The sequence below is a fragment of the Bidens hawaiensis genome, unplaced genomic scaffold (genome assembly GCF_021521415.1).
Source record: "Bidens hawaiensis isolate Kalapana, Puna unplaced genomic scaffold, B.hawaiensis_p1.1 tig00004618_1, whole genome shotgun sequence".
NCBI lineage: Eukaryota > Viridiplantae > Streptophyta > Magnoliopsida > Asterales > Asteraceae > Bidens > Bidens hawaiensis.
In genome coordinates this window covers 860,460-973,436 of record NW_027491282.1, presented here as the reverse complement: position 1 = coordinate 973,436, position 112,977 = coordinate 860,460, and the positions used below count along the sequence as shown (strand labels likewise).

At 36.3% G+C, this 112,977-nt stretch overlaps 7 protein-coding genes, 1 long non-coding RNA gene and 4 pseudogenes across 11 annotated transcripts; 7 read left to right on the top strand and 5 right to left on the bottom strand.

The window, feature by feature from the left end:
- Positions 1–5,441: 5,441 nt before the first annotated feature.
- Positions 5,442–8,575, top strand: LOC143627310 (short-chain dehydrogenase TIC 32, chloroplastic-like; annotated as a pseudogene). The gene is made up of 8 exons (XR_013152574.1): positions 5,442–5,728; positions 6,794–7,029; positions 7,119–7,198; positions 7,323–7,475; positions 7,608–7,686; positions 7,825–7,909; positions 8,007–8,053; positions 8,400–8,575. The product of XR_013152574.1 is annotated as a short-chain dehydrogenase TIC 32, chloroplastic-like (transcript).
- Positions 8,576–27,260: 18,685 nt separating this feature from the next.
- Positions 27,261–28,478, bottom strand: LOC143627223 (uncharacterized). The gene is made up of 2 exons (XR_013152558.1): positions 28,011–28,478; positions 27,261–27,977 (listed from the first exon to the last, which is right to left on the bottom strand). It is a non-coding gene; the product is annotated as an uncharacterized LOC143627223 (long non-coding RNA).
- Positions 28,479–28,923: 445 nt separating this feature from the next.
- LOC143627309 (short-chain dehydrogenase TIC 32, chloroplastic-like) lies at positions 28,924–32,555 on the top strand. Its single transcript, XM_077097159.1, has 8 exons — positions 28,924–29,165; positions 30,770–31,001; positions 31,088–31,167; positions 31,285–31,441; positions 31,572–31,650; positions 31,716–31,800; positions 31,898–31,944; positions 32,070–32,555. The coding sequence occupies exons 1-8, from the start codon at positions 29,057–29,059 to the stop codon at positions 32,232–32,234; spliced, it is 954 nt and encodes a 317-aa protein (XP_076953274.1). The 5' UTR covers positions 28,924–29,056; the 3' UTR covers positions 32,235–32,555.
- Positions 32,556–33,099: 544 nt separating this feature from the next.
- LOC143627255 (short-chain dehydrogenase TIC 32, chloroplastic-like) lies at positions 33,100–34,270 on the top strand. The gene is made up of 5 exons (XM_077097122.1): positions 33,100–33,135; positions 33,480–33,587; positions 33,679–33,763; positions 33,856–33,902; positions 33,988–34,270. The coding sequence occupies exons 1-5, from the start codon at positions 33,100–33,102 to the stop codon at positions 34,165–34,167; spliced, it is 456 nt and encodes a 151-aa protein (XP_076953237.1). The 3' UTR covers positions 34,168–34,270.
- A 1,015-nt stretch (positions 34,271–35,285) lies between these two features.
- LOC143627294 (pentatricopeptide repeat-containing protein At1g71490 pseudogene) lies at positions 35,286–38,296 on the top strand (annotated as a pseudogene). Its single transcript, XR_013152572.1, has 2 exons — positions 35,286–37,357; positions 38,174–38,296. The product of XR_013152572.1 is annotated as a pentatricopeptide repeat-containing protein At1g71490 pseudogene (transcript).
- LOC143627307 (TMV resistance protein N-like) lies at positions 37,782–42,752 on the top strand. Its single transcript, XM_077097157.1, has 5 exons — positions 37,782–38,564; positions 38,775–39,891; positions 40,003–40,296; positions 40,664–41,620; positions 41,705–42,752. The coding sequence occupies exons 1-5, from the start codon at positions 38,062–38,064 to the stop codon at positions 42,317–42,319; spliced, it is 3,486 nt and encodes a 1,161-aa protein (XP_076953272.1). The 5' UTR covers positions 37,782–38,061; the 3' UTR covers positions 42,320–42,752.
- A 6,826-nt stretch (positions 42,753–49,578) lies between these two features.
- LOC143627303 (short-chain dehydrogenase TIC 32, chloroplastic-like) lies at positions 49,579–52,166 on the top strand. The gene is made up of 7 exons (XM_077097152.1): positions 49,579–49,786; positions 50,652–50,883; positions 50,946–51,176; positions 51,265–51,343; positions 51,423–51,507; positions 51,591–51,637; positions 51,735–52,166. The coding sequence occupies exons 1-7, from the start codon at positions 49,681–49,683 to the stop codon at positions 51,894–51,896; spliced, it is 942 nt and encodes a 313-aa protein (XP_076953267.1). The 5' UTR covers positions 49,579–49,680; the 3' UTR covers positions 51,897–52,166.
- A 1,348-nt stretch (positions 52,167–53,514) lies between these two features.
- Positions 53,515–57,722, top strand: LOC143627296 (cytochrome P450 86A22-like). Its single transcript, XM_077097148.1, has 3 exons — positions 53,515–53,535; positions 54,107–55,028; positions 56,917–57,722. The coding sequence occupies exons 2-3, from the start codon at positions 54,184–54,186 to the stop codon at positions 57,635–57,637; spliced, it is 1,566 nt and encodes a 521-aa protein (XP_076953263.1). The 5' UTR covers positions 53,515–53,535; positions 54,107–54,183; the 3' UTR covers positions 57,638–57,722.
- A 9,346-nt stretch (positions 57,723–67,068) lies between these two features.
- LOC143627298 (BTB/POZ domain-containing protein At5g41330 pseudogene) lies at positions 67,069–68,638 on the bottom strand (annotated as a pseudogene).
- Positions 68,639–69,792: 1,154 nt separating this feature from the next.
- On the bottom strand, positions 69,793–72,206 carry LOC143627299 (uncharacterized protein At1g76660-like). Its single transcript, XM_077097149.1, has 2 exons — positions 72,008–72,206; positions 69,793–71,335 (listed from the first exon to the last, which is right to left on the bottom strand). Exons 1-2 carry the CDS (start codon positions 72,104–72,106, stop codon positions 70,388–70,390), a joined length of 1,047 nt encoding a protein of 348 aa, XP_076953264.1. The 5' UTR covers positions 72,107–72,206; the 3' UTR covers positions 69,793–70,387.
- A 2,118-nt stretch (positions 72,207–74,324) lies between these two features.
- LOC143627291 (puromycin-sensitive aminopeptidase-like) lies at positions 74,325–80,195 on the bottom strand. The gene is made up of 26 exons (XM_077097145.1): positions 80,126–80,195; positions 79,173–79,273; positions 79,016–79,091; positions 78,736–78,926; positions 78,577–78,651; positions 78,381–78,488; positions 78,022–78,296; positions 77,906–77,933; positions 77,744–77,830; positions 77,639–77,664; positions 77,487–77,550; positions 77,323–77,403; positions 77,199–77,246; positions 77,095–77,118; positions 76,926–76,994; positions 76,730–76,839; positions 76,576–76,656; positions 76,299–76,482; positions 76,077–76,225; positions 75,857–75,995; positions 75,544–75,772; positions 75,287–75,462; positions 75,079–75,189; positions 74,855–74,971; positions 74,683–74,754; positions 74,325–74,547 (listed from the first exon to the last, which is right to left on the bottom strand). The coding sequence occupies exons 2-26, from the start codon at positions 79,233–79,235 to the stop codon at positions 74,467–74,469; spliced, it is 2,664 nt and encodes an 887-aa protein (XP_076953260.1). The 5' UTR covers positions 79,236–79,273; positions 80,126–80,195; the 3' UTR covers positions 74,325–74,466.
- Positions 80,196–81,028: 833 nt separating this feature from the next.
- On the bottom strand, positions 81,029–86,441 carry LOC143627293 (puromycin-sensitive aminopeptidase-like; annotated as a pseudogene). The gene is made up of 25 exons (XR_013152571.1): positions 86,376–86,441; positions 86,210–86,285; positions 85,933–86,123; positions 85,775–85,849; positions 85,565–85,672; positions 85,266–85,493; positions 85,141–85,168; positions 84,981–85,067; positions 84,867–84,892; positions 84,720–84,783; positions 84,558–84,638; positions 84,397–84,444; positions 84,289–84,312; positions 84,121–84,189; positions 83,578–83,687; positions 83,428–83,508; positions 83,170–83,353; positions 82,953–83,101; positions 82,742–82,880; positions 82,414–82,642; positions 82,170–82,345; positions 81,969–82,079; positions 81,638–81,754; positions 81,482–81,553; positions 81,029–81,344 (listed from the first exon to the last, which is right to left on the bottom strand). The product of XR_013152571.1 is annotated as a puromycin-sensitive aminopeptidase-like (transcript).
- Between the last annotated feature and the right edge of the window lie 26,536 nt (positions 86,442–112,977).

Genomic DNA, 112,977 nt, shown 5'->3' with positions numbered 1-112,977 from the left:
TAAACAATCAAACAGTCAAGAAATCCTATCTCTATTACCAACATATCCTTTCCCTAGCAATTAACATATATTTTACCTTTACTGAGCTTGCTTAAGTGGCACATGGCATTCTTGGACTGGCATCTTCTTACTTAAATATCATTCTCTGTTCGAGTCTAAGCATGTAGGATGCTTAAATCTCTCGAACTTTGATCTGATACCAACTTGTAAGGCCCCGTTACCGGTAGCCTTACTTTGGCGTCGGATTTACTCATAAACACAGTTCTGCAAATAAGAGTTTATTAAAACTTTCGCGGAATATAAAACTGTAACCGTTTATTACAAAACATTTAATCTTTTCTTTAAAACCATAACATAAAATATCATATTTAAAACATCGTTTCTTCTATCTTCATATGTCAGCCGTTCAATCCATGCCACGTGCCATCCTCATGCTAACTCTTTACACATATTCACCTGCGTGCATACTAAAAGTCAGCTACGCTGAGTGAGTTCTAGTTAATCAGGCGATATACAATACATACACATATCATACAATCATACATATCCGAAGATACGTATTCATACTTAACCAGGTACCCTATTTCCATACATACATACATACATATCTACAATCACTAACCTCAGACTACCTAGAGTACGTTCATAGTCCGCCGTCTATACCTGTACTCAAGGTCGTGAACACGTAAAAGGTCTGCAGTCCTTACCTATGTTCACCGATCATGGTATGTGCAAGGCCCGCAGTCCTTCCTTATACCATCCTACATTAACAACACGTACAAGGTCCACCGTCCTTCCCTATGCTACCACAGCACAATTACAGCACGTATAAGGTCCCTATGCTGGCTCCTAACTGAAGTACGTATAAGGTCCGCAATCCTTAACCACATTCTCATCTATCATCTATAACACGTATAAGGCCCACAGTCCTTAACTACGCCATCACATGCCAAGTCTATGTCCAACGAAAGTTAGAGGGATTTGCCATCCTAACTTACTACGTCAGACGTAGAACTCACATACCATTCCTGTACCTGCATACACTTACTTCACATATACAATAAATACATCATAGCATAAGAACACTCTAGGCGTTCTTCACATCATTCATTTAGCAATCATACTCCTTGTCGGTACGTGCAATATCCGAAGATCGTTCACGCCCCGACAAGAATTCATTCATAACGACCATACATCATCCATATATAACATTCATATCTTTATTTACAATCCTGACAGTACGCGCAATATCCGAAGATCGTTCGCGTACCGACAATCAATCATTCATATCTATCACATATATCATATATGGCATACACTTACCACTTAAGGTAAGTGTATTAACTAATCACATCGAGTATGCACACATCCCCGAAAAACATAACAAGGAGTGGGGCTAGAAACTCACCTGGATCCTGTTTTTTTCTCCGTTTATCGTAATTATCTTCTTTAATTGTGCCCTGCTAACTGTACATAGGGTACATGTATTAATATTCGTGCCAAGTCTAGAGTAATCTATGGGCGTTATATTAGATCACTTTATACTTAGATTATTTATTTAAATCCTAAGGTATACGGCTTGTAAATTATTTAATGCTCTTTTTTTTTTTTTAATATTTTAGCTTACACCTTAGATTATCCTTTTGACGTATAATGACGTGGGTACTCGTATGCGTATATTTATACACACATATCTAACTCACGGGTACTTATATGTAATTATATATAAATATAATGTATTCGGGTCTTAACGTGATTGGATCTTTATTATTGTTAATTATACTATAAATAACCCAAGGCATTGCAACGAGTTTGTCCATCTATTCTGTAATCGAGTTTATATGTTTTAAGTGTTTGAGTGACGGAGTGATCGAGTGGTCGGAGTGTAATAGGGTTCGGGTTTGTAATTTGGGCTTGGGCTCGATGATTCACCTTGCACTCCCCTTCTCAGCCCAACTGATCCAACCCACCTTGTACTCCTTCTGGCCCAAGGCTGTCAAGCCCAATACTCTCAAGTGACTCATGTGTGTAGGTATACGAGCCAGATGAGCAGGTCCAAGACATAATCAGTTCTATTGTAATCGAGGCTCAATATAATCGATTTGAAGCATTTGCACGCGAGTTCTATTGTAATCGATTTAAGGTTTGTTGTAATCGAGTCTCAATGTAATCGGCTTCAGGGTCAGTCTGTTTCAATAATTGTAATCGAATTCCTTTAGGAATCGATTAAAATTGTAATCGAGTATGTATATTGAAAGCGAGTGCAGCTGTAATCGAGTTTATTCGATTTGTTCGTATCGGGATCCAATTGTAATCGAGTTTATTTGTAATCGAATTCCAATGTAATCGATCTGTGGTTATTGTAATCGAGTTCGTGGGACTCGATTACAATGTAATCGATGACCCATTATGCTTTTAAGTATTGTAATCACTTTTTGATTGTATGCGAGTTCAAGATTAAGCACAGTGTATGCGACCTGTGTGTGTATATATATTGTATGCGATATGACTGCTGCAAGTATTTGGGTCACATTGGGTCTTAGACCCACTGTTCGTTCATTATTATTATTATTAACAAACGGATCTTTAATATAATATTAACCCATCCTGAAAGCGCTCTCGTGGTCGTTTTCAGATAAGGCTCAGCTCGGCTTGGGAGATCACAAAGCTTGGATCTTTAAACCTTAAACGTTCAAAACTAGATCTTAGGGTTTCTTTTAAATGAGTCGTTTCCATTTTTGAGATCATTTCTTTCATTTTTAGCATCAAGTTCGTTACTTTAAGGTTTGTTTATAGCCGATCTATTATAGTTCCAAGTTTCAAGGCCAAACGTTTAACAAAACACAAACTTTAAGATCAAGAACATACCTTTATGAGTTCGTTTGGTCTCGGTTAGCTTGATTATAAATCTTGAATCTTGTATCTATCTATATATCAAGGATCTATCAATGTTTGGCTTGATTTTGGTCTCGTATCTCGTTTCTCTTGCTCACGGCCATCTATATATAGTAAGGAAGGTGTGTGTGTGTGTTCTTGAGTGTGTGTAGAGATTATGGAAAGGATGGAATGAGAGTTAGGGTTTTAGGATGGTTTAAGGGAGTATTTATACTCCTTAAAGCCCATGGACCTAAAGCCCATTACTCTTTAACCCTTTTAATTATCCAAGTCCATAATTCTTTCTATATTTAATATTAATTAACTATTAACACTCGTTTTTAAATCATAGATTTCTTTTATTTATTATTACAAAATTTGGGATGTTACAAACAATAAGCCATAAACTAGTTTTAAACACATAGTAAACAACCTGACATGTATCCATACATGAAAGACTTCTGCATAGACGCATAAGGAACTGTAAATTAATTATATATTAATTCCAAATACATGTATGCATCTTAACCAAGAACAATAAGAATTTTACCAAAGCATGAAACAATTAATAAAGAATCCAAAATCGAAAACAAACAAGTCCATAAAGTATTCATTCAAACCCAGACAGTTAAAGAAAACTAGCTACTCATAGTCAAGGTCAAAACACAAATAAATAAACAGCTCGTTTCATCGAATAATATAATAAAGTTGACCTGCATGTTTTATTTAATACCACTTCTTGACCTCCATGCTAGTCTGCTTCTTTTTTGTTCTTCGATGATGAATAGTAGCTTTTAAGAGCCCCCCCCCCCCACTCGTCCAGCTCTTATATTGTACCCTCCAAGATGAAGACTTCCCAGCCTCCAAATATATATATATATATATATATATATATATATATGGGAGGGATAATTTGAGAACTTGATAAGTTGCAAGAACTTTAAAAACTCAATATAAACCACACATTTAATTAAATGAGTATAGAACATGTGGCTGTGAATAAATCTGATTAAAAAATTAATCACGAGAGAGAATAAAGATTTTTGATGATTACACAAGTTTAAATGTTAGCTACACATGTGTAATAGGTCGATTCGGTATGTAAAAAAGTACTGTAATTTTTTATACGTTACTTACATTTACGTATTACATATGTGTAAAAAAAATTGTTACGTTGAGTTCTTTCGAGTTCTTAAAACTCAAACTGGTTCTCAAAAGAAATTAATCATATACACACACACACTATGAAGTGTCAAAACCAATTGAACGACCAAGGGTGTCTCCAATATTTGACGACACTTCTTTTTAAAAGCCCTTTTGTTCAACGTGGCTTTAAAGCCTACCCAAGAAAGAAAAATAATGGGAAAAATTAACGTATAAATAAAATTAACGTGCTAACTGTGAGAATATAAACTAAGAACCTGGGATTCTTAATTAATTAATAGTAGCTCAAAAATAAAGTCTTAGTTTTATAATTGGAATTTCAAAGCTCAAAGCTTCATTCCTACATGATATAAAGAAATTCATTTAATGTCATTTTAATCTCATTTAAGAATAATCAATCGTATTTATTAAATTTGAACACAATTTTCATACCTAAAACAACTCGTTTACTATAACTGAATTCAAGATATTTTTCCTTTAAATCAATGTATATAATAATAATAATATCTAGTAACATATAACATATGTTTGACACTTCACTCATCGGTCTCAAGTTTAGTATAAATACCCCATTTTAGCTTGTTGCTTCTTAAAAATTTATAAAACCAAATACGAACCACCTTAGACCAATATTTAATAAAAAGTAACTCCAAAACTAACTCAAAAGTGTAAATATATGTAATATATATATATTACGTAGGATTAGGTTCATTTCAGAAGTGATTGTTATCACTTCTCGCATGAATCATCCCTTATATATAACTTATGAAAACTCACCAACATACGTGTTGACAAATTATCTATTTTAACCATACTATAGGTGTTAATGTGTGAAGATTGAACAAGAAGAAGGTTTAGATGACCTTAGGTTATTAGAGGAGAATAAATATTATTTACTTTGTATTGTTTCTTTTCTTATGAATTCGTATGTGTACTTGATAACAAATTACATTGTCACATTTATTAGTGTCATTATGCGATGAGCAATTAACGTTACGTCCAGACGTTTTTTCAACCATTAGTTGGGGTGTGAAAAATTTCTTCCAGCTTAGACACACAATGGCATATGTATATGGGGACTAGGGGTGCCCGAGATACCCTCAGCTTTCTAAACTTTTTTGTCGAAATGCAATTTTATGCATCTTATGCCCTTAAAACTTTAAGATCTATCATTTTTCATGTAACAAACCTCTTTCTTAATATGAAAAAAGAATTTTTCTTCTATATCCGTCACAGACACATCCCTTATTTTGGTTCAAAAATTAGAGCCACATTTTACTCTGTTTCCTGTTTTTTAAACCATGCATTAGTTGTCACTCTCTATTTTCTTCACATTCTCTATATTTTTTTAATTTTACATTAAAAAATTTCCATAAGTGAAGCATTTGTCAACCTCCCCCCCCCCCCCTCCCACGCCTCTACAAGATCAACGGTCATTAATCCAGCCTGTGTGTGTATAACTTATCCATGTTGGCATATATAACTTGGAGCACAATCTTGAGCAAACTACAAAAACCCTAATAGAATCCAATTTTGGTGTCACTTTTTCCTACAGTTCTTGTAACAAAACACTATAAAAACATGCCTTGGCTATTTGGATTCAAAGGAGAATCAGGGTTCTCAGCAAGAAATACAGCTGAAGATGTTACAAAAGGAGTTGATGGCCATGGCTTAACCGCCATTGTTACAGGTATCTCTCTCTCTCTCTCTCTCTCTCTCTCTCTCTCTCTCTATATATATATATATATATATATATATATATATATATATGGTTTGGATCAAATACAAATGAAATTAACGTGCTAAACGTGAGAATCAAGTAGAGTAATTTTATATATAAGTAGAGTAATTATCATAGAGTAATTATGTAATTACTCTACTTGTATATATAATTACTCTACTTGATTCTCATATTTAGCACGTTAATTTCATTTGTACGTTAACTTTCATCTATATATATTTATTCTGCAACTTTTAGATAATTTTACTTCAAGATTTCATCTAAGACTTACTTTATTCACTAGAAAACAAGTACACATGAAGCTTGAAAAGAATATTGATTTGTTCTTTGTTGGTGATGAATAAATTTTGTTTGTGATTTGATCTTGTTAATGCTTAAAGCATGTAAATTATTGAAACTTAATTCATGAAATTGAACACCGAATTAGAAAATGTAGACAGGCCACTCTGCTAATGGGGCTCGGGGACCAACAAATACTCATATTAAGTCTGAAAACAACATTAAGAGCATCCACAATAGATGTTTTGATGATGTTTTTAAAGAGAGGGAGGGTGATATGGATGAAAGAGGGTGCAATGTGGAGGAGAGAGGGTGATGATTAGTTCTTCAACAAAAACTATCAAAAACATGGATGTGAGAGTGACTAAGAGAGAGTAGAGCAGTGAGATAATTGGTGTTTTTAAGAGGATTAGACTAATTGCAATTCACAATCATTTGATTCCTTTGCCTTCTCCAGCTTCATCCAAGGGCTAAGATTAACCCAAAGTCATTTTGTTTCACTGGGAACAATATAATATATAATGCCAATTACATTACATTGGCGTAATTATTAATACTCTACTTATATTTTGTTGTAGCGTAAATACACTCTATTCATAGTAATTACGAAAATGTCACCAGTCACCTTGTAGACTTTTTTTAACCACGTATACTTCAAATGCTTAGAGTTATATGTATTGATCTAAGTCCTACATATAATAATTTTTCATCATCTAATAATATTGTTGTTTCCAGGACCTACGAGTGGTATAGGCCTTGAAACTGTGCGTGTGTTAGCTTTGCGCGGTGTACATGTAGTTATGGCGGCTAGGAATGTGGAAGCCGCTGCAAAATGTTTTTAAGGAAACCATAATAAAGGGTTGTCCTGGTGCTACCATTGATGTTATGGAGCTTGATTTAAGTTCAATGGAATCTGTCACAAACTTTGCAAATGAGTACATTTCCATGAATCTACCCCTCAACATCCTTATGTAAGATACATTACACTTTTCATTGATTGTATCCAAAATTTGATTAAAATTAATGTATAAGTCTAAACAATCAATTTTTGTCATTTTAGTTGTAATGCAGGGGTGTGCGCTCCTCCATTTTCCCTTACCAAAGACGGAATTGAGAGTCAGTTTGCAACTAACTATCTAGGTATGTCTCTGACCAATGTTTTCATGTATTGTGTATGATTCGTTTCACATGTAATATGTTTGTATATCTCTTAGGAAAAGATTTTCACAATGGAAAACGTACATGTTTTCATCTTGTAATTTAGGACACTTTCATTTGACGAATCTGTTGTTGGATACGATGAAAACTACTGTTAAGAATTGTGGACAAGAAGGGAGGATTGTTTAGTTTCATCGATAGTTCATAGAGTGACTTACAAAGGAGGAATCATGTTTGACAAGCTAAATGATGAAAAATGGTATTATAACTATTATATATGTATATCTTCCTTATTACAGACTAAAACATAACCCACAATTAAAATTCAAACCATAATGAAGATTTTCTAGATTTGGTACATCACATAATATCTTTTTTTTCAACTTTTCAGCTTCAATAGTTTGTATGCTTATGGGCAATCAAAGCTTGCTAATATTTTACAAGCTAAGGAACTAGCAAGGCGCCTCAAGGTAATTATTATTATTGATAATCTCAAACATAAACTAGCTGGGCTCCCTTTTTATCTGTAACTTTGGTCTTAGTTTTGTCAATTTACGGGTCGATGCTTAGTTGTTTTGTGACAAAATACATGTTTATTATGAGTATAGGAAGAAGGGGCTGGCATAACTGTGAATGCATTGCATCCTGGAGTCATTGCAACCAAAATATTACGTCACACGAGCTTTTGGTCAGGTAATTACAAATTATTCCACTTTGGTTTTTCATAACAGTTATCATTTTTCTTGTTCATGATGTTAAGTTTAATTTTCAACTTTCTTGACATATATAGTTTTCATACATGGAGTCTTCAAACATGTTCAAAAGAATGTCCAACAGGTTTGTTCCTGTTTCTCTTTTTGCATCTTTTCATATTTTCATTTTGGTGAATATATGGATTATATGAGAGTACAACCAGTGGCGAAGGATAGTTGGGGTAGGGGGCGCTCCCTCCGGTTTTTTTGCGCAGTAATGTAAATTTACCCGTTTTCATCCGACATTTTTTGTACGTAATGTAAATTTACCCGTTTTCAACCAAAAATTTGATCCCGACCCCCTCCATTTACGGTTTTTTTAATATATAATTTCGCATGGCCCCCTCGACATCTTCGTCCAAGGTTCGCCACTGAGTACAACCATAAAATATAATTGATAACTAACCATTGTTACTTAAATATGGTTTTAGGGATCTTCAACCACATGTTATTTGGCTTTAAAGCCAAAGGTGAAAGGAGTCAGCGGCGAGTATTTTGTTGACTATAATGTGGCAAAACCAAGCGGTGAGGCCAGTGATGCCGAGTTGGCAAAGAAACTTTGGGAATGCGGTAAGGAGTTGACCAAGTCAAAGTGAATCAAACAAGTTTAATAGTTTAATATGGTGTAATGTTTGCATATATCTATACTATATATAATACACCAAACAATGGCAAATTAAAACACTCATTTTTAAGTAATTTACAACACTTAAAGCATAAAATACATGTGTAATTAAGGGTAAACTTGTTTTTTAAACACAATTCACTCAACTTACAAGTTTGCCCTCTCATTTTTAACCATATCATGTTTTTAGTTTCAACTTTAAACCAACTTCTCACCCACGATTTTTAAACGACAATAAGTTTTTTATACGTTAATATTTTTGTAAAATTATTGCACCATAAAAACACGTATTTTATTCTCTTTAATTTGTATATAATATTATTATAATTTTTTCAATTGAAAAAATTAATATGTTACGTATGGGTGTTCAATGCCGGTTTTGATTGTTTTTAAACGAAAACTAAACCATTAAAAATTGAAACAAAACTGTTATTAACGGTCTGGTTCTGGTTTGGTTTAAGAGTTTAAGCTTTGATAATAAAATTTGCTTAAAATGATTATTAATATAACCGTATCATCAATTCCAACTAAGTCAAAATATGATACTTGAAAGGATAAAGGAGGTAAAAAAACGACTGAAAGTTAACAACCCAGCCGGAAACCAAACCGCTGACCAGTTTAAACGGTTTCAAGGTTTTAAACCGAACCATGACCACTTATAATTGTTACGTGATTAATAAATTCCGCGTTCAAAGACCCGCTGCATCGCGTGGGCACTCGTCTAGTATCGAGTTATATGTAATGTTGTATTTGAATATGTTTGTTGAAATATATGCCTATTTTAGTTTTAATGTCAAACATATGTTTGTATAAATATTCTTTAAAAGGTATTGTTTTTTTTTTCAATCAGCAACGTGCATGCAGTCGTGTTGATTAGCCATCGTTATTCAGATCAATCCTTATCTTTTGCTTGCTCTTCTTCTTCATTCTTTATTGAAGTTTTATCCGTTTGGCCGTTATGTGTCAACCGTCATTAGTCACATTTCATTAAATATTATTATCGGCTAATAAATTATAGTTTAGGTTAATTCCCTAAATTCCCAAGTATCGTGTTCCACACGTTTATTCTTCTTAAGTTCGAGCATGTTTTAAATTTAGGACAAACCGTTAGGAGTCCTCGTGTGACCAACCAACTAGCTTAAACCATTTATCCGTTACCGCCTTTATATTTCATGTGAGTTTCATAACCCCATTTTTAACTTTTACATTTTGGGGTGTAACATGTGAAGAATTAATTTTGAATATTAATAAAGTTAAGGGTTTATTATGTTATATTTATTTTACTTAATTGAATTGTAGTAGGTTTAGAAAAGATATGTTTTGGAGAGCAAGTTTAGTACTTCTATAAATAGAGTCTAGATTACTAGTTTTATTTGATAGAGTCAAGAGAGAGTCAATGAGTCCTCATCTCCATGTACGTTTGGTAAGTTCGTGAAGTTCGTTTGATTATATGAAAAGAGTCGAGAGTTGTCACTCCAATATCTCGTGTTCATTTGTTTAATAAGTTCGTTTGATATGATTGTTTGATCAGTCTGGGCCAACAATTGGTATCAGAGCTTAGGCTCGTTGAATACAAGTTTCGGTTTAAAGTCGGTTGGGTTTAGTTCTTTTGGTCCGTGTTCGATTAAAGAAACCTTTGTGTTCGAGAAGTGGGTTTGTTAGCGCCGTCAAAATAAAGGAAAGTTGTGATTTAATATTATACAACACAAATTGTGTTTGTGTTTGGGAATAACACAACCGACGTCATAAAACTATAATTTGGGTTTGATATTTTTATTCCTTGTGTGGAAAGCTAGTGTGTCACACCCCGACCAAAGACGGAACATGCCGGGCGTAAAGTATTGATTGGACAGTAGCTCAAAAGACACTAATTAAAGTGACAATAATTATTTAATTCATTAATATTAAAACAAATACACAATTATAATAATCAAAACAGTTACATCATATTTAATGTTTGGATAAAAATCATAAGGTAAAAACTAATATCTTCAATCTTGGTCAAAGTAAATTACTTGTACCTGAAGCATGTATAAAAATAGAGTTTGTCAACACGAATGTTGGTGAGAATACATAAGTTTTAGTTTTATATATATATATAGAGAGAGACAAATCACAATTCATGTGTAAATGATGAGTATTTCAATTCTTATGAAAATGTAAACAACTAAATAGATGTGGACCCGTTCTTATTGATACGAAATCAACGTACTTTGGTAAATGTATGATCATACTAGATGAGGATGAGATACCAACCACCAAACATAAAATAAACAATTAAGCACATAAAGCATTATCATAGAACATGCAATAATCACACATAAACATATACTGAATTGTGTTATGAATAGATGAATAAATAAAAATGAGTAATTTAAATAGGGTATACATGCCACCCCCAAAATTTAAAAGATGAAAAAGGGGGATTTCTAAACTCACATTAGAGATAAGGTAGATGATAACGGGGAGACGGGTAAAGTGAACAAGTTAGTTAGTTTCCGCGATGAGTCCCGACGAAACGCCCTAGTTTCAAGGTACAACAAAAATAAATATTCGGATGCTATAAAAGAACAAGATTCAATAATAAGGGTTTACAACGGATTTGGGATTTATAAAGAATTTAATATATTTTATATACATTTTATATAAGTTGAAAAAAAACGTAACCATTAATTATTCTCACAAGTGATTTTCTAACTATAAAATTGCTAATATTTATTATAGGATTATGTATTTAAACGGAAAAAAAAACTTATCTTGATGATCAGCTCGTTTAGACGAATAAAACTATTCTTAGTTTAATTCTCTTTTAAAAATTTAGGTTTTAAATCTAGAAAATAATAATTTTATAAATATATGTAAAACTTATATGTTTATATTTACACGTACGGAAACATTAATCGAGATTTATTTTGAAGGTTTAATGAAGTTTGGTTTGTTAACCGAGTGAGAAACGGTATTGATTTACAAAATATTATTAAAGGAATAAATTTTTAAAACAAAAATAATTAAAACAAAAATAATTAAAACAAAATAAAAATAGCAAAATCGGGCCTGGGGAATCGAACCTGCGCCCCAGGCCGGTTCATTGTGTTAACGCAAACGCACTGGCCATCTGGGTCAATGTCTAATCTGATTAGAAGCTGGCAAACAATAATATGTATACCTAATTTCAAATCATCCCCAAAATCCTTAAACCCTGGAAAGAACAATCGATCAACAATGATCTTATACCCTCTGTCAATCAAAATTGACAGAGGGGTTTTCAAGGGAGCATGTAAACGCACCATAATCACTCAACAATTACCTCGAACACGGCTGGATTTAATGATAACGAAGGGTGGGTTCGGCTCAAGAACACGAGGTTCGAAATTGATATTACACGGCTTTTGGGTCACAATTGAGTTAGGGCTTAGCTTAGTATTGATGTGAGGATAGTGCAGCTCTGTTTAATTGAGCAAGCGACGAGTATTTATAGGGTTACCAAGGTCATGAGCCGCGGCTCGTGATAATGACGATTTGGTGGTTATTTGCTGTCAATTTCCATGTTTAAACAAAAATGTAAACGCGTTTGTGGTATATTATTGACTTGGCGATGTAAATTCCTTGATTTTCGGCGTGTATTATGGATTAAAGATGGTAATGGATGTGGGTGTAGGGTGGTGACGGGTTGGAGGGGAAAGGGTTTGAATTGGGTTTGCAATTTGGTCCTTGGTCTTTATGGTTGGGTGCACAAGAGGGTATAATTTAGCTAGGGGGTATTATTGCATATAGTTCATAGTTATTATCAATAATTAAATAAACGAAATATATATACTTAAACGAATGCGGGAATTTATTTAGTAACGTACGTTAGAATAATAAATGAGGCAAAAGAAAATTAAATGGGTTGGGTTTCGGATTTGAAAAATAACGAATGTTACAAGATTCACAACATTTAGAAATTTCGTCCCGAAATTAAAGAAAACATAACATAAAGAAAGAAAGTAAGAGTCTAAGAAAGTAATGTTTATATACACATATATATATATATCAAAAATAACAAAGATCTTTAGGTGACCCAAATAACACTTATATATAGGATGTACCAGGGGTGTATCCAGTATGCCCTTATCACATCGATATTTGTACCGTTAACCAAAATCACCCTGGGTTCCGAGTTATGACACACAATCGTATTCACCATGAGTTCCATGCGAGGATTTCGATAATTATGCGTGCACTCATAATTATTTAGATCGTCGCATGATGCACATGGTTCGTCCCGTTGTGCGGGTTTGAAAACATGGGTAAAATAAAACTCCATTTTTTTTTATTTAAATAGAATCATTTGATTGAGAGCAATGAACTTATATAAATATGGGAAATTTAATGATCATAAATAACTAGTAAATAATCTTAAGAATAATAATAATAAATAAATAAAATAAAATTAAAATATAAAGAAATTGTTTGAAGTTAACCATCGAAAGTGATAACAACAAAATGAAATAAATAGATAGAGGAAAATCATAGAAGTAACTTACACACACGATGTAAAGAAAATACTTGTGACGACGACAAATTCACGCAATAATCGGTTCACACAACAAACAAGTCACATGACTTATGAATATAATAATAGTTGAGAGTTGAAATCAAGATTATAAAATCGATGGGATGAGATAAGAGTACCATGAGAATGTGGTGAGTTTGGAGAGTTTGGGTAGCCATGTATTAAAATATCGAAATAAAATTTGTACATGTGACTCCTATTAGATAACTATGTACAAGACATGTTCATAGTCCCAATTTCCAAAACGTTTGTAGGAAATCGGTCATAGGTAGTTTATGATACAATTACGGTACTATTAGATAACTATGCACATCACCATGCACATAATCCCGGTAAATAACCGGTCATAGACCATATAAATCAAGATAATAAATTGTGTGACATTAAACAGTGCACTAAACGACATAATAGGAATAATTGAGAGATTGAATACCATTATAAATAACCAAAATTCTCATTCATAACAAAACTGGAGATTTAATGAAGTTAATACATTAGATTTAAATGAAAAGAACTAAATAAAAGAAACGTCTTTTCGTAGCATGTCTTCATAAAGGGTTAGGCTTAAACTTGGGAACCGTTGATGTAACACACTTGTCCTTGAGTAGCTTGGTCACTTGAGGTTGATTGGTTGATTGGGATTTGGTTGACTTGAATTGGTTGAATGGGTTGGGTTTGAATTGCTTGGATGGGTTGAGCTTGGATTGGTTGAAGTTGATTTAATTGGGCTTGGTAAGCTTGATATTGAGCGGTTTGGGTTGGGTAGGATTGAATTTGGTTCATGTGTGCGAGTTTTGGGCATGCATTGCGAAAATGGCTAGGGTCTCCACAATTGTAACAAGCTCTAATAGTTGATGGTGCTTAAGTAAAAGGTTGAGCATAAAGTAAAGTTTGGGGTTGGGTAAGAGGTGAGGTAAATGGTTGCATCATGAGTTGGTAGCGTTCACGACATGTGGTAAAGAGGTGGCCAAATCGATTGCAGTGGGTGCATTGTCGACACTTGAGGTTAGGCGAATGGTGAAAGTTACACGTATCACATAATGGGTGGGGTCCTGTGTAGGGTTTCTTGGTGGGTTGGGCTTGTGATTGGGCCAATACATAGTTTTGGGAATTAGACTTTCTTTTATTGCTGCGGTAATGAGGAGAGTTGTTGTGCTTGAAGGATTCGGGCTTAGAAGACTCGGGTTTGGGAGATTCGGGCTTGGGTTCTTTGGTGGGCTCGGATGCAGACTTATCATTGGGCTTCTTGAAATTTTTCCGCGTCAAGGTCCCGGCCTTAACGTGGTTTTTGGTGAGGGTACCGGCTAAGGTGATGGCATCATGGACGGTTTGAAGGTCACCACTTAGGACAGAATCTTGGATTTGCATAGGCAAACCCGAGATGTACTTGTCTATTGAGCGTTCAAGGGGAGTGACCTTGTGGGGAATGAGAAGGCTCAGTTCATGGAAACGATCGTTGTAGATGGTGTCATTTCCACTTTCTTGTTTCAAATTCCAAAACTCCTCTTCCAACTTCCGAAGCTCATGTTTCGAGCAAAACTTCATGAGCATGAGTTTCTTGAGGTCATCCCATGGCAAGGCCATGGCAACCTCAGCGCCAAGCATGCGCTTCTCACTGTTCCACCAATTGAGGGCATTCTTCTTGAGCATGCTCGAGGCGTAAGTGGTTTTCTTGTCCTCAGGACATTCACAATGGAGGATTATACTCTCCATTTCTTCAAACCATTGGAGGAGAATGGTAGCACCGTCGATACCGAAGTATTTGGGCGGTTGGCACTCTTGAATTGTTTGAGGGGGTAAGAAATTGGGTTCAGAGTTGTGGATGATGAAGAAGCATTCACAGTTTGCAATTGGGAGATGATTGTTGGGAGGGCTTCCACGATTCCCTTAACGATGGGGGATGACATGCTACGGCCCAAGTTGCTGGTGCGACGGTTACGGTTGATAAGACGGGAAGAAGACATGCTACAATGACGACACGTGAAAAGTTTATTATGTTTTGGAAAAAAAAGAAAGAAAGAAAAGCTGTATAACTATGTGAAATTTCGAGTTTTGTGAAAATTCATGAGAATACAAGATAAAATTTTAATAAACTTAACTTAGAGTATTGATGAAATTGATAATTTGAAAAAAAAAATTCATTCTTAACAAAATAAAAAGAAAATTTAAACAAAAATCTCATCGTTGATTTAAGAGTGTTATCGTCACATGACCACGTTTGATACAATGGGGGTAGAAGATTCGGGTATGTTTGGTGTGATATGCTTTGGCCTAATAAGTTCCACACCCTTACTAAACACTCCAGGAAGGCAACCGGGTCTCGCGGTTGATTGAGATTTATGCGCATTGCACTTCCTTAGGCTCGCAACCCTTGGTGTCAAGTGTTCGGTAAACAAGCGTGTCACTCTTACAGTTACTACATATCCGTCACACAAATCTTCCTCAAGGAGAGGGAGTGGAAAGGCGGGATTTCTTAAGAAGTTTCCCATTTTTTAAAGTTTGAAAACAATTTTGAGAGTAAGGCATAGCCTCAGATTAAGTGTGTGCTTTTGTGTACAAGAATAATATTAAAGCATTAAATAGTATTTAAGCTACTACAATCAATAATATAATTCAGGGTGTAAACACGTAAAGGCATATCACGTATAGGGACCTTAAGCATGATACTAGGCCGTTAAATCTAACCACCTATCTTATAGCCTTCGGCTCTGATACCAATCTGTCACACCCCGACCAAAGGTGGAACATGCCGGGGCGTAAGGTATTGATTGGACAGTAGCTCAAAAGACACTAATTAAAGTGACAATAATTATTTAATTCATTAATATCAAAACAAGTACACAATTATAATAATCAAAAAAATTACATCATATTTAATGTTTGGATAAAAATCCTAAGGTAAAAACTAATATCTTCAATCTTGGTCAATGTAAATTACTTGTACCTGAAGCATGTATAAAAATAGAGTTTGTCAACACGAATGTTGGTGAGAATACATAAGTTTTAGTTATATATATATATATAGGGGATGGTTCATGCGAGAAGTGTAGTTGTAGTGAGAAGTGCGAGAAGTGAATCTCAACCGTTTATTATAAAAATCAATGGTCAATAGTACACAATGGCAGTTTTGTAAATTCTTTGAACATTTAACACTAGTTTTCTGGAAGAAAAGGGCAGGATGGTCTTTTATATGTAGCTTAAAATAAGTTGTGTATTAACTATCCCTGGTTTCAATCGTAAACGGCCCCTGGATACACGTGCCATGAAATCCTCTTAGAGTTGGTGATGTGATACACACAATCGATAAATTTTAAGGCGATTGATTCAGTTTGTAACTATAAGAAGCAATCAAAAGTCCCTGTTATGTACAAATTGGGGTTTTAGGGTTTAACTGGTGTTGTGCTAGGTGCGACAGAAACTGAAACCGCGGACAAGAAATTGAAGGTATGCTGGCTAATTTATGTTGTGTCTTGTGTAATATAGTTCTTTAGAAGTTGCAATCTGCGTGCTACATGAAGTAATTGATGGTTTTTTGATTGATTTTTCTTACAGAGCAGATGTGGTTGGGTTGGTCTGTGTAGGTTGTAGGAACAGTTATGTTTCATTGATATTTGGTTAACACACTCATGAAATTTTGTTTCCTTGTTATAAAAAGATTGAAAAAGGTCGATTTTTGTTACGTTGTGAATGGTTTCTGACGAATTTGTGTAGGTACAGTTAGGTTTCAGTAAGATGTGGAGTCTTTGTTAATGAAGAACATACATGTTGTCTAAATTAAATTTTTGCAAATACCGTAGGTTTTTATAGGTTGAGTTTTGTTTTAATGTTAATGAATGTACTGAGTGGTGTTTGGTGGTGTTAGAAGTTGTTTACAATTCATGTTTTGGTTGTCTAGTTCCTAATAAATGAGAGTTAGTCATAGATGTTAGTGGTTGTGGATGTACTTTCACTTGAATGTATGACATGTGTATGAGTCTTGGATGAGTTGTGGGTTATTGTGTACTGTGGGTGTAATGTTTAATTTCTGGTTGCGTAGTTTACTTTGTATGTTTGTTGTACTAGTTGTTTTAGTTAGTAGTGACGTAAGATATGGCATTCCTTTGGTGTGTTATGGATGTAAACATGGTAAACCATCTGTGTAAGATGCAACATGCTGTTATTGTATTTGCCATTAGTCTATTTAGCTACTGAGTTTTACAAAAAAGAATAAAAATTTAACTTGATATGTAATTGCAGGTGAGAAATCTCAAAATTTAACTTGTTACTGTGTAGCTGTATAGGGGGGGGGGGACTGTGGATGACGTGTATAATGGTTGTTTATTGTGTAGTTTACTGAGTTTATTGTGTGTGTGATTTGTTTATTGTGTATGCTTATTTAGGCAATGTGTAGATTGTATTATGTGTAGGCTTGTTGCATGTGTAGGTGTATGCAGTGTGTTTTCTGTGTAGGGTTAATGGGTTTGTTGTGTAAATAGTTTATCACTGTGTAGGGGTAACTACAATTATGCATGCATGTTGTTTACTGTGTAGCTTATTGTTTTCTGTGTAGGCTTGTTGCCTATGTAGGTGTATTTAATTTGTTTTCTGTGTAAGATTAATGGGTTTGTTGCGTAAGTAGTTTGTTACTGTGTAGGGGGCGACTACGGTTGTGTATGCATGTTGTTTACTATGTAACTTATTGTTTTCTGTGTAGGCTTGTTGCCTGTGTAGGTGTATGCAGTTTGTTTCTGTGTTGGGTTAATGGGTTTGTTGTATGAGTAGTTTGTTAATGGTAAAGGCGACTACGGTTGTGTATGCTTATTGTTTTCTTTGTAAGCTTCTTGTGTATGCAGTTTGTTTATTGTGTATGCTTATTTAGGTAATATGTAGATTGTTTTTTGTGTAGATTTGTTTTATGATGTTAGGTTGTAGAGATTTTTTGTATGGTATGTGTAGACTTATTTGAAGGTTTTTGGTTGGTTTTGGTGTATGATGTTAGGTTGCTATATAGTTATGAAATGGTGAATTGTTGTGTATGTGCTTTGTTCACTATAGAGGATTTTACTTAATATGTAGGTTGTTGCTTGCACACATCAGTTTCAAAACTGGTAGTACCCCTAAATTTATGTGTTTGTAAGCGGTTTATTTCGTTTTTTATATAACTTATTTATAAATTTTTTATTTTTATGTACAGGGACTATACTTTGTGAGTTACCAAGGATTGTTGGTTATCTGAAAGGTTGATGCATTTGGTTTGTTAATACCAAAATGGTTAAAATTTAAGTGTGAAACAGAAGATAATTGTGCATAGTCCGGAAAGATAAATTAGGATTGTGTAAGAATATATGCTCTACGTAGATTTATGATTATCTATTTAATCTTTATTTATTTCGTTGGAGTATATGTTATTAAGAAGGTTGTTTGATGTTTAGTATTGAAAAAATAGAAAGCTAGTTTTAGATTATTATTATTATTAATATTTTTTATTTGGTTTTTTAAACAGGCTGAGAGGCATTTAGCTTTTAAAGACTTCACAACCTCACGAGAGTTCGGTTTGATGAAAAAAAATACTAAGCACACACTCGGTGGTGATATAACTAGAATGACATTAAAAGACATATGTCGTTTATAAACATCTGTGGCGAGGATTCTATTAGTTATTTAACTTAAAAACGAAAAGGATCACATATTAGGGAGGTTCTAAGTTTGGATCGAATGTTTAGTTGATCAAGGAATAGTAGGATAATGTCATACTTTGTTTTGTGGTTTTTACCCGTTTTTTAACCCTTCTGTCTATTTTAGAAATCTAGTGTATGTAGGATCAATAGTTTGTTGTGTAAGGAGTAAGAATGAAATGTTTATGAATTACAATGTATGCATGTAACTATTTGTTATGTAGGTACAAAAGTAGGTATAATAAATAGTTTGTTATATATGGATTAATTATGAAAGTGTTTATGAATAACTTATTTATCCATTAATTTGGGGATAAAGAAGAAAAGGAAACAGATTTTCGTCGTATATGATGCATGTAGATTTTCATCAATTGAATCACAAAAAAAGGAATAGGATAAAATCGATTTTTTATTATCGAATATATTATTGGTTGAATTGGACGTAAAGTTACATAATGGGATTAAATTATTTGGGTTCAATAGAATTTGAAAAAATCGGTTGGCTAGAATCTCGTGTGAGTTATTCACAAATTTGGAAAAGGTGATAGTAAGGGTTATTCACAATTTGGAAAAGGTGATAAATAATAAAAAATAATTTTAATAAAAATTGATATGTAACTTTCCCGGTAGTAAAGTTACTTACCAAGAATATAAGAATTGGTTTTTTACTTATTTGCCATTAAAATAAAATAAATAGAAAAGAAAAAGGTTAAATTGTGATTGGTTGGATTTATTTCTCGCACTTCTCACTCTAAAAATATTTCTGAAATGAACCTAATCATATATATATATATATATATATATATAGATAAATCACAATTCATGTGTAAATGATGACTATTGCAATTCTTATGAAAATGTAAACAACTAAATAGATGTGGACCCGTTCTTATTGATACGAAATCAACGTACTTGGGTAAATGTATGATCATACTAGATGAGGATGAGATACCAACCACCAAACATAAAATAAACGATTAAGCACATAGAGCATGCAATAATCACACATAAACATATATTGAATTGTGTTTTGAATAGATGAATAAATAAAAATGAGTAATTTAAATAAGGTATACATGCCACCCCCAAAATTTAAAAGATGAAAAAGGGGGATATCTAAACTCACATTAGGGATAAGGTAGATGATAACGGGGAGACGGGTAAAGTGAACAAGTTAGTTAGTTTCCGCGACGAAACCCGACGAAATGCCCTAGTTTCAAGGTACAACTAAAATAAATATTCGGATGCTATAAAAGAACAAGATTCAATAATAAGGGTTTACAACGGATTTGGGATTTATAAAGAATTGAATATATGTTATATACATTTTATATAAGTTGAAAAAAAACGTAACCATTAATTATTCTCACAAGTGATTTTCTAGCTATAAAATTGCTAATATTTATTATATGATTATGTATTTAAACGAAAAAAAACTTATCTTGATGATCGGCTCGTTTAGACGAATAAAACTATTCTTAGTTTAATTCTCTTTTAAAAATTTAGGTTTTAAATCTAGAAAATAATAATTTATAAATATATGTAAAACTTATATGTTTATATTTACACGTACGGAAACATTAATCGAGATTTATTTTGAAGGTTTAATGAGGTTTGGTTTGTTAATCGAGTGAGAAACGATACTGATTTACAAAATATTATTAAAGGAATAAATTTTTAAAACAAAAATAATTAAAACAAAATAAAAATAGCAAAACCGGGCCTGGGTTAATCGAACATGTGCCCCAGGCCGGTTCACAGTGTTAACGCAAACGCACTGGCCATCTGGGCCAATGTCTAATCTGATTAGAAGCTGGCAAAAAATAATATGTATATATAATTTCAAATCATCCCCAAAATCCTTATAAACCCTAGAAAGAACAATCGATCAACAATGATCTTATACCCTCTGTCAATCAAAATTGACAGAGGGGTTTTCAAGGGAGCATGCAAACGCACCATAATCACTCAACAATTACCTCGAACACGGCTGGATTTAATGATAACGAAGGGGGGGGGGGTTCGGCTCAAGAACACGAGGTTCGAAATTGATATTACACTGCTTTTGGGTCACAATTGAGTTAGGGCTTAGCTTAGTACAACCGGTTGAACCGGGTTATACCGGGAGGTTCAACCGGTTGTTTAGCTTACCTTATAATTTTCTACAAATGTAAGTTCAATTCAAAAATAACCCAAAACTAAATGATTCTTATAACAAAAAATAATTCAAAAGTTAATTCATATTAAGAAAATAATGCAAAAACAATCAATTTTAAAAAAATAGTTCTAAAGTTTACACGTTTGAATGTTAATTGTTGGGTTAAAAGTATTTTTAAAAATATATGGGACGCAAATAACAAAAATTTCTCGGGCTTAAAACCGGTTTGCCGGTAAAAACCGGTATTTTAGACAAAAACCGCCGGTACGATGTTCAAGCAAACCGGCCTTAATATCATACTCAAAATACCGGCCTAGTGTGCGAAATCCGGTTTAACCGGTTCAACCGGCCGGTTTGAACCGGTTTTTATATTAAAGTTAAAATTAAAATAAAGATTACGTCATTGTGTCTTTTTGTTTCTTATTGTGTCTTTGTGCTCAACATTTGTCTTTCTAACTTATCATTGTGTTTTAGTCATTGTGCTCAATATTCACTTAATTTGAGAAAAATAGTATTGTGTTCATTGTGTATTACGTTCAAGTCATTGTGTAATATGTAGAGTTTCATTGTGTTTTACATTTTGGTCATTGTGTTATATGTATTTACCATTGTGTCTTACTTTTCAGGCCTTTATGTTATTATGTATTCATTATTGTGTTTTATGTTTCAGGTTATTGTGTAACATGTGCCTTTATGTATTAGATAATTTATTGGTATTTTTCATTATATTTACAAATTATTACACAATGGTATATTAGTAAAAAACACAATGATCAGTTGAAAGACACAATGGCGAAAAAAACACAATAACGAAAAAAGACACAATGGTAAGCAAAAAGACACAATGGTTAGCAAAAAGACACAATGACGTAATTTTTTTTTATTTTTATATAACAAAATTATACTCATAATAAAGATAAAAAACGCTTGTTATTATGGTGAAATTATTATTTTTTAAATATAATATGAAAAGGTTGCAGACGTTTAAAAATGTTGAAGGAATTAACATGTGACTTGCATGTGGAATATGTACTATTACTTTTATACCCTTTGTCCTTTGGTCCATACTTGACACATGTCAATTAACTATAACTTCTCACACTTCTCATCTTTGTTGGCCTTTGTAAAATAACTCAAACGAATATTGTAATATATCACTCACGTTGCCATCTATTGTGATCAAAGTGGTTTGTAAAAAAGTAGGTCAATAAGAAAAGTGAGGACGTGGAAATAATTTGAAATTCACATCCAATTTCGTGAATGAGCAAAGTAGCGATTCTAGAGCAGACTATTTGTTTGCATTGGTTCTAACGTATAGGAGTAAGGGGTTCAACACCGTTAAGTGTTTACTGACTGGAAGAAAAAATCAACTTCAATGATCAGTGATAAAGAATCGAATCCAAGAAGTTCAGGAACAATGAAAGAATCAATAGGTGGTTTTGTTTTGCAAGCACCGAAGTTAACTTCGACCAACTACGCTTCATGGTCGGTTATGGTGAAAAATATTTTGGGTGCTAATGGTTTGCATGATGCGATTGATAAGGAAAAGGGGGCTGGAATTGAAGAAAGAAAAAAGTTTATGGCATTGGTGTTATATATTCAAAACCCTACCTGAAGATGTGATGCTTCAGATGGCCAAGTATTCAGAACCGAAAGATGTTTGGGAAGCGTTAAGAGTTCGTTATCTTGGTGCAGAAAGAACTCAGAAGGCTCGTGTTCAAATTTTAAGAACCGATTTAGATGGATTGAAGATGGGGGAGACAGAAAGTAGATTATGCAGCGAAGTTGGGTGGAGTACAGTTAAAGTACAAGAGTTTGGGAGCGGTACTTGAAGAAGAGGTTTTGGTAACAAAGTTCTTGAATTCTATGCCGGATAAATATTTACCTGTTGTTTCTTTGATGGAGCTACTCACAGACATCGAAAAAATGACGTTTGAAGATGTGGTTGGACGTTTAAAGGCATATGAAGAAAGAAACAAGTTCAAGAATATGAATGGAAGTTCATCCCAAAATCAGCTCTTGTTCACCCAAAACGAAAAGAAAGTTGAAAACTACCGAGGACATAGTAGAGGCCGTGGAAGATACAATGGACGAGGAAGAGGGAACCTAAGATGGAATGGTGAACGTAAGAATTATGAATGGTGTGAATACCGAAAAAAGAACAATGAAGAATAGGAAGATAGAATAAAGTATATAACGTGCTACAAATGTGATAAGATTGGGCACTACTCGAATGAATGTAAAGAACCAAGCAAAGGGAATGATGAAGTGAATTTGACAAAGAAAGAAGATGATGTTGATCCTTCTTTGCTTATGGCAGTTTCTTCAATAAAGAAAATAATTTTGAATGAAAAAAGCGCTATCCCTGGTGTTTGAAAAAGATGAAAAGAATGAAGGTACGTGGTACTTAGGCAATGGTGCAAGTCATCATATGTCAGGAAAGAAAGAGTATTTTACTACCTTGGATGAAGGAGTTTCGGGTCAAGTGAAGTTTGGTGATGGATCCGAGATCGAAATCAAAGGTAAAGGTAATGTGACTGCGTTAAGTAATATTGGTGAAAAGAAAACGTTTTGTGATGTTTTCTATATCCCAAAGTTGAAGACCAATCTTCTTAGCTTGGGAAAGTTGGACGAAGAAGGATCTAAGATTGAAAATAGCCAATGAGATATTGAGGCTATATGATCAGAAAGAGAGATTGTTGATGAAAGTTCAGAGAAATCTGAATATGACGTACGACATCAAGCTTCAGGTATGTTGTAATCCTAATGACATTGAAGTTGAAAAGAAAGAAAGTTATGATGTGAAACTGATTATGAAAGTGAAGGATATTCGGTATGGAACGATCCCGAATGATTTGTTTGGAGTTCGTGAAAGTATTGGTCAAGAACGAATTTATGAGAAGAATCGAGTTGAGAAAGAAAATGACAATGTGGTTTCAAAGTTAAACACTTAAGGAACGAATGCTAAGTTTAAAGAATCGGTAAAGCAAATATGTTATAGTCTTTAGTTACTTAGAATGAAGGGATTTTCCTTAGTTGGACATGTAATCCAAAAAGAAAAGAGGTGTTGATGGTGATAATTTTTGCTACCTTGTGGAGACTTTGGTTACTTAGAAATGAAGGGATTTTCTCCGGAAGGATCGCGTCAAGTGTCAACGTATTGGATGATATCAAAGAACTAACCTTCCTGTGGATAAAAATATGTTATAGTCAGTTTAAAAAAATAATAACAATAAAAATATGTTATAGTCAGTTGAAAAGAAGGAACAAATGCAAGAAGAAATACAATTCAAGACTAAGGGGGTGAATGAAGGATTAATCTTGAATATTAATAAAGTTAAGGGTTTATTATGTTATATTTATTTTACTTAATTGAATTGTAGTAGGTTTAGAAAAGGCATGTCTTGGAAAGCAGATTTAATACATCTATAAATAGGGTCTGGATTATTAATTTTATTTGATAAAGTTAAGAGAGAGTCAATGAGTCCTCATCTCCATGTACGCTTGATAAGTTTATGAAATTCGTTTGTTTTGTTCGTTTGATTATATGAAAAGAGTCGAGGGTTGTCACCCCAATATCTCGTGTCCGTTTGTTTGATAAGTTCGTTTGATATGATTGTTTGATCCGTCTGGGCCAACATGTTCAAATTTACAATGCTCATTCATTTTCAATACAATTCATATACATGTTGTAACATCACGAAAATTTCGGACCAAAAATACCAAAGTCCCAAAAGTCCATGGACCAAAAATGAAAAACTTTGAATTCGCGGCCGATCGCGATACGCGACGGCCTTGGGCACAACGCCATCGCGTATCGTGAAGGCGATATCTGACAACCCGACATGTGTCCTGCCACGTGTCATCATGTGGCACTCCAACTAACACGTGTCACCACGTGGCATAAAGCTATGACAATGTGACACGTGTCCTGCCACGTGTCACAACGTGGCATAAAGCTTGCCACGTGGCACCGCATCTGCCACGTGGCAAACCTGATGCGGTGCCACGTGGCAAACCTACCTGTGACTCACATGCCTACATCGTGATATATGATGGCATGATCAAAGGACCATCGCGTATCGCGATGGGTTCGATATGCAGCTTATAAATAGAGGTGACCACCCCATTCTTTTTCACACCCATTCTTCACAAAACTCTCTCTAGATATACTTTCTCTCTCTAACATCTCTCTAAAAATCACCTCGATAAACGTGTACCGACCACCTCGTTTTCCATGACCATAAAACTCTGACATTTTACCTTGTAATCTGTGCCATTAAATCGACGATACATCGAAATACCGACGACTCGACATTCCACCTCGAAGTACGTTCCACCTCGAGACTAGAGGTCTTAAGCCGGATAGTATATCCGACTAACAAAAAGTTATACTCGTACTATAGGTGCGAGATAACAAAGAAGAGGGAAAGACCCTCGGACAGTGTATTGAAGCTGATCCAAAAGAAAAGGCTATACTCGTACTATAGGTGCGAGGTAGCAACGGGAAAGACCCTCGGACGGTGTATTGAAGCCGATCCAAATCGAAAAGGTGATTACGCCCCAAACTTTACAACTTGTTTTAAAATGAGTCAAACGTGTTATATGAAAAAGGTTTACATGGGACTACGTGTCTCTAAAACATTTATAAACAAAAGTAAAAGCCTACCCCTCAGGCTGTCGTGTACGTTTGTCTGGATCCTTACATATGTGGTACTACGCGGTGTGCGCATCGCACCACACCTGGTCGTGCTACTCTTTCCTGAGGGGAGCACGACCATGTGTATACGAACGGTACTTAACTAAGTTGAACGTTGCGGTGTTTGCTGGGGTACTTAGGTAGAGACTTGAGTTTTGTATTATAACTTTGTTATTCAAAAGCACGATGGGCCAAGGCTTGCGTAACCCTCGAGGTGTAATAAAGTAAAAGAAAATATTTTTAGCGTCAGCGTATTCACCGGCATATCGCTGACGTATTTTTTTTACATTTCAGGAAATTACAGTATCAAGAATTGGAGCCATTTATGAAGTGAATGTTCGCAAAGTAGAAATGGCTCATTGTTTTAAATTATTGAAAGAATGTAAACAATATGCTTTGTAAAAATCAAACAAGGTTTATAAATAAAATACTCGGGTAATTATTATCCGATACGCTTTCTAAATAAACTAAATAATATTATTTATAAATAAAGGTTTACAATTAAATTGTCATTTCAAAAATATATTAATATTTATTATAAATTAAAAGACTTCCCCGAGAAGCTTTTTTTAAACAAAAGAAATTATATTTTATTAATAATGGTTTTCAAAAGTATTAAAAGTATTCCGCTAAAACAAACTCTGATACATTTACAAAACCGGTACCAGCTATTGGTCACACGCCCAGACCGTAAGTCGGGGTGTGACACATGTGTTTGTGTGTTATTTTCCCATTACATGATTGTATATGCTTTATATGACTAAGTGCTATTTGTTTACTTTACTCGTAGTGGGAGTGTCTGACGGGACGTACCCACGCCTCTTAATAATTCGGTCTTGTGTCGAATAGAATGGAGTTCCTGATCATTACGCTTATCAGTTTGGCTTTGTGATTAATTGAACAGGACTTTTATTTTATATTTTTATTTTTCGCATTACTTTCTTGAATGGTTAAATATATTGAATACATGTGAATTGTCATTTTCAAATTATATATATATATATATATATATATATATATATAAAACTTATGAAAACTCACCAACATACGTGTTGACACATTATATATTTTAAACATGCTACAGGTGTTAATGTGTGAAGACTGAACGAGACGAAGATTTAGATGATCTTTAGTTATTAGAGGAAAATAAATATTATTTACTTTGTATTGTTTCTTTTGTTATAAATTCGTATGTGTACTTGATAATGAATTTAGTTAAATAACTTATATTGTTGCACTTATTAGTGTCAGTGTGCGATGAGCAATCAACTTTACACTTGACGTTTAATATGTCGTCGGTTGGGTTGTGACAAATTTCTTTCGGTTTAGCTAGACACACAGTGGCAGATGTGTGTGGGGGACCAGGGGTGCCCGGGATACCCTCAACTTTCTTGGTAAAAAATAATTGTATGCGTCTTATGCCCTTAAAACTTTAAGATCCATCGATTTTTCATATAACAAAACTCTTTCTCAATGTGAAAAAGAATTCTTTTATATCCGCCACTTGACACATCCCTGTTTTGATTCAAACTAGTATTATACCCGCACGCGTTGCGGCGCGTTAAACGATGAAAAAAATTAATTAGTTGTTGCAGGCAAACTAACAGTAATGTTGTATCAAATAATTGACATAAGCATGAATACACCTACATGCATGCCATGTAAAAAAATTTCAAAATATACTTTTCATATCAGAAGTATCCTTCTTGGGAATCATATGCTAAACTTGAGACAAACTATGGTTGAAATGTCTGCACCTGGAGGGTTGCATGGTTTATCCTCTGCTCAGATTGTAGTACGTATGACATAGAGGCTTGCCATGGTTCTGCTTATTGTGATATGACATAAATAAAACATTTGTGTGTTGTATCATTAAGCCCCATTGCTCCAATATGCATTCCTTTTCTTGTGCAGAAGTAGATCTTCCTGTTTGCATTATACCCAAGTCAAATAAAAGAACAATGAAAGCATTTGCTTGACTTAAAAAGTCAAAATGACCCACAAATGAGATTAAAAGACACTTAACTGGCCTGTTAGGAATTTTTAATAGATCTTACATTTGAAACTCTTGTTTGACATCTCTTTGTCTGTGTAGACGTATCAAAGAGTTGTGTTTTGTACATAGTATGCATTAAAATGTACCATAAACTTTCACGAAATGTACTTGTCTGCATTAAGTTAATTAAGAAAGAACCAAAGTGCATGCAAGTTTTGGATCAACATACCAAATGTATACTTCCAAGTATTCCCAAAACAAATTACGAAAAAAATAAGATTACTCTAAAGAATGTCACATGCTATACATGAGTAAATATAACCTAATTCACATGCTATACATATGCAAATACTACGTAATCACATTGAATAGTATCTAATAGTCATAGGGTAAATTGTTATTCTATTAAACTAATTCAGCTGAAAACAATAAACTGCATCATTCTATTATTATGTCGTTTTGGGATTTCGTTGAACACTTGGCGGGCACCAAAAACGCAAAGACATTAAGTTAACAAAACCCATTAGGAAACATCAAACACAAATGCATAATAAAAGCATCAAACGAATGCATCCGAAAGAAACAGAGAAACTACCCAATACATGCATTTGTCGCTAAGTAATGGCAAGAAAAAAGTGAAGCGTCAACAATAAGAACACGAACATAAGCGGAAACTGATTTAGCAGGAAATTAGAAAAAAGGAGGCACTTTTTGGTTTAAGTATTGTCTAATTTAAGTATAATCTAATCGAAGCAACAAAATGAGATTAACTGATTGTGCAGGAAAGAAGATGAAGGCAGTTGATTGTTAACCGGGTGATTGAAAAGTTGAAGTAAACGGTCATTAGTTGGTAATGGTGTGGAAGACCTCCGATTTAAGCAATAGTGTTTGATGGATGCTGCTCAACAGAGCAGAGAATATGAAGGAAGGAAGAAGATGCGGGCACTGATATATTTCTTTGTGTTAACTAACAACTTTTGTATTAAAAAGTTACCTCGAGAAAAAGATAGTTGTACACCACACTTAGACAGTTGATGAATAATACTTGAATGTGAGGCAACTACCATTTGCTAATATATACATATATATAATAGCCACATTTTACTATGTTTCCATTTTTTTAAACCATGCATTAGTTGTCACTCTCTATTTTCTCCACATTCTCTATATTTTTTTAATTTTGCATTGAAAATTTTCCATAAGTGTAGAATTTGTCCCCCCCCACCTGCCTTTACAAGATCAATGGTCATTAATCCAGCCTTTGTGTATATAACTGATCCATGTTGGCATATAACTTGGAGCACAATCTTGAGCAAACTACTACAAAAACCCTAATAGAATCCAATTTTGGTGTGCGTCATCCTTTTCCCTCTGATTCTTGTAACAAAATAGTGTAAAATCATGCCTTGGCTATTCGGATTCAAAGGAGAATCAGGGTTCTCAGCCAGAAACACAGCTGAGGATGTTACAAAAGGAGTTGATGGCCATGGCTTAACCGCCATCGTTACAGGTCTCTCTCTCTCTATATATATATATATGTGTGTGTATTTTGCAACTTATAGATCATTTTACTTCAAGAATTCATCTAGGACTTTAATTTATTTACTCACTAAAAACAAGTACACATGAAGTTTGAAAAGAATCTTGATTTGTTCTTTGTTGGTGATGAATAAATATTGTTTGTGATTTGATCTAGTTGCTTAAAGTTAGTACAAGTTGACTAATTAGGAGCAATCACAGCTTGTAAATTATTGAAACTTAATTCATGAAGTGGAACACAAAATTGGAAAATGTAGATAGGCTTTGCTAATGGGGCCCGGGGACCAACAAATACTCGTACTATGTCTTAAAACAATACTAATATTTAACGGTGTTCATCGCGTCAATCCGATCGAGTTTCAGGTTAATCGGGTCAGGTTAGTCGGGTTTTTCTTAGAAAATATCTAACCCACAACCCGACCCTATTAAGGTTCGGGTTAGTCGGGTTTGGGGTTTGTCGGGTCGGGTTAGTCGGGTTAATCGGGTTAACCATGCTACTTTATAACTTTAAGTTGTTTTTTGTGTTTATAACTTGTAGCTTGTAAATTTTATTATTCCACTCAATTTTTAATTTATTTTACAAGTAATTGTCTGGACTTGTAAACGAACCAAACGGACATAAAGAAAAGCATGTCTGTGTTCTTTCATTTAACTTTTAACGAACACGAACACGTAATCGAACAAATATTTGTGTTCATGTTCGTTAGTTAAAAACTAAACATGTTCGTGTTCGTTTATATTCATTCATTTAAAATCTAAACGAAGAATTCACGAACATAAATAAGCATAATTAAACAAAAATAAACAAATATGTACATACATTAACGAACACAAAAATACATTCACGAACATAAATGAACACATTTAAATAAACACAAACAAACAAATATAAAACATATTAGGAAGATATAATTACTAAATGTAAATAATATTTAAATCCTCTATAAAGCTTACATTATTGCATTTATAGTGCTTATTTCACCTTTTAATCATTGTATTTAAAGTTAAGTATCACCATTAATCGGGTTATTCGGGTTGACCGAAACCTGACTTTTTTTCAAAAATGAACCCGACACCCGACCCTATTAACTATTCGGGTTAACCCAAATAACCCGATTAATACTTTTTGACTCTGTTTAACCCGACCCGAATTTGCTTATTCGGGTTCGGATCAGATTAATCGGGTTCGGGTATTTTGTATACCCCTACTAATATTAGTCTATTATTCGATTTGTCCATGGCAATAAAGTTATATAAATTAATGTTCGAACTTTGAAAACTCACGTCTTGCCCAATTATATTTGCCCAATTGGAAAACTTATTTTGTTGTAGAATAATAGTTCATATTATACTAAACAGCATAACTACAGTTTACACGTGACATAATTATTAATACTCTACCTATATTATATTTTGTTGTATCTTAAGAACTCTATTCACAGTAATTATGTAAACGTCACCGTGTGGACTTTTTTTTCACTTCGTATACTTCGAACGCTTAAGGTTTTTTGTATCTGATCTCAACCCTATATGTAATAATTAATTTTCATCGTCTAAAAATATTGATGTTTCCAGGACCTACGAGTGGTATAGGCCTAGAAACCGTTCGTGTGCTGGCTTTGCGTGGTGTACATGTAGTTATGGCGGCTAGGAATGTGGAAGCTGCTACAAAATGTAAGGAAACCATAATAAAGGGTTGCCCTGGTGCTACCATTGATGTTATGGAGCTTGATCTAAGTTCATTGGAATCTGTCACAAACTTTGCAAATGAGTACATTTCCATGAATCTACCCCTCAACATCCTTATGTAAGATACATTACACTTTTCATTGATCGTATCTAAAATTTGATTAAAATATACAATTCTCTAAACAATTGATTTTGTCATTTTAGTTGTAATGCAGCGGTGTTCAATCCTCCATTTACCCTTACCAAAGACGGAATTGAGAGCCAATTTGCAACTAACTATCTTGGTATGTCTCTGACCAATGTTTTCATGTATTGTGTATGATTCGTTTCACATGTAATGTGTTTGTATCTCTTAGGAAAGATTTTCACAATGGAAAGCATGTTTTCGTCTTATAATTTAGGGCACTTTCATCTGACGAATCTGTTGTTGGATACGATGAAAAGTACTGTTAAGAACCGTGGACAAGAAGGGAGGATTGTTTTAGTTTCATCAGAAGTTCATAAAGTCACGACTTACAAAGGAGGGATCATGTTTGACAAGCTAAATGATGAAAAAAGGTAGTAACCATTATGTATATCTTCCGTATTACAGATTAAAACATAGCCTACATTTAAAATGAAGATTTTTCTAGATTTGGTACATTTAGTGTACTAGAATTCACATAATATCGTTTTCTCAACTTTTTAGTTACAATGGTTTCAATGCTTATGGGCAATCAAAGCTTGCTAACATTTTGCACGCTAAGGAACTAGCAAAGCGCCTCAAGGTAAATTTACGGTCGTTGCTTAGTTATTTTGTGACAAACTAAATGTTTATCATGAGTATATATAGGAAGAAGGGGCTGACATAACTGTCAATGCATTGCATCCTGGAGTCATTGCAACCAATCTTTCACGTAACTCGATCTTTATTACAGGTAATTACAAATTATTCCACTTTGGTTTTTCATAACAGTTATCATTTTTCTTGTTCATGATGTTAAGTTTATTTTTCAACTTTCTTGACATATATAGTTTTCATACATGGAATCTTCAAACATGTTCAAAAGAATGTCCAACAGGTTTGTTCCTTTTCTCTTTTTGCATCTTTTCCTATTTTCATTTTGTTGATATATGGACTAAATGAGAGAGTACAGCCATAAAATGTAAGTGATAACTGGCCATTGTTACTAAAATTTGGTTTTAGGGAGCTTCAACCACATGTTATTTGGCATTAAACCCAAAGGTGAAAGGAGTCAGCGGCGAGTATTTTGCTGACAATAATGTGGCAAAATCAAGCAGTGAGGCCAATGATGCCGAGTTGGCAAAGAAACTATGGGAATTCAGTATGGAGTTGACCAAGTCAAAGTGAGTTAAAAAAGTTTAATACGGTGTAATGTGCACGTATCCAGTTATATGTAATGTTGTTGTATTTGAATATGTTTGTTGAAATATATGCCTATTTTAGTTTTAATGTCAAACATATGTTTGTATAAATATTTGTTAAAAGGTATTGTTTTTTTTTTCATCAGCAACGCGCATGCAGTCGTGTTGATTAGCCATCGTCATTCAGATCAGTCCTTTTCTTTTGCTTGTTCTCTTCTTCTTCTTTGTTGAAGTTTTATCCCCTGCTAGGCCGATATGTGCCAACCGTCACTAGTCACATTTCATTAAATATTATTATCGGCTAATAAATCATGGTTTAGGTTATTCATACTTTATTTTACAAAGTATTACTGAAACTAATTATTTTTTCACTTTATAGAACTAAGGCTACCGAGCTTTGTAACCATGTATATGTATTTAGTTATTCTGTGAGAAAACTTAAACCAGGGTTGGTAAGCTTGGATGTATTCTTAGAATATATAAGAAAAATCTTTATACTATTAACTAATGCAGCAATGTTTTGCATATGTTATTTAAAAACTATAATAACCATGTGCTAATTGGTTTCCAGCATAAAATATACACCAGCTGTTCTAGAAACACTTTGGCGGAGTCAATGGTCAACACAAGTGGAATGCTTGTTCACATCTTCAACTTGAAGTCATTTGATTTTCCATACAAAAGAGACTAGAGAGTGTACGTATAAAGTCATAACAATTAACAGTCAAAACTTGATCTTGCTCTCATTTCTTCACTTCAAACTATTGTGATCTATTCACAGATTTGGTGTCAAATCACTACAAAAACCATAAAAGTCTTCCAATTTTGGGGTCAAACAAGTGTAAAAAAAGATGGAACCGAGAGTCGGTTTGCAACTAACTATCTTGGTATGCCTTTAACCAATGTTATCATGTATTTTGTCACACTTTTGTGTCTCCCAGGAGACGATTTTCTTAATGAAAATCACGCTTTCTTCTTATGATCTAGGACACCTCCATTTGACAAATCTATTGTTAGATACGATGAAAACTACTGCTAAAAAGTGTGACAAGAAGGGAGGATTGTTTTAGTTTCATCAGAAGTTCATAGGGTGGCTTACAAAGGAGGAATCACTAGCATGTTTTCATTATTACTGTATGTCTAGTTTCTTTATTACAAATCAAAATAGGATCCGCTTAAACAATCCAACCTTAACAAGAATTGGCTGAATGTGATAACATTCGAGTACTAGAATTCACCTAACATCCATCGTCAACTTTGCTACAATAGCTTCTATGCTTATGGGCAATCAAAGCTTGCTAATACTCTACACGCTAAGGAGCTAACACGGCGCCTCAAGGTATCTGTTAGGATTGATAATTTTGTCAATATATATACATGTTGTTGCTAAGTTATGTTGTGACAAATGGCTTGGTTATCATTAAGTACAGGAAGAAGGGTCGAACATAACTATCAATGCATTGCATCCTGGAGTCATTGAAACCAATCTTTCACGCCACTCGAGCTTTATTTCAGGTAATTACAAGGTTTTTGAAAAAGTGTGATCCTTTTTCTTGCTTATGATGTTAAGTATATATATAATATATCTTGCTACTTTCTTGACATAGATTGCATATATGGATTCTTCAGACACCTTCGAAAGAATAACCCACAGGTTTGTTCCTATTGTCTTTTTGCATCCCTTCCTATTTTTATTTTCTAAATGATAACTGATAATTGTTACTTGATTTTGGTTTCAGGGAGCTTCAACCGCGTGTTATGTGGCAATAAACCCAAAGGTGAAAAGAGTTAGTGGCGAGTATTTTGCTGACAACAACATGGTGAAACCGAGCAGTAAGGCTAAAGATGTTGATTTGGCAAAGAAGCTATGGGAATACGGTATGGAGTTAACCAAGTCAAAGCGAACTAGACAAGTTTAGTTGATGGTTTTGCATGATTTCTATAAAATCTACACGATGTGGTTTTACTTCATTGGATTCAAACCCAGGACGTATGAGCATTTAACAGACTTTATCAGTACTATTGGCCATCAACACCGGTACTCAAAGATTTCAAAGAAAGATTAAGTTGTCTAGCTATCCAATTTCTTTACAGGGAACATATTTTGGCATGTAACAAAAGCGACCTTCAATTGTTGAAATAATAATTAACTAGGTAACATAACGCCACTCATTGCACCGACACTACAAGGCGAGTTTTGTCGGTATCAGTTCAGTTTGTTATGGCACCGACACTAAATCCAAACAATAAATATGTGAATGTTTAAAAAAGTATCGACACACATACATCTTATGATTAAAACGACACAAATTCGGTTAGTATCCGTTATAGGGCTGTTCACGAGTCGAGCCCGGGTGGTTTCGAGCTCGGGCTCGAAATTAAATGGGGCAACTCAACTAAGGCTCTAGCTCGATTTTGAAGTTGAACGAGATTAACATTTAGCCAACGAGTCGAGCCATGATCGAGCCGAGCCTAGGTTGATTTTGGCTCGGTTACAAAAATGAGTCAACTCAGCTCAGGATGTTCCAAATCAAGTTTTTTTAGCTAGTTTTATTTGAGCTTTTATCGAGCGAGCCCGAGCTTCGAGCCTCGAGCTTTTTAAACAGCCATAATCCATTACGGTACCGACACTAAATCCATAAACTAACTTTAAAAGAAACATGTATAAAACAAAATTCAATGAAGCTCGAGCGTTGTGGCGGCTAGTCGACGCGAATTCAATCGGCGTCAGCTAGATTCTTTGCGGTACCGGAAGTAAACACAAAAATTAAATTCTTAAATTGACCATATTTAAAACATAAAAGAAAGAACAAAAATTCAATAAAACCCGGGCGTTTCGAAAACTATTCGACGTGAATTCAATCAGTAACGGTTAGGTTCGTTACGGTACCGGAACTAAGCCCGAAAAATAAACTCATAAAGTTAGCATATTTAAAACAAAAGGAACAACAAAACTCGATAAAACTCAGACATTACGGCACAAATTCAACTTACTATATGTTAGTGTACCTTTCTTTTCAAATAATAAGTGTAAGTATAATTTCAGAGCAATGATCAACAATAATCATGTTACTATCATCCCTTATAGCCTCTCTCAAAGAATCAACAACTCAATCCAACTTATCAAAAGCCTTCAACACATTCTCTTTGATAATAATCCACAAACCATTCATCTTATCACACTCACTAGCTTCTTTAATCGCATGCTGCACCCAAATGAACGCACTTTCACAAGGCAAACAGCTGCACGCCTACGCAATTTCATCTGGGTTTCACTCGTCCCCTATTTTAGTCCCAAAATTAGCCACATTTTACTCTGTTTCTAATCTTTTAAACGATGCGTTCATTGTTGTTAAAAGTTGTCATTTTTTACACCCTTTGCCTTGGAATGTGGTGATTTCTGGGTATGTGAAAGCTGGGTTTTGTAAAGATGGGTTGTTGGTGTATCGAAAGATGGTTTCGAAAGGGGTTAAACCCGATAATTTTACCTATCCGTCAGTTCTTAAAGCGTGTGGTGAAGAATTTGATTTGCGGTTTGGGAGGGAGGTTCATGGGTGTGTTGTGGAGTCCGGGTTGGAGTGGAATTTGTTCGTGTGTAACGCGTTGGTGTTTATGTATGCAAAATGTGGTGAATTGGACGGCGTAAGGTGTTCGATGAAATGCCGGTGAGAGATTGTGTGTCTTGGAATTCGATGATTTCGGGGTATGCGTGTAAGGGTATGTGGAGAGAGGTGTTTGAGGTTTTCGAGTGGATGGAGAATGAAAATGTGGAAGTGAATATGATCATTTGGAATACAGTTGCTGGAGGGTACTTGAAGACCGGTAAGTATAGACAAGTGTTGAAGTTAATGTCTCGGTTGAAGGCGTGTGAATTGGATTCGGTGGCGGTGATTAATGGTTTGGGTGCGTGTTCTCATATCGGTGCGTTGAATATAGGTAAGGAAATTCATGGTCTAGCTATTAGAACTTGTTGTCATGATTATGATAATGTTAAAAACGAGTTAATCACGATGTACTCAAGGTGTAAGGATCTTAAATATGCTTGTATTGTATTCGATTTGGTTGAAAACAAGAGTGTGATCACTTGGAACTCGATAATATCAGGTTTTGCACATTGTGACAACTCAGAGGACGCCACGTTTCTATTTCGCGAAATGTTGGTTTCCAATATCAACCCGAATTATGTGACGATAGCAAGCATACTTCCCGTTTGTGCTCGAGTAGCAAATCTACAGCACGGTAAAGAATTCCATTGTTACATTACGAAACATGAAGAGTTTAAAGACTATTTATTACTATTTAACTCACTTATCGACATGTATGCAAGATCGGGTAAAATATTGCTTGCTAAAAGACTGTTTGACTCTCTGACTTATATAGATGAAGTGACCTACACTTCACTCATAGCTGGTTATGGAATACAAGGCGAGGGTCAAATGGCTGTTGACTTGTTTGAAGAAGTGATTCAGTCAAACGTAAAACCAGACCATGTGACCATGGTTGCGGTTCTGTCAGCTTGTAGTCATTCGGCTCTTGTTGACCAAGGTCAAACTTTATTCAAAAAGATGTATGACGAGTATAATATAAACCCTCGTTTGGAGCATTATTCGTGTATGCTTGATCTTTATGCGAGAGCTGGATTATTAAGTAAAGCAAAAGGAATCATAAGTACAATGCCGTATGCGCCGACGCCTGCCATGTGGGCGACTGTGATTGGAGGGTGTAGAATCCATGGAAACAAAGAGTTAGGAGAATTTGCAGCTGAAAAGCTGTTGGAAATGAGACCGCGAAATGCAGGATATTATGTTTTGATGGCTAATTTGTATGCTGATTACGGGTGTTGGGAAAAGCTAGCTAAAGTTCGGGTTTTGATGAGGGAATTGGGTGTGAATAAGGTCCCCGGTTGTGCTTGGTTAGATGTAGGGTCGGGATTTACCGAGTTTTTGGTGGCGGATACTAGGAATATTAAGGCGGTTGAGGTTTATAATTTGTTGGATGGATTGAGTCAACAGTTGAAAGAAGCTGGTTATATTATGTCTTCTGATAAAGATGAGTTTATGGAGGCATAAAATGATGATAACATGTGAGAAGGTTTATCTGCTTGTTTAGGTATGTTTGGGTGTATGAGTTAAATACATGCAACATGGATGTGTTAGCTGTAGTACTATTTGAATATATTGATTACTAAGTGTGTTATACAAGAGGAAATTTTTTATTATCATTTTTGAAATCTAATAACACCATAGTTCATATGTAACCAGCAAAATTTATAATATCAAGTATACACATTTTTATATTTTTGACATAAATATCTTTCTCATTTGTGAGAATTTAGGTTATGAGAGTTTGATGTGCAAAAGGGTAGAATGGTCATAATAAGTAAATATGAAGTCATAAGTGCTACAAATGTTTGTATTTGATATTACAATTTTTTAGTTGAGTAAATATCATATGAGTATATCTGAAATTAGCCCTATATGTAAACAAAAGAAAGGAAAATGTTACTACCCAAAAAATTTAGTCCTTGTTTAATGTAAAGAAATTTCATTTATTATTTTATTTTTAAGAAATTTCCAATGCTCTTAAATGGGGTCATGTATCCCAAGCCACCATTGCTGACCAACATTTTTGTATGAGTGGAAGATATTGTTTTACATATTTCTCTTTTGTTTTTATTATAAGTCAATGTTTAAAAAGTCATGCAGGAAATTTCTTCCTTATTTACTGTATCATTTCTTCATTAATATTAATTTGGGTACCACATCATCTCACACCTCTGTATATTCTCCAGTTATACAGATCAGAGCACATCAATGAAATCTTCATCGTCTTATTCTCAACCCACACCAGCCACTTCTTCTCAGTCATGTAACTGTGATGTATTTCTTAGTTTTAGAGGAGAAGATACCCGCAAGACCTTTGTAGATCATCTCTACGCAGCCCTTGTAGATCGAAATATCTGTACTTACAAGGATGATGAAGCACTTGCCCGAGGTGAATCCATCCGTCAATCCCTCTTCGAGGCTATCAAAGGATCGCAAATTGCTGTCATTATATTCTCAAAAAGTTATGCAGACTCTTCTTGGTGCTTGGAAGAACTTGCATATATTATGAAGTGCAAGGATCAAAGAGGGCTAATTGTTATGCCAATATTTTATGACGTGGTTCCCTCGGAAGTCAGGAAACAAGAAGGGGACTTCGGAAGAGGATTTGCCAAACAAGAGGTGCGGAATTTTAACAAAGTAGAATCATGGAAAAAAGCACTTGTTGATGCCTGTGAAATTGCTGGATGGGAACCAATAAACATTGCAAACGGGTACTTTACTTTCGTTACTATTTGAAACGTTTTTACGTATGCTTAAGCACAATGGCGTTATAACAAGTATGTGTAAAGTCGATTTTGGTGTAGTGGTCCTGGTTTATTTACAGATCTAAGTTGCATTATAAAGCATTACCTTATTTTGTTGGTCATTACTGCAAATAAATGTGAGCGTACACTAATTATCTATCTATATTTGATATGCAGACATGAATCGAAAGTAATCAAAGAAATTGTTGATTCAATTTCTGATAAGTTGTTTTCCATAGATTCATGTGTTGATGAAGACCTTGTTGGGATGAGTACTCGCTTGCAAGAGCTGGAAGCACAAATAGATATCGAATCACATGATATGCGCATGGTTGGGGTATGGGGGATCGGGGGCAGTGGTAAGACTACTCTAGCATCTTCACTTTATATGAAAATGAATCGCCATTTTCAAGGTCATTGCATTATTGACAATATTCGAGAGGAATCAAGCAAACATGGTGTAAAAACTCTGCAAGAAAATTTTCTATCAAGACTTTCGAAAACGAAAATGGAATTGCAGAGTGTTGAAGAAGGAAAACACATGATAAGAAGTAGGCTAAAACATAGAAATGTCTTCATTCTTCTTGATGACATCGACGATTGTAAGCAACTAGAAGCTTTAGTTGGATCACATAATTGGTTTGGTAGTGGGAGCCGAATAATAATTACAACTAGAGACGAACATTTGCTAATAGCCCACAAGGTAGACCTTGTATATCCTGTCACATTATTCTCACATGAAGAGGGTCTTATGCTTTTTAATAAGCATGCATATAACAAAGAGAACCCTGTAAATGATTATGAGATGCCTTCCTCACATGTGGTTTCATATGCTGCCGGGCTTCCATTAGCACTCAAAGTTTTAGGTTCCTTTTTATATGACAAAAACAAGAAGGAATGGTTGAGTTCATTGTCTAGACTAAAAGACATTCCAGAAACGGAAATTGTCGAAAAGCTCAAAATTAGTTATGATGGACTTAAAACTGTGGAGAAACAATTATTCTTGGATATTGCATGTTTCTTTAGAGGGAAAAGCACAAAAAACACTTATTATCATATTGATGATGCAATGGAGGTATTTGAAGCTTGTGGTTATCACCCTGATATAGGAATAAAGGTGTTAAGACAAAAGGCTCTCATAACTATTGTGGACGGTAAGTTTGATATGCATGATCTAGTCCAAGAAATGGGACATTACATTGTTAGAGGGAAGCATCCTAACAATCCTGAAAAACATAGTAGAGTTTGGAAAGATGAAGAAATCGTAAACATGTGTCTTGGGGATGCAACAATGGTATATATTAAGTTATCCAACTTTTCAAAATACAAACTATATTTGATGCACACGTTCATGTATACACACTCTCTTTTAACTCAATCATACATTTGTTTTCCTATATTATAGGAAAATGACAAAACTGAGGCGATACAACATCTACATCACTTTCCTCCTTATGGTCATTTATCACTGTTTTGTAAGAGTGTATCAAACATGAAGAAACTAAGGTGGCTTAGTTTGACTCTATACAATAATTGTAACGAGAATGTTGAAGGGCCTACTTTTCTTTCAAATGAGTTGCAATATATTAGATGGTACAGTTATTCCAGAAGTCCATTTCCGGACCGTTTCCAACCTATGAAGCTTGTTGATCTTAAACTGTCTCACAGCTTGCAAAAACAACTTTGGAAAGGTTACAAGGTATTTCAGTTCCTTATTTAATTAAAATATAAAATCAAGAGGATCTGGGGTGGCTAATTCAATTCACACCTTAATAATTGGCGTACATGTATTAATACAACCTCTAAAGAGGGGCGATTAGAACTTGTCGTATGCTCTTGTTTATGTTATATTATTATTATAATAGTGTGTGTGTGTGTGTGATATATACATATATATGTATATGGGGCTACAACACCATTACACCCCTAAAACAAAAACCCACATTTTGCTGACTGGGCGCCACATGGCGCAAGTCGCCCCATTTTGTAGCCCCTCCACTACACATAGCCTAATAGTTATCATAAATTATGTTATTAACTTGTGTATTCTTTTACATATTAATTAGCATCTACCCCGTTTGAAAGTGCTTGAACTCCAATACATGAAGAATCTACTCAGCACGCCAAATTTTGATGGAATCCCATGTCTTCAAAAGTTGACACTCTATAAGTGTGAAGAGTTACAAGAAATTCACCCATCACTTGGAAAGCATGCCAGTCTTGAACATATTAGTGTGTCATATTGTTGCAAGTTAAGAAAATTTCCAACGATTGTCCATATGGGAAAACTAGAGACCCTTAGAATCACACGTTGCCACAAAAGTTTGGGGTTCCCAGAGATCAAATCAAACATGAAAAGCTTGGTAAAGTTATACTTGGGTAATATGGGGATAGATGTTCTCCTCGCATCAATTGGAGACCGATGTCCCAACCTTATCTCTCTAGACTTGGTTAACTGTTCTTACTTACAGAACAAAGAAGTCAACTTTTATGGATTAAAACATTTAGAAGAGTTCAGATTATATGGACCGAATCGTTTGAAGATGCTTGACCATATTTGTTGCTCATGGCCGATTAGTAAAGCCGTTTGTGGAAGAGATTGGTATAGAAGTCGACTTTCTAACTTTTGGTTGCGGTTGGTGTTCCCGCAATTGACACATAACTTACAAAAGTTGGATCTCGGTTGCTGCCATTTAAAAGATGGAGAAATCCCATGTGATATTGGTAAATTAGTCAACTTAGAAGAGTTAAATCTAGTACACAATGATTTTACGCGATTAGATTTTAGCCTCTTGCAACTTACTCGACTCAAAATCCTTACCATTACTTATTGCAAGCGGCTTGTTGAATTGCCCAAGCTCCCACAAGGTATGGTTATTCTCATAGCAGACTATTGCAAATCGCTTGCAACAGTTGGAGATTTTTACACGAATTGTAAATGGTTATGTCATGTCTCACTTGTGAGAGGAGGTGATGTAATTGATGGCAGCAGATTACTACATTCCATGCTGACCATGCTTGAGGTATGCAATTAATTTGTATAGCCTTTTGCCTTTTTTTTGAATATTTATTAATTAGGATCAACTGAATTTGTGTTTATTAATTAGGTAAATGCTATTAAAAAACACTCGATGATTTTGAAACTTGAAGGCCTTGAGGTTGCAAAGGGGTTTAGACCTCCACTTCTTAGAGGAAGTAGATGTAGATTAAAACTTCCAGAAAATTGGTTCAACGATTTTTCTGGATTTTTAATGTGCGCGGTTGGGGCATATGACCATTCCTATTATGCAGAAATGATAAGTATGGAGCAGGTGAATAGTGGTATGGATTCTGAAGATGATGTGATCTGGGAAGAGAGTGATAGTGATCAAAGAACATTAGTTTGGTATGTTCCATTTGCTTCATTAAGTCACATTGCATGGTGGGACTCGACACACAAAGAGATTTTGTTCTCCTTGGGACTTGGAGATGCTTATCGGTCATTTAGTGGGTTTGGAGTTAGATTGGTTGCCATGAAAACCGGAAGTGGTCCGTTAGAAACTGAAATATCTAATTATGTACCTAACTTCAGTATTGTACAAGACTCGCAATATGCTTTAAAGATCATGTTCACATATAAGTATGAAATTGTGCTGAGTGGGGGTACGCACTTTGAAGATGACATGGATTGGATTGAGGATCGACTCAAACCCAACCAGCAACAATTTTATCCAGGTTCTTAAGTTTAAAAGTAGTATTTAAATATGATAGCAAAGTAACTTTATTATTTCTATGAGCTACTTATTTAATTATAAGTATGCATTTCATGTTTCACAGCTTGTATCGTTTGTTAAATCTTCTAGTTTAACCCCTTTGACCCGTTACAGAAAAACAAATTAACAACGCATTTGTAAAAAAAATGGGTGGAAGTTGCTACCTCAAAGTAATACCACACACCTCCAAATACAAAAGAAATCATTGATCTAACTAAAAAGTGCATGTTTAACTTGTTACACATCCCACTCATTTTGTCATTCTGCACACGGGTTGAACAACCACGATTTAGAACATCCACGTCGGGCTATATGTCTAAAGGTTTGATTCCTTGTGGCAGCCTGCAAACTTGGAGGGAACCAGACTTCACCATTGTGGAGCATTGAGGATTGTTACATGTTTGGCTCTAGTTCGTAGCAGACTTGGAGTATGGGTCCCTCTTCTCTCTTATACACACCCATATTTTATAATATACACATATGCATACATATTTAATACTTTTTAATAGGGTTTGTAAACGTTAATTGTTGTGAACGAAAGTGGGGTTTTTTGAGAAAAAATTGAAATATGGCATTGCGATTATATGGCGATTTGTATGTGTTTGTTGTTGTGGATGCTCCAAGAAGTTTGACTTGACACGATGCAAAAAACAAAAAGACCTACTAAAATAAATTATAACTATGAGTTTTTTTCTTGGTTTTACATAAAAGAGAGTCATGTTCCTCTTTCAATCTTCTATCATTTCTTTCTCTATAATAATTCCTTCATTGTTGCATTCAAATTATCTTATAATCAATCACAGTTTAAAAGAGGACAAATACCACAAAAAACTAACATACAGATAGAGATCTTATTCGAGTTTGTTACTTAATAGTCTTTTGTAATTGTGGGAGGGGGTAAGTGTAAGTTCTATTTCTATAAATAAGGGTTAATAGTTAATTAGACCGGGGGGGGGGAGATATTACATAGTTGTTAGGCTCATTGCAGTAGCGTGAGAAGGGCATAGCCCTGGACCACTTCGGTGGTTAGTTACCCAATTGTAGATCCTTGAGATCATCTTCTTCAATTCAATATAGTTTACACTTTTGATTTCATCTATTCTATATTCAGTTCCTATCATTGGTCCGACCTGCTTCACCTCTACTCTCCTTTCAATCATCAAATTCCAGATCTGGTTTTTTATTCAGATCTCAGATCCGATTCCGATTCAATTTCAGATCCAATTTCAGATTCATTCTCAGATCCGATTTCAGATTCAATCTCAGATATGATTTCAGATTCAATCTCAGATCCGATTTTCACTCCTTCAATTTCATATTCAATTATGGTGAATCAAACATCTCGTCTCGATACTCATGACCAGCAGATCACTCAATTACAGCAAGACGTTGCTAAGATTAAGGCATCTTTGGCTGCGGCTCGATCGGAATCAAGCGAATTTCAAAAAACCGTCCTCGCTTGGATGAAGCAGCAGGATAAACTACCAATTGATTCTCTATCGTCTGGATCTGGTCTTTCAGGAAACGGAGGGGTTTCTTCACAATCGCCGTTTAATTCTGACGTTGATATAGTGCACCGTCTGGTTTACCATGGGCTGTTAAGAAGGTGAAGTTGCCTGAGTTTTTCGGTTTTGATCCTCAAGGCTGGATCGAGAAGGCTAATTTGTTTTTTGATCTCAATCACTCTTCCGATGCTTCTCGTTCGCATCTTGCTCGATTAAGTATGGTCGGTGTTGCCTAGCACTGGTTTACAATCATCCTCCATGTTCGCCCTTCTTTGACCTGGATCGAATTTCAATCTGAATTGATACAACGTTTCAGTGGTCTCGCAATTCAAAATCCTTACGAACACTTAGCTACTATTCAGCAATCAGATTCCATCTTTGATTACATAGATGACTTTGAGTATTTGTTGTTGGTTCCTTACTTACCGGAGTCCCAAACTGTCGGTTATTTTATCGTGAGAATAAAGGATGATGTCAAACCGAGGGTTCGTTTACATCGTCCATCTTCTTGTATTGATGCGATGTCTTTGGCTAAGGATGTTGAGTTAATGCTTCGGCCATTGGATTCCACCACGTTGCTGTCTCGTTTTCGGTACAATACACGTGCGGGGCTTCCATCGTTGGACTCCGGGATTGGACATCGTTTGCTGGGCAATACGATGTCCAAACAGGTTGGGACTTACGGTCCTGCAAATGGAAATATAGGATGTCGTGATCGGGGTGTTCGCTCCTTATCTCGCACTGAGTGGGAGGAACGCAGGAAGAAAGGACTTTGCTACAAGTGTGGACAACATTATAGTCCAGCCATAGGTGCCCGGAGAGTAAACTTCGTGTGTTGTTGCTCGGGGATGATGAATCTGATGGACTCAAGGGGATGAATTTTCAGTTGGAGCATATGGACAATTCCCACACGGATGGTTTCACTCTTCCAACTGTGGGGTCTTTTATCAAGCCTTGAGGACAAGTCTTGTGTTATGGGGGAAGTATTGATAGAGATCTTATTCGAGTTTGTTACTTAATAGTTTTTTGTAATTGTGGGAGGGAGTAAGTGTAAGTTCTATTTCTATAAATAAGGGTTAATAGTTAATTAGAGGGGGAGAGAGGTATTACATAGTTGTTAGGCTCATTGCAGATAGCCCTGGACCACTTTTGATTACATTAGTTACCCAATTGTAGATCCTTGAGATCATCTTCTTCAATTCAATATAGTTTACACTTTTGATTTCATCTATTCTATATTCAATTCCTATCACATACTTTCTTTTTATGTTTACAAAAGTCTCTAAACTCAAATTTTGCATATAAAAGTTCTTCCACTTTTTAAATTTGAACATAAATTTGAGTTTTATTTTAATTTATTTTTTAAAAATACGTGTGACCGGTTGCATTAATTATTTTGCTTACATGGAATTCTTTATTACTTGCGTGATTTTTTTGAACGATCTTTTAATATTAACAGGATAAAGCCATACTTAATAAAATTTGGGTCTTATGAGAAAAGCATATTAGGCTATGCGTAGTGGAGGGGCTACAAATCTGGCGAATTGCGACACGTGACGGCCAGTCAGCAAATGGTTCGAATTTGTTTTTAGGGTGTAATGATGTTGTAGCCCCCTCCAGTGTCACGTCACCATTTTTTATTATTTTTTATAATTATATTCAACAAATAAAACTCATTAAATTAAATAATTAAATAAAAATACATTAAAATTAAAATAGAAACATTAAAAAAAATAAATAACAAAAAAAGAAAAAACTAATATCCATAATATTCGTGCATTTTTTGAAGTCGTCGTCGTTGCAATAATGCAGCCTCTTCGTGTTCACCGGCCGCTATGAGCGATTCGTAGTCTTCTTTCATTTATTTTAGTAGAAGCGTCTTGGCTACCCTTCCCTGATATTCGGTGGTTGTTTTCATGTCGTTTCCCATACCCTCGGCACGTGTTTCGAAACGACCGAACACCTCATGTAGTTGTTCGGCTTGTTCACTGATTTGCGACGACGACGAACCCTCCCCTGTATTTTTATTATTTTTTCTTGTTCTGCCATGGGGTCGAGCCAACTCAGGTACTTCGTCGTCTAAATTAACTGCGTCGTGTTCGTCAACGAGGTTAAAGTTACGAGCATCGGAAGGTGTGTTTGGTGTGCTCGGATTTGTCGACGACGATGTCCTCGACTTTTTTGAAGGCCGGGATGATGCGCCGGCTCGTCGAGCGACCGGAGGGGTGGGTCCCTCGTTCCATTTCGCGCATAGCCTTAGTTTTTCCCAACATCGTAGTTGCTTGAACGGTTTCCCAAGCCACCCTTTAGGATGCCCTTGAGATCGAAACTCGGTTAACGCTTGGGTTTGGATGCTGGCGTCGTTTTGCCCACTACGCCAACCGGACCCGCACAAGCGGTTGTATATCTCGGCAAACTTTTGGCAATCTGAATTAAGGTGCTTCCAGTGGGCTTGAACCGCTTCTTTGCCCCGGTAGTCTTTGGGTTTACCCATTATCATGAGCTAAGCTTCAAAAACTTTCTTCGCTACAAATTTTAATTATTTGTCACAATTAGTATAGATTTTTAACAAACAATGAATAAAGTTATATAAATAGTTAATATTAAAATACTTACCGACGTCGGGATCCTCCGAAACGTCGATCCAAGCCCTCGCGAGAGCAACTTCCTCGTCCTCGGTCCATTGTTTGTATAGATCACGTTGCGCCATTGGCTCACCCGGTTGTTGCTTTTTTGTGTTTACGCCCCGGCTTTTGGCTAGAACCGGAAGCCCGTGCCGTTTGGGTCTCCGGTACCGTCTCCGGGTCCGGTTGGGTAGACCTGAACGCCGGCATGAGGTTTTGGGGCATGAGGTAGTTGGCATACATGTTTAGGGTCGGGTCGGCTAAACCAAACGGAAAATTTTGGTTCGATTGGTTTTGGGTGTTCGGGTTCCATTGCATGTTTACGTTCAGTTGGTTTTGCGAACCGTGGAGTTGACCCGAAAGGAGGGAATGGGTGTTTCGGTTGGTTCGGGTTGTTTCTAGGATCCATTGTGGTTGTATTATTGAAGAATTTTGTTATGTGTAGTGTATGAAATGGATATGGGTTTGGAGAAGAATGGTGTATGTATATATATATTGTTTAAATTAAAATTGTTTTTTTTAAAAAAAATATTTGACCGTTTCAACGGTCACATTATTATTTTATTATTTTCTTTTCACCAACAACGGAGACAAATCATTCTCGCCCCCCCCCCCCTATCGCCCCACATTTCGCCCGGGGGGCGGTGTTCTCGCCCAATTCGCCCCACATGTCGCCCAGTACGCATTGTCTTACTGCCCGCTAATATGTGGATATATTGCTTGTCAATGAAAACCGTGCGTGGATGATATGAAACGATTATATAAGTTAGCCAATAATAACTATAAAACTTAATATGTGGATGCATGATATCATACAATGACAAATTGGTGACACCAAACAAATTGATAAAACAACTTAGTGATATCAAACAAATCCGTATAATAAGTTGGCATATCAAACAAGAATATTGAACGGCTGAGATAAGCGTTTGTTCTTATGGTTTGATATCAAGTTTATTTAATGGTTAGATTTCTAATTACATAGCACAAATCGATTTCAAGTTGTTTATTGATTTTGGATTACGTTTCCCTTTCTTTGGCTTTAATATATATCACTCATATTCTTGCCTTAAAAGATTGTTTTTTATATATACATAAAAAGAATGTCATGTAAGCAAATTAATCGGTGTTATCAGTTACATGTCTTTTTTTGGAAAAAGAAACACACTTATGTTCAAATTCAACAAGTGAGGGACTTTTATATTCAAAAATTAAGTCGAGGAAATTTTTATAAGCAAAGACAGAAAGTAGGTTGTCTGTGATATTTGCAAACGGAAACTAGAACATTAATTTTAATTCAAAACCAGGTGCACATGTATAACTCATTTATCCATAGACCTTTATTGTGCTCTTCAGTCTTCACCAAACAATTTTTCTTGGTGATTTAAATTCATGAAATTTAAGGAACTAGGATAATGTACATTAATTGTCATGTTTATTCCTAGGCAAGCTGTTCTTGTGAGTTGTAACTGACGTTAACATTGCTATTCGAAGTTCACAATGTGGCCTCAACTTATTTGAGCTTAGGAGTCTCCTCGGGCCATGGCTAGACCAAGGCTATTTATAAATAAAGTGGAGTTTTAGGCTCCCACTTGAACAATGTCTTATTTTAAAAAAATGTTTATTTATAAAAATATGTAGTTAACGTAGTTCACTTTTTGCCAGTATATAATGGTAAACTCTACTATTACATTTCGGACGCATGTTTAAATCCTCACAACCAGGGCGGGCCCATGGGCCATCGAAAACAAGTTAGGTTTTTAGGTCCATACTTAATTAAGGCCTTCAAGTCCAAAGAAACATTATATATAGATATATTATAATTGATAAAGTAAATTCAAAATAATGTATTGATGTGGTGATATAAGTTTTATTTTTAGTAAAGTATATGTCATGAGTTCAACACATGTAGTAAACAAATATTTTTCTTAAAAGTCGTCATAAAAAGGCCCTAAAATCTTATTTTGATTTAGGCCTTTATGTTCGTTGAGCCAACTCTACTCACAACGTTCCAACTTAAAATTATCATGTTCTTTACATCTCATGAAAATAGATTTCGAATGTAGAAACAATCTTAGACAGTGTGTAGTGGGCTGACATGTGGGGAGAATTTGGCAATAACACCCCCCCCCCTTCGGGCGATAAGTGTGTGTGGGGGGGGGGGGGATGTCACCTGGTGATGAATGAATATAATGATAAAATGACAAAGTGACCGTTGGTATGTCTCTACGTATGAAAATCACCCCTACAACAACATTACACCCATAAAATGTAAATTGTTCATTTGCTGACGTGACGTGACGTGTCGAAAATCGTCTCCATGTTGTAGCTCTCCAATACACAGTCTTGTAAAAAAATCCTCTTATTTATAAAGAACTAGGATTTAGAACCCCGCGCTTCGTGACGGGACCATTAAACCGAACAAAATATATGTAAAAACGTTAAACCATGAACGCTCTGCGAGCCAACGCGAAAGCAGTCTGTATCGGGTTATGACATTGAAACTAAACAAAAGAACTAAATCTATCAATACAATATACAACAAATTATCATACGTAGAACCAAAAAAGTCGGCACGTTACATCTGCAAACCAATGTAAATTCGATTAGTATCGGCGACACCAGCACCAATCCGTAAACATAATTTAGTAAGCAATTAAAAAAACATATTTTAAATGCGCGGTATCAAACGTCGAAACACGGATATAAAAACATGTTATGATGGGATATTTTTAAATCATGAAAAAAGTTTCGGTCATTATAAAAACGAACTACAAGAAATACGAAATCAAAGTTTAAGAAGATCATTTAACCGACAAACAAAAGATGTGAAGCCAACACTTGACCAAGTTAGTTTTATATATGTTGTTTAGTAACTCTAACTATAACTAATAATATATTAAGAATTAAGAAAGTGAAAGTAATTATGTAAATTCATAGTATTTGCACCCTTGACCAACTTGGTTTTATTTGCAGTTTAGCTTTGATTCCAACTAACAAAAATATTAAGAAAAATAAATAATAAATTGAATAGTGTTTTAAGAATAAATCTCCTTTTTAATATATATAATAATTAAGAAAATATCATACAAACTATATTTTCCCATTTCCTTGTTTTGGTCACCGCCGGAATACGCCAACAATCAACCTAGTACTAAGTTGTCAGACCTTGGACTTAGGTTTCTCAAAATCGAAGAAAAACATGTGGATATTTGGTCGAAAAGGGGCATCTGGGTTTTCAGCTTCTTCAACAGCAGAAGATGTCACTAAGGGAATCGATGCAACTGCTTTAACCGCCATTGTTACAGGTAATCGATCTTACTACTTTACCATTGTTTTCTGTTAAACTGATAATAATAATAATAATAATAATAATAATTGATCTGTTATGGATTCACGGTTATATAACTTGGTATCTGGATCACATGATTCTATTTACTAGGAGCGTGCACTATTAGGGTTGGGCTGGGTCGGGTTTGGGTTGGAACCTAAAAATCGAAAGTTTTTGAATTTTATAAAATCATTTGGTTTGGTTTCGGTTTTTTGGTTTGGGGCTAAGACAGAAACTTTGGTTTTTGAACTTGTAAAAATCCTTCGGTTTTGGTTTGGGTCGTTTTCGCCTAAAACCGAAACTTCTATTTTTTTGAATAATATATAAACCATTCAATTTCGGTTTCGGTTTTTACAGTTTTGCCATTTGAGCTTGAAATTTTTGGGCTGAAAAAAAAATTGCCCAAGAAAATCAATTTGGGCCAAAATCAATAAAATCATTTTGTTAGTTATTAGCTAATTGATTATTATACATTTGAGCTAAAATATGTGAGTTGCATATTAATTAAATAAAAATTCTTATGAATTACTTAAAATAAAATATGACTAAATATAAATATGGGTTGTTCTTTTCGGTTTTTAGTACATGCAAAACCAAAACCGAACCATAAGTTAGTTTTTACATAAACTTACAACCAAACCTTCATTTTTGTTTCGGTTCGGTTTTTTTCAGTTTGGTTTCGGATCAGTTTTTCGGTAGTACATGCAAAACGAAATCCGAGACATAAGTTTGTTTTTTACAAAAACATAAAACCAAACCACCGGTTTTTGTTTCAGTTTGGTCTTTTTCAGTTTCATGCACACTGCGTTTACCAGTTTACTTCATAATTTGTGTATGTTCAGGAGCTTCAAGTGGTATCGGCCTTGAGACGACCCGTGTGCTAGCATTGCACGGTGTACATGTAGTTATGGCAGTCAGAAACACCGAAAGCGGTCAAAAAGTCAAAGAAATGATCGTCAATGAAATCCCCACTGCTAAAATTGATATAATGGAGTTAGATCTTATCTCTCTCGCGTCTGTTAGAAAATTTGCAGCCGAGTTTGTATCTTCAAATCTTCCTTTGAATATTCTCATGTAAGAAACTATATATTATTATTATTATTATTATTATTATAATTTGTTTGTATTGTTGGAAGTAATAATGCAGGGATTATGGCTTCACCATTTCTGCTTTCAAAAGACGGGATCGAACTACAATTTGCAACGAACCATATAGGACATTTTCTGTTGACACAACTTTTACTCGACACCATGAAGCGTACGTCTCTTGAACAGAATAAAGAAGGGAGAATAGTCAGCGTGTCATCCGAAGCTCATCGGTTTGCTTACAAAGGAATATTTTTTGATGATTTAAACAAAGAATCAAGGTATAGTAAATATTAACAAATCACAATATTTTAAATTAGTCAATACAAAACAAATTTTAAATATACAGAACTGAATTGTACTATGCAGTTACAACCCGGTGTACGCATATGGACAGTCAAAGCTTGCCAACATACTACATGCTAAAGAATTAACAAAACACTTCAAGGTGAAATTTGTGATGTTTAGTTTAAATTATTTAATAATTTATTAAGTGTATGCTATACAATTTCTGTATCAAAAATCAGGAAAATGGAGTGAATATAACTGCAAACGCGCTTCATCCAGGATCAATTGCAACTAATCTTCTACGTTATCACAATATTATCAATGGTAAAAATCCAAATCCTTCGAAAGTTTAATTTCCGCGCTATTTTATTAAATCTTTTGTTAATCTTGATTTGTTTTTTATTTAGGCGTGGTTGAATGGGTTGGGAAGTACTTTCTCAAAAACATTCCACAGGTTCGATAAAATTCTTAAGCGCTATTATCTATTCATTATGTTTTAACCGAATAACAATGTGGAGAAAGTAATATATTTGAACTTAAATGATGTTTAGGGAGCAGCAACTACATGCTATGTCGCGTTGCACCCGCAAGTTAAAGGGATTAGTGGTGAATATTTCATGGATAATAACATAGCCGAACCGAATTCATACGCCAAAGATGCAAAACTGGCTAAAGAACTCTGGGATATCAGTTTAACCATGGTGACTCCATAGTATAAATATTGTTAAAGTGTTATGGTATGCTTTTGTGGGCATATGATAACCAAATTGATATGTATTTTGGTGGTTGAATTTTGTCACATTTTTCTATTTATACAAGACAAATGAAAGTATTGTATTTTGTTAATTTGTTAGCTATAGGTAATTATGTGTATTCATTCATGTGTGAATATCTTGAACATCTAAACAACTTATTCAAACCAACTAGGAAGGACTAAGGAGGTTATTTATTACTTGCATTTAAGTGTTTTAAGTTGGAGGCTCACCAAACACGAACTGGACGATCTCCAAATTTTTAGAACTCTAAGCCCGTTTTTTTTGCTAAAATTAGTGATGATGTGACGAAGAAAAATGCCCTTAAGAGACATTAACCATTACGTGTAGCATAAGTGAGCGACGATATATGGTTTTCACTACACTTATTTTAATTTTTATTATCTTAGTTAGACACCTTGTCCACTCTTTTTAATGACTACTTGCATACAAATCACCTTTCCTACTCCAATTTACTAATTGCATTAACTTTTTATTAATATTATAAGACTATTTCCATCTATGACACCCACAAATGCATTTGATCAGCTGTCATATCATTTTCTACCAATCGTTTTAACACACTTATAAACATTCTTACATTTTCCACATTATCACAATTTTTTTACGTTTATTTTCTGATAAAGGGCTACTTGATAGTAATAATTGAAATATGAATATACTCTTTGTAGTTTTTTCTTTCCTACATTTCAATATAAGTTGTAACTCTCTAATCAGCAATTGTTTTATTAGTTCTAAGTAATGGTATCCAATGTTGTTTTATTATAGTTTGGCTATAGATTGTCGTAGGTAGAGTAGTTGAAAGTTGAAACGAATACAAAAAGAATATTGTAACTTGTAATCCGTAGATTATACATTTTTGAAAACCGTAGACCATCACATAACTAGTAACAAACAAAGCGATTAATAACATTTATAGTAGCTATATCAATAAGGCACCGTCAACACAACACCTAACTGTTACAGGACCCATACATAAAAATGTCAAACCGCTAAGTGTAATCAACGTCACAAAGTCACTCATCTTTGATACCATATATATCTGTAGCAACAATTTCTGGTGGCATTTATTATTTGTATTTATTTTAACCCCCATCTGTTTATAATTTATTCCCCACATATGTTCCTGAAAGAGCATCATAGATATATTCGCATTAAACACTTTCATTGTTATGTATAAACAATAATACTGATACAAAAATGTACAAGTTATAAACATCAGTGAAAACTTTAAAATATAAACAATTAGTATGATTTTATTACTTGTCTAGAATTAATGGTTATAAGAGCAAATAGTTGAGTGTTGGTAATATATGTTATTACTTTCATGAAATAATAAATAGGATTATATTTTCGTATTATCTTTCCATTCCAAGTTTCCAACTACCGGTCGGTGTCCATAGCGTGTAACAAAAGCTTGATTTCTATTTAATAGCCTCTTCTTTTGTTGCTTATAAATACCTACCAATTCACTCATTTTAAATTAACTTCAATCCCTAAATCTCTCTCAGTTCTCTCTCGGTGAGTGACAGATCAAGATTTTTATCACTTGAAGTCATTATCGCATGAAGTCGTTTCTGTAAGCAGTTTTTTCAATAGCCAGTATTCTACTTTAAAGAGCATTCTTATCCATCCATTATATTCTACCTCATAATTTAACTAAAAATTATTTATTTTTTTTTTTAATTTTATCTCTTTGTTTAAAAAACCTACCACATCTCATTCCTTATTTTTAATTACAAACACTTATTTAATTACATTTCTCGTTTTTATACGCTCTCATAATTTGATAAGGGTGAATAATACTAGTTTTTAATTTTGTATGAAAAGTTATTGTATCAGTTTTATATAAAAAGTTACTGTAGTACTTTTTTTTATAAATGAAGGTTGATCTAGAGAAATAGGGGATGGGATGTGGTGCAATTTTAGAAGTTTTTTCTAAATACATCTAACATGATTAAACTTTAGACCTTCAAAAGGAATAAACACCTATTACACCACCGGATACCATTAGACCAAATGTCCTTTAATGTCGGTGGTGGTGTTGTTCCCTACATTTATATATACATATATGATATGTTGTACACTACTAGATTGTATATCGTACATTGGTACAATACAATAAACACTTTTATTTTCTAATTTTACAGGCTTTCTTGTTGACGGGTGTTATATATTGTGTTACTTAACCAAAGATTTGTGTTGCCTCATTTAAGTAAACGACCAAATGGACTCATCAACTTTGCTACTTATTTTAACAGCAATAGTAACATATACCATTTGGTTCAAGTCCATCGTACACCGCACGAGCGGTCCACGTGTCTGGCCGATATTCGGCAGCTTACCTAGCTTAATCCTAAACGCTAACCGTATGCACGAATGGATTGCGGAAAATCTCCGCACGTGCGGCGGCACGTACCAAACGTGCATATTCCCCATCCCGTTTCTAGCCCAAAAGCAAGGTCACGTGACAGTCACGTGCGACACGAAAAACCTCGAACATATTCTCAAAATCAATTTTGATAATTACCCAAAGGGTCCCACGTGGCAGGCTGTCTTTCATGATTTACTTGGTGATGGGATATTTAACTCTGATGGTGACACGTGGCTGTTTCAACGTAAGACAGCCGCGCTCGAGTTTACAACTCGTACGCTTCGCCAAGCCATGGCTCGGTGGGTGAGCCGAGCCATTAAGCTGAGATTCGTTCCCATATTGGAAACGGCTCAGCGGGAAACCAAGCCGGTTGATTTACAAGATCTTTTGCTTCGGCTTACTTTTGATAATATATGCGGCTTGGCTTTAGGAAATGACCCGCAAACGTTGTCACCCGGGCTACCCGAGAATGGGTTTGCCGTGGCTTTCGACCGAGCCACAGAAGCCACGTTACAAAGGTTTATTTTGCCGGAGGTGATATGGAGGATGAAGAGATGGCTTGGGCTTGGGATGGAGGTTGAGCTGAGCCGAAGTATGAGCCACGTGGAGGAGTATATGACAAATGTGATTAATGAACGTAAGATGGAGTTGATGAGTCAGATGGACTGTGGGACACCACATGATGACTTGTTGTCTAGGTACGATGCTCTTTTAGTTTTACTCGGTTCAGGTTATTCGGTTTAACAAATTATACGGTCGTAAATTAAAAGTCAAAATCCGAAATGAGTAACTGGATTCCAATTCAGTTCGGTTTTTGACTCTTTGACCGGATAACATGATAAAATACCCTTTTTATTTTTTATAATTTAAAAATAATTATATATTTTTAAGTCAAATACCATAAACCAACATAGCTTCTGTTTTATTTGTAAAAGACCCTAATTTTGTACACATAAAACCCAACATATTATCTATTTTCTCCTAAAAGTTTTCTAACTATATTTACACATTAAAAACTAATATACTTTCTATTTTAATTATAAAATATAAATTATTTATTTATTTTATTTTCAAATTTGACATGTTAACGGTTTTCTTATAATATAAACGGAAGGTATGTTAGTTTCTTATGTGCAAAATAAGGCTAAGCGCCTTTTTGGCTTTTACAACAGAAAACATATCGTATGTTAGTTTATATTTTATAATAGAGAAAATTACTGTTTGCGTTTCTGTGGTTTTAAGGAGGAGACCCAATGAGTCCCCAAAAGAAAATTTGAACTGGTTGAGTCCATGTGGTTTAAAAAATGAACTATTTGAGTTCTTGCTATTACTTAACTATGTTAGCTTCAAGGGTAGATCCGACATTTCACTTCTATATATATACATTGTCACTCTGAGTCCTTGAACTTTCATAATTGGTCACTTTGAGTCCCTTTCACCTTTTAACAAAAATAAATAAACTTGACAAACTTTTTTTAACAAAAATAAACAAACCGAACCACCTTTTCAACAAAAATTAACGAACCAAACTACTTTTTAACAAAAATAAACGGACCTAACTAACTTTTGAAGCAAACTAAACGACCAAAATCATTTTTTTTAACAAGTAGTTCATTTCATTTAACAAAAATAAACGAATCAACCTTCTTTTTTAACAAAAATAAGCGACCCAAACTTGTTTTTTAACAAAAATAAACGAATCAAACTATCTTTCTAACAAAAATATACGAACCAAACACGTTCATTTAGCTTAGTAAAAATTAGTAAAAAAGTTGTTCGTTTATTTTCGCAAAAAAGGTACTTCGATTGTTTATTTTTGTTAAAAAAGTAGTCTGGTTCGTTTATTTTATTAAAATGTAGTTCGGTTCTTAGTTCTGTTAAAAAATAGTTCGGTTCGTAATTCTGTTAAAAACAAGTCTAATTCGTCTATTTTTGTTAAAAAATTAGTTTAGTTCGTTTTTTTAAGTTTTTTTTATTTTTGTTAAAAAAAAGTTTGATTAATTTATTTTTGGTTGATTATGGTTTGGTTAGTTGTTTATTGGTTGATTGATTATAGTTTGGAAGTTAATTATGTAATATGGAGGTAATTTTAAAGAGGGACTAAAACTAAGCAATTACTTAACCACAAGGACTCATATGAATCATAAAAATGGTAAACTAGTAATTTCATATCTGGCAGGGATTCAAATGGTTCATTTTTGAAACCGCAGTGACTCAACCAGTTCAAATTTTCTTTTGAGGACTTATTGTGCCCCCGCCTTGAAACCACAAGGACGCAAACAGTCATTTTCTCTTTATAATATGAAAAAAGACAATTGTTAAAAGATTTTTATGAGAAAAAAATGAAAATATATTGGTTTTTTTATTATACATGTTATTTTTTTTTATTAATATATGCTATTAAATTGAATTAGTTTAAATAAACTTGGGTTAAGATTGTAATCGAATTGAAACCGAATCACCATTTTAATTCGGTTTAAAACCATTTGGAAAACTGAAAGATTTCTTTTTTATCGGTTTCGGTTCATTTCAGTTTAATCAGTTTCAAATCGAATAATAACATACCCTAAACACCCCTATCTCTAGGTTCATGAAGAAGAAAGAATCTTACACGGATACATTTTTACAAAACGTGGCACTCAATTTCATCCTCGCTGGACGTGACACGTCATCCGTAGCGCTGAGCTGGTTCTTCTACCTCGTCACCCTAAACCCTAGAGTTGAAACAGAAATCCTCACCGAACTCCGCACCATCCTAACGTCGACACGTGGACGTGACACGGGTCAATGGCTTGAAGAGCCATTAACCTTTGACGAAGTTGACCGTTTGACTTACCTCAAAGCCGCCCTAACCGAAACCCTCCGTCTCTACCCGTCCGTTCCCGAAGACTCCAAACACGTCGTCAACGACGACATCCTTCCATCGGGTGACTTTGTCCCCGCGGGATCATCTATCACGTACTCGATCTATTCAACCGGGAGAATGAAGTTCATTTGGGGAGATGACGCGTTGGAGTTTAAGCCCGAGAGGTGGTTATCGAACGACGGGACGAGATTTGAGATGAAGGATCAGTACAAATTCGTTTCGTTCAATGCGGGTCCGAGAATTTGTTTAGGGAAAGATCTCGCGTATTTGCAGATGAAGTCGATAGCGGCTGCGGTGTTGCTTCGACACCGAATATCGATCGTTGAAGGTCACCGTGTGGAGCAGAAGATGTCTTTGACATTGTTTATGAAGTATGGGTTGAAGGTGGAGCTTCGGCCTAGGGTTTTGACGCCTTTAACGGAAAATATGGCGGGAGTTTGATATGGGTAGTTATGTTTGTTATAACGGTAAACATAAAGTACGACACTTATACTTTATGATATGGTATTTATAGTTTCTTAAAAGCAGTCACATTCAAACACTACAAACATTTGGTTTTTAATTTATATTTGATTTTTATAGGAACTACTACACACTTAAGTAGATGTGGTTTACAAAATCTACATGGCGTGACGTTTTTCATCTTTTGGTGAAATCATTAAGGAATATATATGTGTTATGTGATGGTTCTAGAAAAATGTAAAATGTTGTGTTACGTCATGTGAAAAACTCTTTAGAAAAATGTATAACATTATTCACACATAGTGGCTTTGTTTCATTTTCAATACTTTTAATTGTGAGATGGAGTTGTTTGATTGTTTAAAAAATAAAATAAACAAACAAACATAACATTCCGCCCAGAATGTCGTGGTTTTCCCGACGCCATCACCCGAAAACGCCCCTGAAGATACACGAAACGTACCGGGTATAGCTCGGATCGTCTTCTACGGGATGATGTAACCAAATCTCGCTCTCCTCCGCTCAAATCTGCAATGGTTTTTGGGGGTGTGGAGGTGACTGCTAAGAAATCTCGAGAATCTCTTGTTTACAGACACAAAAATGGTTATGGTGGTGGCTCTTATTGAGAACCACACTTAATAAGGAGGTGGAAACCTCCTTATATAGGGAGCCTCATGGCCACCATCATGGTACCCTAATGGGCCTAGCCCAGTTAGGGTTACCTCCACAAAACCCCCTCAGCCCAATAATATTGTATTAGTCCATATAATAAAATAAGCCAAACATAATAAATTAAGGTCGTAAGCCGGGTTTAGTACCATACCCCTACAAGCCCCCCAAGTCCAGTGTTGCTCCTAGGCGTGCAAGCGTTTAGGTGGAGCGCTGGACTTCATAAGGTGTGTTAGGATATGAGGCGGTTTTTTCCCCTTTCTTCGGCCTTGTCTTTATTGTCTTTGAGTTTTGAGAGGTTTTCTTCATGATGGTGACATGTTGTGATCCTTATGATAATAATGGTGCACTGGCATGAATAAGATATAGCACGCATCATAACAATAGTGGCGCGGGGCCTGATAAAAGATAGAGTGCGCATCTCGATAATAATGTAATGCAACTTACGCGCGAGGCAGCTGTAACACCCCGACCAAAGGCGGATTATACATCGGGGCGCCACATATTGTTTCATTACTCGTGACACTATTGGGTGTCAATATTTAATAAATACATTTATTCACGCACGCGCAAAGTAAACAAGATAACATAAAACATCATAAATCAATATATTATAAATCATAATATTCGAACAGCAAAGACTTGTCTTGATACATTTTAATCTAGGTCCAAAATAATGAAAACTTCCTACGTGTCCACAAGCTCCAAAACAGCTACTGCAAACCTGAACATGTGTTAAAATAAACGTCAAACACTTGCGTGTTGGTGAGAAATCAAGTTTAATAGATAATAATAGATAACAATAAATCTGCGCGCAACACGTGTATGTCTGGTGTTTAACAAGGGTGCAATCAGATTGTGATCAAGCCTAGATAGATCATAGCTCATAGTTCATAGTTCAATCCGTGCTCCCAATTGAGCACAAAAACGAGAAAACATCTGTGCAAGTGTAAACAAAGAAAACCGTAAACGATAGGTCTCCCGTGTTCATCTAATGGATCCATGAAAACTTCGGAATAGGCCGAACAAAGCGGTTAATGATACACACATACAAATAAACAGCCAAGTAAACGTCCTCAACACATGGGATACTGCGCGACTAAAGTTCATAAACAAGTTTAAGACTCTAAGTTTGTATAAACACATGAGCATCCCAAAACATTAAAAGCAAAAAGGGATTAGGTACGAGATTACTCACTTGATAAACGATGCGGTGTAAGATAAAGCAAGAACCAACTTTAAACAAGCACAAGTTAACCTATAATTAAAGATTATTGTTTTAATGATCTGTTTTAAGTCTTGATATAAGTTAGCATAATTAATAAGTAAATTATTATATATAATATATATATTACCGGAAAAGCAGGACAGAACAGGGAGGAAGACGGAGGCAGAGAGGGAGGCGGCAGAGAGAGCAAGGAGAACAGGAGAGATTAAGTGTTTTGTGTGTGTAGTGTTAGGAAAAATAATACTATTATTTATAGAGAAACCCTAGGGAACACAATCCCTAGAAAAAGGGGAAAAGATCTCAAAAAGTAAAAGATTCCAAAAGCAAAAGATATCAAAAGATATGGCAGCAGGGAAAAAGAGAAAAAGCTGACAGGGAACAGTAAAAAGCAAGGCAGTTCAGAAAAAGGTACTGGTCAAGCATGAAAAAAAGCAGATCTCAAAAGATAACGTCAGTCACTTTTTCTGCCAACCAATGGGGTTGGTGCGCATGCTGCGCCAAAAGTGGCTTTTCAGACATAAAGCAGATTAGGTCAACAGCACAAAAGATAAGACAACACAAAAGCAAACGGCTAGATTAAACAGAAGAAAACTCAAAGGGTTCAGCGCGAGAAAGCTCGAGCGCGAAGGCAGACACAGAAGGTCAAGAGAGCGCGAGCGCGAAGGCAGACGGAACCAACCTTAACGCGTCGCGGAAAGAACTACATTTCTAAGCGCGCCGCGGGAAGAATCACATTTCTTAGCGCGCCGCGGGAGGAACTAAAATTCCTAGCGCGCCGCGGGAAGAACTATAATTCTTCGCGCGTCGAGGGATGAACTACGATTCTTAGCGCGCTGCGAGAAGAACTACAAATCCTTAGCGCGTCGCGGGAAGAACTACCGTTCTTAGCGCGCTGCGAGAAGAATTACAATTCTTAGCGCGCTGCGAGAAGAGTTCGTCTCGCGTATCGCTTAAACAGGTGGTCTTCACGCAGGATTCCTTGTAAGGGGTCTGGCGCGTGGAGCTGCGCAGACAACCTTAGGCGGGAAGGAACAAAGGACAAGCAAAGAGTTAGAAGAAAAAGAGGGAAACAAGGCGTAAGGGCGGGACGGCGACAAGAGGGAAAAGAAGGCGGAAAGAGAGAAGGAGAGGGACGGGACGGCGGAAAGAAAGAGAGAGAAAGAGGCGGGAAGGAAAATATATTATTATTATTAAAAGTAAAATATAAGTATAAATAAATACTAAATCATAAAAGAAAGAGATCGGGTCAGAGAAACGGGTACCTGGGTCGGGTCGGATCGGGGCAGATGTCACAGCAGCTTACGAGCTATAAAAATAATGAAGCTTGCGCACGAGGCGACTTACGAGCTATAAAATAATGAAGCATGCGCGAGTTGCGGCTTATGAGCTATAATATGATGATAATGACTGGCCCACAAGGGCCTCTTATACGCAGGATGACTATCCCGGCTTGTCTTCAAAATAATAATGGAGGCACAAACGGCCAGATAATAATAATAATGTCATAGGTGCTTGTGCGACTCGTAGCCGAACCTGCAAAAACATATCAACTAAAAGTGGATGTATTACAAGGTTCCCATCCTCGGGCAAATTATGAGGTGTGCCCAACCTACGTTGGCGCGTGGCCGTTTGGGATATTATTAGGCTCCCGACCTTTATGTTTGGCGCGTGGCCGTTTGGGACATTATTAGGCTCCCGACCTTTATGTTTGGCGCGTGGCCGTTTGGGACATTATTAGGCTCCCGACCTTTATGTTTGGCGCGTGGCCGTTTGGGACATTATTAGGCTCCCGACCTTTATGTTTGGCGCGTGGCCGTTTGGGACATTATTAGGCTCCCGACCTTTATGTTTGGCGCGTGGCCGTTTGGGACATTATTAGGCTCCCGACCTTTATGTTTGGCGCGTGGCCGTTTGGGACATTATTAGGCTCCCGACCTTTATGTTTGGCGCGTGGCCGTTTGGGACATTATTAGGCTCCCGACCTTTATGTTTGGCGCGTGGCCGTGTGAGACATTATTAGGCTCCCGACCTTTATGTTTGGCGCGTGGCCGTTTGGGACATTATTAGGCTCCCGACCTTTATGTTTGGCGCGTGGCCGTGTGGGACATTATTAGGCTCCCGACCTTTATGTTTGGCGCGTGGCCGTGTGGGACATTATTAGGCTCCCGACCTTTATGTTTGGCGCGTGGCCGTGTGGGACATTATTAGGCTCCCGACCTTTATGTTTGGCGCGTGGCCGTTTGGGACATTATTAGGCTCCCGACCTTTATGTTTGGCGCGTGGCCGTTTGGGACATTATTAGGCTCCCGACCTTTATGTTTGGCGCGTGGCCGTGTGGGATATTATTAGGCTCCCGACCTAAGATTCGGATGTCTTCCATCGCGATAATGTAGTGGTGGTATACCACGATAGTCCCCCAGTTCATTGCTGCTAAATAATGTTAGGAGCATTGAACTTGTAATAATAAACTTGTTAATAAAGTTTTAATCACATGGGCGGATGAGGGGCTGTTATGAAAAATTGGAAATAATTCCTTCCTCTTTTAAATCTTTTTGCCTCTGCACGTTCCTGCCACCATTTTGAACATTTGGGATGGTTGCATGGAGTTTGTAATTGCCGGAGTTAGCGTTGAACTTCAAGAAGGTCGCATGCGTTCCGCGACGGCGGAGTTTTACCCACCGGATCAAGTTGGTGGAATGTGATACGCGACTGCGCGCAAGCATCATGGCGGTGCGCATGTAGAGTGGCGGAAGGGTTGATCTGCGACTGCGGTGGCAGAATGTTGATCCGCGGTGGCGCGCATGCGACGTGGCTTGTATTCCACCCTGCTATAGTGGCGCTGTTGCGTTACAGTGGCGCTGTTGGTATGCTAGTGTGTATGTGATCCGCGGTGGCGGGTGTTAATCCGCCGTGCCTGTTTTTGTCCGCCTACGCGCATGAGAAAGCGGTTGACACGCCGTGAACAGATTACAAATAAAAAGCATGGTGGTCTTCGTGATGGCGGCCTTCATGTCTTCCCACTTGAACAGTGATGCGGATGCAAGAAACCAAATTTTTTGAGGCGCCCATCCATAATGACGCGGTGTTGTTCCGTGACGGCGCCCACGCATGTGGCGCAGTGTTCTTTTGTGACGTGATTGCGTAGTGGTGATCCGCAAGTATGATGGCGGTGTGTTGTTTAGCGATGCGCATGCACGGTGGCGAGGTGTTGGATCGCGGTGGTGCGGTGCTCGGCGCCAGCGCGCATGCGTGATGGAGCGCTGCTGCTTCATAGCGGTGGAACTCATGCATGGTGGCATGCACCATGGCGCCCAGATGGTCATCCGCGGTGGCGTGTACGCGTGGTGGCGCAATGACATTACACGGTGGCGAGGTTCACTTGTCGTGGCGCGCATGAATGTTGGCATTGTATTGTACCACGGCGAGCGCATGCGCGGTGGCGGAGCGTTGTGCCACGGTGATCATCACAACTTGCGGCTTGCTTGCCGGAGCAGGAGGCGGCGTGGACTCTAATTGCCCGCCATGTTTTGTTTTTTCCGGTGATGGGTTTTTCAATGAAATTCTTGGATGATGATAAGAAAATTGGAAACTGGACCCACCTGTGACATTAATATTAATGCCTCCTCATGCTGGACAAAAGACAATGTCATCATATTTTATGTACTATTGTACACTGTCAAACGTGAACCACCCATTTTTTCATCAAATTTTTTTTTATAAAAAACGTAGCAGATCTAAAAGCTTCGATTTTTTGCCGGATGAACTCTTATATGAAGATCTCTGAGCCGGATCTTGGCTGTATTGCCGGAAAAAATGCAGATCTCGCACCGTGAGAATTTTAGGCCACCAAAATAAAGTAGATTTGGACGTTATTGTGAGATCTAGTTAAAACCGTCACAGATCTAGTTCAGAAAAACTACTAGATTCGGATGGTATCTGAAAAATTATCAGATCTGAAAGGGTTTTCAAATTTATTTCACCCTCTTGTTCTTCCAAAAACAGATATAGAAGTCAAAAAGAGAGAGTCGAAGATGAGGTTCGTTTTCATGTCCCACGGATGGCGCCCATGAAGAAACACGAAACGTACCGGGTATAGCTCGGATCGTCTTCTACAGGATGATGTAACAAAATCTCGCTCTCTTCCGCTCAGATCTGCAATGGTTTTTGGGGGTGTGGAGGTGACTGTTAAGAATCTCGAGGATCTCTTGTTTACAGACACAAAAATGGTTATGGTGGTGGCTCTTATTGAGAACCACACTTAATAAGGAGGTGGAGACCTCCTTATATAGGGAGCCTCATGACCACCATCATGGTACCCTAATGGGCCTAGCCCAGTTAGGGTTACCTCCACAAAACCCCCTCAGCCCAATAATATTGTATTAGTCCATATAATAAAATAAGCCAAACATAATAAATTAAGGTCGTGGTTTTCCCGACGCCATCACCCGAAAACGCCCCTATGCAGGATGTTGTATGTTAACTTTTATTTTGAGCTTTTTAAAATGTACAAGGGAGCAAACTATACAAGAATTAATACGCTGTATTATTCTATTTACAATTGGTGTATGTTTTTTTTTTTAAATGTACAAGGGAGCAAACTATACAAGAATACGCCACAATGTATTATTCTATTTACAATTTGATGTATGTGAAAAAGGACGCATAACTGTACTTTTAAGTTTTAATAAAGCTCGAACGATCATGGAGGGAATCAAGACGAATCCATTCATTTGAATAAAAAATAAGACGAGATCTAATATCTGACCGTTAGTTTTTAAGATCTAAAAAACTCCTTAGTCAAACCTACCTACCTACCTATCACTCACCTCATTTTTAATATGCTGTTGCTATCCCCATCCCACGCATAAAGTTATATTTAATTTATTTTTTAAATATGCTAATTATATAGGAGGTCTTCTTATTTGGTTAGGTTAGATGAATTATTGTGTGCATTTTTGGATTAAATTGGCAGTGATCAAGCTGGATGAGGGTAAACCAACTGTTGGTACAATTAAAAAGGTATAACTTTTAATGGAATTTAATTATTTCATAATATTGCCAAAAACGTGAAAATGAGTTGTTATAACTTGTTAAAAACAAAACTAATTAGAAGGCCAGTAGCTAAGTATTATATAAGAAATTGCATAATTGCCAGAGAATCAAATCTACTTTTCCCATTAATTAAAAGACAACAACAATATTAGAAGATTACAATATCAGTCCCCATAAATCCATCCAAAATCCAAAACTTGCTACACACCATTGATCCCAAAATTTCAAAAGATTATATAAATTGCAAATCATGAATCCAACATTAATAAAGAAATGCACAATATATCCCATAGTAGAGGTGTGTATGGTTTGATTATGTTATTAGCTCCAACCGATTAACCAATCAGTTTTCAGTTAATCGGTATGGTTTATTCGGTTAGTTTGTTGGATTTCGTTTCGATTAATAACCAAATTAAACTTGGACTAAAACTTTTACTTAGAAATACATGAAATGAATACATAAATATATAAAATGAGCACATTGAAATGAAGATATAATTATATAAATAGTGGTATAAATACATGAAATGGTTCGGTTCGGTTATCTTAGTGTACAACTTATATGAAAATATGAATGTATCGGTTTGGTTAACTTGGTGTACAAAATAAACAATAACCAATCTTTGATTAATTTAGTTTATGGTTAATTTTGGTTTGGTTTAGTCAATTTTCAATTTTAATTTTAGTTAATAGTTCGATTATTGCTTACCCCTGGCCCATGAAAACTAGTTTACTAATAATTTTCAAACTTAAAAGATGACAACAAAAACAACAATACATTTTACATCAAAAGATTTACAAGATCAGTCCCCATAAATCCATTGAAAACCCAAACTTGCTACACATCCAATCATTGATCCAAAAAAGTTCAACAAATTATATAAACTAGTATTTCGACCCCCGCAAGCCGAATCTTAGATCTTGGTGATCGAGAGTCTCGATTTTGATCATCTGGCTTGAAGTAAATCAAAGTTTTCAATACCGTACATAAGTAAAAGAAAACGCAGTCAGTAAACAGTAACTTCTTGTTAAATTGTGTACATTTTGGAACATGGTGTAAGATTTGAATTATATATATTTCTATTCTAATGAGCTGTACATTGAGTCCAATACCTTGGCCACTTAACTACTCAATTCAATTTTCAAACCATTTAATCTTCCAAGACATACACTTATTATAATTTAATCATCTTGGAGATCTAAAATAAAAATTATTGATTGGAGTAATAACATAATATGACTCGAGACCATGCCAGTCAGTTATTTTCCTTGAAATATACAAACTAATACACTCAGTAAATAACACAATGGAATAGATTGGAGAATTATAACCATGGTTCTAAAATAAAATTATAACCATTTTCCATTAATTATAATCATAAATGTACTTTTGGCGAATTATAACCACTAAATTAGTACAACCAAATAAAGCTCGGAAGAAAGGACCGACATCAGGTGTGCTCAGATCAATTTCAAACCATCATCATAGCAACCTTTCAGCCCATAAACCATCACTAAAATGAGTACAGTCTCGTCATATCAACCTATAATCAGACCATCGCTTCAAAGTTATATAAACATCAATCTGAAGAGGTTCAGACCTCAAGCAATCATCACAACCTCAAACGCCACATGCTGCAAATCCACAACCACCATAGACGACCCAAAAGTCGCTGGCAATATAGTAACCACAAAGAAAGTCAAACCAAACAATGAACAACAACCGATGGGCTAAAGCCCACAGGAAGATACCAACAATTGCTGCAAAAATTAACCAATTTCAAGTACATGTTGTACAACACGTGAAGCACAATGTACACTCAAACCAATGACATTTCCGAAACATACCGGCCAATAACAACCGATGGCACGCAACGCAACCTTGAACACCATTCAGGCCATAAAACACCCAAATACCACCACTAAAACACCAACACCGCACAACCCTTCCGATTATTTCCCCATTAAAAGGCCAACGGACCACCACCGCCACCTAGGGTGTCCGAATGGAACCCGTTAACGTAGATGGGATGTCGAACACGATGGTGGCGACGACCTTAGTAAAGGCCATCGGACCACCTAGGTTTCCAAATGGAAGCCGGCAACAACAGATGGGATGTTGAACACGATGGTGGTGATGACCTCGGTGGTTGAAGACAATGGTGACTGTTATAAAGAAAATGAAACGGTGGGATGTAACTGAGAGAGAGAGTGACTCACCTGAGAATAACGACACCTTATCACTCACTTTTGAATTCTGATGGCATGTGTCATCACACAAATAATAATGAAACCTCTTGACTCAGCTTTTAATGCCAGGTGTTATCAAACCAAGCTTTGAGATCAATGTATAACTAAATTAGCAAAGATGACAACAGTTAAAGCATAAGATAGTTGTCTAACAGTTAAAGCATAAGATAGTTGTCTTTTAATATATATATATATAATTTCAAATCATGGGCACAATATTATTATATTTACCTTATGATCACTACTTTCTATCTTAGCAATCAAACAAAAACCAACAAACAAAAGAATAAAATTTTATCAAACACTTAAAACAATCACAATCTTCTAACTGAACTTTGCCAAACTTCAACACATTGTTCATCTTTCCTTGTAACAAACATTTTATTCCCTCCGAATCCCATATTCGTGACGCGGTTACCACCCAAATCCTTCGATCGTCCTAACACATTCTTCTTAAAGATTCGGTCTTTACCGTTATTCGAACAACCCATTAAAACTTCTGACCATAATCCCAACTCCCCTTGCTTACTACAAAACACTTGATTCCCATGTGTTTCAATCTTGCAACCAACCCCTTGTTTCTTCATATTATTCACATTATTATTAACTTTTCGGGTGTCACCAAGACAAGTCCACGAGTTTAAAGATCCAAACTTTTTCAAATCAATATACGAAACCTCGCCCGAATTCACACCAATCTTGAAAACACCCGAAAGGGTATCCGAAACTGTAATATCCGAAAAACAATCAATACTTTCCTTAATTTCCCAGACTGCATTCCCAGACCTTAAATCCCAAAACTTTATGTTTCCTGACACCCCGGTGGGTCCGCTATGCGACCCGGAAGCCATTAACAGGTTAAGACTAGGAACCCAATTCAGTTTAGTTGATGGGATTGCAGAACCAATATCAGAACCAAAGATTTCATTATTCGCAATCTCCGAAACAATCTTGAAACTATTTAGATCATAAACCATGATAGCATTCGAGTTCCTTCGGCCAGATTCGAAACTAGTGAACAAATACTCATTAGAAAGCCCAATTGCTTGAACAGTTGAGCTTGATTTAGTTGCATTATCCCAATTAAGAGTTTGTGAAACACCACCCAAATCAAGATCAAGAATTTGCAGCCCATTAAAATCTGTAGCACCAGCTGCAACAATGTTGGATGACAAAGCTAACAAAGAATCAACAGCTGCAAAACTGGTCAAAGTTGTTGACTTTCTTTGTAAACACCAATCAAAAGATGTGATCTTGCTACCATGAGCTACATGAACACACCCATTACCAGTTGTGGCAATAGCAGAGGGTGAGTCCCTGCCACTAAGCGGCAAAATGACCGATTTTTCGAGATCAAACGGTTCGAATTGAGACGGGTTTGATTGGGATTGAACCAAAACATCACCAATCCCATAAAAATTGGCTTCAAAGATAATATCTTGAATGTCAAAAGATTTAGCCTTTGATGGGAGATTACCAGTTCTTAATAAAGAAAGAAGGATTGAGAACAATTCAGGGTCTCTGTCAATAAATGGGATGTGGGTTTGATCAAATGGGTTGAAAAGATTAGAGAAAATGGTGTTGGAGCCTGCAAGGGTTAAGGTTTGTTTGGTGGTTTGGAAAAGATGACCACCCACATCAATGGTGATGATATTGGTTGATGATGGGTTGTGGTTCTTGTTGTGTGAGAACCCATTTGAGATTGGGTTTGATTGTGAGAAAGGTGGCATCTTTTTGCAAATTGAGAATTGGGTTTGATGTTTCTTGATGATTTGTTTATGAATATGAAAGAAACTTATGTATGTATGTAATATTGGTGGTGGGAGTGATTGGGAAAAACTGGAAAAGGTTTGATTTTTGTAGAGGATGGAAGGCAAGAATAATATTATATTGTGGTCTATGATATTTGGGGGTCAACATAGGAGGCTGGTAGTTTGTTTTGTGGTAGGAAGTTTCCAAGCTGGACCAATGCAAAAAATTATTATTTTTTAAATAAAGATTTTCTTCCGTGCTTTTTAATTTTGTGAGTTTTATTGTTTTTACTCCGACCATGCATTGTTGTCTCAATCGGACTCATATTGACTGTAAAGTTTGGCTTGGGCATTTCCTTGTCGCTTGACAGTGGTAGTGCCACCATAAGGGCATAACTCTCTGCGAAGCACACGATGGACTAAAACCCAGGTGTGCACATGATTCAAACTGACAACCTCGCAAGATCTAGCTCAAATCATTTATTGTCAATATCCATTCTAAATGAAACAAGTGTGGATCGAACTTTGATCTTCATCGGAAAACTCAAGTCTTCCTACCACTAGGTCACAAGTGGGGACCAAATGGACCAATATAAAAAATTATTGATTAATTACACAATTAATGAAATTAATTTTAAATTATTTTGTAAACGTGTAAAATGGATGGATATAAAATAAGGGAATCTTATGAAGGGATTGCAAGCAAGTTGTCTAGTAGATAAATTAGTGGGGGTCTGGGGATGGATATAATAACTTGTGATTAATATTTAATAATATTAACATGTAAGTGATGTAGCAATAATACAATATATACTATTGTTTGTCAAACCAAACAAGATGATACAATGATCAATGGAAACTTTACCTTAGTTTGACCACATATTTGGACTTTGACAATTGACTATAACATTCGTGCATATTTGTGAACCATGATGTTTTTGGTGTCTTCTTGGAAATTCCCTTATTTCTGACCAAAGTTTTGAAATCAATTACTGCCAAGATAAACTATTCCAAGATTCCAGAAGGGTGATGCCAAGCCAACATCCCTTTCTAGATGTGTTTACTAATATACTCCCTGCCTTTATCATATTAGTCATCACATTTGATAAAGACAAAAATCGTTATATAAGCGTATAGCCCTGATATACGGACGCATAGTTCTTAAATACCCCTTTATACGGGCATAAGTCATATAGCCATGGTATACTGTACTACGGACGTATAGCTTTGGTATACAAGTGTATAGTTTTTCAATTAATAAGAACATATTGTCTCTTACTAGATCAAGATTAAAAACACTCTTTACACTTGAATCTAACAAGCAACCATAGAAACAAAATGTAACAAGACTTGTATGGTCATTAAAAGTAGTACCAAGTGAAAATACCAACTTCTCTTCCCAATTTTCTTGCTTAATCCATTTGTTCATAATACACTTTATACACAACATTAAGTCTAAAAATAAGAAAAACCTGTCTCGTGTTCATATGACTAAAAACTCGACGTGATGGTCAGTCAGATGGCACTCGATGAGCTACAACACTAATGTTCAAGCTCACATGTTTGAATCTTGAACCGGAGCAAGTTTTCCTACTAACCTTACAACAAAATTTTTTACTTATGAGCTTATTTAGCTTACATATATATATGCTAGTGTTAGGTTATATGCCCCATTTAACCTTGAAAAAAAAGTTCTTTTCACAGTAAGAACTAAGAACACATCAGTCATCACTATCCTTCCAATCCTTGGTTACTTGATTTCTTCATCGTGGCGTCCAATCATTAGCTGACACTTGGCTGCATCATAGGAAAGAAAGACCAGTTCTTGATTGGCCCGTGTTCTTTCCCGATAACTTTCTCGTTAGTCCACCAATCGGGTTCGGCTCCATCCGTACTATCAAAGTTGAATTCTTTAACAGATCCTAGTGTGGTGGTTGATCTATGCCTCTGATGTCTCTCCATGTCATCACGGCATTCACGTCCGTTTGCCAGGTCAGCACAACGTCTTCTCTCGACACATCTGACCACTTGTTCGGGCGTCACCTCAAACGACACCCTATGATCAACCAAATGATGTTGATCGTCTTTCCCACTTGTCGGGAAGTGAACGAAGTGGGGCCCACCGTAATTAAAATCCCCATCCATGAACGGGGACGAGGTGCCCGAATTGGAAATTCCCGAGCTTGGTGATATCAGCTGGCCCATTGGGCTTCCGGGGTACAGATGATAAGATTGAAGCTCATAAGGTATAACATTGTCTTGGTCACACGAGCTCAAAAGCCGAGCATAAGGAACCTCAGGAGACGAAGGTGTGGTCATGTGAACCGACTCTGGTGGGGGTGTAAAAGGGGCAGTGGACGGCTCAGTGGTGTAAGTCGAGAACACTGGTGGTGACACTAATTGTGTTTCGTGGGCATACGGGCCAATGGCAAACATGTTAGCTGGCCCGCCCGGTGAGTACATACTCGCGGAGACGGATGTGAAGGATAGGAAGCCGCCAGGCGAATGGGTGGCTGATGGTGGTTCTGAGTGGAGGAAAGATGCAGGAGACGAAGGCGGGGCGATAAAGGGAAGGACTCTTGAATTTTGCTGAGACATGTTTGAAGGCACTTGAGCCGAGGCTGTCGAATAACTGGGCTCGGGAACAAGAACAGCATGACCAATTCTCTTGCTATGCTTTTGTGATCCAAAACACCATGAAATGTTCAAACAGCCTCCCCATCTTTTTTTCTGCATAATATTGATCAACATTAGCTGATAAAATTACTAAACTATAAAAGAATTCACCTTTTTTTTAATATGAACAAAATCTAATTTTTAATTTGCTTCTACCTATCTTTCTTTATGATAATAAGTTAATAACTAACTCAATCAAACAGGGGAAACACAAAGCAGAAACTTCAGAGTTCAGAACCATTTTTGGTCAAATAAAAGCTTAAAAAACCTATTCAAGACTGCTTCATACTGATCATACAGTTTCCAAAACTGTAAATTTCCAATCTTTAATAAAATTACATATTTTGTCAGCATACCCTTTTCATTAATCTCCAAAAACAATACAGAATTGCACTTAAAAGAGCAAAAAATTAAAAAATAAAAAATCAAGAAACATGAACTAGTATCAAGAATCAAAGTCTTTAGCTTTGGAGGTGATCAAACATTCAAGCAACCAAACCCAGATCTTAAATTTCAAGAAAACAATGAACCCATGTTAGAAATCCATCAAATAGCAAAACCCATCAAGGAAATGATCAAATTCACATAACCCAATAAAAAAGATTGAATTTTTTAAAATATCAAGAAAACCATAAACCCATGTTAGAAACCCATCAAAAAAGAAAACCCATCAAGGAAATGATGAAATTTGCATAATTAAAGAAAAAAGATTGAATTTTTATTCACCTGAACTGAAGAAGACTGAGTTGCTCTGTTTTCCGATGACCGGATCGCCGACACGGTGGAGTTAACCGTCACCATGGTATCATCATACACACCTCTCATCTTCTTCCAAATCAAGAAACTTAATTTCTCTCTCTAAAACTCTCACTTTTGAGGTCAAACACGGTAATGAGTTGAGATTGTGTTTAATTATTTGTATGCAAGGAAAGTAATAATATTGGAAACATAAGCTAAAAAGTCTAAAAGATAGTTTCATATATATAGGGTGGTGATAGGAAATGAAATTAGGGAAATGACTAAAGTACCCTTAAGTTTCATGAAATGGGAATTTAATAGGTTTCACTTGCCTTATTGAATGATCCACCTTATTTACTTTGCATTTAAAAAGCTCACACCAAATGGGCATGCTTCTGCCCTTATTAAACCCTAGCTTGCCAATGGCATGATTGTGGGGTTGATTCTTGTTGTTATAGTTATTGCCATGGCATAAATGTAAATTAATGTTGGAACTTTCAAATCAATGATAAAGGTTGGTATTTAGATCCAACACATGATTCATGGGTTGGAGAATTTTCTTCCGTGTCGATGCATGGGATTACGTTATGGTTAAAAACATGTTACAATGTTTCTTGTAATAAATATATAGATAGTTTTAAGCACTTGTCATACTTCTATAGTTTTGTTACTATTAATAACTCAGTTATACATTTACATACGTGAAAAACATTAATAACTTGTTTGTGATTTACCGAAGTGAGTGTTGCAGTTTCGGGTGTAGTTTGAGAAAAGTTGTGAAGAATAGTAAAATAACCAAATTAATTCATTAGTTTTGTTATCTTAACTTTATATATGTTTCTTTTTTTTTTTTTGGTCATTGAGCCATACTATATTGTAGAAGTAAGTGGTTCTACTTTCTATGAGTATATCAATGCAATGATATTTAAAAATAGTAGTTTGGGTTTAAATATATTTGGTCAAGTAGCTAACAAAACCAACCTAACTTTTTGAAATATTAGATAAGGGTAGGTGTTGTCTTAAGTTCAATTATTGAGGTTTTTTTAGAGTTGTTATAAGGGGTAAGTTAGTCATTTGAAAAGAACATGACCCTGTTTTGAAGCAAGAATGATCGTAACAAAAGTTTATAATAAAGTTATTAAAATGTTAACTAATATTAAAATAAAGAGAATTCTTTGTAAAGTGGGAGTATAATAATGGTGTGCACGTGTGTGTCCATCCACTTCTTTTATGTGCCTTTCCCTACTCCCCTCTCTAGGTATCTAAGTGGGTCCCACCTTCAAAATATTCTTACTCTTTCTATTTTACTTAATTAAAATAGAAAAATTACAAAAAATAACTTCAAAATTTTACTTTTACGGTTTTATCTAGTTAAAAGTAAGCCTAATATGGTGTTTTTTTATCTAGTTAAAAGTAAGCCTAATATGGTGTTTACTTATTTATTTTTTTTTAACTTCGACTCACACGTCCATTCATTTACTATTCATAAACTGCACAATTAAAATAATCTATCTCTATCTCATGTCAGAATTTAAACGCTGGTCTTCTTTTAAAATAATAAAAATCTTTATCACTCAGTCAATGTTAAATGACTAATATCATGTTTAAGATGAAAACTTATTTAAACAAAGTAATTTAAATAATGCATATTCTAAAAAAAGTATGTCTTTTCATATCCTAAATAATCGTATACACACATACATATGAAAGTACACAAACATTCAAGCGAATACTCACCAAGACTCGTACATATGAACACGGTGTAAACATGTGGTGATCAAAGATAAACTGATTGAAGATTTTCTACATACGCGGGTGTGACATGAACAAACTCATGGACGAATCCCCATAGTTTGTGAGCGCAAAATGTAGCACCCTGCTTTTATAATGAACCAGAAGCAAGCAAATGCTTATATTACAAAACTCATTTTTTTAACTTATGACAACTAATTAGTTTTATACATGTAAAGCCAAAAGCTTATGACAAAAACTTATTTATACTTCATGCATCTACAAAATGGCAGTTCTCTTTAGTGTATTATACGCCCAACTAGCCTGTGAGAAGTTTATAGGCAACGTATTGAGGTTTATCCGGTATGTTTTCAAAGTATAGCCTCACAAATGGTCATATGGTATGCCCATTAAGCATGTTATACACCCATATCAGCAAGTACACAACATACCATGGCTTCTGTGATTCTGTTTATGAACATGCACCATTCCACACACATGTATTGCCCACTTAAACGGTGCGTTGGAGAGAAATCGGGTTTGAATAACTTATGGGGATCATGGCTCAAGCACAAGAGTTAATGTGATGATTTAAATTAAAAAGAAAGAAAAAAAAAATCTTTTCATAAGTACAAGAAAACCAAGAGAGCCAACTTATTATTTATAATTCACTTGTATGTGATTGCCAATGCATAAAAAACAAAGGGAAGCTGCTTCTAAACAGCCAAACTCTTTGAAGCAATCTCATACACATTCTCTGAAAGCCCGCTTGCTGACACAATCTTCTCCAGCTGCGCCTGTTTCCAACATCATCAACAATTTTAATCGTCGAAATACAGTAATATTAAAAAAAAAAGCATTCAATAGTTTTTTTTTTAATTTCGAAACAAGACGATTTTAAAACAACTAAATTAAAAGATCAAAAATCATACCTTAGCAAGGTTTTGTCGGGTTTCATCATACCGCTTCCACCTAGAAAAAGCAGAAACCATGCGAGACGCCACCTACAATCAAGAGAAGGACAAAACGGTAATTTCACCATGACCCAAAAAATGAAAAAGAAAAAAAGAGAAAACGAAAAACTGGTAATCAAGTTATTCGCACCTGTGGGTTGAGTTTGTCAAGCTGTACCACAAGTTCACCCAAAAACTTGTAGCCCGAACCATCTTTCGCATGGAAATTAACAGGCGACGCACAAAATCCTCCAATTAAAGAGTACACCTGTTCAAATTCAAGATTTGAGATAACACATCATACATTAGAACAAAAGATGATAAAAGGTGGTCAAACGGGTCGCGTTGACCCGCCAATGAATTCTAAGGTCTAACCTTGTTGGGATTTTTAAGGTCAAATGCGGGATGACTCAAAAGTTTGTAAACATTCTCAACATTCCCGGGAACATCCGACGAGGATTGAAGCGCAAACCACTTGTTAACAACCTAAAAATTAAGAAAAAACCAAACACGTAACAAAATATCAATATTTTCTTGATAATTCAACATTTAACAAAATTAATTTAGGGTCTAGAGAAGCTACCAGATAATCATGCTGCCATTTGTTATAGAAGTCAGCCAAAGCATCATCACGGGTTTTACCCGGTTTCTGAGCAATGGCTACCAGAGCTGAAAACTGATCCGTCATATTTGTGGCCGTTTTGTATTCGTGCAACACAAGCTCAGTGATTTCTTCATCTTCAAGAGATGCAAGATAACCTTTTTTTCCAACAAGTCAAATAGATAAAGTCAAACAGTCAACTATATAATATAAAACATCAAGAAGAAAGCAAAACATACCAAGGGCAGTGTTCTTTAGCGCCCGTCTAGCCATATTAGCATGGTCAAACACATATGCCTCTGAGCTCCTATTTTCTTTCACCAGATTTAAAAACTCCGGCTTCAGTTCAGAAGCTAACTGTTTTCTGATAAACTTTCTAACTGCATGGACCGCATCGGGGTCGGCTACTTCCATCAGATCCATTATTTCACCTTCACTGGGAAGAGTTATCGCCTTTGCAATAAATTCCTAAATTAAACAAATCAATCAGTTTTCCAATTTCTTCATATCTAAAAAACGAGAAGAAAACACAAGTAATAATAATAATAATACCTTGTCAAGGCTCGAATCCAGAAGAATGCATTTAATACCGTGCACAAACTGTGGATCAAGAACCAAGGCTTTACTTTCTTGAAAATTAACAACTTGGCTAAGCATCAACTTCCTTGCCAGTATTTGACCAGCTTCCCAGCTGTAAAAACAATAAAGATACAATCTTTTAAACACTCGTTTGTTTTCTTAATGTGGGTTTGTTTCTATTAACAAGAATTACCGATTAAATTCATCTGAATCATGAGCAAGAAGGAAAAACAAATCACTGTCTGTGAGATCAGAGTGTAGACGGATAGGCGCACTGTAACCCCGCAACAAAGACGGAACTGGTTTCTCAGGCACATCCGAGAATACAAATTCTTCTTCACCCTGATGGCAAATTAATATTCGAGTGAATTAACAGCTTTGACTTTTCCAAGCCTGGTCAAATATAAAAATATACCTTTGTAACTCTTAGAACAATGGTGTAAACGGGCTGACCGCCACATGCAACAGACTCTGATTTCCCATCATGATAAATTGATGATAACGGCATATCTTTCCCACTTGAGTCGAGAAGCCCTGCTGCCACGGGAATAAACATAGGCTCTTTTACCGGCTGACCTGGCGTAGGCGGCACTGTTTGACTGAAAAAAAAATATTCAAAACAGGCGGGTCATTACATAACAGATACATAGCAAAAACTTAAAAATAAAATAAAATAAAATAAAATAGGTTACCTGAACTTCAATGAAAATGTATGAGCTTCAGCATTGTAAGAAGAAGTAACCTTTACGATAGGTGTCCCCGCTTGTGAATACCTGAAAACAAGTCACAAGATAAGAAAATCATCTTATCAAAACTATAAAAGCTAAAAGTTGATTATAAACATACCATAATAAAAAATTAGCAAAATCTGCATCATTAGCATCTCGCATAGCAGCAAAGAAATCTTCACAAGTTACCGCTTGACCATCATACCTTTCAAAATACAAATCCGTCCCCTAAAATAAAAATATGTCAATTAAATTTTACCACAAAAGAACCACATAAACATCATACATTCAAGCATTAAGCTATCTTTAGTTACCTTACGGAACCCTTGACTTCCCAATAATGTTTTGTACATGCGCACAACTTCAGCTCCCTTTTCATACACCTGTAATCATACAATTAATAAAAACAAATTAGTCGCCATTCACAATGCCAAAATGTAATAAGTTTACTATACTAATTACAAAATATATCAAGAAGCATACCGTCACTGTATAGAAGTTGTCCATCTATAAAAAAACATAAAAAAGATGGAGTTAGAAAAAATAAAATTGTCAAAACTTTAAAGAAACTGGGAAAGGGTTTGAACCTTGATGTAAGAGTGAGGCCTGACAGGGTGAGCCATGGGACCAGCATCCTAGAAAACAGGATAAAAAAGAAATTATAAAATGCTGAACTATAAAAATTAATTAGATTTTAGTGTTTATAACAACCTGTGGAAATTGATATGTACGAAGCTTTGAAACATCACCAATTCGCTTGACTGTACGGCTTCCCATATCAGACGAAAATTCCTGCAACATGTGTTAACGGTTACAAAGTTTTAAACTTTATTTTAAAAATAAAATCTTGATAAAAGTTGAAAGCATGCGCTTACTTGATCCCGGAAAACAGTAAGACCTTCTTTCAAACTCAACTGGAACCAGTCCCGACATGTCACTCTACAAGCATTTGAGTGCAACGTTTAAAAAATTTACAAAAAAAGCAGAATATATAGTTTCATATATTTACAAATGGATACAGACGAACCTGTTGCCAGTCCAATTATGGAAGTACTGCAACATAAAGAACGAATTAGATAAATGTGATTATAACTTAAACATACATATGAAACTAGAAACAGAAAATAAATACCTCGTGGCCAATGACACCCAAAATGGCAGCATAATCCGCATCGGTAGCAGTTTCTGGTGATGCCAAAACGAGCTTTGAATTGAAGATCTATTCAACAACCAAAAAAAAGATTATTATACGATCTTCGTATGATAAAAAAAAATGAAGAGTCAACCCACATACATTCAAGCTCTTGTTTTCCATGGCTCCCCTGTGTCAATTACAAGTTTAAACAAAAACCAAATTAATATATGTACACAAATATATGAGATACATTGAAATGAAAACAGATCACCTACATGTTAAAATCTGGAACAGACACAATATTAAAGATATCAAGATCATATTCGCGACCAAAAACATCTTCATCCCATTTCATGGCTGCTTTGAGAGAATACATCGCATGCTCGGTTTTTGGCAGATCCTGTGGTGGGGTCCATATTTTCAGTGCAACTTTACGACCCGAGCATGTTGTGAAAGTGTCATCTCGGCTCTCTAACTGACCCGCAACTAAAGCAAACAGATAGCATGGTTTCTTGAAAGGGTCCTCCCAAACAGCATAGCGATTTCCACCCTGCAATAATTCCCAAAATATTCAAAACACATTACATAATATAAATAATAAATAATAAATAATATACAGAAAATATTTTCTTACCTCTAAGTCTCCTTGTTCAATAAGATTTCCATTAGACAACAGTACCGGGTAGAGTGATTTGTCGGCCTCGATACGACAAGTATATTTTGCCATAATATCAGGACGATCCTGAAGCCGTATACATAAAGTAAATTAAAAAAAACAAGAACAATAATAAAGAGAAGAAAGTAAATCCATAATCACTTCAATAAAGCACCTGATAAAATGTTATCTTTCTAAAACCTTCTGCTTCGCATTGTGTGCAGAAATTACCAGACGACTTGTAAAGACCCTGTATCAAAAATGCAACTTTATAACATAAATCCAAAAAAAGATAACACCCAAAACGAAAAATTTTATATAGTAACAGTTATACCTCTAGCGATGTGTTCTTGTGTGGTAATATCTCAGCAACAGTTTCCAAGATAAAATTCCCACTTGGAAGTGAAGTGAGAGTAAGATGTCGTGAATCCACGTGAAAATCTCCCTCCTTCAGTTCATTGCCGTTGACTTTGACCGTAATCAGCTTGAGGTCAACCCCATCCAACACCAATGGGGAGGCGGCACCTGTCCAAATAACATCATAATGGGTGAAAAATAGGATATTAAAGTATTAAGTTAATTTATATTGTATCAGTAAAAAACGTAAATCATACCGTTAACTCTAGGGACGACACTGATTTTTGCGAAGACGGTTGTTTTTTCTTCGCCCAACAAAAAGGATAAATCAACCTGATTAACAAACTCATTAGTTTGCAACATTAAAGAAACATCCTAAAAATGTAACTAACAAAACTTAAACCATATACAAACCGTATCGAAGTAGTAATCAGGTAATTTGTAATCTTTCAGAAAGATCTCTTTTGGAGCGTCCATACTTGTTTGACTGGTTCTCTAAAGGTCAAACCTTTCCTACAATCACAACCATCGTAAAACAGTGATTATAAAAAAAATACAACAATTTATATCATTCTGACTGGAATATAGGGGTGTAAACAGTCTAAGCCGCTCGCGATACTCAAGATCACCTAGAAAAAAGCTCGAATCAAGCCAAGCTTACCGAGCTAGAGCATAACAAAAAGCTTGTTTAATAAACGATCCCGAGCCCAAGCTTCACTTATCAAGCTCGAGTCGGCTCGCGAGCCTAAACGAGCCTACTATTTATATAACTTCTATTAGAACTGTTTAGCATATAATTATTTAATCATTACTAATACAAATAAAATTACTATAAAAATGACTAAACAATATACATAATGTTATATATGTGCATATATAGTTATTATTAAAAAATATATATTAAAATAAATATAAATATTAATAACTTAATTAATAATTAATAAACGAGGCTGAGCTCGAGCTTGAAAAACTACTCATGCATATAGCTCCATAAATATAGCTCGAAACAAGCCTAGTCAAGCTCGCGATCGACTCGTTTACACCCCCTAAGTATATTAACAATAAGTCAACTATGTATTAATGACAAATGAAGTTAATCTCCCTTAATCTTCACAATTCTTGAAAACAAAACCCTAGGTATTAAACACCTACATGAGATTAACAATCGATCCATCATCAACTAATCAAGATTCCAATAGATTCACATCACATAAAGATTAAAACTGTAACACAATTAAACCCTAAATCCCAAAACCCATCATCATAAAGCTACTATATGAGTGCTTGTTAACAAGACTTAAAAAAAAGATAAAATTAAAACAAATAAATCTGAAATAAAGTGAAAGTAAAAAAGATAGTACCTTTGTTTGATGTGGGTGAGAATCAGATAGTGTTTGAGAAAACCTAAGATGAAAGTACTACTAAGGTATGATATGTGTCTACTTATACACTGATGTTCATGATGATTGCGTGTACATAATACTATTGCCAGCCCAATAGATTCCAATATTAATTTAGATTTTTTTTTATAATGTGTTTTTTACCTTAATTTGCTCTTAATCAAGTTGAGTTTTAATATTTTATGTAGGATTTTGAAATATGTGCTTTTAGTTAATAGGTTAAAAGAAAGACAAATTTCTTTCAAAGACGTATCGGATTTTAAAAACGTAGCGAATTTTGCATAATAAAATAAAAGATGGAGACAAATTTCGTCTAACAATCTCAACCTTTGACTTAATTGCCCGTGTGGCCGATTTTATTTGTCCTTTTTAAGTTTGTGTAATGGAGACTTTACCGTTTGTGTTCATTGGTGAATGGATTGTCCTGTGTCATGTCAATGATTTATTTAGCCAATGTTTATAAGTGAAAACCTAAAAAGTTTATATGTATTTTGTTAATTTTGACTAGTTAAATGTCGATTTTGATCAATTTCGTATTATAAAAACTAGCTTGACCAAATTTGTGTCGAACCGAAGTTGGCTTTATATGGAAAATATTGTGTATGATTTATTTCAATTCAAAACCTTTACTTCGATGAAAGTGAGGTCACTAATTCAACAAGTATTGTAGGTTCTTTTATCTTCGAATCAAGTGCAAGCTTGATAATAAACAAGTTCAGATTTGTGAAATACCAATTGAAATGGTATTAAAGATCCGAAATAGAGAAAAAGACAGAAAACGAATCAAACCGAGCAATCCCAACATCATTTCAAAATTCAAATTGAATATAGCCAAAGATATTACAATAACTTCATGCTAACCGATTCTATTACAACGAGAATATCAAACAAACAGCGTTCCTAACGAATACATATATGCGGCTAGCCCAAAACTTTAAAATTGAACAAACTATATATACTTGCATACTTGCTGCATCAACAAAATGTTGGTTCTCTTTAGTAAAGCATTCTTTGTATAATTCATCTAGAAAACTCGGCAATCTAGAGCCTTCTTATTATTATTCATTTGTATACGCCAACGCACGAAAACAAAGAGAAGATGCTTCTAAACTGCCAAACTCTTTGTAACAATCTCATACACATTCTCTGAAAGCCCGTTTGCTGACACGATTTTCTCTAGCTGTGCCTGTTTCCAACATCATTAACAATTTTAATCGTCGAAATACAATGTCATTAAAAAAACATTCAATAGTTTTTTGTTTTTTTTTTATTTCAAAACAAGCCCGTTTTAAAACAACTAAATTAATAGATCAAAAACCATACCTTAGCAAGGTTTTGCCGGGTTTCATCATACCGCTTCCACCTAGAAAAGGCAGAAACCATGCCAGACGCCATCTGCACTCAAAAGAAGGGCAAAACGGTAATTTCACCTCGACCCAAGAAAAAATAACAAAAAACGGGTAATTAAATCATGATCACCTGTGGGTTGAGTTTGTCAAGTTGTAGCACAATTTCACCCAAGAACTTGTAGCCTGAACCATCTTTAGCATGGAAATTAACATGCGAAGCACGAAATCCTCCAATTAACGAGCGCACCTGCTCAAATTCACGGTTTGAGAAAAGACATCACATGTAAGAACAAAAAGTAAACAGAGGTGGTCAAACGGGCTGGATTGACCCGCCAACCATATTATCTTTACTTTTGCATTTTATAAGTAACTAACAGATTATGTATGAGAAAAAAAAGTTGCAGCCCATTTCATTTTAAGCGCAATTTAACTTTGACCCGTTAAATCCTGAAAAATCTAACCTTGCTGGTATTTTTAAGGTCGAATGCTTGATGACTCAAAAGTTTGTAAGCGTTCTCAACATTCCCAGGAATATCCGACGAGGATTGAAGTGCAAACCACTTGTTAACAACCTAAAATTGAATAAAGAAACAAACACATAACAAAATTTTATTTTATTTTTAGAAAATTTAAAGCATCAATTTAGGCTATAGAGAAGCTACCAGATGGTCATGCTGCCATTGGTTATAGAAATCAGCCAAAGCATCATCACGGGCTTTACCCGGTTTCTGAGCAATGGATGCCAGAGCTGAAAACTGATCGGTCATATTTGTGGCAGTTTTGTATTCGTGCAACAAAAGCTCAGTAATTTCTTCATCGTCAAGAGATGCAAGATAACCTTTTTTTTCCAAGAAGTCAAATTGTTAAAGTCATAGTACCAAAAGTCAAAAAGATAGCAAAACATACCAAGAGCAGTGTTCTTTAACGCCCTTCGGGCCATATTTGCATGATCAAACACATATTTCTCTGAGCTCCTATTTTCTTTGACCAGATTTAAAAACTCTTGCTTCAGTTCAGAAGCTAACTGCATTCTGATAAATTCTCTAACCGCATGGACCGCATCAGGGTCAGCTATTTCCATCATGTCCATTATTTCACCTTCACCCGGAAGAGTTATTGCTTTTGCAATAAACTCCTACATTAAACAAATCAATTTAGTTTTCCAATTTCTTCAAATTTAAAAAACAAGAAAAGAAAACCGTTAGAAGTAAAAACTGAGTAGTAAAAATTATACCTTGTCAAGACACGAATCCAAAAGAATGCATTTAATACCGTGCACAAACTGTGGATCAAGAGCCAAAGCTTTACTTTCTTGGAAATTAACAACTTGACTAAGCATCAACTTCCTTGACAATATTTGACCAGCTTCCCAACTGTATTAACAATAAAGATACAATCTTTTAAAAACCCTTTTGTTTTCTTAATGTGGTATTAACAAGAATTACCGATTAAATTCATCTGAATCATGAGCAAGAAGGAAAAATAAATCATTGTCTGTGAGATCAGAGTGTAGGCGGATCGGAGCACTGTAATCCCGTAACAGAGACGGAATTGGCTTCTCGGGAACATCAGAAAATATAAACTCTTCTTCACCCTGATTGTAAATTAATATATCAGATACAAATTTGACTTTTCCAAGCCTGGTCAAATGTAAAAACATACCTTTGTAACTCTGAGAACAGTGGTGTAAACGGGCTGACCGCCACATGTAACAGACTCTAATTTCCCATCATGATAAATTGATGATAATGGCATATCTTTCCCACTTGAATCGAGAAGCCCTGTTGCCACGGGAATAAACATGGGTTCCTTTACCAGCTGACCAGGCGTGGGGGACACTGTTTGGCTGAGAAAAAGACAAAATTTACGGGTCATTACAAAATAAATACATAACAAAAACCGTAAAGAACACAAAGGTACCTAAATTTTAAAGAAAATGTACGTGCTTCAGCATTGTAAGAAGAAGTAACCTTCACGATAGGTGTACCCGCTTGTGAATACCTGAAAACGAGTCTCAAAAATAATCATTTTATCCAAATTATAAAAACTGAAAATTGATTATAAACATACCATAATTGAAAATTAGCAAAATCTGCATCATTAGCATCTCGCATAGCAGCAAAGAAATCTTCACAAGTTACCGCTTGTCCATCATGCCTTTGAAAGTACATATCCATTCCCTAAAATAAGTATGTGTCAATTTAACCACAAAATAACCACATAAACATCATACATTCAAGTAGGCCTGGAAACAAACTAAACTTTCTGCGAACCGTTTCGTTTATGTAATATGTTCGTTCATTTATTAAACAAACGAACATAAACACATGTCTCGCTCGTTCATTTATATTTATGTTTGTGAGCATTCGCTTACGCTCGTTCGTTTAAATTCATTTATGTTCATTAATTTACGTTTGCTTAAGCTTGTTTGCTACGTTCATTAATATATTCATTTAATTCTTTTAGGCTCATTAAATTTTAGGCTAGTTTTAATAACATTTTAGGCCCAGTTTATTGTTGTTCACAATCACATTTGATTGGTATTGGCTCAGTTACATTCATTCATCTACGTTCATTCGTTTACATTCAAACTATTTAGTCATCTTTATTTACCTTTCGGAACCCTTGACTTCCCAATAATGTTTTGTACATGCGCACAACTTCAGCTCCCTTTTCATACACCTGTAATCATACAATTAATAAAAACAAATTAGACAGGTTTTTAATGTTAAAAGTAATAACATTTACTATACCAATGACAAAAAAAAATCAGAAGCATACCGTCACTGTATAGAAGTTGTCCATCTAGAAAGAAAAAAAATGAAAAGATAAAGAGTTAGAAAATTTAAAATTATCATGAAACTAAATACAGCGGGAAAAAATTTGAACCTTGATGTAAGAGTGAGGCCTCACGGGGTGAGCCATAGGACCTGCGTCCTAAAATATATGACAAATACGATATTTCAAGCGTAACGTATTCGAAAAGCAATGATATGATGTTACTAAATTCTTTAACTCTATAACTAATTATATTTAGTGTTTATTATAACCTGTGGAAATTGGTATGTACGAAGCCTTGAAACAGCACCGATCCGCTTGACCGTACGACTTCCCATATCAGATGAAAACTCCTGCAACACATAAAAAATTTTTAACTTTCATATTTAAAATAAAATCTTTGGAAAAGTTAAAAAGGGGTTAAAAGTGTGCACATGATCACGGAAAACAGTAAGACCTTCTTTTAAACTCAACTGGAACCAGTCCCGACATGTCACTCTACAAACATTTAGAAAATTTGTAAAAAACCGAATAAAATTCTATTTATTGATAATATAATTTACAAATTGATATAAACTAACCTGTTGCCTGTCCAATTATGGAAGTACTGCAACATAAAGAACGAATTAGATGAATATATTTATAATTTAAACAAAAGTATAAAACTAAATAAGGAAATTAGATAAGCAACATACCTCGTGGCCAACGACATTCAAAATCGTAGCATAATCTGCATCGGTAGACGTTTCTGGTGATGCCAAAACAAGATCTGAATTGAAGATCTATTTGGGAAAAAAAGATTATTATACGAAAAACATATGATATAAAGAAAGTGAAAATTATTAATGCACATACGTTCAGGCTCTTGTTTTCCATGGCTCCCCTGTGACAATCACATGTTTAAAAAAGAAACTATACTAGTAAATGCAGAAATTAAGAAATACATATGAAAAACAATGAAACAAGAACAGATTGCTTACAAGATAAAATCTTCTGACACAATATTAAAGATATCAAGATCATATTCACGACCGAAAACATCTTCATCCCACTTCATGGCTGCTTTTAGACAATATTTTCAGTGCAACTTTACGACCCGAACACGTTGTGAAAGTGTCATCTCGGCTCTCTAACTGACCCGCAACTAAAGCAAACAAATAGCATGGTTTCTTGAACGGGTCCTCCCAAACAGCATAATGATTTCCACCCTGCAACAAATTTCCAAATATTTAAAACACAGTACAAAAATAATGAACAATATAAAAAAAATATTTTCTACCTCTAAGTCTCCTTGCTCGATAAGATTCCCATTAGACAACAATACCGGGTATAAGGATTTGTTGGCCTCGATACGACAAGTATATTTCGCCATAACATCAGGACGATCCTGAAACAGTGAAACCATACCATACGCATAATATCAAATAAAAATACAAAAAATACCAATATCAAGAAAGTAAAGGAATAATAACTTTTTTAAATTATGAACCTGAAAATATGTTATCTTTCTAAAACCTTCGGCTTCACATTGTGTGCAGAAGTAACCAGAAGCCTTGTAAAGACCCTGTATCAAGAATGCAACTTTATCAGATAAATCCAAAAAAATTAAATTAATAAATGATAATAATTAACTAATAACTGTTTTACCTCCAATGATGTGTTCTTATGTGGTAATATCTCAGTAACAGTTTCCAAGATAAAATTCCCACTTGGAAGTGAGGTGAGAGTAAGATGTTGTGAATCCACGTGATAATCTCCGTCCTTCGGTTCATTTCCGTTGACTTTGACCGAAATCAGCTTGAGGTCAACCCCATCCAAGACCAATGGGGAGGCGACACCTGTCCAAATGACGTCATATTATGTTAAAAGAGGATATTAACTACTAAGTAATGTTACTTTGTATCATAGAAAATGCAAATCATACTGTTAACTCTAGGAACGACACTGATTTTTGCGCAGACGGTTGTTAGTTCTTCGTCCAACAAGAAGGATAAATGCACCTGATTAACAACTCATTAGTATGCAATATTAGAGACAAATTCTTCACATGTAACAAACACATTACACATGTTATTAAACGAAATACAAACCGTATCAAAGTAGTAATCGGGTAATTTGTAATCTTTTAGAAAGATCTCTTTTGGAGCATCCATACTTGTTTGACTGGTTCTCTAAAGGTCAAACCTTTCCTACAATCACAACCATCGTAAAACGGTTATCATAAAAAATCAACTTATAGCATTCTAAAGGTCAACTCGAGCCAAGCTTAAACGAGCTCAAGCTTCAGTTATCAAACTCGAGGCGGCTTGCAAGCCCAAATGAGCCTACAATTTTATTTATAATATTTAGTATATATTTAGTTAATCAGTATCATAATCAATATATATGTAATTTTAATAAAAATAACTGAATAATATATATATATATATATATATATATATATATTATACTTTAAATTTTTATATAAAGTTTTTATAAATATAAATATATATAAATTAATTAATAAATAATAAATGAGCCGAGCTCGAGCTTTAAAAACTACACTCACAAGTCGAGCTTAAGCTAGTAGGGGCAAATGAAGTTAATTTTCCTTAATCTTTACAGTAGGTAACCTGACCAGGGTAGCAACTAAGATCACAAACAAACAAACACAAAGATTAATAGATGGTATTAAGTAATCACAAGAGATGATCAATCTATCCATTGTTAACTAATAATCAAGATTCTGATAGATTCACAAAAGTGTATAACTTTTAAATCAAAATACATACCCTTAGTTTGATCTGGGTGTGGAATCAGAATCTAGTGTTATTGTTGACTGATGATTGCCTGTAGATATTATTATTATAATAATTTTATCGCCACTGAAAAAATATTAATTTAAGTAGACTTTTATCAAGGGTCAACCCTTTTTTAACTCAATTGACATTTCAGGTGAAGCAAACCGGTTGGGCTAGAGACAGGTTAGTTTGAACTCCATACTAACCAAGTTTTATCGTAGTAGACTTTTGGGCAACGGGTTTTTCCGAAAAAGAATATGCTAATAAGGTTTTATACCTTCGAACGATAGGTTTTCTCCGAAACAAGAGATGGTGCCTTTTTCCTATTGATTGCCCCGATAGTAGACTTTATTCGTTAGTTGTTAAAGAAAAAGACCTTTATGAAGGATTTTAAAACATGCATTTTTAATTAATTATTATCAAGAGAGGTTCCAATAAAAACCATATTTAATTTGGAAACTCGTGAAAACCAATTCGAAACACTAATTTTTAAATATTTTTGTTTTATTATTATTTTTATATGTTGTTAAAATTTACCATAACCAAAAATAAAATTAAAAAGATAAGTAGATTGCGTAAAGTACATATATGCATATTCTGAAGTTAAATATATATACACCTTATACGTGGTAAATATATGTAGATTACAATATATATATATATATATATATATATATACATACAATTTCTTTTTATTTTTGTAAAGATTAACAACATATAAAAGAATGATAAATTTAAAGGTTAAAAGTGATTTTCATGAGTTTTCAAGTATTTTAATGGTTTTAATTAGAACCTTCTCCATGGTTATAAGCAAGAGGCAAATTTCACAGAAGAGTAAAACATGGCGGCGAATTTCTGTCACAAGAGTGGTTGATTACATCTAAAGAATATAAGTTAGAGATAACTTCCGTACTAGAAAGGCGCTAGAAAATTTCATTCAAAGATCTTTACCCGCCTGACTTAATTGTCTACATAGTTTGGTTTTATTGGGTCTGTTTAAAAAAATAATAATAATTTGTCAATGTTTATAGTAAAAACCAAAGAAAATGTCGATATTTATTTTGTTAATTTTGAACAGTCAAATGTTTGTTTTAGTACATTTTATAAAAACTAACCATACGTGTATAAGTATCTAAAATGAACCAGTGGAGAAAATTTTGAATATTTGGATGAAAAACAATAGGGAGAGAAAATTTGGAAAACATTACTTTCATAGTTTCATTATGGGATTCATTGCATGATGTGACATGCTAAATTGTGAAAAAATATCCAGTGAACAAGCCCACAAGAGCAAGTCTAACAGGGGGTGCAGGTTCAGCGGGATAACAGGTCGTTTTAGGGGGGAAAAATGATGATTAATTTGGTATGGGTCAAAACGAATTCGACAAAAAGTGGTTGGGTACGGGTTGAACGGGGTCAATTTAGAGAGGAAAAGATGATGCTTATTTTGGTATGGGTCAAAACGAATTCGACAGATAATGGTTGTGTACGTTTATGTCTGGTGTTTTTTTAGCTACACTGATTAATTTGTGTGCTACAACTTGAAAATTATTAAGTCCATGTCACATGAATTTAAGGGCTTAATTCAATAATGTTTTCCAAAAGCCCAAAAGAAGAAGTCTAGCAGATTTGGACCTCAAACCATATATGATTGGCCCTTTGGATACAAAAGACGAGACCTACTTTAAACATTGATGACGGGGGTAGCCCAAGGAAATAATAAAATGGCTGGAACATATTATCGTTAAAAGGGTTAAAAGGTTAAAAGCTTCAAATCCCGCCCAAACTTATGTAAATAAGTATCCACGTGCTACAGTACGATGTCACATCACTGTTCACATCTTTGTCCCCTCTGACCAAAGGACATACTCAGACAAAAGTATTATTATTTTAGTTATGGACCAGCGGTCCAAACCTTCCCGCCCATAAAGGTCAACTCTCTATGCAAACAAGAGGCTAACTAGTTTAGTTAACTGGACTAAAAGGCTTACATCTCCTTCATATAAATAGATGACTTAGCCTTAAACATACACACACCAGATTGGGGCAGATAACACCATCTCTCTTATCTTCTCTTCTTCTTTGAGAAATATGCTCTTAGCTTATTTCTTTCTTACTTTAATGTCTTCATAGCTTCACCAAGAACATCATTCCAAAACCAATTCCAAACTTCACGGTTTTTGATCATCGGTGAGCTATAACAACAAACAACTAACTAGTGCAAACGTAGAGGGACACCACGACATGCGTTAGGCTAACCTGAACTCTTGAAGCCTTTTAGCCTGACCAGTCTATTCACTATCAATGGTCTTATCTTTGTTGTAGCAACAAGTTGGCACCCACCGTGGGGCTACGCCGCTTACTTTATCATAAAGACCAGTAGTGTAGCTCCATCACCATGACAGAAGGTGAATCTCCCGAATAAGTTAACCAAGTGTCTAGAACACCGACACCAAGCGCCGGTCAAGAAACTCCGGCGATAACCTCGATTTTCTCCACTCCGGGAGGAACCTCGACGGAACCTTTGTTCCTCAAGTTTTCACCTTTTCGAACTCCGACTCCTTCACGATCTGGGGTTTCTTCTCCTCATGCGGGAGTCACGAACACCCCGGAACGTGTCGACTTGACAATGGAAGGTGTGTCACGGCATTTCTTGCAACTAAGACATATTCTTAACCGCCACGTGAGCCAAGAAAGAGAAAAAGGGATAAGATTAAGGCTGGAGTACGACGGCGATGAACCCTCACTGTCACTCGGACGTCCACCTTCCCCTTTAACCAGCTCACAACCTGCTGCTTCTCATTTAGAGGCTGGTCCAAGCGTAACCTGTCAACCTTTTAACTCATCTCTCTATACCTATGGGAGGTCAAGCCCAATGGCTTTCCCTTTGTATACTTCACAACCCCTCGGGCACGAGACCACTCTCGACCAAATATGGCAGTCACCAGCTTCAAGTGTTCCATGGGAGCAGGCCATGTCGGTCTTACCTTTGGCTAGGAGTGCAACGATGAGCATTCCCATGGGAACAAGCCAGGCAGCAGCAACCCCTGAAAGCCTTCAAGGCTTCAACCTCATGCCTCAGATGATAGCCCAAATGATGGCACACCTCCCCTGGACCCAGCTCATCAACCAAGCACTGGGTACTCACCAGGGAACAACGAGTCATAATACAAGGGTAGATGAAGACCTTGCGAAACCTTACAAGCCTGGCAACCTTTCTTGTTTCTCTTAGCAAATTGCCGATTATGACTCCCAAACAAAGATCAAGATGCCACCCCATATAAAAACATATTATGGGACCGAGGATCCCGAAGACCACCTCCAGGTATTTACTGGTGCTGCCAGAATTGAAAAATGGTCTCATGCTGAATGTTGTTTAACGCTCATGCAAACGCTTGTCGGATCAGCCAGGATATGGTTCAACGACCTTCCTGCTCAAAGCGTTCGAAGCTTCGATGATCTGAGCAAAGGATTTCTGGCCCACTTTTCACAACAAAGGAGGTATGTCAAGGATGCCACGGTCATTTTCCAGATAAAGCAGAAGGATGATAAAAGCCTTTGAGACTTCATCGAAAGGTACAAAAAAGAAGGGTTACAATATGTGGGGGCTGACGAAAAAATGAGGGTGGCAGGCTTCATGAACGCCATCACCTCTAAATACCTCACAAGGGACTTTAACAAGTGCCTACCTAAAACCCTTGAAGAAGCTCTTGAGCGAGCTGAAGCTCATATACGAGGCGAAGAGGCTGTTGATTTCAAAGAACAAAGAAAAAGAGCTCCTAGTTGGCGAGGCAATAGCCCCAACTGAAAGAAAGGGAACTACAACCCCTATGACAAATATTCAAGAAGCTCAGATCAACGAAGGCCTGAAGGTCGGAACCCTCCAAGCAGGGAAAAGACTGTGAACTTCACAGCCTTGACCAAAACACCCCAGGAGATCCTTGCCACTAAGGAGGTGAAACACAACTTCCGACCTCCTCGACCCTTGCCCAAGAGCAAGAAAAATGAAAACTCCACCCAGTTCGGTGATTTTCATGAAGAAAAAGGTCACCGCATGAACGATTGCTTTCAACTCAAGAGAAGAATTGAGGAAGCTGTCAAGTCTGGGGAATTAGCTCATTTGGTAAAAGGGGTCAAAGACAAGATGGCTGAAAGGAAAAGCAAAGAAGTGAATATGGTGAATATAGACGATGGTGTCTCCCACAAACGACAACGCTTGGAGGCTTGAGAGCTTCAATGTGTTTGCTTCCCACAACCCCAAGGTAACTTACTCTCAAACCCTTTGGTGGTAGAGGCAAACGTGGGAACACTCAAAACAAGCAAAGCCTACATCGACACAGGGGCGGCCACAGAGATCATGTATGAAAGGTTCTTCAATCGTCTGAGTAGCGAGGAACGTTCAAGGCTTCAACCCTCCGGATCTTCTATAAAAGGTATCGCCGATGTACCCTTGAAGCCTTTAGGCCAACTAACCCTTGATGTCTGTTTTAGTGAAGGCAAGATGACGAAAACCAAACCACTCACTTTTGTGGTTATCAACATACCTTCCAACTATGATGTAATCATAGGAAGGCCAGGACAATGTGTGTTCAACATGGCTGTCTCAGTTGGTCAAGGTGTTGTGAAGTTCCCAACTGACAGGGGAATTGCAACCCTTCAACCCACCCAAGAGGTTTACACGGCTGAAGGGGAAAGTTCAAAAAGTGAAAACGAAGAACAAGGCCTGATTATAAACCCAAACTATCATGAACAAAAGGTACGGGTAAACACGAGCCTTTCTAAAAAAACACTCTCACACCTTGAGAAGCTATTGATATGCTACAATGATGTCTTTGTGTGGTGCCCGGAAGACATGACCGGCATCCCTCGAAGCATTCCAGAGCATGAGCTAAAAATACCACCTGATGTTGTCACACCCTCAAGATCCACTAACGGAGTTTTACCGTCAGAGGGTGTGAACTAACAGGATCGGAATCATTAGTTATAATCAAACATGATGTTCAAAGTTTTCAAATCACAAGACCTTAAGTTTAAATAAGTGCGGAAGCGTAAATCATAACCAAGTGTTGCGTCACACAGGACGACTTAAAACCAAATAAATAAAAGTTCAAAACAAGTTTTTTTAAAATGATGGTGTTCAACGAATGCATGATCCTATACCGCGCGCCCGCCTCGGCTACCTGAGAATAACATACTAAAAGTGTCAACACAGGGTTGGTGAGTTCACAGGTTTATATAAATAAAGTGTTTGCGTTTGGGTTTGCGTTTGCGTTTTGCGTTTGCGTTTGCGTTACCAGATAATGTTATGTCAATTATATATCAATAGGTAGCTAGCCTATAAAACAAGTATTACTAAGTGTTCGACACCGAAGCTGACTGTTTATCAATTGCCTTGCCACCATGTCTACCACGACCATGGAAAATGTGTTAGCCAAGATTACACCCACTCGACCTCCAGTCGAGTTTAGAGTTGGGTGGGGTTTGTCAAACCCAGTAGTACTACTCAACAGTGACTCGCTATTATACAAATATTAACCGGTTCGATGTTATGAAGGACTTTAGTTGGTTCGTTTGCCACTTAGCCTTACAAGTGATATATAACTAACAACAAAATCTAAAGCGTTTTGGAGTATGTTATCTCCCCCAAGTAAAAAGCGTTTAAAAGAGTAAAAGGGGAAAGTGAAACTCACTGTTTGCGAAGAATTCAAAACAAATCCGAGAGATGCGCGTCAAAGAAAATCCTCACTAGCGTTCTAAAACAAGAATGAGATTTTCTAAGTGTTTAAACTACTATTGAGTCTCTAGACTCGGCACATAATACCTATGCATGAGATACGTTTCGTGTTTCGTTTGTGAATTATGTGTGACTCGACAAACACATTGGTCACACGTTACATGTGTATACAACTACTTAAGTATCAAGTACTAACATTGTACATTACTAGCAATCATTCCCCACAAGGACAATTTAGTAAAAAACATAGCAATTATCTAACAACAAGCACATTTCATGTATTTTCACATAGTTCAGCAGCTAGTTTTATCAAGACAGATTTCTACTTGAAGATTACTCTATCCAACAGATCATAACATATCAATTAATTCACCAAAAATCGTCACAAAAGCACACATGAGTTAGGTTTCCAGAACTATTTTTATTGTATTTTTATTTCACATAGTTTTCTCACAAAGATCAAAACATTACAGTAAACTCACAGCAGTAAAAATCATGCGCAACAGAATGGTATTTGTTATTACCGTTAAATGGTAAATTCAATTAATGCAAGACCAATTGGATTAGATTCTTAACTCAATATGTTAACTTCCAGAAGTGGAACTAACCCATTTGGTCTTGTAGTTTATGAGAGATGATAATTATAAAACAGCCTAACAGCAGACCTCACAACTCAGACTTGCACTTCAGTTTTGTAAAATAATAAGAGTTAACTTTTACACGTCCAAAAATTACAAACTTGGACTTTTTAGAAACTAGACTCAACCTAGTACACTGTAGTGTTAATAATTTTGACCAATTACCACATTAACATTCTGTTACACTCATCTAAACATAAACTTAACAATCTGTCCAGTACCAGTTTACATCAAAACTCAACATAACAACAATCTATGAACCATAATCCATGCATATAACAATCTAGACACAATATTTACCAACCATGCATATCAATATCACATTACACACATAGTTAGGGTTTTTCTTGAAAGTTTAAATCAAAGAACAAGTGATTAACAAACAACAGTAACACAACTAGTTATCAATTCACTAGCAAATCATCATCAAGCATATAATCAAACCCTAACTCATCTTAATCATCAATTTCGTGAATTAGGGTTTTGGATTAACCCATTCAATATCAAAATTAAACATATAGAACGCATAGAGGAGTTGTTAATACCTTCCTAGCACCTTAACTCTTCAACAAAACTTGAAAGAAGGTTGTATGTATGTGTGTGTGATGTGACGACAGCCAAGAAGAGAGGGAGGGGGGGCGATCGGGTTTGGGAGGGGGGAGGAAGGAGGTTAGGGTTTTTCTTATTATTTAATAATAATATGTTACACAATTGCCCCTCTACTCCTAGTTATTAAATTTCTAGCATAAAATAGACTTTTGCATCTTGAGTTAATGTTCTACATATAAATATCAAATAACACATAAACCTAACACATAATTATCAAATACTTATTGTTTTGATGTTTGTCGTTTGTTCACCAATGGTTTGAGTCAACTCGTTTGCGTTTTGGTGCAATCCCGAAAGACTACATGCGTAGTGATTATCAAGCGTCATTTAAAACCCTAGTTTAAATGTAATGAGATGTGCGTTATAGATCAAGTGATCTTAAGTTTGAATTGACGGAGTTTGAATTAACAGAGTTAACCTGAAATTGTCGAGTGTCACAGATGTCAAGCCTGTTGTCCAAAAGAAATGGAGCTTGGCTCCTGAACGAAGCTTGGCAGCCTGCCAAGAAGTTGAAAAGCTTGTCCTAGCAGGGATCCTACGTGAGGTTAAATATCAATATTGGGTGGCTAATCCAGTCATGGTTCGGAAGCCCAACAAGTCCTGGAGGATGTGCATCGATTTCAAGGACTTGAACAAAGCATGCCCAAAGGATTGCTACCAATTACCCTAGATGGACATCAAGGTTGACTCCTTAACAGGCCATTCCTTCAAGTGTTTTCTTGATGTCTACAAGGGTTATCACCAAATCCTCATGAAGGTGGAAGATGAAGAAAAAACCGCATTCCACACGGACAAGGGCATTTTCTGTTATCAAAAGATGCCTTTTGGCCTACGAAATGCCGGTGCAACTTACCAACGTTTGATCGACAAAGCATTCGCTAGCCAAATTAGCAGAAACCTGGAAGCTTATGTCGATGATTTGGTAATCAAAAGCAAAACCGAACGTCAAATGCTTAATAACATAGAAGAAACCTTTCAAAACTTGAGGAAGATCAATATGAAACTCAACCCTGGGAAATGTTCATTTGGGTTCGAAGAAGGCAAGTTTTTGGGACACATTGTGGGTAAACAAAGCATAAAAGCCAATCCCAACAAGGTTAGGGCTGTTCTTGAAACTAAATCTCCACAAAGCAAAAAATAAGTGGAAAGCCTGAATGGAAGGCTTGCAGCCTTGAAGCGTTTTACTTCCAAGCTTGCTGAGAAATCCCTACCCTTTTTCAAAACGTTAAAGGGTAGCACAAACAAGAAAGACTTCAGATGGATGGAAGAAGGAGAAGAAGCCTTCAACCAAATGAAGCAACACTTGGCTTCACTTTCAGCTATTGCAGCCCCTGAAACAGGAGAGCTGATCTCTGTCTATCTCTCAGTCGCTGAAGAAGCATTAAGCGCGGTTCTAACCATCGAACGAGACAAAGTTCAGGTACCCGTTTATTACTTTAGTAAAACACTAAAACTGGCAGAGATCAAATATCCTTCTTTGGAAAAACTTGCTCTGGCCTTAATTCAAACGGCCAGAAGGCTTCGAAGGTACTTTCAAGCACACCCTATACAAGTAGTCACTGACCAACCTATCAAAAGTATGCTTGAAAAACCTTAAAATTCAGGCCGATTGGCCAAATGGGCTGTGTAGGTGAACATAACATCACCTATGTCCCAAGAAAAGCTATAAAAGCCCAAGTCTTGGCGGACTTCATTGTAGAAATCCCGAAGCAAGTCATTCCTGAAATACACACAACTACAACTGAACCTTCTGACCCTGAAGCCTAGAAGCTTTTTACCGATGGGGCTTCCAGCATTAAAGGGTCGGAAGCTAGGCTTATTTTAATCAACCCTGAAGGGTTGGAATTTACATATGCTCTTCGACTTGAATTTCATACCACCAACAACGAAGCTGTACGAAGCATTGATCGCTGGTATGAAGATTGCCAAAGAGATGAAGATCCAAAAGCTACAAGTCTTCACAGACTCGTTGCTTGTTTCAAGTCAAGTCAATGACAGCTATATAGCAAAAGAGCCCAACATGAAGAAGTATCGTGAAAAGGCAAAAGGGTTGATGACCACATTTCAAGAGTGCACTATCAAGAAAGTCCCAAGATCACAAAACAAGAGAGCTGATGCCCTAAGCAAACTAGCATCCCTCACATTTTCAGACCTCACTAAGAAAGTTTTGGTGGAGTGTTGAAGACTCCTTCAATCCAAGAGTTGGAGGTTCAAGATGTGATCACCGAAGAAGGTCCCAATTGGATGACTCCCATAGAAAAGTTCCTTAAAAATGGTGAGTTACCTTTGGACCAGACAGAGGCTGAAAGGGTTCAAATCAAATCCAGACAGTATGTGTTGCAAGGAGAAATCCTTTATAAAAAGGCCTACCTTGCACCACTACTGAGATGTGTAGGCCCTGAACAAAATCAGTATCTGATCAAAGAGGTTCACGAGGGGATATGTGGAGCTCATTTTGGGCCAAGAACGGTGGTTGCAAAATTGATGAACCTTGGATACTTCTGGCCCACCATGCACCGAGACGCAACGGAACAACTCAAGAAGTGTGAAGCTTGTCAGATTCATGCACCGATTCCCAAAAGTCCTAAACACGATCTAGTCCCCATCTCCTCGGCTTGGCCATTTCACAAATGGGGAATGGATATTGTTGGTCCATTCCCACCGACCAAGGGTGGGGTAAAATTTTTGCTAGTAGTTGTTGACTACTTTACCAAGTGGCCTGAAGTCAAACCACCTGCAAAAATAACGGGCAAACAAGTCATCGACTTCGTGTGGGAAACCGTTATTTGTCGCTATGGGCTGCCAGGAGTGTTAGTCACGGATAATGGGAAGCAATTTGCCGAGAAGCCTTTTAGCACATGGTGCAAAGAATTCATAATCACCCAAGTGTTCAGGTCGGTTGCTTACCCACAGTCCAACGGACAAGTTGAAAGAATAAACAGAACCATTGTAAAAGAAATCAAAACAAGGTTGGGAAAGCACAACAACAATTGGCTTGAAGAACTCCCAAATGTTCTATGGGAAATAAGAACAACCGAAAAAATAAGCCACAAACAAACACCTTACAGCCTAGTGTTCGGATCAGAAGCTGTAATTCCAGCCGAAGTTGGAGTTGTGACTCAAAGAAAACTCAACATGGATCTCGAATCAAACAACAATGAGACCATGTTGAATTTGCAACTCCTTGAAGAAGTTCGTGATCAAGCCGCAATACAAGAGGCTAAGTACAAGCAGAAAATGGAAGCTTATTACAATGCAAGAGTGAAACATGAACGTTTCAAACCTGGAGACCTTGTACTTCGAAACAACGAGGCCAGCAAGAAAGAAAACCAAGGAAAGCTTGGCCCAAAGTGGGAAGGGCCATACACAATACTTGAAGCTCACAAGGGTGGATCCTACAAGCTGGCCGACACAGAAGGCAAAAGGCTTCCAAGACACTGGAACGGCAAAACCCATAAAAGGTTCCATGCCTAGTCAAAGTCTTAAGATGTATTTCAAGATATGTATAATTCTCCTTTTTGTGAATATCAACCTCTTGAATGAATGATAAAGTTTTTGTCATAACTTGTCTTTAGTATCCTATAATCAGGTTGAGAACCTAGCAAGAAACTCCATGGCAAGGGTCATGTAAGGGGATGAGCTCCCAGGCCACATTGCTCAATAGGTTCAAGGGTTAAATGGACCTATATAAGGGGTGAGTACCTATATCAATCCAACTCCATGAGACTTAGAAATTTTTTTAACTAAAACTAATCTCATAGACAGGTCTGAACAACCTACACCAATTCGTTCCTTAAACTAAAAAAAAGTTTACGAAAACAAAAAACATACACTAAGTAGTGATATAAAGGATAGCCAACATGTGCTTTTTACCTAACGAGGCCTTGAAGCTAAAAGTGACTGCAGCACTAAAACTTCTTAAGGAAAGTTAGTTAAAAACACATCAAACTAACAAGATAAGCAACCAAAACACAGATACATAAACATCACAGTTCATAAGCAAAGGCCATAACCAATAACATTCATAATAAGCCAATTAAGGCTAAACAAGGAAATCACAAGGATTCCCAAGAAAATGTTCAAAGGGCCAAAAGGCCAAACACAACCACAAGGCAGAAACTTTAAGAGTTTCATGCCAAACCTACATTGTTTAAGATTACATAACATTGTTTTAAGGTGCTAAGAAAGCTACGAATCAAGTATATAAACATCAGAAACAGGCTTCGAAGTACTAGCCTTACCACCCTTAACATTTTTACCCTTCTTGGACTTCTTAACTTGCGGGCCAACATCAGCAACAGCCGAGCCTTCGAGGCTTGCCACATGAGATCCGTCGCTTTCCCCAGATAAAGTTTCTTCACTGTCACCGGAACGGGAGCGTTTTTTCGACAAGGACTCGAGCACCTCTTTAACAGCTTTCTCATCAAGACCGGCTGGCTTCAAACCCTTCAACACAGAAAGAGGCTTACCAAAGCATGATGACACTTCACCCACATAAGGGTAAGTGAGCCTCTCCATGGGATGAACCGACTCCATAAAAAGCTTGTAAGCATCGCGGTTGAACAGGGGAGATTTCTCAATAGGCTGGCCAGACTCGTGATAGCTACAACCGGCAACGAAGCCCAAATGCTTACCATGGGCCAACAACTTCGTGTACACACCGCCCAACACCGAGTTGAATTCACTAGAATGAAGCAAATAAGCCTCAACCTGTTGAAACCCATGTTCAATCAGCCACTTGTTGTCGTCAGAAGTCTGGGTGACCGAAGCCTTCAAGCCTTCCTTTTCCATCTCAAAGGCCCTTCTCTGCACCTCAAAGGCTTCCCGGTCAACATCCAACTTGGCCCTATCAGCCTCCATGGATTTTTTCAATTCGGTCAGCTCAATCTCATGACCACGAGACAACTCATTAATCTTCTCAACATAACCTTCCTCTTTCTTCGAAAAACCCTCAATCTCCTTCTTCATCTCTATCATGGAAGCTTTCATTCCCTCCTTCTTCTTGGAAAAGTCCTCATACTCCTGGATTCCCTTTCTAAAACGAGTCACACCCTCTGCTAAAAGGGCAGAAAGGTTGCAAGAACTCAGGATCAATCTTGACAACATGGAATCACCCTCCATTTCAGAAATAGTGTTACGCACTCCTAGAGGAGCAAAATTGGCTAACACATCAGCACAAACCGAGGGATCCTTGAAGCTATCCCCAACCTTCACGTTCCACTCTGGAACATAAACTGCATCACAATCCAACCCTTGAACCGTCGCAACCTTCTTGCCAGCCGATTTCTTTTTCTCGGAAACCACCAAACCCTGAACCTTCTCAACCTACATAGTAGGACCTTGATCTTCAAAAACTTGAATATCATCACTAACCTCAACTAGCTCACGAGAAGAGGAAGTGCCAACAGACTTCAACAAACGTCGTGTGGAACGACGGGTAGAAGATTTCGGAACAACGGTATTGGTGAACCCTTTAACGTTGGCAACCCCAATGTTAGTGCACAGAAATTTAACACTGTGGATATGTTATCCTGGCATATGTCTGGATCAGTTATCCTTAGCATGTATTCCAGATCGTATCAGGATCAATGATCCTCAGTATTTATTACTAATTAACGGTTGTTCTCATGTGTAGTCTAATATTTAGCAGGTATAACGGTTAGAAGACTCAGTCTATCCACTAACGTGCAGCCAAGAAGATATTGACGTGTCTAGATCAATTATCCTTCTGAAGAGTTTCAGAGCTATGTCAGGATCATGGATCCTCGGTATCTGGTGCAATTAACGGTTGTTTCTTATATGAAGGCTGATATTTATCAAGTATAACGGCTCCAAGACCTGGTCTACCCCTTATTTCGCAGCCTGAGTGATGGAGCACGTGGTCAAAGTGCCAGTTACGAATATATTGAAGGCAATGGCGGATTTTTAGGGATTATTAGTTAATAGTCTTTAATATTAATAACTCCATTGAGTTATTGTCTTTTATGTATAAATAGAGGTATGATCAGCTCAGAAAACACACCCAATACACTCTGCTCACTACGAATTCAGCAGCATACACACACACACATAGCTTTCATTGTATCACTGATCATAATCTCCACCATTGTAACCCGATTTTCGATTAATAAACTTGACGGTGATAGTTTTCACCGTCCGGGAGTTTTTTGTGCCGGAGACCACGGTAATCATATACTCGTCGACCAAAGGTTACCTTGTTGATCATTGACTAAAGTAATCTGACCAAAGATTATCTTATTAATCCTTGACCGGAATTATTTTACCAAAGATTACCTTGATAAGTTTTGACCGAAGTAAGACTATCTTGGTTAAGGGCTTTTTCCCTCGTAATCAAATCACAATGTTTATCTCCATTTCGTTCATATAATCGTTGTGTTCATCAAGATTTCATTTATACATTCGTTGTTATCATTTTAGCACCTTACCTCACTTAACAGATTTGGATACTTGATCCTTAGTTGATTTTTGTCCAAAACAATTTGGCGCCTACCGTGGGGGCAATTGGTGCTATAATCCAGATTATTCCTATCATTTTCAACCTTTTCATACCCATATCACTATCAATGGCCTCTCAATCAACCTCTACTTCATCAACCACGCCGACTACGGTCCCTCTCTCTTCGAGGACTTTGCCGCCGATGCCTCCGCCAATCACAGGAAATCCAAAGACCACCGCGGCTGGAAACAAGACACAAATTCCAGTCCTCCAGAGCTCAAAAACCACTGCTGCCACTTCGGTGGTCAAATCTAACAATGATGTTTCTGATATGTTTTCACAAGTTAAGGCATACATGGAGCAGCAAAACAAAACCAACCAGAGGATTCTACGTGAAATTGAAGATCTCAAGAAAAGAAAGAGGCCAGCGGAGGATCAGACTCCCTTGATGCCTAGGGTTTTGGAATTCTCTACTCCAGGATCCGTGGTTCAGCATACTCAAGGATCCTCGACCTTCCAACAAGGATCATCCATCCTTCAACCAGGATCCGTGGTACTCAAGGATCCTCGATCTTCCAACAAGGATCATCCATCCTTCAACCAGGGTCCGTGGGTCAGCATACTCAAGGATCCTCGATCTTCCAGCCAGGATCATCTATCCTCCAACAAGAGTCCATGGTTCAACCAGCTTAAGGATCCTCAAGCTTTCAGCAAGGACCATCGATCCTTCAACCAGGATCCTTTGGATTGTATCTTCAAAGATCCTTCAACTCCCAACCACTAGGATCCTTCATCCACAATCAAGGATCCTTCTTCAAGGATCAAGGATTCTCAGGGGTTCAACATCAAAGGTCTTCGGAGGTCCATGAAGGAGACATTATCCCCATGCAGACCATAGCTTCTGGAGGACCAACTCCTATCGCAGATTCTTCTTATCCCAACTACACTTCTGAGATGCCAACGTTCAACCAACCAAGAGGTAACGCCTATAATCACATATCCTCAGACACTAACCTTGGCTCTATGCAGGATACAGGTATCAATCAGGCTATGGCTAGGGAACTTCAAAAGCTTAAGGATATGATATCCAGCGTGCCAGGAGTGGTCCGTCCAATTCCTGAAATACCAGAAGGGAGCCACAAGTTGTCCAGATTTGCTCCACCGATATGCGATGCGGAGATCCCGAAACGCTTTCAAACCCCCAACATGAAGGTGTATGATGGGACCACTGATCCGGAAGAACACGTGGCTCAGTATAGGGAAAGGATGGAGATCAACCCAATTCCTGAAAGACTCAAGAAAGCTTGTCTATGCAAGGGTTTCGGATCCACACTAACAGGATCTGCACTTAAATGGCTGCTAAGTCTTCCTCCTTATTCTGTTACATCTTTTTCACATTTAGTTAACTTGTTCAACAGCCAGTTTTCTTGTAGTAGGAAATTTGAGAAGTTAACTAGTGAGTTATATAGAGTTGTCCAACCTTATGATAAATCCTTAAGGGATTTTGTTACAAGGTTTGGCAGGGAAGCTCTAGAAATCCCTAATCTTGACATGGCTACCACTGTTGAAGCATTCAAGATGGGACTTCAGAAGGGCTCCCCCTTTTATAATGATCTTGTGATGACTCCGTGCAGGAACCTAGATGAAGTAGGAAACAAGTCACTCAGATTCATACGATTGGAAGACGACAAGAGGATCCAGGATCGTCTGGGGGCTCAAACAAAACAGGAATCCCCTGACAAGAATAAAGGATCCTCATACAGGAACAACAACTCAAAGCCGTATACCAAGTTCAACAATCAAAACGTATGAGCAGTCGACGAAGGAGATGGTGATGAAGACTATCCCTGCATCTCCGAGTATTGTTTCTCCGTAGATACCCATGGCTTAATTTGTGCCATGAAGGATCTAGGGTAAAAAGCAAGGTGGCCCCGAAAGAACGAGAAGACTACCACCTTCAAAGACAAGTCTAAGTGGTGTGCTTTCCACGAAGATTTTGGTCACATGACAGACGAGTGCATTGGCTTAAGGAGGGAAATTGGATACCTCCTGAGCAAGGGTCACTTTAAAGAACTCTTGGGAAGGAAGAGATCAAAGATCCAGGATCCTGAAGATCTTCCACAAAAAGCAACACCACCACCACCAGACGCTCACGTGATCAACTTCGTCTCCCGAAAATACGGCATGATTCAAACTTCTTGTCCCACAGAAGAATTCGAGTTGGATGATGAAAGAAGACCGCTCATCCCCACTACTCGAATAACTGATGAAAGGATATTCTTCGATTCGAGCATCCAGGATCCTCACCAGGATGAACTAGATGTACGAATGGTCAATTTCATCTCTGGAGGATCCGACATATGTGGAACTTCCTTCTCAGCAGCAAAAAGGCTCGCCAAAGAGATCAAGTTGGACAACGGAGACCGACCAATAGTATCCACCACTTTAACGATAGACAAAAGGATCTTCTTCGATGAGGAAGACAAACTAAACATCCAGGATCCTCACCATGATGGTTTAATTATTACTTTATTTATTGCTAACCACTATGTACACAGGATCTTAGTGGACGGTGGAAGCTCGGTCAACATCATCCAGCATGATGTCCTTAAGAAGATGAACATTCCAGATTCCGAGATCGTCCCTAGAACATCAGTGCTAGTCGGTTTCAGCGGAGAAACCAAAAAGACATTGGGGGACATCAACCTTCCAATTTATATTGAAGAGTTAAATTCATATCAAAAATTTTGTGTAATTGATAACCTTTCTTGTTGCAATGTTATTTTAGGTAGGCTCTGGATCCATGGGATGAAGGCGGTGGCCTCAACCTACCACCAATGCATCAAACTACCAACTCCTTGGGGAGTAGTAAGGATAGATGGTGACCGAGTGGAGGCCAAGAATTATTACTCTTCATCCATAAAGCCGACAGCTAAACAGACGATAGCATTGCAATTACAGCAAAATCCTAGGAATGTACTGGAAGCTCGAGAGCAGGACCTAAAAGAAGTATCTTTAGATCCTGAAGATCCAGACATGAAGGTGTTCCTAGGATCCTGTATCCCTGACGAGATCAAGGAGGATATAATATCCTTCCTAAAGCGACGAAAATCCACGTTTGCCTTCAGACATTCAGACATGACAGGTATTTCTAAGGAGGTAATTACTCATAAATTGGGCCTTGATCATTCTATTAAATCCGTCCATCAGAAGCGAAGGAAATTCGCTCCTAAGAGGAACGCGATCATACAAGAAGAAGTTGAAAAACTTCTTAAGGCCGGTATGATCAGAGAGGTTAAGTATCCTCGATGGTTAGCTAATGTGGTTGTAGTTTCAAAAAAGAATGGAAAGTAGAGGGTATGCGTTGATTTTACAGATTTAAAAAAGGCATGTCCCAAGGATCCTTTCCCGTTACCACATATAGACTCTATGGTGGATGCAACGGCAGGACATGAAATGCTTACCTTTATGGATGCTTCCTCTGAATTTCAACAAATTCAGATGGAACCATCTGATCAAGAGGATACCGCATTCATGACTCCTACCAGCATATATTGTTATATTGCTATGCCATTTGGACTAAGAAATGCAGGGGCAACATATCAAAGATTAGTCAACATGATGTTCAAGGATCAGTTGGGTAAGAATATGGAGGTCTACATAGATGATATGGTAGTGAAGTCAAAGAAAGCTGAGGATCACCTTAGAGACCTCGAGGAAGCATTCAATATCCTTGACCATTATAACATGAAACTAAATCTGTCTAAATGCCACTTCGGTGTTAAGGCTGGAAAGTTTCTGGGATATATGGTCACAAAGAGAGGAATTGAAGCAAGTCTGGAGCAAATCGAAGCCATTGTCAATCTCAAATCTCCTGCAAATGCCAAAGATGTCTAGAGACTCACCGGAAGAATAGCGGCCTTGAATAGATTCATCTCAAGATCCTCCGAGAAGTGCAAAGACTTCTATGATATTCTTAGAAAGAACAAGAAATTTGAGTGGACTGCAAAGCATGAAGCTGCACTTACAGCACTGAAGGATTACTTATCCTCAGCTCCAGCCCTAATGAAGTCTGTGGATGGAGAATCCTTGTATTTATATCTTGCCGTCTCAGGAAATGCAGTGAGTGCAGTCTTGGTAAAGGATCACGAAGGTGAACAACATCCCGTTTATTATGTAAGTAAAAGTCTTTTGGACGTAGAGGTCAGGCATTCTCACATTGAAAAATTAATTCTTGCTTTAATTATGGCTTCAACCAAGTTGAGACACTATTTTGAAACACATACTATTATTTTGAGAACTAACTATCCTATTAAGAATGTGCTTAGAAACCAGAAATGTCAGGTAGGATGGCCAAGTGGGCTGTGAAGCTGAGTGCATATGACATTCAGTATGAGCCTAGAACAGCTATCAAATCACAGGCATTAGCAGACTTTGTGGCTGATTTCAGCAGTGACATGCAAAAGGAAGCTGATTTAGAAGTACAACAACTAGAAGAAACCAAGGATCCTTGGATCCTCTTCACAGATGGAGCATCCAATATAAGAGGAACAGGTTTGGGCATACTACTGAAATCGCCACAGGGGGATATAATACCCCAGTCCATTGCATGCGCATTTCAAGCCACCAACAATGAGGCAGAGTACGAAGCACTCGTCGCAAGGTTTACTTTTAACTAACCACTTTAACTAAAAAGCATGAGGATCAGGTATCTTCAAGTTTATATGGATTCTTTACTTATAACTAACCACTTTAACGGTTCTTATGCCGTGAAAGGTGAGAAAATGATCAAATATTTAGAAGTTGTGAAGGAATTAGCAAAATCCTTCGAGTTGTTTAGTATTATTTAGGTACCAAGAGAGGAAAATGCCGGGGCAGATGCCTTAGCAAATTTAGCCTCGTCCTTGAAAATTCCAGAAGATACAAAGATCCCAATTATCCACATACTCTCGCCAGCAATAGGAGAGCAAGAGGTTGGGGAGATAACAAGTGACAAACAGATTGTACTTTTGGATCCATTATCCTCAGCCAGCCAAGGATCCTGGATCCTCCCAATCAAAAAATACATCCAAAATGGAGAAATTCCAGCCACAGAGAATCCCAAATCTTTCAAACTCAAGGTATCACAATATATTTTATTAGATGATATGCTATACATAAAATCTCTTGCATGTCCATACTTGAGGTGCATAGAGGATCCTGAAGTCCAAGAGGTACTCAAGGATTTTCATGAATGTGATTGCGGCAACCACACAGGGGGAAGAGCATTATTCTCCAGGATACTTAGGACTGGGTACTTCTGGCCGACGATGAAGAAGGATGCAATGGAGTACTCAAAAAAGTGTGATGCTTGTCAAAGGCATGCAAACATCCTTCACCAGCCAGCAGAACCAATGTATCCTATATCCTCTTCATGGCCTTTCATGAAGTGGGGAATGGACATTGTTGGTAAGCTTCCAAAGGCTCCAGGTAGAAAGGTCTTTATGCTTGCCATGACAGACTACTTCTCCAAATGGATTAAAGCAAAAGCATTCGTGCAAGTCCGAGAAAGGGAAGTTATATCCTTTATTAAACGAAATATTATAACTAGATTTGGTATCCCTTCTGAAATTGTTTGTGACAATGGTTCCCAGTTTATCGGGAAAAGAACCACTAACTTTTGTGACAGTTGGGGCATCAAGATGATTACCTATACTCCAGTGCATCCTCAAGCTAATGGTCAAGCAGAGTCAAGCAACAAGATAATCATCAACAACTTGAAAAAGAAGCTAGGATCCAAGAAAGGAAAATGGGCCGAAGAGCTACCATATGTACTTTGGGCCGACAGGACGACACCAAAAAATGCAACAGGCCAAACACCCTTCTCATTAGTGTTTGGGTCAGAAGCAGTTATCCCTACAGAAATGGTGGTTCCAACAGCTAGGATAAGCATCCGTGATCCTGAGGCCAATAGAGAAATCCTTCTCGAAAACTTGGATACCGTGGAAGAACTCAGAGACTTAGCCAAAATCAGAATGGCAGCTTATCAACAAAGGGTAGCTGGGGCATACAACAAGAATATCAGGATCAGAAGATTTCAAGAAGGAGATTTAGTTTTAAGGAAAGCCTTCCAAAACACAACCAATCCGGCTGATGGGAAGTTAGCACCCAAATGGGAAGGTCCTTATCTGATCGAGTCGGAGGCAGGAAAGGGGGCATATCATTTGCTCACTATGGAAGGCAATAGGTTACCAAGAGCATGGAATGCTATCCACCTCAAGAAATATTTTTTCTAATGAGGATCAAGTATCCTCTGAGATCAAGTATCCTTAAAGGGTCAAGGATCCCAAAATAGGTAATATCTATCTGATTACTTATTCTTTTCAATTTCTTATTATTTTAAGGATAATGTTTTCTTAACGATTTCTCCCTTCCAAGTTTTAAGTAACAATGCAGGTTTCAATAAGAGGTTCAATGTCTAAGAGGTTGGCCACCTCTCCCTCACGCTTAAGGTACATCGCTATTTTCCTTGGCCTAGCCCACGTTTGGGTATGACCCCCGATGGTCATATCCTCTAAGTTTTAAAGGTTTTCACCTTTCTTATAAATAGAGTTTCTACACTCTCGCCTGGAGCGCACGCTATCCAACGTATAATCCGGGGCAGCGGGACCAGTACACGCTTAGTGCCTGACAATTTCGTTGCTTTCGGCTATATGGAGAATCCTAAGATTTATGGTAGACGTACCATACCACCGGTTTATAACGTTTTCACGTTATCTCAAGACAAAGGTTTCTAACATTTTCATGTTAGCTAAGGTTTTGGCGTTTTCACGTCACTCACGTTTGGGCTAAATCCCAGGTTGGGCGAGTCCCCAGTTAACATCCGTATATTGGGCCAGTCCCAGTTTGGGCTTGTCCCCAGTTTAACATCAGGATATTTGGGCTTGTCCCCAGTTTATTTGGGCTTGTCCCCAGTTCACGGGCTTGTCTCAGTTCACGGGCTTATCCCCAGTTTATTTAATGGGCTTGTCCCCAGTTTGACGGGTCTAACCCCGATTAATTTTATAAGTTCTTTGCAACATATATTCTAGGTTCAAATTGCGAGAATCAAGACTTGTGGATTCAAAATCCTTAACGTACTTCTATAAGGATCACAAAAGGATCATTACTTATGGTAACCTAGTTCTAATTAGACCTTCTGGTATGATTTTTACTTGTCAATTTATAATTGTTTAGCTGAGATCCTTATAAACCTTTTTTCTTAAAGATTTAAAATCTTTGAATTATTTCTACAAGGATATTCTATCCTAAAATTTTTATGATCATTCTTCATAAGGATATTTTATCCTAAAATTTTTACTCAAGATTATTTTTCAAAACTTTCAACAAGTATAAACCTATATCAAACAAACTTTCAAAATAACAGACAATCAACAGATTGTTAAAACATACTATTTATTAAACTTAATTGCAATTACCAAAAATCTTAACCTGGATTTCAACATTCAAAAATGGACCATCCACCAGGGTTAAACAGATGTTACTAGTTGTTCATGATTTGCAGGGAGAATGATATACAGCCGGAAGGGAAGCTCCCATGGAAACTCCATTGATATGTGACAATTATATCCAACCTGTCAAATCTCATATGTTTTTGCAGGAAGTTTGATTTCAAAGGCAAAATGACAGCTATGATCTTATCACAACCGCCATTTTGTGGGCAATTGTTAGTGCACAGAAATTTGACACTGTGGATATGTTATCCTGGCATATGTCTGGATCAGTTATCCTTAGCATGTATTCCAGATCGTATCAGGATCAATGATCCTCAGTATTTATTACTAATTAACGGTTGTTCTCATGTATAGTCTAATATTTAGCAGGTATAACGGTTAGAAGACTCAGTCTATCCACTAACGTGCAGCCAAGAAGATATTGACGTGTCTAGATCAATTATCCTTCTGAAGAGTTCCAGAGCTATGTCAGGATTATGGATCCTCGGTATCTGGTGCTATTAACGGTTGTTTTTTATATGAAGGCTGATATTTATCAAGTATAACGGCTCCAAGACCTGGTCTACCCCTTATTTCGCAGCCTGAGTGATGGAGCACGTGGTCAAAGTGTTACGAATATATTGAAGGCAATGGCGGATTTTTAGGGATTATTAGTTAATAGTCTTTAATATTAATAACTCCATTGAGTTATTGTCTTTTATGTATAAGTAGAGGTATGATCAGCTAAGAAAACACACCCAATACACTCTGCTCACTATGAATTCAGCAGCATACACACACACACATAGCTTTCATTGTATCACTGATCATAATCTCCACCATTGTAACCCGATTTTCGATTAATAAACTTGACGGTGATAGTTTTCACCGTCCGGGGGTTTTTTGTGCCGGAGACCACGATAATCATATACTCGTCGACCAAAGGTTACCCTGTTTATCATTGACTAAAGTAATCCGACCAAAGATTATCTTATTAATCCTTGACCGGAATTATTTTACCAAAGATTACCTTGATAAGTTTTGACCGAAGTAAGACTATCTTGGTTAAGGGATTTTTCCCTCGTAATCATATCACAGTGTTTATCTCCATTTCGTTCATATAATCGCTGTGTTCATCAAGATTTCATTTATACATTCGTTGTTATCATTTTAGCACCTTACCTCACTTAACAGATTTGGATAGTTGATCCTTAGTTGATTTTTGTCCAAAACACCTAGCATGCTCAGCGTCCTCAAATCGACCCTCCTTCCCCCGAGTCACCGAGTCATCCCCAACAATAGCCGCAACATCAGTAAAGCCAACACCGAAGTGTCATCACTTTTCAAAAAGTCTAAGGCAGACATAACTACAAAATACAAAGGAAAACCACTAGCAAACATATCAACAAGATAAAACAAACACGGGATAAACAAATGCATACCCTTATTATCCCTCATAAGCACGAGATCCCGATTAGGTTTATCCCAAAGTATGCTAATTCCTAATAACACAAGAAGGTGTTCGGGAAAAGGACGAAGGCGTGATGGACACTCCCTAATACGTTTCAAAAACAAATCGTTCATCTCCGATTCGGCCGGATCAGGCTCGTTGAGAACAGCCTCGGGTTGTCTCTAAATGGGTTTAAATGGAAGGATAGAATCGGAAACAAAGAAAAAACGGTTCTTCCAAGAACCGAGGGTTGTAACCGCCGAGGAAACCAAACACGTTTCATCCTTGGTGTGTTCAAAAGTATATCAATCACCGTTCTTTGCTAAGCGAAAGAAAAGGCGAAAACTCAACTATGAAGGGTCATAACCTAGGGCTCTACACAAAACCCCAAAATGCAATACCCTATCAAGCCCTAAAGGATGGATTTGACCGAACGATATACGGTAATATTCCAAAAAATTCAAAACGAAAACTGAAAACGGGTGTCGGAGATTGGAAAATTCAAAATGACGGCAATATAAAGCAATGAAGCCCGCCGGACAACGATCAATCGAATAATCGACCGGCGGAGCAACCGGTTTGTACTTTAACCCTATTCCCCATTCAATACAGAATGATTCAACCTCTTCTTGGGTTAATCGGGAAAAACTGGTCGAAAGATCCTTTTTGGCAACCATAATTTTTGAAAGAAAGATGAAGAATTGAGACTAACCTGTTGGAAAATTGAAGGAAACTTGTAAGTGTTTATGATGGAAACTTTTAAAGAAAAAGATAGAAGAAAATGAATGGTTATCTGGCTAATAACTATTAATGAAAAGCAGTTCTTTGAAAACCGCATTCTGACAGTTACAATCACATCAACTGTCACATCAATAATTCAAAAAACAACCAAAACTGAACAAAGCTTCGAAGCCTTCAAGCCTTGAAGCCTTTAAGCAGTAAACAAAATGTGTGCAAAAGTCAGAAGCCCTTGAGCATACTCCTCAAATACCTCTGACTTGGGGGGCTGATGACGGGGTAGCCCAAGGAAATAATAAAATGGTTGGAACATATTATCGTTAAAAGGGTTAAAAGGTTAAAAGCTTCAAATCCCGCCCAAACTTATGTAAATAAGTATCCACGTGCTACAGTACGATGTCACATCACTGTTCACATCCTTGTCCCCTCTGACCAAAGGACATACTCAGACAAAAGTATTATTATTTTAGTTATGGACCAGCGGTCCAAACCTTCCCGCCCATAAAGGTCAACTCTCTATGCAAACAAGAGGCTAACTAGTTTAGTTAACTGGACTAAAAGGCTTACATCTCCTTCATATAAATAGATGACTTAGCCTTAAACATACACACACCAGATTGAGGCAGAAAACACCATCTCCCTTATCTTCTCTTCTTCTTTTAGAAATATGCTCTTAGCTTATTTCTTTCTTACTTTAATGTCTTCATAGCTTCACCAAAGTACATCATTCCAAAACCGATTCCAAACTTCACGGTTCTTGATCATCGGTGAGCTATAACAACAAACAACTAACTAGTGAACCTCCTTCTACGTTTTGCAAACGTAGAGGGACACCACGACCTACGTTAGGCTAACCTGAACCCTTGAAGCCTTTTAGCCTGACCAGTCTATTCACTATCAATGGTCTTATTTTTGTTGTAGCAACAAACATAAACCTTGAAGCGTTAACGGGTTAAACATGTTGCTAGTTGTTACTATGTTAGCCTGGTTTTAAAAACCAATCAACCAACAAAGGAAAGAGTCAATCATCCACGGGCTTTGCCTTGTTCACTGAAAACAGATTGACAAAATCGATGATATATGATTTAACCAGTCGGTTTGAGACATTTTTTTTCCTTCCACGATCATATTAGATGTAAATACTTATGAAGTCGTATTTTTTATTCACAAGGAGGTGAAATGACATTTTAACCTAACAAATCAAATTTGAGTTTTTGTAATGTAAATATAGGAAGAAGCATATATTTAAGCATTAAAGGAATCATTGCCAATTTGCCATTGTCTTTTAGGTTGGCCAAACTGCCACCAAACTCATTATTTATATATTAAATCCATTTCTTATTTATTATCTTTGTTTTTAGTTATGTTAATAGAAACTAAAATCTTTACTGCTGTTACTAAAATGTAAATTAGTCAAGCTGCCCGTAAGCTGCTCAATATCAACTCTTTGAAAGCTCACAAAAATGATATGAAACAATGAAGTAAACAAAAAGTCAATATATATGCTGTAGATGTTTTTTACATACATATGTATGTATTGTTTGTAATAATAGTATTCACTTGGTATTACCAAACATTGTTTGCATACAACCAATAAGCTCTTTTAATTAATATATGATATATTATGCATAGAATCATGCTGTGTATTAGGACATGGAACATGGAATATTGAATGAGCCAAAAAGGCAAAAACCATCATTTTCTTTATAATTAACATACAAAAAAGGCATAATGGCTGACAAGTTTTTTAGATTCTTGATACTTTTATCTATTAAAATGCATGTAATACTTTTCTTTTTATTTTGTAACATAAAATAAACAAGTTTTGACAGCTTTATCTATAAATTATTATAATAATTTTAAAAAAATATTATTATAACTGCTTAGGTTTTAAAAGAAAGAGCAATGGTTCTGATATTTTTTTTATTGAAACATCTTTATTTTTGTATCTACAACCATGGTATTTTGGTAAAAATACATAAAAATATTAAAGTTTGTATGATTTTTGTTATTTTAAGATTAGCTTCCTTTTTTTTAATCTAAATTAAGTTTTCTTGTGACTAAAATGAATATTTTTTATTTACCTCTTAATAAAATGAGGTTCATGCAATAACACTTGACATGTCTTATGGTGTGATACTGTGATGTGTATATCAATGTTATGCAACATTAAAACAGAAAAAAATGTATTATAATCTAATTAAAAAAATGTTTTATAATCATTTCAATATTATTATTCGATTATTCTTTTCTTTTTTGACAAAATATGAATTTTGTATATACGTACCTTTTTTATCACACCGCTGACCACCACTTCACATACGAACATCGTCGTCAAAATTAGAGTTGAGAATTTTCAAAAAGACTCAAAACACGAGATGAAAATAATTAAGATTTCGGTTGTCATACCTAACATGTTTAGCTATATGGGGCATGTTTTTGGTATCTCTTGGATAACCCATCAAAATGACTAAGGGTGTGTTTGGGATCCTTATTTAAGGTGAAAAGAATTTTTTGTTATAAGTTGAAAAGGTCTTGTGACTATTTGATAAGGAGTTTTAAAAAAAGTATTTGAATTAACATAAGTCAATAAGTTATTTTTTAAAAAGGGTGGAAATGGTATTTTAAATCTATAAGGAGATAAGTTATGATATCCTAGCTTATTCGAAACCCATTTTTTAGCCTTATCAATAAGGAGAAACTTATAAAAACTTATTAGTTCCCAAACACTAAAATGGAGAAAAAATGACTTACTCATCTTCATAAGTTATAAGGAGAGGAAGATAAGGAATCCCAAACATGCCCTAATACGTA

What these genes read in the sequence shown, in the direction of transcription:
- LOC143627299 (XM_077097149.1), bottom strand. Translation starts at nt 72,106, where the DNA reads ATGAGAGGTGTGTATGATGATACCATGGTGACGGTTAACTCCACCGTG. An exon ending in CTCAGTCTTCTTCAGTTCAG is followed by an intron (nt 71,336 to 72,007) that starts GTGAATAAAAAT and finishes AATATTATGCAG; the next exon opens with AAAAAAAGATGGGGAGGCTG.
- LOC143627255 (XM_077097122.1), top strand. Translation starts at nt 33,100, where the DNA reads ATGGAACCGAGAGTCGGTTTGCAACTAACTATCTTG. An exon ending in GTTTGCAACTAACTATCTTG is followed by an intron (nt 33,136 to 33,479) that starts GTATGCCTTTAA and finishes TTCGAGTACTAG; the next exon opens with AATTCACCTAACATCCATCG. An exon ending in CCACTCGAGCTTTATTTCAG is followed by an intron (nt 33,764 to 33,855) that starts GTAATTACAAGG and finishes TTCTTGACATAG; the next exon opens with ATTGCATATATGGATTCTTC.
- LOC143627309 (XM_077097159.1), top strand. Translation starts at nt 29,057, where the DNA reads ATGCCTTGGCTATTCGGATTCAAAGGAGAATCAGGGTTCTCAGCCAGA. An exon ending in CTTAACCGCCATCGTTACAG is followed by an intron (nt 29,166 to 30,769) that starts GTCTCTCTCTCT and finishes TGATGTTTCCAG; the next exon opens with GACCTACGAGTGGTATAGGC. An exon ending in TTCAAAAGAATGTCCAACAG is followed by an intron (nt 31,945 to 32,069) that starts GTTTGTTCCTTT and finishes ATTTGGTTTTAG; the next exon opens with GGAGCTTCAACCACATGTTA.
- LOC143627291 (XM_077097145.1), bottom strand. Translation starts at nt 79,235, where the DNA reads ATGGACGCTCCAAAAGAGATCTTTCTGAAAGATTACAAATTACCTGAT. An exon ending in TCTGTTCCAGATTTTAACAT is followed by an intron (nt 77,934 to 78,021) that starts GTAGGTGATCTG and finishes TAATTGACACAG; the next exon opens with GGGAGCCATGGAAAACAAGA. An exon ending in GGCCTCACTCTTACATCAAG is followed by an intron (nt 77,119 to 77,198) that starts GTTCAAACCCTT and finishes GTTTTTTTATAG; the next exon opens with ATGGACAACTTCTATACAGT.
- LOC143627296 (XM_077097148.1), top strand. Translation starts at nt 54,184, where the DNA reads ATGGACTCATCAACTTTGCTACTTATTTTAACAGCAATAGTAACATAT. An exon ending in CATGATGACTTGTTGTCTAG is followed by an intron (nt 55,029 to 56,916) that starts GTACGATGCTCT and finishes CCCTATCTCTAG; the next exon opens with GTTCATGAAGAAGAAAGAAT.
- LOC143627303 (XM_077097152.1), top strand. Translation starts at nt 49,681, where the DNA reads ATGTGGATATTTGGTCGAAAAGGGGCATCTGGGTTTTCAGCTTCTTCA. An exon ending in AATTAACAAAACACTTCAAG is followed by an intron (nt 51,344 to 51,422) that starts GTGAAATTTGTG and finishes ATCAAAAATCAG; the next exon opens with GAAAATGGAGTGAATATAAC. An exon ending in TTCTCAAAAACATTCCACAG is followed by an intron (nt 51,638 to 51,734) that starts GTTCGATAAAAT and finishes AATGATGTTTAG; the next exon opens with GGAGCAGCAACTACATGCTA.
- LOC143627307 (XM_077097157.1), top strand. Translation starts at nt 38,062, where the DNA reads ATGAAATCTTCATCGTCTTATTCTCAACCCACACCAGCCACTTCTTCT. An exon ending in GTCTTGGGGATGCAACAATG is followed by an intron (nt 39,892 to 40,002) that starts GTATATATTAAG and finishes CCTATATTATAG; the next exon opens with GAAAATGACAAAACTGAGGC. An exon ending in CCATGCTGACCATGCTTGAG is followed by an intron (nt 41,621 to 41,704) that starts GTATGCAATTAA and finishes TTTATTAATTAG; the next exon opens with GTAAATGCTATTAAAAAACA.